Genomic DNA, 142,448 nt, shown 5'->3' with positions numbered 1-142,448 from the left:
ACCCTCACTAATGTAGATGGAAGTCCAAGGTTCCCACTCAAGCTGCAGCTATTCTTAGAAGTGCTCCCCTGTAGCATAACAGAATAGTAAAGCCTTTCTTTATTCTTCCCATCTGAATGGGTCACAACTCTATAGATGTTTTAATGACATCCCTGGGGCATCTGCATACCTCTGCTCACAACCCTGAAATCATGCTACTGACCCTGAGCATTTGACAAGGACCCTGCAGGACCCCAGGAGTCACTCTGGGGAGTTGAGAGCAGACTCGGGTGTGTACGCACCACATTCACCCAGGGTCAGGATATTCATAATTCAAACTACACATCAGGGGCAGAGATTCTTCCCAGGGAGAAGTAAGGGGTCCAGGGACACCTGTAGGGAATTCAGTAAGAACCATACTCAAGTCTCAAACTTTGTACTAGAGACCTTTGGCCAAAAGGAGCAGATGAGGGTGCCTAGAGATGCTGGGAGTGGGTTGAAGGGCCCTTGTGGGCCAGTTGTATAACCAGGAGCGTCAAGCTTTGGTTCACTGTCAGGCGGCTTGATTTGTGTGGAGGCAAATGCTCACCGTCCCACCTGTCTGGGCTTTGAGTGCCCCCTAGTGGGAGAAGAGGGATTCAGGTCCTCAGAGCATTTCACTGGCTCTCAGGACCTTAATAGTGGCTTCAAAGCACAAGTGTCAGGCATCTAACATCCCCCGCCCTCTAAGGCTTTTCTGTGTCTGCAGAACAGCCTGGATTTCAGGAGTCCCAGGGAAGTCCCCTTAGGGAGGATCACTGATATGGCCCGAGGGCTCAGTCCCAAGGATTCCTGTTTGTGGCTGTTGAGTTAAATCTTATTCTTTTCAGCTTAATATAACTCAAAAGAATGCTCTAAAGCATTATCTGCTCTTGAAAGTCCCTGTATTTTCTAGCTTATTTTAGCCCAGACTCTAGACCAGTGGTTCTTACTTAACCTTTTTGGGATCAAGGGGTTCCTTTGAGAATCTGATGAAATATGTTGACCTTCCTTTTTTTTTTAGAAAATGCTCATGCATACAATATTGCAAATAGCATTTCAGGGAGATTGTGGGCTTCTGGAGCACTCAGGAACCCCTAGGTTTTCTAAAAACTTCTACTCTAGATCCCTGCTCCTAGTAGCTACTCAGAGGCTTGACTCCCTCAAATAGATTTGCTGCCCTTCTGAGGAGGCTGACAATGTTCACTTACAAACAAGACTTCTGGAGAGGGAGGAAAGACATAGGGTAAAGTTTCTTCTCGTCAAAGAGGCAACATTTGCCTCAAAAATCTGCCGGGAGTTTCCTTGTGTGGAGAAAGAGATACTCCTTTCGTGAAAATATCTGAGAAAGACAAATGACAGAGATAGATGATTACATAATCTCAACACAAAGTCTCCAAACCACCAAATTGGAGGGATCCGAATGAAATGAATGACAAGCCGCTCTCAGAAAGGATTTCCTAAAACAAGTATCCTAAAACACTAATTTTAGTTGATCTGAAATGTCTCTTGAAAGATTTCTAAAAGGAAAGCAAACATTCCAAAAACTCATGCTGGCCTGCTTCTAGAAGAGAACTGAAACAATTTGATGTGTGTCTCTTTAAGACACCCCTTTAAGGTGTTTTCTTTTGGTTGGGTACTATTCATTTGCTCAATAAATATTTACTTAGTGCATATTGGAAAAGAGAATTTTAGAGCTGTCAGGAATTTCAGAGATCTTATTTTGACTCCTTTGTTCTCAGACCAGAGAGTTAAAATGTAATTCATGCATTCAACAAGTATTATTGATCACCTCCTACGTATCAGGATTTGGTCTTTGTGTGAGGAATAAAAGAGTAAAAAGCACTGAGAATAATCTAGTGGGGAAGAGAGATATGTAGGCAAACATCCAAAATTCAATAAAGATAATTGCTTTAATGGAGGCCATTCAAAAAGAAGAGGGAAACCAAATCAATACCATTCACAGTAGCCCCCAAGAAGATAAAATACTTAGGAATAAATCTTACCAAGGATGTAAAAGACCTATACAAAGAAAACTATAAAACTCTGCTACAAGAAATTCAAAAGGACATACTTAAGTGGAAAAACATACCCTGCTCATGGATAGGAAGACTTAACATAGTAACAATGTCTGTTCTACCAAAAGCCATTTATACATATAATGCACTTCCAATCCAAATACCAATGTCATACTTTAAGGGGATAGAGAAACAAATCACTAATTTCATATGGAAAGGAAAGAACCCCCGGATAAGCAAAACAATACTGAAAAAGAAGAAGAAAGTGGGAGGCCTCACCCTACCTGATTTCAGAACCTATTATATAGCTACAGTAGTCAAAACAGCCTGGTACTGGTACAACAACAGGCACATAGACCAATGGAACAGAATTGAGAATCCAGATATAAATCCATCCACGTATGAGCAGCTGATATTTGACAAAGGACCAGTGTCAGTCAATTGGGGAAATAATAGTCTTTTTAACAAATGGTGCTGGCATACCTGGATATCCATTTGTAAAAGAATGAAACAGGACCCATACCTCACACCATGCACAAAAACTAACTCCAAGTGGATCAAAGACCTAAACATAAAGACTAAAACGATAAAAATCATGGAAGAAAAAATAGGATCTACCCTAGGAGCCCTAATACAGGGCATAAACAGAATACAAAACATTACCAAAAATGATGAAGAGAAACCAGATAACTGGGAGCTCCTAAAAATCAAACACCTATGCTCATCTAAAGACTTCACCAAAAGAGTAAAAAGACCACCTACAGACTGGGAAAGAATTTTCAGCTATGACATCTCCGACCAGCGCCTGATCTCTAAAATCTACATGATTCTGTCAAAACTCAACCACAAAAAGACAAACAACCCAATCAAGAAGTGGGCAAAGGATATGAACACACATTTCACTAAGGAAGATATTCAGGCAGCCAACAGATACATGAGAAAATGCTCTCGATCATTAGCCATTAGAGAAATGCAAATTAAAACTACGATGAGATTCCATCTCACACCAACTAGACTGGCATTAATTCAAAAAACACAAAATAATAAATGTTGGAGAGGCTGCGGAGAGATTGGAACTCTCATACACTGCTGGTGGGATTGTAAAATGGTACAACCACTTTGGAAATCCATCTGGCGTTATCTTAAACAGTTAGAAATAGAACTACCATACAACCCAGAAATCCCACTCCTCGGAATATACCCTAAAGATACAAGAGCCTTCACACAAACAGATGTATGCACACCCATGTTTATTGCAGCTCTGTTTACAATAGCAAAAAGCTGGAAGCAACCAAGATGTCCATCAACGGACGAATGGGTAAATAAATTGTGGTATATTCACACAATGGAATACTACGCATCGATAAAGAACAGTGACGAATCTCTGAAACATTTCATAACATGGAGGAATCTGGAAGGCATTATGCTGAGCGAAATGAGTCAGTTGCAAAAGGACAAATATTGTATAAGACCACTGTTATAAGATCTTGAGAAATAGAAAAAACGGAGAAGAACACAGACTTATGTGGTTACAAAGTGGGGAGGGAGGGAGGGAGGGAGAGGGCTTTTTATTGATCAATCTGTAGATAAGAACTGCTTTGGGTGAAGGGAAAGACAACACTCAATATAAGGAAGGTCAGCCTAATTGGACTGGATTAAAAGTAAAGAGGTTTCCGGGATAAAATGAAAGCTTCAAAGGTCAGCGAAGCAGGGGCTGGGGTCTGGGGAATTGGTTTGAGGGGACTTCTAAGTCAATGGGCAAAACAATTCTATTATGAAAACACTCTGCATCCCACTTTGAATTGTGGCGCCTGGGGTCCTAAATGCCAACAAGCGGCCATCTAAAATACATTAATTGGTCTCAACCCACCTGGAGCAAAGGCAAAGGAAGAACACCAAGGTCACACGACAACTAAGAACCCAAGAGACAGAAAGGGCCACATGAACCAGAGACCTACATTATCCTGAGACCAGAAGAACTAGTTGGTGCCCGGCCACAATCGATGTCTGTCCTGTCAGGGAGCACAACAGACAACTCCTGAGGGAGCAGGAGACCAATGGGATACAGACCCCAAATTCTTATTAAAAGACCACACCTAATGGTATGATTGCGACTAGAGGAATCCCAGAGACAATGCTCCCCAGAACTTCTGATGGCACAGGACAGGAACCATCCCCGAAGACAACTCATCAGGCATGAAAAGGACTGGTCAGTGGGGGGGAGAGAGATGCTGATGAAGAGTGAGCTAATTAAATCAGGTGGACACGGGAGAATGTGTTGGCAACTCTTGACTGGAGGGGGGATGGAAAGATAGAGAGAGAGGGAAGATGGCAAAATTGGCACGAAACGAGAGACTGTAAGGGCTGACTCAATAGGGGGAGAGCAAGTGGGAGAAGGGAGTAAGATGTATGTAAACCTACATGTGACAGACTGATTGGAATGGTAAATGTTCACTTGAAGCTTAATAAAAATTAAAAAAAAAAAAAAAGGAGAGGGAGCTTAGCAGAAAAACCAGCTAAATCTGCAAGGGCATCTGAAGATGACTGCATAGAGGAGGTAGCATTTGAGCTGTGGCTTCACAGATAAGTAGAGGTTTGCTATGTTTGTTCTGGGCTGGAGAAATAGTATGCAGGTTGATCAAGGATATGGTGCCACGCTAAGGGGCGAGTGGGTCTGAAATACTTGCGGGATGCACAAAGGCACGGTATGGGCTACTAATCCTGAGATGTGGACAAAGGCATGGAAACATAAAAGAGCAAGGTGTCTTCTGAGAACTGTTAGTCCAGAATCGCTAGTGTAAAAGGCCAGAGTGAGAAGTGATGCATCTGGATAGGAAGAAGCGCCAGGTCATGGATGGCTTTTCCTATGACCATAATGCTGGTAGGTAATGTTGGGAATAGAACCTGGCTGCTTTCCTTCCAAACCATTACCCTGTTTGCTGCACCAAACTGCCTCTCATAGACACTGAGCTCTGTGCTGGGTGCTGGTGAGGATACCATGAGGAATATGCACAGGCCTTGCCCTCAGGGGGGCTTACATTTAGGTGGGAGTGTTAAGACCTGGACCTGTGTACAAAGAGTGGTAACAGAGGAGAATGTATTAAGTAGCCAAATGATGTTGTTGTTAGCTGCCATCAAGTGGGTCCCAACTCATGGTTACCCCATGCACAATTGAACAAAATACTTCTCAATCCTGTGTCATCCCCATGATTGGTTGTGAATTGGACTGTTGTGATCCATCGGGTATTTACTGAATGATTTTTGGAAGTAGATCATCAGTTCTTTCTTCATAGTCCATCTTAGTCTGGAAGCTGTGCTGAAACCTGTTCAGCATCATTGCAATACATAAGCCTCCACTGACAGATGGGTGGTGGCAGTACTTGTGGTGCATTAGCCTGGAATGAAACCCAGGCCTCCCACATGGGAGGCAAGAATTCTACCACTGAACCACCACTGCTCCCTATAGCCATCTCAGTGAGTGTGAAGTGGTATGTCATTGTCCTGATTTGTATGGTCCTAATGACTAGTGCTATTGAGCATCTTTTCATGTGCTTGTTGGCCATTTGCATACCTTTTTTGTTGAAACGTCTGTTCAGACATTTTACTCATATTTTAATTTGATTTACCACCACAGTTAGCCAAGTGAAGGTGTGTTACCATCTCTTAGAGCTGCACTGCCCAACATCATAGCCACTAGTTACATGTGGCTATTGAGCACTTCAGATGTGGCTGGTCCAAATTGAGATGTGCTGGATTTCAAAGACTTAGTAAAAAAAAAAAAAGTAAATTATCTTACCAGAATTATTTTATATTGATTTCATGTTGAAATGATAATATTCATTGAATTAAATAAAGTATATTATTAAAATTAATTTCACCTATTTCTTTTTCTAAAACGTGACTACTGGAAAATTTTAAATTACATATGTGATTCACATTATGTATCTATTATCACTGCCTTAGATGATGGATTCCCTTTGAAAGTCTTGTGATTAGTGTAGCCTCAAAGTATTTACCAATTTATCAAATAACTCTGAGATGAATGAATGGATATTTGTAAATGCTAATCCCAGGTTTTTTTCTTATAGGACCCCAAGATTGGAAAAAATATTTCTGTGTTATCTCTAAGGGACAACTTCTCAAATCAAAGAAGAAATCACCTGCTTCAACTACCACTGAGAATCTAAAGAAAATTGCATATTTATATATCTATATATAAGAAAAAATTCAAGTCTCAAATTGCAATATTGAAGGATTCCATGGGCAAAAAATTGAAGGATGCAGGAAGCATCAAAAGAAGATGGAAGGAATACACAGAGTAGCTGTACCAAAAAGAATTAGTCAATGTTCAACCATTTCAGGAGGTAGCATGTGAACAAGAACTGAAGGAAGAAGTCCAAGCTGCACTGAAGGCACTGGTGAAAAACAAGGCCCCAGGAATTGATGAAATACCAATTGAGATGTTTCAACAAATAGATGCAGCGCTGGAGGTACTTACTTTTCTATGTCAAAAAATTTGCAAGACCGCTACCTGTCCAACCAATTGGAAAAGATCCATATTTGTGCCCATTCCAAAGAAAGGTGATCCAACAGAATGTGGAAATTATCGAACAGTATCACTAATATCACACACAAGTAAAATTTTGCTGAAGATCATTCAAAAATGGTTGCAGCAGTGCATAGACAGGGAACTGCCAGAAATTCTACAGATTCCGAAGAGGACGTGGAACAAGGGATAGCATTGCTGATGTCAGATGGGTCTTGGTTGAAAGCAGAGAATACCAGAAAGATGTTTACCTGTGTTTTATTGACTATGCAAAGGCTTTCGACAGTGTGGATCATAACAAATTATAGATAACATTGTGAAGAATGGGAATTCCGGAACACTTAGTTGTGCTCATGAGGGACCTGTACATAGACCAAGAGGAGGTCATTCAGATAGAACAAGGGGATACTGTGTGGTTTAAAGTCAGGAAAGGTGTGCGTCAGGGCTGTATCCTTTGACCATACTTATTCAATCTGTATGCTGAGCAAATAATCCGAGAAGCTGGGCTATATGAAGAACGTAGCATCAAGATTAGTGGAAGACTCCTTAACAACCTGTGATACGAAGATGACAAAACCTTCCTTGCTGAAAATGAAGAGGACTTGAAGCACTTACTGGTGAAGATCAAAGACTATAGCCTTCAGTATGAATTGTACCTCAACATAAAACAAAAATCCTCACAAGTGTACCAATAAGCAACATCATAATAAATGGAGAAAAGATTGAAGTTGTCAAGGATGTCATTTTACTTGGATCCACAATCAATGCTCATGGAAGCAGTGGTCATGAAATCAAAAGACAGATTGCACTGGGCAAATCTGTTGCCAAAGACCTCTTTAAAGTGTTAAAAAGCAAAGATGTCACTTTGAGGACTAAGGTACACATGACCCAAGCCATGGTATTTTCAGTCACCTTGTCTGCATTAGAAAGCAGGACAGTGAATAAAGAATACCGAAGAAGAATTGATGCCTTTGAATTATGATGTTGGTGAAGAATATTGAATATACCACGGACAACCAGAAGAACAAAAAAACCTGTCCTGGAAGGAGTACAACCAGAATGCTCCTTAGAAGGAAGGGTGGTGAGGCCTCGTCTTACGTATTTTGGACCTGTTATCAGGAAGGACCAGTCCCTGGAGAAGAACATCATGCTTGGTAGAGGGTCACTGAAAAGGAGGAAGACCCTCAACGAGATGGATTGACCCAGTAGCAGCAACAATGGGCTCAAGTATAACAACGATTGTGAGTATGGCATAAGTCCAGGCAGTGTTCTGTTCTGTTGTACATGCATATGTAATATATATGTATATTACCATCCTAACATCCTAGGATCTTGAAATTTTTTGTGAGTTCCTTCAGAGCTCCAAGGACTGTATCCCCAGCACCTGTCATGGTGTTTGAGAAACAAAAAGTATTCAATAATATTCGTTAGTTTACTGTTGAATTGACTATGCTTATTCAGAGGAGACAATCTTGGACAATGTTGAAAGTGATAATTTCCCCTTAACCCTTCTTTTTGTTCACTGCTGTATCCCTAGACATCTGGTGGCAATATCCCTAGCACTTATAACAATACCTGGCATGTATTAGTCACTCAGTACTTACTGATTGAATGAATAAATCTTGAATCTTATTTTCCCTGAGCCTGTAGTCTAACTAATTGGAAAGTTGAGATAAATAGATTCAGTTGTGTGGAGGACTGTCTAGTACCCTTCCTTTTTAGGAAAAATACATCTCTTGTTTGGGGGACCTGCCTTTTTCTCCTCTAACCCCATGATATTGGCTGGAGGAAGTTGTTGATTATACCTTGCCCAGTTGTATTTGATTAGTCCGTGGGTGGGCACACCACCCTAACTGAACCAATTAGAATCCTTCCATACGGTTTTTCAAAGTGTATTAAGAGAAGAGGGGCCATCCCTCTTCCTGGTGAAGAGGGTGAAGATGCTCCCTACATCATATGGAAAGCCAGCGTTGAAAGATTAGTAGTCTTGGCATTGGAATTCCTTCTTCTAGTTGTCCTCAAGACCCATCCACACCCAAACCCTTTCTAAAGTTTTATGAAGTACCCAGTACCATTCCATGAACCCTCTTTTTGTCTACATTTGAAGACAAAGAATTCTTCCTGTCTGACACACAGTGAAGTAAGGCTATGTCTAATTCCTTAAACTAAGCATATCATTCCCATTACTTTGAGGGGAGTTTCTGCTTTAACTGTGGGCCAGTAGACAGTAGACTCATCCAGGAAAAAAAAAAAGGTCAATATACCACTTGGATTTGATAGAGGCTACTAGAAAGTCCAAGAGTCCTGGTGGCACAGTGGTTAAGCGCTCGGCAGCTGAGAGGTCGGTGGTTCGAACCCACCAGCTGTGTGGGAGAAAGATGTGCTTCTGTAAAGATTACAGCCTTGGAAACCCTATGGGGCAGTTCTACTCTGTACTATAGGGCCCCTGTGATTTGGAATGGACTCGATGGCAATGGGTCTTTTACTAGAAAGCCCAGAAAATTCATTAAGGGAAATCAGTTCATTCATTCAATAATTCATTCATCCTTCTAACACACCTCTTAGGCATCTGGCACTATGGTGGGGGAGGAATATCTGAGACATGATTCCTGCCTCCAAGAAGCTTACAGTTTAGCGAACAAACAAGCAAACAAACACTAGAATAGTATTTAACTGTTTATGAAGTACATGTTCTGTCTCATTTAACCTTCATCACAACTCTATTATTTCCCCTGTTTTACAGATGTGGAAAGCCTGACCACAACCCCCAGTTCTTGCTCAACCACTCCCGCTACGCCTGCTCTTCGCTTGGGACTGTAAGTCCACTGACTGTCTTACTTGATTTTCAGCCATCAGCTTCTTCCACTTTCACTTCCCTTTCTGTCCATCTTAGATCCTACAATCCACTGTATTTGTCACTCTCTTATTAACACTATAAACTCTTTTGCCACTCTGATCTTTAATCTCACCTTTGTGGCAACACTCCAACGCAGGATGAACTGAGCTATTTCTATTTCCTTCTCCATGCGTGCAACTAGGAGCCAGAGCACCACTGGGCAATCTCACATTCAGCATAGACGGTACCATTTCAAGTTCATGGTTACCCACTGGGCCTTTAACACTTTCTGGTGATCCTCCTACATCCTTCCAGTCAGCCTACTCTTACCCTTCGTGCAATGAGCATTCAAACCTCCTTTGCTTTACTCAGTCTTCCATGTCCTATCTCATCTCTCACTCTCAACAGATGTCTTGGCATACATCTTCACCAAAAAACTAAAAGCCAATAAATTTACAAATTACGCCTGCATTTATACCCTCCTTGCCCCTTTCCCTCGTTTACAGTGAACAGAGATCCCTTCTCCTGTCAAAGGCCAATTCCCCCACCTGTGCTTTGAACCCCATTCTTTATCTGCTCAGAAATCCTTTGCTGTTGATTATGCCCTCTCTCCTGAGTCTTCAGCCTTTTCTCTCAAAACTTCTATATATGCTCAAGTTTTTTTCCATCTTAGAGAAAACCCCTCAATTCCACACCCTTCTCCAGGTATTGTGTTATTTCTCTCCAAGCTTCTTGGAAGAGTTATCTAAGTAATACAGAAAATAATAACTTGCACTTACTGAATTCTTACTATGTGCTAGACATTGTGCCAAATACTTCATGTGGGTTGTTTAATTTACTCCTCATAACAGTTGTATTGCATTGGTGTTATTTTACAGATTTGGAGTTTGAGGCTAAAAAGTGACTTGGCCAAATTCACGTTGTTAATAAGTGGGGCAGCCAGTGTTTGAGGACAGGCAGTTGGGGCTGAGAGCTAGTGCTCTTAATTAATTTACTCAAGGGCACCATTTCCTCACCAGGCTTTCTGCATTGCACAGCTCTAGGGGGCACCATCATACTGTAGTCTATGCAATAATACCTCCTGGAGCACAATTTGAAAGGAGTCTCCTGGGGTTGTGCTGTTTGGTAGCCCTGCTTTACCTCCCACTCAGCCTTTATCACACTCCATCCCCATCTTTGCATCAGCACTTGGCTAAGGTCAATGGCTACTTTTAATTAAATCCAGTGGACACTTTTCAGGCCTCACCTTATTTGACCTCAGCATTATTGACGGAGTTGATCGCTCACTTCTTGAAACGTTCTCTCCTGACATCCTTTTTATTTTTCTTCCTATTTTGTTGCTATTACTTCTCAGTCTCCTTTGCCAGCTCTTCCTCCTTTCTTGTTGCTAGGTGCCTTTGAGTTTGTTGCGACTCGTAGAGACCCTGTGCACAACAGAATGAAACCCTGCCCAGTCCTGTGCCATCCTCACAATCGTTATTACCCTTGAGCCCATTTTTGCAGCCACTGTGTCAGTCCATCTCATTGAGGGTCCTCTCTTTTTTGCTGACCCACCACTTTGCCAGGCATGATGTCCTTCTCCAGGGACTAGTCCCTCCTGATGACAGATCCAAAGTATGTGAGACGTAGCTCTGCCATGCTTGCTTCTAAGGAGGATTCTGGCTGTACTTCTTCCAAAACAGATTTGTTCATTCTTTTGGCAGTCCATGGTATATTGAATATTCTTTGCCAACACGCCCAATGCAGTGTATCCTTTGATTTCCTAACTGCTGCTTCCATAGGCATTGATTTTGGATCCAAAGTAAAATGAAATCCTTGACAACTTCAGTCTTTGTTTATCATGATGTTATCATGATGAGGATTTTTGTTTTCTTTATGTTGAGGTGCAATCCATGATAAAGGCTGTGGTCTTTGATCTTCATCAGTAAGTGTTTCAAGTCCTGTTCACTTTTGGCAAGCAAGATTATGACATCTGCATATCATAGATTGTTAATGAGTCTTCCACCAGTCCTGATGCTGTGTTCTTCTTCATATAGTCCAGCTTCTTGGATTATTTGCTCAGCATACAGATTGAATAAGTATGGTCAAAAGATAGAGCCCTGATGCACACCTTTCCTGACTTTAAGCCATTCAGTATCCCCTTGTTCTGTTTGAACGACTGGCTCTTGGTCTAAGTACAGGTTCCTCATGAGCACAATGAAGTGTTCTGGAATCCCCATTCTTCACAATATTATCCATAGTTTGTTATGATCCACGTGTGCATCATATGCCTTTGCATTGTCAATAAAACATAGATAAACATCTTTCTGGTATTCTCTGCTTTCAGCCAGGATCCATCTGACATCAGCAATGCTATCCCTTGTTCCATGTCCTCTTCTGAATCTGGCTTGAATTTCTGGCACTTCTCTGTCAATATCCTGCCACAACCACTTTTGAACGATCTTCAGGAAAATTTTGCCTGTGTGTGATATTAATGATATTGTTTGATAATTTCCACATTCTATTGGATCACCTTTCTTTGAAATGGGCACAGATATGGATCTCTTCCAGTCAGTTGGCCAGGAGGCTGTCTTCCAAATTTCTTGGCATAGACGAGTGAGCACCTGCAGCGCTACATCTGTTTGTGGAAACATCTCGATTAGTACTCTGTCAATTCCTGGAGCCTTGTTCTTTGCCAGTGCCTTTGGTGCAGCTTGGACCTCTTCCTACAGTGCCATTGGTTCTTGATGATATGCTACCTCCCAAAATGGTTGAACGTTGACCAATTCTTTTTTGTCACCTACATGTCTGCATTCTCATTTAGATTTTGCCTGGGTAATTCCTTACTGTTTTGTCATCTCTTTGATGCCTTTCCATGATTTAAAAAAAATATCCATTATTTTTAGTTGCTTTTGGCAGGAGGTTTGGACTGAAAAACAAAGTCTGTTATTACTAGAAGCTGAGAATTCTCTACTTTTTAAAAATAATTTATATTCTTTATTTTTGTTGTTCAAAATATATACAGCAAAATATACACCAATTCAACAATTTCTGCATGTACGATTCAGTGACATTGATTATGTTCTTTGGCTTGTATAACCATTCTCACCCTCCTTTTCTGAGTTTTCCTCCACTGTTAACGTGAAGTCACTACCCCCTACTTAACTGTTTTCTTTTTTAAAGTATTTTTTAATGAAATATTCCTGTCATACAAAAAAGCATAGATAATAATATAACGAATCACATATGTAACTATGACTCACCTTAAAAAAATGAAACATTGTATATAACATTGATGCACTTTCTCCTCTTGTTTCTCTTTCCCCTCTTTTTCTGCCCAGAAGTAGCCAAATATCTTGAATTTGGTTTTATCATTTCCATGTATGCTTTGATACTTTTTCTATAAGTATCTCCATAATTTATATATTATATTTTGTCTATTTCTTAATTTCATATAAATTATATTAAATTGCATTATGTTTTTACCAACTTTTTTTTTTTTTTTGTACCTTAGATGAAGGTTTACAGAGCAAACTAGTTTCTCATCAAACAGTACACACATTGTTCTGTGACACTGGTTAACAATCCCCGGCATGTCAACACCCTCCCTTCTCAACCCTGGGTTCCCTATTACCAGCTTTCCTGTTCTCTCGTGCCTTTTAGTCACTGCCCCATGGCTGATGTGCCCCTTTAGTCTTGTTTTGTTCCTTGGGCCTGTTCAATCTTTGGCTGAAGGGTGAGCCTCAGGAGTGACCTCATTACTGAGCTGAAAGGGTGTCTGGGGGCCATACTCTCAGGGTTTCTCCCATCTCTGACAGGCTAGCAAGCCTGGTCTTTCTCTGAGTTAGAATTTTGTTCTACATCTTTATCCAGCTCTGTCCGGGAACCTCTATTGTGGTTTCTTTCAGAGCAGTCAGTCAGTGGTGGTTCACTAGATTCAGTCTGGTGGAGACCGTGGTTTTTTTTTTTTTTTTTTGCTGTGTTTTACTTATATATGTTGATACATGTAGCTTTGGTGTTGTTAGGTGCCACTGAGTTGATTTTGACTCATAGCCACCCCGTGTGACAGAGTAGAACTGCCACATAGCGTTTTCTAGGCTGTAATCTTTATGGGAGCAGATTGCTGGGTGGGTTTTGGTTAACAGCCAAGTGCTTAACTGTTGTGCAAGCAGGGCTCCTTACATGTAGCCTTAGTTCTTCATTTTTACTATTATATTTGTCTTACCTTGTATGAATATTCACACCTTGTATGAATATACCAAATGTACATACACATTCTTCTGTTGATAGATGTTTATGTGGTTTTCATGTTTTTGCTGTTACAAAACTATGCTCAAATGAACATTCTTGCGTTATGTTACTTTGTACAGATGAGCAAGAGTTTCTCTAGATTATGCTTATAGGAATAAAGTGTGCATCATAAGTATGAATGTGTATCTTCTGTTTTGCAAGATATTGTCAAATTGCTTCCAAAATTATTTTATTCTTTTATATTTCCCTTAGCAATGCATGAGAGTTCTGTTGCTCCAAATCCTTGCCAATTCTTAGTATCATCATATTTCTTAATTTTTGCTAAGTTTGGTATGTGTGAAATAACATCTTAAAAAATTTTTTTCATGTGGTAGATATATATGTAATAAAAACATTTGACATTTCAACTTTTTTTACATGTGCAATTCAGTGACATTATCACCACTATCCATTTCCGTATTTTTCAGTCACTCTTAACAGCAGCTCAGTGTCCCCTAATAGGCAATGAATCCTCCTTTCCTCCTTCCTCCCTCCTACCCCTGGTAACCACTAATAAACTTAGGTCTCTAGGCGCTTGCCTATTTCAGATATTTTATGTAAGTGGAGTCATACAGCACTGGTCCTTTTGTGACTGACTTATTTGACTTAGCGTGATGTTTTTAAGGTTCATCATGTTGTAGCATGTATCAAGACTTCATTTCTCTTTACATCTGAGTAAGATTATATTATGTGTATATAACACATTTTGTTTATCCGTTCATTTGTTGATGGACATTTAGGCTGTTTCCATGTATCTTGTTTTCATATGTATTTTCCTACTGCTGGTGAGGTTAAGTATGTTTCAAAAATATTTTTTTGGCAGTGGGTTTTTTCAGTACATTGCCTGTTCATATTCTTTGCCTGTTTTTCTGTTGGCTTGTTTGTCTTTTTCTTACTGATGTGTAGTGTTTTGGTTTTTTAATATTCTAGATAGTAAACCTTCGTCAGTTCTTTGAGTTGTAAATATGTTCTCTCACTAAGTGACTGGTCTTTCTTACTTTGTTTATGGCATCTTTCAATGGACAGAAGTTTTACATTTTAGTATAGTCAATTTCGTTTATCCTTCTAGCTCAGTAAATGAGATCACCACCCACTCAGTTGCTTAAGCAGAAATCTGGAAGTCATTCTTGTCTCCTCCCTCTCCCTCACTTCCCCCATCCAATCAGTTAGCAAGCTCTATTTATTCTATTTCCTAAATATCTCTGAGGAGCCCTGATGGTGCAGTGGTCAAGCACTCGGCTACTAACTGAAAGGTCAGCAGTTCGAACCCACCCTGTGGGTCCACTGGAGAAAAGACCTGGTGTTCTGCTCCTGAAAAGATTACAGCCTAGGAATCCCTATGGTGCAGCTCTACTCCATTATATAGGGTCACTATGAGTTGGAATTGACTCAATGGCACACAACAACAACAACAACAACAACAAACAGCTCTAGAATCTGTCTTCTTCTTTTTATGCCCACTGTCACCAACCATGTTCAGGCTACCATCATCTCCTTCATGAATGATTGCAGGGGCTCCTCCTAACAGATCTCCCCACCCTTCCCCTCTTGCTACCACCTAATCAGTTCTCTCCACCGCAGTTGGAGTAGCATTAAAGTCACACATCTGATCATTTCATTCCTTTGCTTAAAACCCATTATTGGACTTCTGGTTTTATATTTAGAGGTGTATAGAGCTTGAAAGAATGTTGCTTCCACTTGTAAAGCAAGAATATATTTTTAAAAAACTTCAAATTAATGATTTTTTCTGAATGCATCAGAGTATTGAGGTCACAGGGCAAACAATCTACCTGTAATCTAGAGAGAGACAGGCACTTGTGGCAAGAAACAGGATGTTTGCTTTCTTGAGTAAGAAGATTAAACTAAAAAAAATTTTTAAATTAATAAAGGCCTAGTGTGGACTATTGAGACAGTGTGACGTCTCTGGGGGCTTCAACCTATTTCATACTTTTCCTTCAGGAACCCCACCAGTCACCCACAGGAGGGCTGGATTACCCCATAAACAAGGTACGCATGGGTCCAGTTGTGCCTTCCCACCTATCTGCAGTGCACAATTTCACCTGTCTCCTACCACATCAAAGATGTGATGAAACCCATGTGAAATTGCTCGCCACAGATTAGCCAGTAAATACAATTAAGCCTGTGGGTAACCTTGCTCAAGGCAAGCCAATGCATACCTCGTTTACTGATTAATCTGCCCCTGCCCACAGGGGAGGTAAGGAGGATCCTGAGAAAACTCTTCCCCTCAGTGATTCTGGCTGGGGGTGAGGAACAGACAGCAGCCACTGCCAAAACTGTGCCTCAGGACAGGACTTAATCTGCAAGGGGAAGACCATCAAAACCTATAGTTGGAGAGCACTGGTGGAAACCCACTGAAATTGGAGAAATTAAGAGTTTCTTAAAAGTAAAACTATAAAATGTCTAGAAGAAAACACAGGAGAAAATTTGTGTGGCCTTGGGTTTGATGATGAGTTTTTAAATACAACCACAAAAGCACAATTCATAAAAGAAAAATCTGATGAATCTGATCTTATTAAAATTGAAAATTTCTGCTCAGAAAGATATAGTGAGAGAATAAACAGATACGCCAACTCTGGGAGAAAATATTGGCAAATCATATATCTGATAAAGGGCTCGTATTCGTATTAATTATATAAGGAATTCTTAAAGCTTAATAAGACAAAAAATGATTCAGTTAAAAACTGGGCAAAAGAACTAAACAACACTTCATCAAAAAGGATATCTGGTTGGCAAATAAGCATGTGAAAAGATCTTCAACGTAATTTGTCACTAAACCAGTGGCCGTCAAGTCAATTCCAACACAGCAACCTCATGTGTGTCAGAGAAGAACTGTGCTCCATAGGGTTTTCATGGCTGTGACCTTTTGGAAGCAGATCACTAGGCCTTTCTCCCAAGGTGCCTCTGGGTAGGTTTGAACCACCAACCTTTTGGTTAGTAGTATAGCACTTAACTGTTTATACCACCTAAGGACCCCTAATTTGTCACTGTTGTTGTTGTGTGCTGTTGAGTTGATTTCAATTCATAGTGATCTTATAGGACAGAGCAGAAGCACTTCTTGGGATTTCAGAGGCTGTAATATTTATGGGAGCAGATCACCAGGTCTTTTCTCCCTCGGAACCACTGGTGGGTTTGAACCACTGAACTTCTGGTTAGCAGCTGAATGCTTAACTACTGCACCACCAGAGCTCCTTGTCACTAGAGAAATGCAAATAAAAAATACAATGAAATACCACTGTTCACCTACTAGAATTGCTTAAAAAAAAAAAAAAGCCAACAACATAAATTTCTTTTAGGATGTGGAACAAGAGGAACTGTCAATCATTGCTGGTGGGAATGCAAAATGGTACAGTCATTTTGGAAGACAGTTTGGCAGTTTATAATCATGAGAAAACATCAGGCAAACCCAAATCAAGGGACATTCTATGAAATACCTGACCAGTACCCTTCAAAACTGCCAAAGATAGGAAAAATAAGGAAAGACTGAGAAAACTGTCACAGATCAGGGAAGACTAAAGGTCATGACGACTAAATGCAATGTGGTATCCTAGACTGGATCTTGGAACAGAAAAAGGACATTAGTGGAAAAACTGGTAAAATCTGATTAAAGTGGAATAACATTTAGTTCATTAGTATTGCAACAATGTTAATTTCTTAATTTTGACTAATGGATCATGGCTATGAAAGATGTTTAACATCAAGAGAGGCCGGGTGAAGGCTATGCAGAAATTCTTTGTACTTTTGTAACTTTGTACTTTGTAACGTTTCTGTTATTCTAAAATTATCCCAAGATAAAAAGCTTATTAAAAAGAAACCCCATAATGAGAAACACACCAGTTAGAGTAGCTAATATTAAAAAGGCTAACAATAACAAATTCTGGTGAAGATATGGGTAGAATTGTAAATCATTTCCATCACTTTGGAAAACTTTTTGACAGTATTTACTAAAACTACACATATGTCTGCCTTATGATTTAGTAGTTCCACTTCTAGACATATATTCAAGAGAACTGAGTGCAAATATCTATAAAAAGGCAAAAATGTACAATAATGTTTATAGTAGCCTTATTCATAATTGCCAAAAAAATTGAAATCACCCTCAAACTGAATCAGGAGAATGGATAGTGGAACACTACCTAGGAGAAACAAAACAAAAAGTCTCTATGTACTGGAGCAACAGAGAAAGAAGGAGAATCAGGAATAGGAGGGGAAAAAAAAAAAAAGGAACGTGTGGCTAATTGCCTCCATGAACAAGTGCCTCCAATGCCATAAGACCAGAATAACTGGCTGGTGCCTGGCTACCGAACATTTTGATGAAAGGTTCTATAGAAGAATCCTCCTCAAAAGGCAGAAACTGAAGAACGGAATTTCAAATTCTTATGGAATCCAGATTTTCTTGAGCCATGGAGGCTGGATGAACCCCTCCAACTATTACTGAGAGTCTTTAAACCTTAAAACAAAAATATTCCTGAAGTCTTCTTAAAACCAAATAACAAAGAATGTCTGCCTTATAGCAAAAAGAGGAAAACAACCTAATTTCCCATCAACAGATGAGTGGATAAACAAATTATGGTACATACACACAATGAAATACTATGTAACGATAAAGAACAATGATGAATCCACAAAACATCTCACAACATGGGTGAATCTGGAGGGCATTATGCTGAGTGAAATTAGTTGCAAAATAACAAATAATACCACTATTATAAGAACTCAAGAAAAGATTTAAACACAGAAGAAAACATTCTTTGATGGTCATGAAGGTGGGGAGAGAGGGAGAAGGGGAATTCACTAACTAGATAGTAGACAAGAATCATCTTAGGTGAAAGGAAGGACAACACACAGTACAGGGGAAGTCAGCACAACTGGACTAAATCAAAAGCTAAGCAGTTTCCTGAACATAAGCAAACACTCTGAGGGACAGAGTAGCTGGAGCTGGGATCTGGGGACCATGGTTTTGGGGGACATCCAGGTCAATTGGCATAACAAAGTTTATTAAGAAAATGCTCTGCATCCCACTTTGGAGAGTGGCATCTGGGGTCTTAAAAACTGGCGAGCAGCCATCTAAGATGCATGAATTTGTCCCAACCCACTTGGAGCAAAGGAGAATGAAGACCACCAAAGACACAAGGAAAACATTAGCCTAACAGACAAAAGAGCCACATAAACCAGAGACTCCATTAGCCTGAGACCAAAAGAACTAGATGGTGCCCAGCTACCACCAATGACTGCCCCTACAGGGAACACAACAGAGAGTCCCCGATGGATCAAGAGAAGAGTGTACAGCAGAACTCGAATTCACATAAAAAGACCAAACTTAATAGTCTGACAGAGACTGGAGGAACCCCCGAAGCCGTGGACCCCAGACGCTGTGTTAACCCGGAGCTAAAACCATTCCCGAAGCCCACTCTTCAGACAAAGGTTAGGCTGGACTATAAAACATAAAATAATACTCATGAAGAGAGTGCTTCTTAGTTCAAGCAGATACGTGAGACCAAAAAGGCAGCTTCTGTCTGGAGGCAGGATGAGAATGTAGGAAGGGAAAGGAGCTGGTTGGATAAAAGACATGGGAAACTCAGGGTGGAAAGGAAGAGTGTGCAGTCACATTATAGGAAATGCAACTAGTGTCACATAACAACGTGTATAATTTTTGTATGAGAAATTAACTTGAGCTGTAAATTTTTACCTAAAGCACAATAAAGAAAAAAAAAAAAGAATGTCCGTCTTGAGCATTTTGCTCTTTTAAGATCTATCTATATGGGATTAAACCGACAACAGCAACTCAAAAGATTAGATAGGAACCTTAGGGGGCACTGAGTTTATGTTAATACAGGAGGAACAATTCGGAAAAGGAAGGTGAGACTGACTGCACAATTTGAAGAATGTAATCAATGACACTGAATTGTACATATAGAAATTATTGAACTGATGTATGTTCTGCTGAGTATATTCTCAACAACAAAAGATAAAATGAATTATAAAAAAGAAAACAAAAAATACTGATACGCTAGCAACGAGAAGGATGGATCTCAAAAATATGACATTGATCAAAAGAAGCTAGACACAAAAGAGTTTATACTGTATGGTTCCATTTATATGTATTTCAAGTACAGGCAAAATTGATGGGGACAGAAGTAAAAACAGTGGTTAGTTCTGCAATAAGGATTACTGAGTGGAACAGGGCATAAAGCCATCTTCTAGGGTACTGAAATTTTCTGGGTTACACGGCTCTTTCTATCTCTCTCTCTATATACGTAACAATTCTTTAGGCTGTACACTTAAGATTAGTTTACATACTTTATGTTATGCCTTAATAAAATGTGAGATTAAAAAATAATGAAAACAAAACAAAAACAACTTTAGTGGTTTTCTATTGCTCTTAAAATCCAAAATCCTTGTTGTGGCTTATAAATCTGAATGATCTGGCTCCTGCCTACTTCTCTAGCTTCATCTCTCTGTTCCTCAGTTTCAGCCGCAGCATTCTTCCCATCACAGGGCCTTTGCACATGCTGTTCACTCTACTAGGCTAACTCTTCCCTCCACCCCGTCTTCGCTTAGCTAATCCTTAATTATTCTTCAGGTCTCATCTCCAATTTCCTCAGGGAGACATTCCCTGATCTCCAAGCCTAGATTAGGTACTTGATTATGTGTTTCTCCGTGGTAGCACTTATGTCATTGTAATTATTTTACATGTTCCAGAAGCTTAAGGATCAGATCTATCTTGTTTGGTGTTGTATCCCCAGATGCCTGGTACATAGTAAATATTGAGGTAATATTTACTGAAAAGTTAATTTTTAAAGTGAGGCTCAGATTAGTTTAATAAATCAGTAGTCCAACACTACAGATATGAACTGGGACCCAAGCCCATCAATAAATTGTGTTGACACCACTTCAAGGTATGTTTCAAAACCATTCACCTTTCTTCATCTCCTTATTGCAATAGCCTTCTAATTGGTTTCTCTGCTTCCACACTTCATTCACTAGCCGTTGGATTATTCTGGCTAATAGTACACCATTGTCTAGTCTCCATATTGCAGCCAGATGGATCTTCTGAACATGAAAAGAGATTATGCCTCTCCCTTGCTTAAAACCTCCTAATGGTCCCACTGCACATAGAATACAGCCAAGCTCCTTACCTTGGCCTATGATGCCCTATGTGATCTGGTTTCTGATTCTATTTAGAACTGCTATCCTCCTCAACCTACCTGATTCTAGCCTAGACTCAAAGCTTCCTAGTTCCTCTGATGTTCTAAGTTCTTTGGGTCTTTGCACTAACTCTTCCCTCTGTCTGGAACACTCTTCCTTCTGGTCTTCCTATGGCTGGTTTCTTCTGGTTATTCAGCTCGGATGTCACCTCCTCAAGAAAGCCTTCCATGACTACTCAATCTCAAGTAGCTATCTAGTTACTATCACTTTCCCTATTTCAGTTTTTAACATAGTGCTTATTGTTGCTTATTTATTTATTTTCATTACCTACCTCGTCTCATGAGAGTGAGAACTTTGTCTTTTTAGCTCCGTATCCCCAATTCCTAGAACTGTGCTTAGCACATAGTAGGAGCTCAGTAAATATTTGAGACTTAATGAATGAATAAATGAATACAACATCAAAGCCTGAGCTCTTTCTACCACCAGCAGCCACTGGCAGCCCAAAACCAACCAAACCCGTTGCCACTGAGTCCATTCTGACTCATAGTGACCGTATAAGACAGAGTAGAAATGCCCCATAGGGTTTCCAGGGAGCAGCTGGTGGATTCTAACTGCTGACCTTTTGGTTAAACAGCTGAGCTCTTAACCACTGCATCACGGGGCTCCCATTGGCAGCTACAGGATCATTTAATTGGGTTTCTCCATAAGCCACTTAGAACTGTGCTGCCTAGTACAGTAGCCACTAGCCACATGTAGTTTTTAAATATAAATTAAGAGTAAACTAAATTAAATTAAAAATTCAGTCAGTTGCACTAACCATATTTCAAGTGCTTAATAGTCAGCCACATGTGGCTGTGGTTACCGTATTGGACAGCACAGATATATAGAACTTTTCTACTACTACAGAAAGTTCTATTGGTAAGACTGATAAAGCCTTTACAAATAGGACTGATCCCAAAGGGAGGCATTAGGCTCAGCCCTCAAGTATGATAATAAGTGCCGTTAGGGTTCTTGTTGCTTTGAAATGGCTTCTGCACAAATAATCCTAGATGACCGAACAAGCCACTTTATCAAACAGATGTTTTGAGGGTCACTTCGTAATTTGAGGATCTCAGAGCTATACTACTTGGAATAAGCAACTCTTTCCACGATAATCACTTAAAAGTGAACAAATGCCTCCTCGAAGAAGATCTCTTAACATTGAACCATACAACTTTGTGCTGAGCAGAAGTGTGTGTGTAGGTGAACGTTGTTCACAATGAGATGAAGGAAAGTGAGAGGTTGGCAGCCCTGGATATTAAACTAAATGAACTATAAGGTATGATCCCTTTAGGATGGACTGTTATGTCAGAAACGCTTTCAGCTACACGGAACATAAAATAGACCAATATTATAGACCAAGCTCACTTATGAATATCAGTGCAAAAATATGAAATAAAATAGCAAACAGAATCCCAGAGGTAGATTAAAAGAAAACATAAGCCAAGATTGTCGTTGCTGTTGAGTTGATTCTGACTCAGAGCGCTCCAGGTGTGCAGAGTAGAACTGCTCCATAGGGTTTTCAAGGCTGTGACCTTTCAGACGCAGATCTCCAGGACTGTCTCCCAAGGAGCTGCTGCATGGGTTTGAACCGCCAACCCTTCCGCTAGCAGTCAAGTGCTTAACCACTTGTGCCACCCAGGGACTCCCAAACCAAGATTAAGTGGGGTTTATTCCTGGAAGGTAAGGATAGTTCAGTATTAGAAAACTGATTTATGCAATTCATCATATTGATAGATTTAAGGAGAAAAGTAGTATAATCATCTCTCTAGATGCTTAAAAGACATTTGTTTTTCTCTCATAAAAATGCAATACTCATTGTTGATTTTAAAACTCAATGAAATAGTAAGAGATGGATACTTCCTTAGCACAATAAAATAATTATATCTATTTCAACTCCTGTTTAATGAGGAAATACTAAATGCATTTCCATTAAAACCAGGATCAAGATAGAGATGTACATTAATGGCATTACTATTTAACACTGTTGTGGTGGTACTAGGCAATGCATTTAGACAAGACTGAAAAAATTAGAAGTATAAACAGACAACAGAGATAGATTTTACATTATTTATAGGTGACAACCTAAGAGAATCAATTGAAAAACTACTACAGATGAGAATTCAGTAGGTAGCTGAGTAAAAAATTATAAGATAGAAAAGATTCCATTTCTATAGCACGTAAAAAGAAAAAACACCCCAGGAATAAACTTAACAAGAAATGCTCAATGTCTATATGAAGAAAACATTAAAATGCTATTGAGGGACATAAAGTTGTTGTTAGTTACTATCGAATCAATTCTGACTCATGGCAACCCTATGTATTACAGAGTAGAACTGAGCTCCCTAGTGTTTTCTTGGTTGTAATCTTAATGGAAGCAGATCGCCAACCCTGTCTTCTGCCATGGAGGAACTCTGAGGGACACAGAAACAATAAACAAATTGGAGAGCGTACCATGTTCTTGAAGACAACATAAAATACCAATTCTCCCTAACTCAGCTATACATTTAATGCACTCTCAATACAAATGCCAGTAAGAGTTTGTTTTTTTGAGACTAGACAAGGTGATTCTAAAGTTCATGTGGAAAAAATTAGAAAATACAGCTAGGACAATTTGGAAAAAGAAGAGTAAAAGGAGTTGTTACTAGTCCTAGTAGATATTAAAATATAATGCAAAAACAATTAAGACTGTGATGCTGGCAAATTGAAAAGACAGACCAATGGAAAGGAATAGGAAGTCCAGGAACAAATCCAAATTCATATGCAAATTTCACTTATGATAATGGTACTGTTTAAAATTAGTGAAGAAAAAAATCGATAAATGACTTTGAGATAACAGGATTACATTTGGAAATTGATAGGAAAGTAGGAAGAGTTATGAAAAGACAAATGAATTACAAATGACTCATGAAAATTTGCTCAACTTCACTCACAATAAGAAATGCAAATAAAAATTACACAGAGATAACATTTTTAACCTTTCAGATGGGCAAAGTTCAAAATGTTTGGTAACATACCAATTTTGGTGTTTGTGTATGGAAATGGGCACTTAAAAAAACTGCTGATATTCAATCCTATGGAAGGCAATTGGCAATATTTATCAAAACATAAAATGTCTGTACTCTTTGACCCAGCAATTTTATTTCTAGCAAATCTTTCTATAGCCCTCTATACTCCTACATGTGCAAAATGATATAAGTTATTATTGAAGAATTGTTTGTAATAAAAAAACTAGAAATGAATTAAAAATCCTCAAAAGGGATCAAGTTAAATGGTACAGCCAAATAGTAGAATACTAGGCAGATATAAAAATTAATGAGAAAGGTTTTATTTAATTTTTTTATGATAGGAAATATGGCCAAGCTGTTTCGATAAATGAAAAAGGCAAGGGGAAGAATATAGAGTATGCTACCATTTGTGGAAAAAAGGAGGAAAAGAATACATTTGTGTATATTTGCTTGAATATGTGTAAATTACCTCTAGAAAAATTTCCAAAACAGTAACATTGGTTACTTCTAGGGAGGAGACTTAGTGACTGAGAGACAGGAGTAGAAGAGAGACAGGAGTGGAAGAGACATTTCACTGTTCACTTCTGATATTTTTAAAATTTTGAACCTTGTGAATAAACTATCCCAAAAGAGGAAACTTAAGATTAAAGCTAAAAAAGAAAAAGAAAACCTGACTTACTGTCACACAAATGCCAATTTGTTATTTTCTCATAAAAAGAATCCCACAAGCAAGTATATTCTTCCTCTTTTCCTAGGTCCTATATACTCAGAAACGCTGGTGGCATAGTGGTTAATAGCTATGGCTGCCAACCAAAAGGTCAGCAGTTTGAATCTACCAGGCTTTCCTTGCAAACCTTATGGGGGCAGTTCTACTCTGTATAGGGTCACTATGAGTCAGAATCAACTTTACAGCAACAGGTTTGGTTTGTTTGGTTTTTTTTTTTTTTTTCGCATATGCAGAGGATTGGCTTTTTATCCCCATGGCTGTTGCTTCATGATGGCAAAATAGCTGCCACAGCTTATGTATCATGCCCTCACACAAGCATCCCCCAAACAAGAAAGAAAGGCAAAAACTTTCTCTTAGTGATGCTCTTTTTTTATCCTGGGAAGGAATACTTCCCTGTACATTTCACTGGCAAGAAATGGATCCCATGGCCATCCTAAATCAATTCCTGGCAATGGGGGATGGGTTTAGTGGCCCCTGGCACTGGGGTGGGGCCTTCCCTCCTGATATCATGAAATCTATTCTCTAAATGGGCTTCTGTTCCTAGGAAAGATGAGGACTTCTATCAGGTAGTCAGCAGAAAGGGTCTGTCACAGCTGTCTGTGTGAACCGTTCCAGCTTTTGAAAGAGAACATTCTTAATTACTCCAGGAATACATTTTTTACATACCCCCCCCCCACACCTCCCATTGCCACCACCGTACACCCAGTCGTGGCCATCTCTTTCCTGGACTGCGCCTTAGCCTCCTTGCTACACTCCCCACATCCATGTTGACTTTGGTTGGACTCAGTGTTGGCTTTCCCCTTCATGAGGTACAACACTGGGGTTCGCAAACATAATATGGGGACTAGCTGGATTCAGACTTAATTACCCACTATCAACTACTATTGTATCCCCTTCATCTTTTGAAGATAACAATCAGGAGGCTGTTTGAGGTCTTCATTGACTTTCTATCTTCTCATTCTAGACAAGTGCTCCCCTCAATATAGAGGGGGCTCTGTTAACAGAGCTGTATTAACTCAGCCCTTGGAAAATAAGTACAGGCAGGTATAATCTGAAATTTAAATGGTGTCCCCTAGGGCTGTGCCTTAAGCACTGTCTTTAAAATTTTTTCCTCCTTTTATTTTATTGAAAGATATGTAAAATTTGCTTTTTTATCTGAGCACATTAAGACAATTATTAAGGATTTATTTGTCAGGCTCTAGCATGCTGCAGGGCGGGGGGATTTAACTTGCCCTAGAGATACAGCTCAGCATTATTTACTCTCAAAAGGATGCTGGATGGAATACTTTCATGGTCAACCTTAAGTAACCTATCCACTCAGTTGGATCAGACAACACCCAGGGTATGTGTTTTGTAGCCACACCATCTTGATGAGCCCCAGCAGCAGAGGTCTTAAAATCAGACCCACAACAGTGGCCTTTTATGGAAGGAGCAATCAGCAGGCCACAGCTCCTCTGACAATGTGTCGAGCGAAGATCGAAGATTGTCTCTACCGGGCTGCACGATAGATCAACTCTAAGGGGCTCAAACATTTACCAATGGGAGAGCCTGGAGAGATGTAAAGTTCTTTTTGAGGAAAAAACAAAAAGAGGAAAAATCATAAGAGTGCCTCCTGAGCTGAAGGAGGCTGGCCTAGATTTTAAACTTCGCCAATACAGTATCGAACTTTGGCCTCTCCCATTTTATGTCTAAAGTGCACGTCTTCTGCATTGTGGCTGGAGGTTTAAGAACTGACTGAGACCTAAAGCCTGTGGAACACGCAAGAGATCTGACTATTAGAGAAAGCCAGCCCATTCTACCTGTTCAAAGAAATTCTGTAAGGGCATGGCATATGAAGATTTTTATCCAAGAGTCCTCTGGAATCAGATCCCAGCTTTGCCATTTGCAGCTGAGTTGGGCAAGTTACTTACCCTCCTGTGCCTCAGTTTCCTCATCTACAAAATGGGAATAACAATACCATCTACCTCATGGGGTTGTTGTGAAGATTAAATAAATTAATATTGTAATGCATTTAAAACACTGCCTGGCACATTGCCAGTTATCAACAGCCAATATTATTACCTGAAGTACATGTACCAGTCCCTCATAGAAATGCCTTTGTTGGATTATATTTTAATGTCTTGAACTTTGCCTTTCACATTGCCCCAGTAGAATAGTGTTTCTACATAAATCTCAGGAAGATAAATTATCTGGGTCACAAGCTCCTCTTTATTTGCATGTAGTTACAATTTATAAATACACTCGCCATTTCCTCCCCCTACAAAACTCTCCTGGAGTAACCCTACCCCAACCCCCCAGTTTTTTTAATGATTCCCTTTCCTCTCCTCCAGGGGGCCAGCAGTGGTGGTCCTCCATATACCCGCCCCTCCATATCAGGGGTACCTCAGTCCACGCACAGTGTGGGCCATCGCGGGGCCTCTGAAGCTTGGGGATGAGCACCACAAATCCTTTAAAGGTCCTGGTGATGTCCTTGCAAGTGACCATGCTCTGGCCTCCGTGCTTAGGGTGTAGAGTGCCATGTGGCAGCAGTTGGCACATCTGCCCTGTCAGGGCCTGAAGCTGAGCTGGTGCAGCCCAGTGGGCAGGTGGGTCTGCAGTGAGGGCTCAGGTTTGCCAGGCGGTGGTGAGAGTCCCAGCCAGTGTCTGGCACCACTCTTGAGAGTGTCTGAGGCCTGGCCCTGCAGGACTCTGCCTCTCATGGGCCCTACGCAGGTTCCCTCTGAATCCTGTGTAGGGAGGCCAGCCTCAGAGGACAAGGTGCCCTTGCCTCCTTTCTTCTTCTTTTCCCAGACACCATCAAGCATGAGTGACAATTTGGCCCCTTAACCCTGTTAGAGGGCGTGGCACCCCAGTGTCTCCGTCTCAGCCAGGTGCCAAGCTTTACCATCTTCTTGGTGGGGGGTAGAGAGGCCAGGAGGGCCAGGGGGACCCTCTTCTGGAATGGGGTATGGAGGCTCTGGGGGAGCTGGGGGGTCTCCAGGGCCCCGTGCTCCCCCAAGTACCGGCCCATTGTAGATGTAGATGTTGCCAGTGACAGTCATAGACCCGCCGGTAACATGAATACCGTTGGTACCTGTGGGAAGGGAGGCAGAGTGAGAGGGGCTGAGGGGTCGCTAAGGAAGAAGCCCTGTGTGACCCCCAACATCAGGCCCCCAGTGTCCTGCATGCCCTTATTCTTCAGCCTTCTCCCCCTCCCTCCTTGTCCTCTCTGCCATTGCTGTTGGTTTCTTTAGGTCTGTATTTTTCTGTTTCTGGGTTTTTGGGTCTCTTCCCTTCTCTCTAGCTGTGTGACACTGGCTGGCGGTCAGGGTCTCTGTCTTGCCTGTTTTAGTCTTTTCCTTTCTGTCTGCCCCATACTCTCTCTCCCTGCCACCCATCCCTCCCTCCCCATCCTTCCGCACACCCCCTTCCCATTGCCAGCCTGCCCCAGGCTCACCGTGGGCCACCGGGCCCTGATCCCCGAGCTCAGCCTCGAGCTCCCTGGCCTGACCCGGAGGACTCCGCTGTTGTAGCACCTCCTCCTCCAACCCTGGGGTTGTTGGGTGCCCAGCGGAGGCTGGGGGCAAGTCTCCAGAGTTGGACAGAAGTGGCTCTACCAAGTCAGGGAAATGTGGGTTGGTTCTCTGAGGCTCCCAGCTTGCATCAGCACTGGGTTCCGCTCCCTGCAGGAGAGAGGCAGAGAACCAACCACTGACATGGGCCCCAGGTGCCATCTTTCTTTAATTCCCACACCCTACCCTATGCTTAGGTAGCTCATTGCCCTCCTCTGCCCCTCACTGTGCTCTCTGCCCCAGGGCCTTTGCACTTTACCCCCAGATATCCTCATGGCTGGCTCCCTCACTTCTTCAGGTCTCCGCTCAAATATCAGCTTATCAGAGAGGCCTTCCCTGTCCACTCTAAAATAACATATCCTATCGTCTGCCACTGTCACTCCCCATTTCCTACCTTGCTTTATTTAGCAATTATCACCACTATATGTGTATATATGTATATACATACACATATATATGTATTTGTTTAACTTTATTCTTGTTTCACTGGAATGTAAACTACAGGAAGGCAAGTAGTTTGTTTTGCTCCCTGCTGTATCCCCAGTGCCTAGAACAGTGCCTGGCACATGGTATGCTCAATAAATTATTAGTTGAATGAATGAATGTTGAACAGATGAAGTCTGCATTCTCCCTGCCTTCCTCTGCCTTCTTCCACCTTGCTCCCCCTGTCACCCTTTGCCCCTCCTTGCTGCCTTCTCAGCTGCCCCCATTACCTCTGGATGCCTCTTGAGCAGGGATCCTGCAATGGAAAATGAAATGAGTGTAGCACTTCCGGCAAGCCTTGGATCCCAGCCTTTCACTCTCCACACTCCACCCCTACCCTGGGGTCCCAGAAGGTCCCAGAATGAGGGGCTGGATGAAGATGATGATAATGTCTGTGTTGGGGGCAGGAACAGGGAGTCTTGAGGGTGTGGGAGGGGCAGAAGAGTTGGCACCAGGGAAGTTGACTATTCCCTCCTTCCTCCCAGGCCATCCATATGGGGACAGGGCCCAGCCTGCCCCTGCCTGCAACTGGCTACTTCCTACCCAGCTTTCTGCAGAGAGAGGGGTGGCTCTTCCAGGTGCAGGCGAGGATGGTGGTGAGGAGCAGGAGGGAGACGAGTGGCAGCAGGACGGCCAGCACCAACATAGTTCCTGCCGGGATGCAGACACAAGAGGGGATGATAACACCGAGAAAGGCAGGGGAGGAGTTAAGGAAGAGTTTTCCAGTTCTCTGGACAACCCAGACAGAGAAAGGGGGAGCAGTTTTTTTTTCTTCTAGCCCCACTGCAGTTCCTAGAGGCAGAATTAGAGAAACTTCCCTTAAATTATAGAGAAGGTGAACTAATCAGACTTGTGGAGACCATCTGACAGCCAGAAGAGACTCCATCCTGGAGATGTTGGGGGTGGCGCAGGCGCCCTCCTGCCTAGGGACCAGGGGCTGGGGCAGTCTTGTGGGTGAGGGACAGGAGCTTGTGCAGCTGGTTTTGAAGGCCTGGAAGTGGGGGCGGGAGACAGTACAGGAAGGGTGGAGCTCGGGGTTGTAAACAGACTCAGGCCACAGAGTAGAGCAACATGTCTATGGACTTGATATCTTCCAGAGGGGCCTCTGTGGAAGGATTTGGGGTTGTCCTTCTTTATTCGTGCGAGTGTTTCCAGGGGTGGGAACCTTGTTCCTGAACTCTGCCCATGGCTGCTGGGGAGAGTTGGGGTTGCAAGAGTTTTATCCCCTTGCTCAGGGCAGGCTCTAGGAGGACCCGAGATGGGGAGGCTGGGAGTTCAATTTCTCAGGCCCTGATTGTAGCAGTGGATAATTTCTGTCCTTCTGTGGGCGTCAGCACTGCCACCTATAGCATGGAGTCAATAATTCCCACCAACCACCCTGGAGAAAATTAGGAGGACTTGGACATTGGCATATTAGGAGTTTTACCCTTTCTGGTCCACCTAAATCCGTGGCCCAAAGGGGAACAAAATGGGAGGCACGGGAGGAAATTGGACTAGGAATCAGGACTCCTGGGTTCCTGCCCAGCTGTGTAACTTTTTAAGTCACTTTGCATCCCTAGGCATCAGGTTTTTCATATACAAAATGAGGGATTAGCTTACATATTCTCTAGAATTCCAGCTCTAAAATGTTAGTAGTTTTTGATGGGTAGTGAAAAACTATAAGAGGACACGAAAAATATTTATGATACACTGCTGAATGAAAAATCTGTTTATACAAAGCACTAAAATGATCCCACTTAAAAATGTGTTGACATGCATAGAATAATGTCTGGGAGGATATAGTACAGCAAAATTTTAAGAGTACATGTGCTAGGTGGTGGTACTGTGGTGATTTTTAATTTTGCTTATCTGAATTTTCTATAGTGAGCAAGCACTACAGTTTGGGCTTGGAGTAAGAAAGACCTGAGTACCGTCTTAGTAACACCAGTTACCACCTGGGTGATCCTGGACAAGTCACTTAACCTCTGAGTCTCAGTTTGCTCATCTGGTCAATGAGGATAATAATAGGTCCCACTTAAAAGGATTAGTAAGAGGAGTAACAGCGAATGTAAAGTATTTCACAGAGTACCTGACACAACAGTTCTCCATAAATGGAAGCTGCGATTATGAATATTTGGCAATTTAAAAAAGTTAATAAAGTAAACTCTGCCCAATTAATAATGATTACAGTCATTAGATTAGAAACATCCTGAAATCATCTACTTGGCTAGGAAACCAGTCAGTTTACAGAAATAACCAACACAGAGTCAAAGGTGAGATCTCTATAACAATGAAAGTACGCAGTTTAATAAAGAGGTATTGAATCCAGTGAATGGGTTATATATGATAGTGTGTCCCAAAATGATAATAATCAGTTATAATTACATCTCAGTGTGGGAGTGTCTTTTGGCATGATATTATATGTAGTTTATAAGTGATATATATGGAAACCCTGGTGGCATAGTGGTTAACGGCTACAGCTGCTAACCATAAGGTCGGCAGTTCGAACCCACCAGGCGCTCCTTGGAAACCATATGGGGCAGTTCTATAGGCAGTCCTATAGGGTTGCTATGAGTCAGAATTGACTTGACAGCAACGGGTTTATGTATTATACATAACTTTAGAAGTGTGTGTATGTGTGTACGTGTGTGCATGTGTGTGTGTTTATTTAAACTATCCTAGATATTCTCAACGATTTCTCTTTAAGGAACTTTTCTTCTTGCCCTCAATCTTGGGAAGGAAGGATTCATCTTTTCCTCATTTTTTTTTTAAATGAGGAGAGTTAAAGACTGAAAGAAGTAAAAGTATTTTTCCAAACTGGACTGCCCTTGTGCCCCTTAGCCCTGGCCCCTCACCTGGCCGTGGCTTTGATGGATTCCTGCAGCTAGTGTCATTCTCAGCAGTGCCTGGAGCTGCCTCCACCAGCCCCTGCTCCTCACACCTATGGAGGGAAAAGAAGCCCATGACCTCTTTATGCTCCTGTTTACCAGTGCCTCAACTCAAGTGGGCATAGGGGACTGGAAGTGACAAGGTAAGCCGAGGGGTCAAGTGTTGGGGGCAGGGGTGGGGAGAAGGTAAACAGGTGGGGCTTCTTGGGGGTCGGAGGAGGTAAGGGAGAAGGGGCAGGGGCATACTCAACCTCGTGTGGGGCTGGCAGCGGGCAATGGGGGAGGAGGTGTTCTGGAAGTGCCCCGCCTTGCAGGGAACACAGTTGTTATCAGTCTCCCTGTCTTCACCTGGCAAGAGAAAGGCAGGGCTGGCCAGGGTGAGTGGGCAGAAGGGAATCTCCCTTTATGCCCACTGGATGGGTTCCTCCTTACCCGTCCACCCTCTTCTGTAGCTCTCACCCACCCCGATCTTTGACCCATCCCCAAATGCCTACCATTTGCCCAAGCTTCCCCAGGGCTGACAGGAGCCCCTCCTGAGCACCTGCACCTATCCCAGTTCCATTTCTCTGCAAACTCTTCTGTGACCTTCTCCCATGAAGTGAGAAGAAGCATTTTATGCCAAAGAGAACTACCTGGGGCATCACCATGGGCACAGTACCATGCTCCCTGCTCCCACTCAAGATAGCTTCCTTCTTGCCCTCTGCCCTCAGTGACCTTCTGACCTTTAAGCTCAGCTTCAGTGCCAGGCGGGCAGTTAGAGAGTGGCTCACAGTGTGTACACTCGGAATCCCACTGGGCGCAGAACATTCCTGACTGACAGCGGCACTGGGTCTCCTGTATCCTAGTGCAAGGCTTGATCTCCTCGAAGCCCATCACTGGTGGGGAGACAAGAAAGCTCAGCAGAGGGCCTGTGCTCCCGGAGATCCCAGCCCTCCCCAGGCACCTCCTACTTACCCGGGTCACAGGGGCGGCACAGCTGGCATTTGATGAGGTAGTTCCAGTGCTCATTGTAGGTATTTTTGGCGCACGGGGAGCAAGCTGTGTCCTGGCTACGGCTACACTGAACTGTGACGTAAGTGCCTAGGGTGCAAGTGGGGCAGGAGTGTCAGGAGACCAGGATTCCACTCTCACCTCTACCACTTGCTGTGTGACCTCAGGGTTGTCCCTCAGCCTCTCTGGGCCTCCTCCTGGATAGTTTTCCAGCTACACTCAGTGAGATAAACACTTAGCGAGGGGCCGGGTGTAGATGGCAAATCTTGTTGCCTACCTATGAAGGATGGCCAGTGATTCTCACTGTCTCTGCCAGCTGATGTTCCTGGGAGACCAGCAGTGAGGGGGTTGGAGCCCCCTGTAACCCATCTCCCTGTTCCAGGCTTCCCCCAGCCATTGCATCTCACCTGGGGGACACCTGGAGCAGCAGACCTGATGACTGGGCTGGTAGAACTCCTTTTCCTGGTCCTGGCAGGTCTGGTTCTCCCAGTGGTATGGGGGCACCTTCACGAGGGGCAGTGGAGGTAGGGGGAGAAGAATTTAGAGGCCAGTTTGGGAGGACAGAGGAATTACAGAAAGGCTAGCGTAGCCCCCTATTCCCTACCCTCACCCACCCTGGCCCCATCCGAACGCCCCCTCACCAGTTGGGGCTGGGATGCTGCCAGGATCCCGCAGAGTCCCAGCACGAGTGGCCCCCAGGCCAGGCCGCGGGGGGAGGCGGCCCAAGGCAGGCGCATGGCGGCCAGTTGGCCGATCAGCCAGACGCGGAGGCCTGGGAGGAAGGTGAGGGGCCGGGAAGTCCTAGGCAGTGGTGGCGGCAGCTTCCCAAGCCCTGGGGCTGGGACGGGACTCAGGACTCTGGGGCCGACGTGCCCCCGGGGGCCGGGAGCGGCCGGGCCTGGGCTCCAGGGCTCCGCCGCTGGGCTCAGGAAGTGGGAGTGGAGTGAGCCGGCCGCGGGGCGGGGACAGGGAGCGCTGGGAGCTGAGTCCGGCCTGTCGCAATCGGGAAGAGGAACAGGCTTGGCTGCTCGACGCAGCCGGGAGGGGAGGCGGCCGGGAAAGCATGTGAGGGCAGCGTCGCCGGAACCGGGGCCGCCTCCCTTCTTCGGAAGCCTGACCCGAAGAGGAGGCTGCGGAGACAGGCCAGGTGCAGCTGGTGGGAAGGGGGCAGCAGAGCCAGGGGACAGCCCTTAGACAGGCCTCAGAGGGGGCCCCTGGGGCAGAGCTGACCAGGGAACAGATGGAGTTGGAAACAGAGCAGTGGACACCTGGGCGCAAAGGGCCAGATCTGACAAAGATGGGCCTGGGACTGAGAAACATGGAGAGTGCACCAAACGGACACCCACAGACCGACGTTCAGACACTGCATTTGGGAACAAGAAGTCCCAGTTGGCAGCCTGGGAGGCTGTCTTCCTCCCTTGAAGACAAGCACAGAGGGATAATAAGCCAGTCGGGCCAGACCTGTTTCCCAGCCCTCCCCCCTGCCTGAAACCAACTCAATCCACACATTAGTGGGCACTGGTCACTGTTCCCCTGCCCACAGGGGCCCTCCCTTCCAGTGAGAGAATGGGGAGGATGTGTAGACCCAGTTCCCCATGAGTAGGGGAGGTAGGTAGGCAGCTGAAATCCTCAGTCCCAGCTTCCTCACCAATGAGCCTTTGAATCCCTTTGAATTGGCAGGGACCTGAGACCCTACACAGTCTAGCCCCTCACCTTAAGAATGAAGACTGAGGCCCAGGGTGCCATGTAGAGGAGACCAGGATTCCAGAGTGGCTTAGTCAGGTGCCTGCCCTCTTTCTTCCTACCATTTTCCTTCAACCTGTTAACAGCCCTATGGAGCTCTTTGCAGTTGTTCTCCTTCTGCCTGTTTACCTGGCCTCTGAGGTTCTGCACTCCTGGGTCACTCCCACCTTTCCTGAGGATTCACTCATGCTCTGGGAAACATCCTCTCTCCTAGCCAGCACAGCCTTCAGGCAGACTGTTCTCTGTAACCTGCCGCTTACTGTCCACATCCCCACCAGGCTGGGAGCTCTGCAAAGCCTGGACTGAATCTTTACACCTGGGTTCCCAGTGCTTAGCGCAGAGGATGGTACATACCAGGCACTCAATACATATTTATGAAATAAATGGATAAATGAATGACATTTTGCCAGGTCTCATAGACATGGCAGAGCCAGCCTAGAGGCCAAGTCTCCTGATTTCTGGTTCCCAACTCATTCTAGCTGCCTCTCTATGACTCATGTGTCTCCCTTGGGATAAGGGGAAACATACCCTCAAGATAGGTCACCTGGGCACAAAATGCCCTCCTTGTAGGACTTTGTTCAGCATTCATCCTTATTTCCTGCATATCTCTTTTGCTTCCCTTAACCCCCCCTTCATTATTTTGAAGCATATTGCAGAAACGATATCATTTCGTTTGAAAATATTTCAGGATTTTTCTTTAAAAGACAGGGATTTTTTTTCCCTTAAACCTTGAATGATCAAAGTATAACATATATACAGTGAAACGCATAAGCACATTAATTTTATATGCACAGATCAATACATTTTCACTTTTGTGTATTTCCATGTGTCTTAGTTTCCGAGTGCTACTGTTACAGAAATACTACAAGTGGAAGGCTTTAATGGACAGAAATATTTTCTCACAGTTTAGGAGGCCAGAAGTCCAAATTCAGGGCACTGGCTCTAGTGGAAGTTTCGCTCTCTGTTCATTCTGGGGCAAAATCCTTCTCTCAGCTTCTCTAGCCCCAGCATTCCTTGGTTCCTTGGTGATCTCCACACTGCAGGTATCTTTCCCCCATTTGTGCTTGCTTCTCTTTGTGCCTAATCTACTCTTTCAATAGTTCAAAAGTGATTGGGTTTAAGACACACCCTACACTGATATGGCTTTGTTAACATAACAAAGAAAACCTTATTTCCAAATGGGATTACATCCATAGGTATAAAAACCCAAAACCAAACCCACTACTGTCAATTCTGACTCATAGGGACCATATAGGACAGGGTAGAAATGCCCCATAGGGTTTCCAAGTCTGTGGGTTTAATCTTTATGGAAGCAGACTGCCACATCTTTCTCCTGCAGAGCAGCTGGTGAGTTGTAACTGCTGATCTTTTGCTTAGCAGCCAATCGCTTAACCACTGTACCACCAGGGCTCCTTATCCATAGGTATTGTTGTTGGGCACTGTCAAGTCAGTTCCAACTCTTTGCAACCCTTTGTAGAACAGAAGGAAACACTGCCTGGTGCTGTTCTATCCTCACAGTTGTTGCTATGTTTGAGCCCATTGTTGCAGCCACTGTGTCAATCCATCTCGTTGAGGGTCTTCATCTTTTTTGCTGATCCTTTACGTTACCAAGCTGATGTCCTTCTCCAGGGGCTGGTCCCTTCTGATAACATGTCCAAAGTATCCTCACTTCTACAGAGAATTCTGACTATACTTCTTCCAAGACAGATTTGTTTGTTCTTCTGGCAGTGCATGGTATATTCAATATTCTTCACCAACACCATAATTCAAAGGCATTAATTCTTCTTTGGTCTTCCTTATTCATTGTCCAGCTTTTGAATGCATGTGAGGGGACTGAAAATATCATGGCTTAGGTCCTGCACACCTTAGTTCTCAAAATGACATCTTTGCTTTTGAATACTTTAAAGAGGTCTTTTGCAGCAGATTCGCCCAATTCAATACATTGTTTGATTTCTTGACTGCTGCTTCCATGGGTGTTGGTTGTGGATCCAAGTAAAATGAAATCCTTGACAACTTCAATCTTTTCTCCATTTACCATGATGTTGCTTATTGGTCCAGTTGTGAGGATTTTTATTTCCTTTATGTTGAGGTGTAATCCATACTGAAGGCTGTAGTCTTTGATCTTCATCAGTAAGTCCTCTTTGCTTTCAGGTTGTGTCATCTGCATATCACAGATTGTTAATGAATCTTCCTCCAGGCCTGATGCCCTGTTCTTCCTATAGTCTGGCCTCTAGGATTATTTGCTCAGCATACAAATTGAAGAAGTATGGTGAAAGGATACAATCCTGATACATACCTTTTCTGATTTTAAACCATACAGTATCGACTTGTTCTGTTCAAACAACTGCCTCTTGGTCTATGTACAGGTTCTTCATGAGCACAATTAAGTGTTCTGGAATTCTTTGCAATTTTAGCCATAATTTGTTATGATCCACACAATCAAATGCCTTTGCATAGTCAATAAAACGCAGGTAAATATCTTTCGGGTATTCTCTGCTTTCACCCAAGTTCCATCTGACATCAGCAATGATACCCCTCGTTCCATTTCCTCTTCTGAATCCAGCTTGAATAGGGTTAGGTTTTCAATACATATTTTTTGGTGACATGATTCAGTCCATAATACCATGTATCCCACTCAGAACATTTCCTGCACCCCCAAAAGTTCCCTTTATGCTCTTCCTAGTTACCTACTTCACAGGTAACAACCGCCTCAGATCCTTTTTAACCCCAGCTAGCTGAACTGTATTCTTCTTTCTGCTGCCAGTCCCATGCTGTTTCTTTAGCCCTCAGGGGCTCTCTAGGTCCTAAGGAAAGAAACCTAATATTTGGGTTTTAATCCTGGCCCCTTCACTCTTTTGTGCGGTCGACTGCTGGTTTGCTAGGAGATCTATTCTCTGCCCTTCCCCTGCTCTGCCCTGTATCACTGGAAACTACATTTCCCAGACTCCTTTTCCCTCTGGCTTCTGGGTAGTTTCAACTAATAGGAGGCACTGGTAGAAGATAGGCAGGTGAGAAGAGGAAGAGACCAGGCTATTTCTCCCCATCTCTATTTGCTACGGAGTCTCTGGGTCATGCAAATGTTAAGCTCTTAACTACTAGTCGAAGTGTTGGCAGTTCGAACCCATCCTGAGAAGATAGGCCTACTGAGCTGCTTCTGAAAGGTCACAGCTTTGAAAACACTATGGAGCAGTTCACATGGGGTCACTACGAGACTTGATGGCAGCTAACAGTAATAACTGTGCTTTCTCGTATCTCTTGCTGAGATTGTGTTTCCTCCTTTCGCCATAATTCTTCTATCAAGCAGTCCCCACGATTTAGTTAGTTTCTGTCAAATAGTCCTGGAGCCTTGTCTCTCCAGCCTTAGAGATGGTAACCTCACCCCCCCCCACCGCCCCGTTGGCCTCTCACCTCTTCCATCACTTATGTACCAGTTCCCTGTGTTAAATTTCTTTTGTTTGAATGACTTAGAGTGTTTCCTATTTCCTGGCTGGACCATGATTGATAAGTACTATCAGTAAATGATTGTTATAATGCCTACCCAATTTTCTCCAGGATGATGAAGGGAGGCTCACATGGATAAGATTCTTTGTGGGCAGGGCGTTGTCTTTGCTTCTTTCCTTCCATGTCCTTAAGTTTTATTGAGTTCCACTGGGCAACACCAGACCCAGACTGCTGCAGAGAATCCTAGAATGTGGGAGGGGGCTTCTCTCCCAGGTCTTCTTCATCAGAGGGGATTGCTGACAGATGCTTCTTCCCACAGGTGCATGAATAAGGGAGTGGTCAGCAGGAATGGATTCTTCTAAATACTCTTTCATTCTCTCCTCCAAACTGCTCTCAGCCAATTTGTACCCTTGGGAAGGGTCTGGTAAACACGAAGAAGTACGTGACTGATGAGGGTTGCCCTTTTTATGGGTGTTTGCATTTTCACTGGGGACAATGTCTCAACCCATTTGTTCTTAACTAGGGGTGATTTTGACCCCCAAATGACATTTGGCAGTGTCTGGAGACATTTTTCATTGACATGACCGGACAACTGACGGAGGAATGGTGCTAATGGCATCTAGTAGTTAGGGGCTAGGGATGCTGCTAAACATTCTACAATGCACAGGACGGTCTCCAACAACAAAAAATTATCTGGCCCAAAATGTTAATAGTGCCAAAGTTAAAAACCCTGTTTTAACCCAAAGGAGTAAGCTTTTAATAGTGAGCTTCTGAACATGCTGCCAGGTGACTGGACTAAGAGTGTCAGGGAAAGATTTTCTGGTATATCATATCAGGTTAAAGAGAAATTCATACTATATTAGTGCAGACAAGGGGACCACCATTTTCCACAATGAGAAGCCCAGATAGAGAGCCTTGCTAGCTTGAAGTAATGAGCATAAAGGACTGCATTTAACTGACTAACTCATTTTTATCCTAGAGGGGATAAAGGCTTAAAAGGAAAAAGTTTGAAGGACAGTTAGATAAACTAATGGATCACAAATTAATGGGTTATTAGATGGAATTAAAGGAGTCCTTGTGGCACAAATGGTTAAGGCTTGACTGTTAACCAAAGGGTTGACAATTTGAACCCATCCAATGTCTCCAGGTAGAAAGCCCCAGCAATAGGCTTTTGTAAAGGCGACAGCCAAGAAAACCCTATAGGCAGTTCTACTCTGTCACATGGGTTGCTATGAGTCGGAACCAATTTGATGGCACCTAACAAAAACAACAGAGGAAATTAGGACATTTGATGTTTGGGGGATGCTTTCTCAGCACATCTGCTGTCTTCTGTAGAACAGATCAACAAACAGTGAACACTAGACACTGGGGTCACCTGGATGAATAAGCCTGGTCCCTGCTCTCAGGGACTTCATATTGTGATCCACACATATATAAACACACCCCAGGATAAGTGCCTCAACAGAGTTACAAACGTGGGTCTCTCTATGGGAGCATGGAGGAGAAAGTGATGAAATCTATCATCTCCTGCTCCCAGGAGAGCAAGGGGCAGTAACTCATAGCACTCATTCAACAGCAGACCCTCTTGTTTCACTTCTCTTTCTGTAGCCCTTGTGCATTTCACAGTCACACCACAGGGCTTGAGGATGGCTAAAGTTGGGAGGGAGAAGGCAGCCCTGGGTTAGAAGGAAGGGCTGAGGCTCTAGGAGAGGCTGAGGGGAGCTCTGAGGGGAGAATATCTTTTTGAGGCAAGGTCTACAAGGCCCTGGCCCCCGCAGAACAAGACTGGCCTTCTCTGGAGGTCATAGAAGTGGGACTAAGCTTGGAAAGGGGAGGCTGAGTTCTCAGTCGGGCCCTGTCCTAACTCCTGGGTGACTCTTAAAGCTGGGAAGGCCCTTTGTGACCACATGGACTGTCCTACCCACCCTCTCCTACCCTTTCATTTTTTCTGTGAGAGGACTGAGGCACTTTGGTAAAGTGCCTTTTCCAAAGTCATATAGTTTAAAAGCAAAAATGGAAGTCAGAATAATACCTATACATGGTCCCACTTATAGGGGGAAAAACACTATATGTTTTGTTTTTAAAAAATACATATAATCTAAGATACAGTTATTGGTCTTTACTCGTCCAGAGCAGAAGAGAAAGAAGGAAACCAAAGACTCAAAAAGGAAACTAGTCTACAGGACAAATAGTCAACATGAACCATGGCCTCATCTACCCTGACACCAGAAGAGCTAGATGGTGCTTGGCTACCACTACCAACCGTTTTAATCAGAGCCATGATAGATGGACCCTGATAGAATGGGAGAAAAATGTGGAACAGAACGTCAAATTCTTTAAAAAAAAAAAAACAAAAACAAAAAGACCAGACTTACTGGACTGGTTAAGACTAGAGACTCCCTGAGACTGTTGCCCTGAGATGGCTACCACCACTGACTGCTCTGACAGGGATCACAATAGAGGGTCCTGGACAGAGCTGGAGAAAAATATAGAACAAAATTCTAACTCAAAAAGAAAGACCAGACTTTCCGGCCTGACAGAGACTGGAGAAACCCTGAGAGTATGGCCCCTGGACACTCTTTCAGCTCAGTAGTGAGGTCACTCCTGAAGTTCACCCTTCAGCCAAAGATTGAACAGGCCCAAGGAACAAAACAAGACTAAAGGGGCGCACCAACCCTGGGTCAGGGACTGGAAGGCAGGAGGGAACAGGAAAGCTAGTAATAGGGAACCCAGGGTTAAGAAGGGGGAGTTTTGACATGTGGTGGTGGTGTTAACCAATGTCATAGAACAGTGTGTGTACTGTTTGATTAGAAACTAGTTTGTTCTGTAAACCTTCATCTAAAGTACAATGAAAGAAAAAAATAAAATAAATGATAAATGATAAAAAAAAAATCATGTGTATAAGACCAAATGGTCAACAATTACTTTAAAACAAAGATGAGAATGTAAAGGGGCGGGGAAACTACATTAATGGAAATGGAACAACCAGAATGGAAATAATGAGAATGTTCACGTGTTATGAAGAATGTAACTAATGTCACTGAACAACTTGTGTAGAAATTGTTGAATGGAAACCTAAACTGCTGTGTAAACTTTCACTGAAAACATAATAAAATATTGTTTAAAAAAAATACATGTAAGTATATAAAGGCACACAAAAATAAATAGATGGGTACACAAGTCACAATGACCCCTGGGCAGAGAAGTGGGAATGGAATAGGACAAAGGGGACTTCTGTATTGTTGAAAAATTGTATTGCAACAGAAATGTATTTGGGCATTATTTCCATACTTTAAAAAATATTTAAAATGGACCTGTGACAAAAGTGTAGGTCTCTGACCCCTGTTTTTCTTTTGACAACCAGCTTGCTCAAGCCCATTCCAGATCTAGAATACTGTGGTGTCTAAGATTAAGCTGCCACTCTTGTCCCCCTAAAGGCAGTACCAGGTCTTCATGCATTCTCCAGCTGAGCCCACACCAGGCCTTATGATTCTTCTTGCAGAACCCTTGAGGTGAAAACTATTTGCCACGCAGCCGTAAGCCAGTGGTTGGATTTCAAGCACCAGCTAGCAAATAGAAAAGTCAGGGAGGTGCTTCTCAGAACCTTTGTGATTAAACAGTCAGGGAGCTACATACCCTTTCGGTAGGTAGGTGGGTTGGTCGTCCCTAGTTTAAGGGCCTGATTCAAGGGAGATGGGAGCTTCTAGAGTATCTGGGTCCCTTGGGGTAGGTGGGGGAAATGTAGAGAGCTTTTCATAGAACGAGGAAGATCATCAGGACCCAGAGAGCTGATAAATTCATGGACTCTGTGTGGGTGTGAGGGTGTGGACCTTTCCTGGCACTCAGAAGCAGGTCCCCTGATTCACTGTTTGTCTGGGAAGTAAATGGCAAAACCATGAAGTAGATCATCCCAGATGGAGAAGAGGAATTCTGAACTCTGTTTTTAACTCTGCTATTTCGTGACCTCAGTAAAACCAGCTTATCCTTGCTGAGGATCCTTTTCTTCCTCTGGAAAATGAAGAAAAAGCCAGCCTTTCCCTCCCCAGAGTCAGTATCATAAACAGGTGTCAAGGTAAGCACTGGACTAAGCTTAAACTCATGGTTGACATCAGCTTTCACTTTAAGAAGCCACAAGACTGGGTTGTATGTACCCTGAGCCCGGAATACCTTCTTCCCTCTTCTTGGCCTGGGAAACTCCTTATTCTTCAAGATCCAGCTGAGTTGTCAATTTCCCTGGGAAGTCTTCCTGAGTCTTCTCAGAGTGAGCCCTTCCTCCCCTCCCCCATGCTCCTATAGCACTTTGTTCTTATCTTTGCCACCAGGGTCCTTATCTTATTACAGTGCAGGTGTGCATTTACAGGCCTATCTCCTTCCACAAGTCTGTATCAGTGCTCAGCAGGCTTGTGTCTGCACGTCCGCGTAGGGACGCCCAGGCCTGCTGCTCCAGTGTGCGTCCACACGCATGGTGGACCCCTGCCATCACATGCAGGGCCTGGGCTGTGTGCACGACTCTCCTGTGTCTCCTTGGGCCCTCTTTTGGGGCCTGATTTTCTAACCCTTCCCCGTCTACTTGCTCACCCCTTTGGCACTTCACTTGGTATCCTCTTGCTGCATGAAGTTTGGGGGAGAGATTTTGGAGGAAAAACACAGCCCCTACCAATTAGCTTCTCCTTCCTTCCAGGGCTGGTGAAGACTTCAGCATGCCCACTGCCTCCCTCCTGCCACCCAGTGCTGACCACATCCCTGCCGGCTGTCAGTGTCTGCTGGCCCTGCCTCTCCCTGGGCTCTAGCCTGTGCCCACAGTGCCCTGACTGGCCCTGGAGCTCTTCTCTGTGCCCACATTCCTACAACCCCGTGACCACAACAGGGGACATTACGCATTCCTGACCTGGCAGCTAATTGTGTAAAAAAGAACAGAATGTCCCTGGGCCCCGCCCAGCCCCCAGCTTCACCTGGGCCCCTCCCTGGCTTGGACAAGGAGGCGGTGGTGTGAGGAGTCAGGAAGGAAGAGGGTGGACCGGGAGGAAGAGGCAGAGGGGTGCTCCCCCTGAGCCTGAGTGTCAGGTTGAGCCAGGACATGTTCCCACTCTCTTGAGCAGGGAGGAACCTGTGTAGAACCTTCTTCTTCCTCTCCCAGACCTGGAGGTGTGGCTAACCCATGGGTGCCCTTGGAGAGATTCCCATGAGGGCGGGATTCTGGAAGCCCACTAGGGCTCCCTCCCCTTGCTCTCCTTCCTGGCTCTCTCCTCTCACCCTCCTCTCTGTCTCTGTTTGTACCCCTCCACCATCCCTCTCCCTCAGTCCTCGCCCCGTCCACCTCCATCTACCTCCCCTTTTCTGCCTTCCCAGTTCTGGCTTCCTACCCTCCTCTCACTCTTCCTGGATCCTCCTTTCCCTTGTTTTGCCCTTCTGGCTTTGTGTTCAGTGTCCTTCTCCTTGTTCAAGATCTCTGACCCTCACCTGCCATTCTGTCTCCCAGTCTCCTTACTGTCAGCTCCCCATCAACCCCCCCAGTCCAGACTCTTTTTCAGAACCTCTCCCACCTGGCTAGTGCTCCCTGGCTTACCTGCCCTCAGGGCCCTTCTCCCTTTGGAGAACTGCCAGCTCAGACTCCTCCTTGGCCCCTCCCACTGCCCTCCTCATTTAATTGAGATGCTAATGAGGCTTCTGTCACTTCCATCCCTGGGCGGGCAAGCAGGGTGGGCGGGCTCCCAGGCCAGGCAACTGCACCTGTCAGGTGAGGGGGAGGAGAGGCTTAGCTGCCAGATTCAACTGGAAAGGAACCAGTCCCAGTCCAGCCACAACCTAGGATTGCAGAGCAGGAGACAGCCCAGAGCTCTTGGAGCTCTGCGTCCCTGGGTGGAGAGGGAGTCAGGACACAGCCCAGGGGACAGGGCTAGAGACAAGAGGACAGAGCCCAAACTGATAGCGGAAAGAAGAGGAGGAAGAGGGAGAGAGGCAGAATCAGAGAGCACACTGAAAGAAGAGACAAGCAAGAAGAGAGCTGAGAAAGACACCCAAAGAGAACCAGAAGGCAGAGAGAGAGAGGAGCTAAGTCCCAGAGACCCTGGAGGGAAGAAGACCAAAGAAAGTGACTAAGAAGAGCAGAGACTGACTATTGTGGAAACAGAGAGGGACGTGCTAGGACAGAAACCAAAACGGCGGCCTTATCAGGGAAGCAGAAGAGAGGCCACTTCAGGGAAGCCCAGCTCCAGCCCTTCTGGCCCAGACTCCAGCAGGTCACCTGGCTCCTAGGAATATGGAGGGAGGGAGGGGTGGGAGAAAGCAGGCTCAGAGTAGGAAATGGGCATGGCCAAGGGCAGCTTCACTTTGAGTTCAAGGCGGTGATGGGGGTGGGGACCCAGAGCCCAGGGCTTAGCCCTGATCCTTACCCTTGCCCTCCTTGTCCCTCCCAAGGGCTCATGAAGGGGAACGAACGTGAGGAGCAGGGGCTGGGCCCTGAACCTGCAGCCCCAGAGCAGCCCACGGAGGAGGAGGAGGCCCTGATTGAATTCCACCGCTCCTACCGAGAGCTCTTCCAGTTCTTCTGCAGCAACACCACCATCCATGGTGCCATCCGCCTGGTGTGCTCCCAGCACAACCGCATGAAGACGGCCTTCTGGGCTGTGCTCTGGCTCTGCACCTTCGGCATGATGTACTGGCAGTTTGGCCTGCTGTTCGGAGAGTACTTCAGCTACCCTGTCAGCCTCAACATCAACCTCAACTCAGACAAACTTGTCTTCCCAGCCGTTACTATCTGTACCATCAATCCCTACAGGTCAGTTGGCCCCTCTGCCACCTCCCTGGTGCCTTGAGGGGTGGCCTGGCTGCCCTGTCAGGGCACAGGGGTGCTCATTGAGTAGGCAAAGCCTTAAACCCTGGGTAGGAGCCAATGATCCTGTCCCCAGATAGACCTCCCTTTGGGAACCCCTGGCCTGATGGACTGGCGTCTCTGCCCAATGGAGCCATCCTAGTGCCGGGGGTTTCTCTAAAGTATGGCTGCTGGTCCAACAGTGCACCCCTCTTCCCTTCCCTTCTCCAGCAAGTGGGAGGGAGTACTGATGAGGTCAAGATGCTGATACCTTCCAAAAGGGCAGTGTAGAGATCAGCCCCATCTCTTCCCTGGAGCCAAATGAGAGCAAAGAACAAGACCTCCTCAACCGCAACAGAAGAATCTGATGCTGAGGTGAGGTGAGGTGAGGTGAGGTGAGGTGAGGTGAGGTGAGGTGAGGTGAGGTGAGGTGAGGTGAGGTGAATGGAAGTAAGGCCACGTCAGGTGCTGTGGTGGTGGATGGTGGAAGCAAGCAGGTCAGTCTTTGTTTAGAAGAGGAGTTTGTTTTGGAGAAAGCAAAGTGGGGTGGCAGTAGTTAGAGCTGCAAAGCAATCTAAGAGGCCTAAAGCTGGGGGAGCGGAGGGGAGGGGAGTTACAGACCTAGAAGGAGAAGGGGGCAGGATAGAAAGCAGTCTCCTGTCAAGCTGCTCCCCAACAACCCAGGGTAAAATGCTGTGGAGGTGATCCCTGCTGGGCTGCACTCTTCACCCGCCCAGGTGCCTAACGTTTAACTGCTTGGGTGTGTCCTGAAGTTTTGGGTTTCATCACTGTGCTTTGCCAATTTTTGGTTTGGAAGCTGAAGGGGGTGGTAACCATGGAGAAGAGAGGCAGGCAGGGCTGCGTGTTTGTATGTACCTTTTAGTTGTATTCACTCAGTCATGCCACACCTTGGGAACACTTGTATCAAACCAGACACAGTACTAGGCACCTGGCAAAATAGATTCATTAATAGTTCATACTATCTTTATTGAAAGGTCCCTTGGTGGCACAACTGCTTGTGCTTTGCTACCAACTGAAAGGTTGGTGGTTCAAGCTCACCCAGCAGCTCCTTGGAAGAGAAGGCCTGGTGGTCTGCTTCTGTAAAGATTATAGCCAAGAAAACCTGATGGAGCTCATTTCTACTCTGTAACACACGGAGTCGCCATGAGTCGGCCCTGACTCAAAGGCAGCTAACAACAACATCTTTATTGAAGGCTGGGTACTCTTCTAGACATTGGGGACAGAAAGATAAAATAAGACGAGATGGGCATAGCTGTACAATGCAGCACACCGTGATAAGTACAATAGAATTGGTGTGCGTTATAAAGCCTTTGCCTTCAAGGAGTGTGAGAACCTGTATGAGTGCTTGTGTATGTGAGTGGGTGAGTGTGTGTGTGAATGAGCGTTTATGTGTGCAAACACACATATTCAATATGTATATGATTATGGATGATTGAGATTGGTCAAATGTTGTGGGTGGAGACCCACATTTATATGTGTCCGAAGGTATGTCATGGACTAATAAGTGTTGGGTTGTCTTATCCTGGAGAGAAAAAACTGTTGGGTCATTTCATTGATTAGCTGCCATATAATGTCCAGGGAAGGGGCAATTTACTAAAAAACTGCTCTGTGCACCAGACACTGCTAAGTGTCTACAGGTATCTCATTTAATTCTTATGACAATCCTACGAGGCAGGTACTATTAGTCTTATTTTACAGCAAAGAGAGACAAGTCACAAGGTCACAGAGATAGTAAGTAACCTAGCTGTGACTCATTCGCTGTTTGCTTAATCCCCAAACACTGCCTGTTTTTAATACCAAGACATGGAACATGGAATAAATGAAATTTCCAATCAGATATTGGTTACATCTCATTTCAGGCTGTCTTTGCCTCCTCTCCTCAGCCTTATTTCTGTTCCCCGGATGCCCTCAGGCTTTGATCATCTTCTTTCTGGCCCTTTGTAGCCCACCTGCCCTAACCTTTTCACCTCCTCGTCCTGATCCCCTCAGGCCATGGTGGGCTACCAGGCTGGCCTGAGCCACCAGGAGCTGGGGCAGGATAGAGGAAGGGGCATCAGGGAGTGTAGCAGGCACTCGATAAATATTTGTGATTGAAGAGATGTCCGTGAGAGATGGAGAGGGACAGGGTGAAGCTGGCATGTTTTCTAAGGTTCTGCTGGGTGCAGGCCCCTGGATGGTCCAGGAAAGAGCCCCAGGGAGTGAATGGCTTAGCCTCTGCCTCCAGGGACTCGCAGGTTGGGGAGCCCCACACCCACATGGAAATAATCCTACCTATGCAAAGGCTGGAGTTCCTGGGTGGTACAGACGGCTGCTGCAGGAGTTAGGATGGGGTGAACACCCGGAACAGGGGTGATCAGGGAAGGCTCTCTAGCTCAGGGGAAGGAAATTTGAGCACCTACTATGTGCTGGACCCTGTGCTGGGTGCTATAGAAACCTTATCTCATTTAATCCTGGCAAGTCCATGCAGGCAGGTATTATTATTTCCATTTTGGAGATAAAGAAATTGAGGCTCAGCAAGGTGAAAGAATTTGATTAAAGACAGCTAATAATAATAACAACAATAATAGCTGACACTTATATAGTACTTAATATATGCCAGACACTTTTACAAATTAATATAAATGAAATTAGTAATAGCGATTAAATTATTTAGTCCTCACAACATTTTTTTGTGTGTGTACTTCAGGTGAAACTTTACAGAGCAAATTGTTTTCTCATTCAACAATTTATATACAAATTATTTTGTGACATTGGTTGCAATCCCCATGTTGTATCAACATTCTCCTCTTCCACACCCCAATTCCCCATTTCCATCATCCATTATTCCTGTCCCTTCCTGCATTCTCATCATTGCTTTCGGGCAGGTGTTGCCTTTTTGGCCTCATATACGTGATTGAAGTAAGAAGCATATTCCTCACTTGTGTTATTGTTTGTTTTATAGACCTGTCTCTTCTTCGGCTGAAGGGTGAACTTTGGGAGTGGCTTCACTTCTGAGTTAAAAGGGCGTCCAGGGCCATAGTCTCAGGGGTTCCTCCAGCCTCTGTCAGATCAGTAAGTCTGGTCTTTTTGTGTGTGTGTGTGCATGAATTTGAATTTTGTCCTATATTTTTCTTCTGCTCAGCCTGAGACTCTGTACTGTGATTCCTGTCAGAGCGGTTGGTAGTGGTAACTGGTCATCATCTAGTTGTGTTGGGCTGAGGCTGGTGGAGGCCGTGGTTCTTGTGATTCATTAGGCCTTTGGACTAATATTTCCCTTAAGTCTTTGGTTTTCGTCATTCTCCTTTGTTCCAAATGGATGGGACCAGTAGATGTATTATAGATTGTTGCTCACAAGCATTTAAGACCCCAGATGCTACTCACTGAAGTTGGATGTTAAGACGTTTTCTTTATGAACTTTGTTATGCCAATTGACCTAGATGACCCTCAAGACCATGGTACCTAACCCTCAGCCCCAGTAACTCAGTCCTCAGGGTGTTTGGGTGTGTCTATGAAGCTTCTATGACTTTGCCTTGGTCAAGTTGTGCTAACTTCTATATTGTGCACTGTCTTTCCCTTCACCAAAGTTAACACTTACCTAGTTAACGATTTCCCCTCCCCAACCCTTCCCTCCCTCATAACCATCAGATTGTTTCTTTGTTTCTTGAGTTTTTATAATAGTGATCTCATACAGCATCTGTCCTTTTGTGATTGACTTATTTCACTCATTTATCAGTGCATAGTCTTCCATCGTGTGTATGTACCATAGTTTGCATCTGCATTCATCTATTGATGGACACTTAGGTTGTTTCTATCTTTTTGCAGTTCTGAATAATGCTGCAGTGAACTTGGGTGTGCATATGTCTATTCATGTGACAGCTCTTACTTCCCTAGGATATATTCCTAGGAAGGAGATTTCTGGATTGTATGTATTTCTATTTCTAGCTTTTTAAGGAAGTGCCATATTGTTTTCTATAGTGGTTGGACCATTTTACATTCCCACCAGGAGTATATAAGAATTCCAATGTCCCTGCAACCCCTCCAGCACTAGTTATTTTCTCTTTTTTTTTGATTAGTGCCAGTAATGTTGGGGCGAGATGTTATCTCAATGCAGTTTTGGTTTGCATTTCTCTAATGGCTAATGATCTTGAGCATTTCCTCATGTGTTAGCCACCTGAATGTCTTCTTTGGTGAAGTGTCTCTTCATATCCTTTGCCCATTTTTTAAATTGGATTATTTCTTTTTGTTGTTGAGGTGTTGCAGTATCTTATAGATTTTAGAGGTTAGACCCTTGTTGCATAGGCCATAGCCAAAAATTTTCCCAGTCTGTAGGTTCTCTTTTTATTCTTTTTTAAATAATTTTTATTGTGCTTTAAGTGAAAGTTTATGAATCAAGTCAGTCTGTCACATATAAACTTATGTACACCTTGCTACATACTCCCATTTACTCTCCCCCTAATGAGTCAGCCCGCTCCCGCCTTCCAGTCTCTCCTTTCGTGACCGTTTTGCCAGTTTCTAACCCTCTCTACCCTCCCATCTCCCCTCCAGACAGGAGATGCCAACACAGTCTCAAGTGTCCACCTGATATAATTAGCTCACTCTTCATCAGCATCTCTCTCCAACCCATTGTCCAGTCCAATCCATGTCTGATGAGTTGTCTTCGGGAATGGTTCCTGTCCTGGGCCAACAGAAGGTTTGGGGACCATGACTGCCGGGAATTCTTCTAGTCTCAGTCAGACCATTAAGTTTGGTCTTTTTATGAGAATTTGGGGTCTGCATCCCACTGATCTCCTGCTCCCTCAGGGGTTCTCTGTTGTGCTCCCTGTCAGGGCAGTCATCGGTTGTGGCCGGGCACCACCTAGTTCTTCTGGTCTCAGGATGATGTGAGTCTCTAGTTCATGTGGCTCTTTGTGTTCTTTTTATTCTTTTGGTGAAGCCTTTTTTTTTTTTTTTTTAATCCATTCTGTCACTCTCTGTATCTTTATTGGTGCATTTAGTCCATTTACATTCTGCATAATTATCGATAGGTAAAAAAAATTAGTGCTGCCATTTTGATGTCTTTTTGTGTGTGTGTTGCTGACAGTTTCTTTTTTCCACTTAATTTTCTGTGCTGAGTAGTTTGTCTTTATATATTGTCTTTTCCTCTTTTTCATTGTTGTTGCTTTTGTATTTGCTGAGTCTTTATGTTTTTCTTGTTTTTTTATTTTGTTGTGTAGGATTGTTAGTTTCCTTTGTGGTTACTTTAATATTTACCCTTATTTTTCTAAGTTTAAACTAATCTTTTATTTTTTTATATCACCTTGACTTGTTCTCCATATGAAAGGTCTATGACTACATTTTTTAGTCCCTCATTTTTGTTTTAATGCTGTTATCTTTTAAGTAATGACATCTCTGTTTCCCTGTTTTGTTTAAGCTTTGACTTATTTTTGTGATTTCCCTATCTAGGTTGGTATCTGGTTGTTCTGTCCTGTGTGCTAGTCTTGGGTTGTTGTCTGATGTTACTGATTTCCTAGCCAGAGGACTACCTTTAGTATTTCTTGTAATTTTGGTTTGGTTTTTGCAAATTCCCTTAACTTCTGTTTATCTGAAGATGTCCTAATTTTGCCTTTATATTTGAGAGAAAGTTTTGCCGGATGTGTAATTCTTGATTGGCAATTTTTTTCCTTCAAGGCTTTATATATGTCATCCCATTGCCTTCTTGCCTTCATGGTTTCTGCTAAGTAGTCGGAGCTTAGTCTTATTGACTCTCCTTTGTAGGTGACTTTTCGTTTATCCCTAGCTGCTCTTAATATTCTCTTTATCTTTGGTTTTGGCAAGTTAGATTATAATATGTCTTGGTACCTTTCTCTTGGGATCTACCTTGTGTGGGTTTCAATGAGCATCTTGGATAGATATCCTCTCATCTTTCATGATATCAGGGAAGTTTTCTGCCAACAAATCTTGAACAATTCTCTCTGTATTTTCTGTTTTCCTGTTCCCCCCCCCCCCATTTCTGATATTCTAATCACTTGTAGGTTATTTCTCTTGAGAGAGTCCCACATAATTCTTAGGGTTTCTTCATTTTTTTTTTAATTATTTTATCTGATTTTTCCTCAAACATGTTTGTGTCAAGTGCTTTATCTTCAATCTCACTAATTTTGGCCTTTGTTTCCTCAATTCTGCTCCTATGACTTTCTATTGAGTTGTCTAATTCTCAAATTTTATTGTTAATCTTCTAAATTTCTGTTTGCTGTCTCTCTGTGGATTCTTGCAGCCTATTAAATTTGTCATTATGTCCTTCTCTAATCTTAAGTTCCTCTAATGCTACTTCTGTGGCTTCCTTGGCTTGTTCTGCACTTTACCTGATCTTCCTGATCTCTTAAAGAGTTCTGTATATTAATCTTTTGTATTCTACCTCTGGTAGTTCCGGGAAATTATCTTCATTGGCAAGATTTCTTGATTCTTTGTTTTGGGAGCTAGCTGAAGCCATCATGGTTCTCTTTATGTGATTTGATATTGACTGTTGTCTCTGAACCATCAATAAGTTATTGTATTTATTTTATGTTTGCTTACTGTGTCCTAGCTTCTTGTTTTGTTTTGTTTTGATATGGCCAAATAAGTTGCTGGAGTTTGATTATTGGTGCCTTTGAAGCTCTAACGCCCTGTCACCAGGTGGTTAGAGCTGTTAATAGGTATGTGGGTCCAGGAGTCCATTTACTTTTCTCGTATGGATTCAGCTCAGGTGTCCAGGTGGTCGATCACCAAGTGCGTGGTGCAGGCTCTCACCTACAGTCTTAGATGAGCAGGGATGATTGGTGTAGGCACAGGTATCTGGCTGCAGTAGGGGGTCACACACTGAGCAAAGCAGGGGACTGACAACTGCCCCTGAGTGTCTGTGAGGAAAGCGTGCCCCTGTTCCCTAGAGTGCCTAGGTGGGTGGGTTTTGCAGCTGGACTATGGGCACCCAATGCTGTTGGCTGTAAGGACTGGGAGGCACCACTTAACCTTGGACTCTTGTTGAGGGTGGGTAGATGGCGTAGGTGAAGCCACCAGTCCTCAGGCCCCTGATGTTGGTAGGTGAGGACCCTGTGTAATAGGCAGAGTGGTGTCAAACGTCACACACTTGCCTCTCCACCATATAGCTGAAACAGTTGAAGTTAGACTTAAGGTATACACCCTGTTGTACTGTGCTAATGAGGGCCTACGTTGTTGAAATGGGCCCACATAGGTCTATGCAGGGGTGAAAGGCATTCAAAATCCATGGACTGCTTATGTCTGTGCCTAGGCAAAGGAGCTGTTTCTGCCCTGAGTTCCCAGCTTAGGGGAGCCAGCAGATTATTTTTCCCCCTTGTTTATTAATTTGTTCCTTCTCCAAGGCTGGGAGGATGGCTCAGGGCACGTGACAGGTCCTACTTCCAGCCCAGGGAAAGTGGGTATCACTGAAGCTGGCTTGGGACCTGGTGCAGAGTGGGGAGGGGTCAGTTAAATGGGAGACAGTTTTTTCCAAAGCGGTGTTTTTTGGTCCGTGCAGTAGATTAGATGCAGGTACTTATGCTGAGAGCAGCATTTTTCGCTGATTCTGGAGGCATGAGTGAACTTTCTGGTGCTCAGTCTCCATCAATGTGGAAAACGCATCCTGAACACCACTGCTTGTCTTACTGCGCTTGCGCCAGTGGATCCAGCCTGCAGGGTTCTAGTTCTCACCGGATCAGGTCTGGCAACTCCTTGCTGCTTCTGAACCGTCTCTCCCTCCCCCTGCCATTCAGCCTGATTCCTCAACTTTGCCTTTGATGTTCAGGGCTCCTAGGTCATCATATATAATCAATTCACTTGTTTTTTTCAGGTCTTTGTTGTAAGAGGGACTGCCAGAAGCATCTGACTACTGCACCATCTTGGCCCTGCCTCCCTGGTGAAGTCTTTTGACGAACATGTGTTTAATTTTTAGGAGCTCCCAGTTATCTAGTTTATCTTCTGGTGCTTGTGCATGGTTAGTTATGGTTTATATCCTATTTATGCTGTATATTAGGGCCCCTAGTGTTGTCCCTATTTTTTCTTCCATGATCCTTATAGTTTTAGGTTTTATATTTAGGTCTTTGATCCATTTTGAGTTAGTTTTTGTGTATGGTATGAGGTATGGGTCCTGTTTCATTTTTTTTTTACAGATGGACATCCAAGTATACCAGTGCCATTTGTTAAAGAGACTGTCTTTTCCTATTTAATGGATTTGGGGCCTTTGTCAAAGATTAGCTGACAGTAGGTGAATGGATTTGCTCCTGGGTTCTCAATTCACAACACATCTCTTGAAGTAGGTATCACAATTTCTCTGAGTTTGTAGATGAGGAAACCGAGGCCCAGAGACGCTAAGTAACTTGCCCAAGTTTAGACAGGTAGCAAGTGGTGAAACTGAGATTCAAAAATCAAACCCCCGCACCTAGGAACCAGTGGTCTCAAGTTAGTAGCTGAGTCACAAACCAAGTGTGTTTGATTTCAAAGCTCTTTCTCCCATTGCAGCTTAAGGAAGAGCCAGGACAAAGGCAGCCTAGGGTTGGGGGCAATTGGTGGGAAACAGCAACAATAGGAGGGGTGGGTATTTGTCAGGAGTGCAGGAGGGAAGATCCACATGTTTTTGGTTCCTGTTCAAGGAGACAGGCAGGAGTGGGGTGGACAGGTTAATCCTGCCAGGTGATGACCTGAGTCTTAATCACAGCTAATGGTGGTGGGTGGGGGAGGCAGTGGCTGAGATGAGTGGTTCCCTTGAGAAGAAGCAGGGAGGAGGTAGAAATCAGTGGATGAGAGAGAGGGGCACATGAGCTAACTGGAGTGAGGCAAAGTCAGACCAGGGGTATACATTTGCTGGCACCTGAGCACAGACAGCAGAGGGCTGGAGCCAGCAGAGGGGGTGAAGAAGATGGAGGTGTGGGGCCTTATGCTGCTTTGTACCTTCCAGGAAACGGGAAAGGCCTGAAGACCTTTCTGACTCGGCAAGGAAGTGCTAAGCATCTAACCATAAGGGTCAGCCTTGGCATCCCTTTCTTTCTGGCTAACACAAGTTTTTTTCACCCAAGGCAGAGAGGCAGTCACAGCCATATCCTTTGAAAACAGAGCCCAAGAAAATAGTTTTTGTTCACTCCTGGGAGGGATTTAAGCTGGACTTACAGACAAACTTGGGCTTCTTGAACAACAAAAGAGGTCATGGAGTCTTCTTTTTGGAGATGGCGGAGTAGGGGACATGGCACCAGGGATGGGGAGGAGGGGCAATGCTTCAGAGATAGAAGCTGCAGGGAGGAGAGAGAGGGGTGAGGGAGAGATTCTGAACTGGGGAGTCTGTCCCTGACTATGGTGGGGAGAACCACACGCCTGCAAAATCTGGAAACCAGTCTCTGTGGGGCAGGGAAGGCCCAGAATCTTAGAGCCGACTCCCCTACCCTGACATAACGATTGAATCCTTCTCACATCAGGAACCTCATTACCTCTGTATCAGCTGTTAGAAAGTTCTTTCTTGGATAAAGCTACAGTTTACCTCACGATAACTTCCTTCCTCTGGTCTTGGTTTTGTCACTGAAGCAACCCTAAAGAGGTCTCCTCCTTCCTTACCTGACAGCTATCAGTTCCGATGCAGCTATGATAGTGGTAACTGTTCTGCAGTTTGCATAGTCCACTATCACACTTTGATCCTCAGAGCATGCTTGTTAGGGAAGGAGGGCAAGGATAATCCCCACTCCCTGTAGTCAGGTGAGAAAACAGACTCTGAGAACCTAAAAAAAAAACAAAAAACAAACAAACCCACTGCTGTGGAATCAATTCTGGCTCACAGCCACCCTATAGGATTGAGTAGAACTACCCCATCAGGTTTCCAAGGCTGTAAATCTTTACAGAAGCAGACTGTCACATCTTTCTCCCACGGAGTGGCTGGTAGGTTAGAACCTAAAGGCTTTGCAAAGGTCACCCAGCTGTTAGTGGAGGAGTCAGAATTAGAATTCAGGTCTTAGGCTCCACTTTTCTTAAGACCACGCAGTAGTTAAGTGGCAGGCAGTTCTCCTGTGACTCCTTAGCCTTTTCTTCTCCAAGCTGAACATACTGCTAATAGAAACTGTCTTAGTCATCTAACGCTGCTATAACAGAAATACACAAGTGGATGGCTGTAGTAAACAGAAATTTATTCTCTCATAGTCTAGTAGGCTAGAAGTCCAAATTCAGGGTGTCAGCTCCAGAAGGCTTTCTCTGTTGGCCCTGGAGGAAGGCCCTTGTCATCAATCTTCCCCTGGACTAGGAGTTTCAGCGCTGCTTTCTTGGTGGTATGAGGTCTCCATCTCTCTGATTGCTTCTCTCTTTTACATCTAAAAAGAGATTGGCTCAAGACAGAATCCAATCTTGCAGATTGAGTCTTGCCTCATTAACATAACTGCTGCCTATCCCACCTCGTTAACAGCATAGAGGGAGGATTTACAACACATAGGAAAATCGTATCAGATGACATAATGGTGGGCAATCACACAATACTGGGAATCATGGCCTAGCCAAATTGATACACATATTTTTTGGGGACACAATTCAATCCATGACAGTAATAATTACAGTAATGATAATAAAAACAACAGCAGCAGTTATACCATACTCAGCCTGCTAGAAGTCCCCGGGGGTGCTAACAGTTAATGCTCACAGCAGCTAACTGAAAGTTTCAAGTTTCCAGTCTACCCAGAAGTGCCTTGGAAAAAAGGCCTGGATATCTGCTTCTAAAAAATCAGTCGACTCGATGGCAACTGGCTTACTGGTATTCTGCCAGGTACTATTCTCAGTACTTTTTATATGTTAACTGATTTAATCCTCTTAACCACCCTATGAAGCAGGTACTATTATTAGTCCCTTTTTATAGATGATGAAACAGGCTCAGAGAAATTAAGTAACTTGTCCAGAGCTAACCATCTAAGAAGTGGCAAGGTTAGGCTGTGAGCTTGGGAAGCTGAGTAGAACTTAGTTCCTTCAACTTTTCCTTGCATGAAATGGTTTCTAGACTTCTTACCATCATTTCTGTCCATCCTCCTTTAGAACAATTATTGGCTGGTGAACATCTATTGTTCTTAAAATGTCAGGACTGAGCTCCACATGTGGCCTGAGAGCTCAGAATCTGCCTGTGAACACGTTGTAGTATAGGCTGAGTTCACATGGGCCGTGTGTGGAGGGACTCCATCAGGGTCGTGTGTTCACAGCCCCCTGCGAGTGACCATGACCTGGGTAGAAGGGCTGGACTATCTGCTGAAGCCCCTTCTAGGTATTCTTTATCCCCTCTCCCGTACCTGGTATCTTCTTGCCAGGATCCTTCTGCTTGTAGGACAAGATCTGATGTCATTAGTATTGCAAGGTGTGAAATCACCTTGCAGAAAGCAATTTAGCCTTTGTTTTTGATGCATGAGAGCCAGTCCACACCTGAGGTTAATGAGATCAAGAGAGACCACCTGGGGGTCCGATGCGGGCTAATCCTAAAGAGGAAGATATAATCTATGAAGGCTATGTGGAAAGACCAATAAGAGCTCTGAACCCGAGGCTCAGATGAGCTTCCTGCTTGGTGACTATGCATAGCAGAAGGTAGCTCGTCTCTCTTTGGGACATAGAAGCTTCATGCGAGAACTCCTCCCAGGCCTTACCCTATGTGTCTCTTCATTTGTACCCTTTTTGGTTATAATAAATCTAAGGAGCCTGGGTGACATAAGCAATTTGTGATCAGCTGCTAACTGAAACGTTGGCGATTTGAATACACCGGGGGCTCCATGGAAGAAAAAGCTTGGTGATCTGCTTCTGTAAAGATTACAGCCAAGTAAACCCTATGGGGCAGTTCTACTCTGTAACACATGGGGTTGCCATGAATCCTAACAACAAGTATGGTATAAACCAAACCAAACCAAACCTAGTGCCGTCAAGTCGATTCCGACTCATGGTGACCTTATAGGACAGAGTAGAACTGCCCCGTAGAGTTTCCAAGGAGCACCTGGTGGATTTAAACTGCTGACCCTTGGGTTAGCAGCTGTAGCACTTAACCACTACGCCACCAGCGTTTCTAAAGGGTATACTCTCCATGAATTCTGTGAGTCATTCCAGTGAATTAATCAACTCACAGGGGCAGTGAGAGCCAAGAAGGGCTGGTGTCCACCTATTTGGCAGTCTGAAGGAAGGTGTCCTAAATTGTGAGCTTTGATCTAGCTCCTGGTGGCTTGTATCACAGACAGAGTGTGGCCGCTTAGGTGGCTGTCGATGAGGATGGAGGAGTGGGAAGGTGAGGACTGGACCCATTTCCACACTTGGGGAATTGGATTCATGCTGATCCTTACCATGAAGTTAGTGACGAAGATGGGATTTGATGAAGCGGTTAAGCACTCAGCTGCTAATTGAAAGGTTGGTGGTTCAAACCCACCTGGCAGCTTTGCAGGAGAAAGACCTGGTGATCTGCTTGGGTAAAGAGTACAGCCTAGAAGACCCTATGGGGCAGTTCTACTTTGTCACATGGGGTCACTATGAGTTGAAAAAAAAAAAAAAAAAAAAAACCAAACCTGTTGCCACCGAGTCAATTCTGACTCGTAGCGATCCTGTACTACAGAGTAGAGCTGCACCATAGGGTTTCCAAAGAGCGGCTGGTGGACTCAAATTGCTGACCTTTTGGTTAGCAGCCGAGCTCTTAACCACTTCGCCACCAGGGCTCCTACAACAACAACAACCCCTTGCTTAGAGCAGGTGTGTTTTACCAGAATTCAATTTTCTTAGCTCTAGGTGTAAACTGAAAGGCTCTGCTTCTGATTATAGGAATTTCATGTATCAGGGAGTTGGTGAAAGGTGTATTTCTTTTTTGAGGGGTGATATGTGAATACTCCTTCCTGCGCTAAGCTAGTAGAAAGCAGAGATATAGACTTTGGAGAATGAAGAGGTTCTGTGTGGAGCCTGACCTCTCCTCTTCTAGAGGCCTTGTCACAGGTGTGTGTTTTGGGGGTGGAGGAAGTTAGGAAAATCAAAGGCTGGAAGAGCAGGTTGTGGGGGTGGGTCATCAGAGGTCTCTCCGGAAGAAACAGGAAGAGCTGTATATGATGAGGGGCATGGCAAAAGGGCAGCATGGGGCTCAGTGGGGAGTTATGATGTGACCAGAGAGGGGATAGACAGCTTGGAATTGGTGTGGAGTGTAAGGGAGATGTAGGAGGCAGAAGAGATGCACAGAGAAATGAGGGACCTCTGTGTGAGGGACGTGAGCAAACTGGGGAGCAGGGTGGGAAGGGAGGCCCAGCCAGGGATGTGGTAGAAATAACTCCAGCTAAATTGGGGGATGTGGATTCTTCCTATATGATCTTGAGAAAGAAAATTTTACTTTCTTTCCTGGGCTTCAGGATCAGTGTCTTTCTGATATTCTATGGCCTCTTCACTTTTAACGTTTTCTCATTTAACCTTTCAAGAGCTTCATGTGGTAGGTGGATCTGGTGTTATGCACATTTTACTGATGAAGAAGCCAGGGTTGAGAGTCAGAAAGGTTGGGTTATTTATGCAATATTACACAGCTAGAAAGTAGTGTGCTGGAACACCAGTACCCATATCTGGCCAGCTCTGGCTCTGGTGCTCTTTTTGAGCACCATGCCCAAACCAAAACCAAACCCAAACCCATCGCCGTTGAGTTGTTTCTGACTCACGGCAACATTATAGGACAGAGTAGAACTGCCCCCATAGGGTTTCCAAGGCTGTAAATCTTTACGGAAGCAGGCTGCCACATCTTCCTCCAGTGGAGCGGCTGATGGCCTTGAACCACCAACCTTCCGGTTAGCAGCCAAGTGCTTAACCACTGCGCCACCGGGGCTCTTTGGGTACCATGCAGCCCTTCTAAGATAGCTGGAAGTAGCAAGGTCAGAATCAGGGACTGTGTGATTGATAGTTAGAGTGCTTCCTGACACATTTCCTTGCCATGTGACCATGCCTCAGGTTTTTTACCCATAGGAGGGAATGACAATAGTAGCTAATGAAGGCTAATAGTTACCTAACAGAGTTACATTGAGGATTTAGTTAAGTAATGGACATTCTAATACCTAAGTGCTTGGCTCATAGTAAGTGCCTAACCCTTTCAAGACCCAATTATTTTCTGCTTTGAATTTTTTGTTGATACCATGTATTTTCATTCATGGAAACATGCTGAATCATTGAGTGTTGTTGAATTTTTGGTGGGTAGTATGGATTTTTTTGTCTCGTCCCCTCCCACAAGCCTACTGTTAGAGTCCAGAGGAATATAATGTCCCATTAATTTTACCCCCAGGATCTCTCTGACCCTTTTCAAAATTTCTATTTTTCTCACCAAAAATGCACACACCTAACACAACACCCAGTAGAAACAGTAATTTGCGATACATGCCCATTTTATTCAATTTCAAACAATCGTAAAGGCTCCTCCTGCCTTTTGGCAGCATGCACTGTCAATGGGAAAGCAGCTTCCCAATGAGTCTGAGAGGCAGAAGATATTGGTGGGCAACTGTGTATCCCACTGGTCATGAAAAGGCTAATACATGTTCTTGTGTGTCATCTAGTCAATTTTGACTCCTAGTGATCCTATAAGACAGAGTAGAACTGCCCCATAGGGTTTCCTCGGCTTTAATTTTTATGAGAGCAGATCACTAGGTCTTTTCTCTCACAGAACCCGTGGCGGGTTCGAACCACTAACCTTTTAGTTAGCAGCTGAGCGCTTAACCATTGCACAGCCAGGGCTCTTTGCTTAATACATAACAGTCATTACTGCCATTCTTTTAATTACAAATAACAAGCGGGTCTCTCAGAATACCAAGTACACACCTTAGAACTTTTTCCTTGCACGTTTAAAAAACGGTTTGCTTTTTTTCTTGTTGATTTCTAAGAGTTCTTTATATTTTAGGATGAGTCCTTTGTTAAATATTTTTTCTTATTCTGTGGCTTACCTAATCATTTTCTAAATGCTGTGTTGATGAGCAAAAATCTTTAATTTTTATGAAGTTTAGTTTACCATTTTTTTCTTTTTAGTGCATTTTCTTTGGTGCTTTTAGTGTTTTGTCCAAGAAATTTTTGCCTACTCTATTGTCACTGGGTTTTTTTCCATTGTCATGGAGATATTTTTATGTTTTTTTTTTAGAATCTGTATGATTCTGAGTTTTATTTTAGGTCTATGATCCATCTTTAATTAATTTTTGCGTGAGTGTATGTGTTAAGGTAGAAAGGAGCCCTGGTGGTATAGTGGTTAAGCGCTTGGCTGCTAACCTAGAGGTGGGCAGTTTGAATCCACCAGCCGCTCCATGGGAGAGAGATGTGACAGTCTGCTTCCGTAAGGATTGCAGCCTTTGAAAGTCTATGGGACAGCTCTACCCTCTCCTATAGCATTGCTATCTATGAGTTGGAATTGACTCAAAGGCAATGGGTTTAGTAAAGTAGACCAAATTAAAAAAAAAAAAAATCCATTGCTGTCTAGTTGATTCAGACTAATAGCTACCCTATAGAACAGAGCAGAACTGCCCCACTGGATTTCCAATGGGTGGCTGATGGATTCAAACTGCCGACCTTGTGGTTAAGAACTCTTAACCACCGCACCACCAGGGCTCCTAGTAAGGTAGAGGTCTAGGTTTATTTTTTTCACCCATACAATATCCAGTTGTTTCAACACCATCTGTTAAATTTTTTTTTATTTTCCCCATTGAATTCAATTGGTGCTTTGGTCAAAAATGAGTCGACCATATATGTGTGAGTTTATTTCTGGACTCTATTTTGTTGATCTATTGTCTGTCCTTATGCACCATACTGTTTTGATTACTTTAAGACATTATGCAAAAAACCACCAAACCTGTTGCTGTTGAGTCGATTCTGACTCATAGTGACCCTACAGGACAGAGTAGAACTGCCCCATACAGTTTCCAAAGAGTGGCTGGTGGATTAGAACTGCCAACCTTTTGGTTGGCAGCTGTAGCACTTAACCGCTACGCCACCAGGATAAGACCCTACGGTAAGTCTTAAAGTCAGGTAGAGTAAGTCCTCCAGCTTTGCTCTTCTTTTCCAAAATTATTTTGGCCATTCCAGAGCCTTTGCATTTCCATTTAAATCTTAGAGTCAAGCCTGTCAATTTGCTCAAAATTGTCTGCTGAAATTTTGATAGGCATTGTGTTGAAGTTAAAGATCCATTTGGGGAGACAACAATAATGAGTGTTTTGATCCATGACCATGAGTATCTATTTATTTTGGTCTTTCTTTTGGCAGGGTTTTGTAGTTTGCAGTGTGGCGGTCTTGCACATCTTTTATTAGGTTTGTTCCTAGGTATTTGATGTTGTTTATGCTATTTTCCAATGGTATTGGTTTTGCGATGTCATTTTCCAACTTTTTGTTGCTAGTATATAGAAGGTTCTGAATCCTGAGATGCTGCTTACTTCACCTCTTAGTTCTAGGTGTTTGTTTTGTTTTTGGTAGATTCTATCCCTAAGGCCTTGCCATTCTGAACTTTCAGGTGGAGAAGGTAATAGGGTGTATAGTGAGAAGAAGGAACGTGAAGATTTGTACTAGAGTGTTTAACGTTTGATGTTTGAGCCCTACCTGACACTCATTAAACTGAATCACTGGGGGTGGAGTGGTTGAGTGTTGTATCCCGTAATTTTAAAAGTTCCTCAGGAGATCTTAAACGTGCAGTTGAGAAGCCCTGATTTGGGAGGTGCCTGGGGGCAGGCAGACACAGGCGCAAAGGCAAGGGCCAGACGGGTGAAAAGGCAGGATGACCATCACACCTTGGGTCCGAGGGAGAGACTGGGCCCAGGGTAAGACCCACCCCTCTCCTGCCTTGGGAAAGGGCAGACAAGCTCCGGGTTTCTTTTTCCAGGTCCAGGCGAGTGGGAGAAGAGCGCCCCACCTGCAGGCGCCTCCTGCCTCTCCCTTTCAATAAACAGGCGACAATAAATGCTGTCCCCGCCGGGGCTCGCTGTCGCCTCCACCTCCCCCCTCACCCTGCAATGACAGCCCTGGAAACACCTGAGCGCGCGCCGGTAGGCTTCAGCGCTCTCACCCGCTCTCCGGGATGAACTGACCTCACCGGTTACAGAGGAGGAAGGCCCAGAGGGGCCAGGGATTCGCGCGAGGCCGCCCCCTAGTCCGACCCTTTTCTTGTCACCCCCTCCAGGTATACCGAAATTAAAGGGAAGCTGGAGGAGCTGGACCGCATCACAGAGGGGACGCTTTTCGACCTGTTTAAATACAACTACTCTAACACCCTCGGGGCCCATCCCCGCAGCCGCCGCGACCTCCGGGGGACCCTGCCGCACCCCCTGCAGCGCCTGCAGGTGCCGTCCCCGCCCCACAAGGCCCGCAAGGCCCGCAGTGCGGACTCCAGCGTGCAGGACAACAACCCCCAGGTGAACAGGAAAGACTGGACAGTCGGCTTCCAACTGGTAAGGCCCCGCCCCCAGGCAACCACGCCCACCGACCGGGGAGAAGCCCCACCCGCTCGCCCCTGCCCTTTCTCGCTCCGCCCACTCCCTGGCCTCCGCGTACCTTCCTGCCCCTGCCTCGGTTGCCCAGGGAAATGAGGCGGGCCCGAATAGGCTTGCTGGCAATGAATGAATTAATGAATAAATTATCACATCTCTCTGCCCCGCGGCTTCCGGGGTCTCTTGGCTGAGGGACTACGTGGAGCGTTTACGAAGCCGGGAGTCAAATCTGCTGTGGAAAGTGCACCTTTCAGAATTCCAGGAGTGTCCCCACCTCATCTCCCCCCCCTCGCCCCCCATCCCTCGCTCACCTTTGGACCCGCCAGTATGATGGGAAACCGAGGCTCTGAAGGCCTAAGAGGAGTATAAGGAGACAGCAAAGAAGAATTAAAGAAAAAAAAAAAAGGTTTTAAAATTAAAAATACAGCAGAGAATAAGAGGAAATGGGAAAGGAGGAGAGAGAATGAGAGAGGGAGGCTCCCTGTAGTGAGAGTGTGCCATTCTACCAGGAAACGTGACTTCTAGTCCCAGTTCCTGCTGCTGGGACAAACCTCTTGATCCCTCAGTCTTCCCATCAGTGAAATGGGAGAAGATCCCTTGCCCCATCCACTTTTGGAGGCTGTATCTCAAAACCAAACTAGTTACCGTTGAGTCAATTTTGACTCACGGCGACCCCCTATGTTTTAGAGTAAAACTGGGATCCATAGTTGTCAAGGATGGGACCTTTTGGAAGTCGATCACCAAGCCTTTCTTTCAAGGTGCCTCTGGGTGGGTTCAAACCGTAATTTGTTTTTTCCTGTTCAATTGTTCTTCTTTTCTGTTTTTTGAAGATGATATTTTTATTTGCCTTACAAGTGGTGTGACTATAATGTAAGTGGTTTCATGAATGAGAAGGTTCCTGCTCATCTGCAAGCCAAACCATTCACCCTTCTGAAGCACAGAGAGCCTCCCAAACTGGTTGGGTTCTGTTGGAGTTAGTTGTACTCATCTTTCCTTTTCTAATTATAATTTTATTGTGCTTCAGGTGTAAGTTTACAGAGCAAGTTAGTTTCTCATTAAAAAATTTATACACAAATTGTTGTGATATCAATTGCAGTCCCCGCAATGTGACAACACTCTTGTCCTCTCCACCCTGGGTTCCCTGTGTCTATTCGTCCTGTTTTTTCCTGTCTCTTCCTGCTTTCTCATCTTTGCTTTTGGGCAGGTGTTGGCCATTTGGTCTCATATACTTGATTGAACTAAGAAGCATGTTCCTCATGTGTGTTGTTATTTATTTTTTTATAGGCCCGTCTAATCTTTGGCTGAAAGGTAGACTTTAGGAATGGCTTCACTTCTGAGTTAGCAGGGTGTCCAGGGGCCATAGTCTCAGGGGTTCCTCCAAACTCTGTCAGACCAGTACATCTGGTGTTTTTTGTGAATTTGAATTTCGTTCTGTATTTTTCTCCCACTCTGACTGGGTCTCTCTATTGCAATCCCTGTTGGTGGTAGTAGCTGGGCACCACCTAGTTATTCTGGGCTCAGGCTGATGGAGGCTGTGGTTCATGTGGTCCGTTAGTCCTTTGGACTAATATTTTCCTTGTGTCTTTGATTTTCTTCATTCTCCTTTGCTGCAAACAAGATGGGACCAATAGATGTATCTTAGGTGGCTGCTTGCAAGCTTTTAAGACCCCAAACAGAACATTTTCTTTATGACCTATGTTATGCCAGTTGACCTAGATGTCCCCTGAGACCGTGGTCCCCAGCACTCAGCCCTAGTAATTCAGTCCCTCAAAGTGTTTGGATGTGTCTGGGAAGCTTCTATGACTGCCTTGGCCAAGTTGTGCTGACTTCACTCACATTGTGTGTTGTCTTTCTCTTCACCAAAGTTAACACTTACCTACTATCTAGTTAGTGATTTCCCCTCCCCATCCCTTCCTTCTCTTGTAACCATCAGAGGTTGTTTTTTGCTGTGTGTAAACCTTTTCTTGGGTTTTTATAATAGTGGTCTCATACAGTACTTGTCCTTTTCTGATTGACTTATTTCATTTAGCATAATGCTCTCCAGATTGATCCATGTTGTGAGATGTTTCACGGATTCATCATTGTACTGTATCGTTGTATAGTACGAACCACCAATTTTTAGTAGTTGAATGTTTACTGTAACCATTTGCGCCACCCAGGTACTTCTTCCTTTTGCCCATCACTCCGTTAATCCCATGCTCTCCTGGTCCATTCTCTCCCTCTGGATTTCTGCTTCTCTCCACCTGTTTCCTCTTTCTGCCTTACCCCTGGCTCTCCACTCCTTTCTAGCAGTCTTCAGGACCCTAAACCTTTCATTCCTTGACTGTGACCCTGCTGAGCTACCTGTCTCCTGTTGCAAGTCCTCTGACCCTCTGGTCTCTTTGTTCAGTGCAACAAGAACAGATCGGACTGTTTCTACCAGACTTACTCGTCGGGGGTGGATGCAGTGAGGGAGTGGTACCGCTTCCACTACATCAACATTCTGTCGCGCCTGACAGACGGCTCGCCATCCCTGAAGGAGGACGCGCTGGGCAACTTCATCTTCACCTGCCGCTTCAACCAGGACTCCTGCAGTCAGGCGTGAGTCCTTCCTGCCTGGGCCTGTGCTCCTGATAGAGCACCCTTCCCTGGGCCAGCCTAAGGCCCAGCCTGGGCAGGACTCAGGAAATGCTTGTTGATTAAATAAGTGCCTGCTGGCTGGGAAGGGGGTAGCCTTAATCTCAGGTGCACACCTCTGCCCCATTGGATCACGCTGCAGACTTACCTCTTCCTGCTGTGCTGGGGCAGCCCCATATGGATGCCCTGGGAAACTTGGGCCTTGAGTTCTGGCTTTGAGAAACCAAGGGCTGGAAGCCTGGTTGTTTCTGAGGCCTTTTTCTCACTAGCATCAAAGCTCAAAAGGGCCTGGGAGGTCATCTGTCCCATACTTCCCTTTCTCAGATGAGGTGGGCAGTAGTGGTGTGATAAAATAGCCTTGGATTGAGGGTCCACACCTAAATTCCAGCTCTGGCTCTGTTACTTCCTGGCTAGGTGACTTTGGGCATTTCACATCACTCCTCAGGGCCTCAGTTTCTTTGTTTATAAAATGGGGGGCGGGGAGGAGGAGATTCATTCCGTATTCATTCAACAAATATTTTTGAATGTCAGGGTTATATGACAGTCATTGTTCTTGGCATTTGGGGTACTTCAAAGAAAAAAAATGTAATCCTAGCGCTCTTCGCACTTCGACTCAAGTGATGAAGATGATAATAACCCACCTGGAGAGTTACACCAACTGCATAGGTAACAAATATGAGGGCTCTTTGCAAGCCACAAGATGTTTTGGGAAAGTGGAGTCTCATTACTTTTGTACTCAAAGAGGTGAAGTGACTTGTCCAAGGTCACAGGCAGCCCTAGCTAAGGATTCTTCCCACTCTGTTGTAATGCCTGCCAGGTTTCTTTCTGTTACTACCCTTCGTCATAATACCCTCGCAGAGAGGTCGTGGTGTGCCAGCTCTCGAAGCCTGGGAGAGGCTAGGTCCCCTTCTGTAGCCTCTGGCCCATTTCTACTCCTACCTTCCCCTCCTACTTCTGTTCCTCACTTCACATGGGCCATCTCTCTGCCTCTGTCTGCCTGAGGAAGGGCCCTAACGCAGCACTCCACAGGGAACCCTCCCCTCCTGTGTCACTGGAGAATGGCAACAGGGCCAGGTGTCACCTGCTTCTGCCCCCGCACTTCACATACTCAGTCTGTCCAGCACACAGTTTTGTTCCTGTCTCTAGTCTTTGTGTTTGAGGACAGAAGCTGCCAGCTGGGAAATGTGGCAGTAGCAGCACCTGCCCACACCTGCCACTTGAGTTGCTCTGTCACTTTCTTGCCTTCCCACCTGTAGTTTTCATCCTGGGCCTCTGACTCTGCCTTCCTATGCTCCCATCCTCCTCATTAACGGAAAGTCTATAGTACATCTTTGTCTTGGCACTTAGGTCACCTTTGCTCAGAGCCTCACCATTTCTCACCTAGATTGTTGTAATCACCTCCTAATTTGCCTTCCTTTCTCTAAACCCTTCCTTCACTCTGCAACCACAGGAGTTTTTATACTTCAGTATTCTGATTCATGGCTGTCAGAATCAAGCTGAAGCTCTTTAGAACGGTTTTCTCATTCTACCTTCCTGTCCTACACCCCCCCATAATCTTATATATATATATATAACTTATTTCATTTTGTTAATGTTGGGAAAATACACAGCAAAAACCAAACCAAAACAAAACAAAACCCATTGCCGTCGAGTCGATTCCGACTCATAGTGACCCTGTAGGATAGAGAGTTTCCAAGGAGCTCCTAGTGGATATGAACGCCGACCCTTTGGTTAGCAGCCGTAGCACTTAACCACTACACTGCCAGGGTTTCCAATACACAGCAAAACATACACCAATTCAATGATTTCTAATGTAAAATTCAGTGACATTGATTACATTCTTCAAGTTGTGCAACCATTCTCATCTTCCTTTTCCAAATCGTTTGTTTCTCCCCCGCTAACATAAACTCACTGCCCCTAAGGTTCCTGTCTAATTTTTTGAGTTGCCGTTGTTGGTTTGATCCCATATAAATAGACCTTAAAAGAGCACAATGCTCAAGGCAGACATTATTTACTAGTTAAGCTATTGTTTGGTTTAAAGAGGACGTCAGAGGATATTTTTGGTTTAAGTATAATCTTTTTGTAATAGTTGCTTTATGGAGATATAATTCGCATATCATAAAATTCACCCTCTTAACATGTACAATTCAGTGGTTTTTACTATATTCAGAGAGTTTTGTAACCATCACCACCATCTAATTTTAGAACACTTTTGTCACCCCGGAAAGAAATCTATACCCATCAGCAGCCACTCCTCATCACCCTTCTCCCAGCAACGGCAACCGCTAATATACTTTCTGGATCTCTATGGATTTGCCTTTTCTGGACATTTCATATAAATGGAATCATACAATATGTGGCCTTTTGTGGCTGACTTCTTTCACTTAGCATAATGTTTTCAAGATTCATTTATGTCATAGCACTCATCATAAGTTCATTCCGTTTTATGGTCAGATAACATTGTGTTGTAAGAATATACTATGTTTCGTTTACCTATTCGTGAGTTTGATAAGACATTTAGGTTGTTTCCATTCTTTGGCTAATATGAATAAGGCTGCTATGAACATTCATGTACAAGTTTTTCTGTGAACATATGTTTAAATTCTCTTGAATATATAACTATAAGTGGAGTTGCTGGTGGTGCAGCAGTTAAGCACTCGGCTGCTAACAGAAAGCTTGGCAGTTTAAACCCACCTAATGGCTCTTGCTCTGGAGAAAGACCTGGTGATCTGCTCCTGTAAAGATTACAACTTAGAAAACCCTATGGGGCAGTTCTACTCTGTCACATGGTGTCTCTGTGAATTGAAATCAACTCTGTAGCCCCTAACAACAACAACAACACGGTAACCCTTTGTTTAACCATTCCAGGAACTGCCAAGCTGTTTTCCAAAATGGTGGCACTATTTTATGATCCCAACAGCAATGTATGAGTGTTCCAGTTTCTCTACGTCCTCCCCAACATTTGTTATTGTCTGTCTTTTTCATTTTATCTACTCCGTTTCCCTAAATCTTAATTGCAAACTTACATAGCTCTTACTATTTACTAGGCACCATTCTAATTTAAATCTCACAACATCCCTGTGAAGTAGGTACTTTTATTATCCCCATTTTACGGATGAGGAAACTGAGGTACTGAGAGATTAAGTAATTTGTTTGGTCCCACAGCTAATACTTGTTAAAGCTGGGATTCAAATAGTAAGTAGTCTAGTTCCAGAGTCTGTGCTCTTAACCATCATATTACACTGCCTCTCATAGACAACAATGTTAATATGCTTAATATGTATCTCTTTGTATGTGTTTTGTAAAATATGTATTTAATTTACACAAATAGTATTGTGCTACATAGCTCATTTCCTCTTACTTTTTCCACTAGACCCTGTTTTTAAGATCCATCCATATTACTCCATCTAATCTGTTGCTTCCAGCTGTCAGATACTGACCATGGTGGGCACTCACCACGTTGTATCTGTCTATTCTCCCAGGGAGCTGGGCTTCAGGCCTTCAGGTCTGGCCTCTGCTCACTCTGTAGTGTCTTCTTCCATCACTCCCAGAAACCAGCCTGTGCTCTGGAAGTGCTGACCTCCTAACACTTCCTAGAAGATGCTACAGTGTTTCAGCTAATAACAACAACTAACAATTATCCTGTGCCTTCAAGGCCAATGGAATATTCCAGATCATCTAGTTCCAATCTTGCTTTACAGATGAAGTGAATGAGCTTAGAAAAAATGACTTGCCCAAGTTTATACTAGGACTCAGCCTCCTCACTCCTTATCTCCGTCAGCCTTCTCCTCCCTCCTTTTCCCTCTTCATTCCTCCCCTGCCTCTCACAGACCAAACCCCACCTCCCTCTCCCCTGCTCCCATTCCAGCTCTAAAATGTCAGCATAGTTGGAACGCAGATCTCTTCTGCCCCCTTGCAGGCTCTTGCTGCAACCTGGCACAGCCTCCCTATTTTGGAACCTGTGATTTGCTGTCAAATCCTATTCCTCTTGCAGCAACGTTGCTGCTGTGACTCCTTTCCCTTTCTTTGCAAACTTGTTATAGCCCAGCTTTGGCTCTACAATGCAAGACATGCTGATGCAAGAGGCCTCAGGAAAACACTTGGTCTCATTCTTACCCTGGGAGCTGATCTTCCTCCCCTCAGCCCATGCTCTCCACTGGTCTCATTTTTTCCTCTAACCCTGTTCCCTTCTGTCTCTCCATTTCATTCATTCACCTAACAAACATTTATTAGCTCTCTCTTAAATAAGAGCCTTCACACAAACAGATATATGCACACCCATGTTTATTGCAGCTCTGTTTACAATAGCAAAAAGCTGGAAGCAACCAAGGTGTCCATCAACGGATGAATGGTTAAATAAATTGTGGTATATTCACACAACGGAATACTACGCATCAATAAAGAACAGTGACGAATCTGTGAAACATTTCATAACATGGAGTAACCTGGAAGGCATTATGCTGAGCGAAATGAGTCAGAGCAAAAGGAAAAATATTGTATAAGACCACTATTATAAGATCTTGAGAAATAGTATAAACTGAGAAGAACACATACTTTTGTGGTTATGAGGGGGGGAGGGAGGGAGGGTGGAAGAGGGTTATTTACTGATTAGTTAGTAGATAAGAACTACTTTAGGTGAAGGGAAGGACAATACTCAGTACACCGAAGGTCAGCTCAACTCGACTGGACCAAAAGCAAAAAAGTTCCCGGGATAAACTGAATGCTTTGAAGGTCAGCGGAGCAACGGCAGGGGTTTGGGGACTATGGCTTAAGGGGACTTCTAAGTCAATTGGCAAAATAATTCTATTATGAAAACATTCTGCGTCCCACTTTGAAATGTGGCGTCTGGGGTCTTAAATGCTAACAAGCGGCCATCTAAGATGCATCAATTGGTCTCAACCCACCTGGATCAAAGGAGAATGAAGAACACCAAGGTCACATGATAACTATGAGCCCAAGAGACAGAAAGGGCCACATGAACCGGGGACTTACATCATCCTGAGACCAGAAGAACTAGGTGGTGCCCGGCCACAACCGATGACTGCCCTGACAGGGAGCACAACAGAGAACCCCTGAGGGAGCAGATCAGTGGGATGCAGACCCCAAATTCTCATAAAAAGACCAGACTTAATGGTCTGGCTGAGACTAGAGGAATCCCTGCGGTCATGGTCCCCAAACCTTCTGTTGGCCCAGGACAGGAACCATTCCCGAAGACAACTCATCAGACATGGAAGGGACGGGACAATGGGTAGGAGAGAGATGCTGATGAAGAGTGAGCTACTTGTATCAGGTGGATACTTGAGACTGTTTTGACATCTCCCCTCCAGATAGGAGATAGGAGGGTAGAGAGGGTTAGAAACTGGCAAAATTGTCACGAAAGGAGAGACTGGAAGGGCTGACTCATTAGGGGGAGAGCAAGTGGGAGTACGGAGTAAGGTGTTTATAAACTTATATGTGACAGTTTGACTTGATTTGTAAACGTTCACTTAAAGCTCAATAAAAGTTATTTTTAAAAAATTTATTAGCTCTCTCTTATGTGACAAGAGGAGCCCTGGTGGCGTAGTGGCTCAGAGCTCGATTGCTAACCAAAAAAGGTCAGCAGTTTGAATCCACCAGCCGCTCCGTAGAAACCCTGTGGGGCAGTTCTGCTCTGTCCTATAATGTTGCTATGAGTTGGAATTGACTCAATGGCAATGAGTTTGGTTTGGTTTTATGTGGCAAGAACTGTGCAATTAGCTGAGAGGGTATTAAGAGGATATAGAGATGAGCGAGCTATGGCTCCTGTCCTCAAGGGGCTTACAATCCAACTGGGCAGCCAAGATTTAGACATGTGAGAACTTACTGCAAGGATTTTCATAATGCAACACAGCAACACAAGAGAGGTCACAAGGCAGCACATAAGCCAAGGCTAGTGAGGCTGGATTGCCTGGTAGGGACAGCACTGGGCTAGAAGGTAGACGACCTGGGTTTGAGTCCCAGGTTCATCATCACTGATTGTGTGTCCTTGGGCCGGTTACTTGACCTCTCGGAGCCTTAGCTTCCACTTCTGTGATGCAGGGATGATACCTTCACAGGCTATTGGGAGTAATGACTGAGGGAGCTTGTATAAAGCTCCCAGCGTTGTATGGCACATAGTAGGTGATCAGGAAACAGATGGCTCTGAAAGGCATATATGCAGCAGGAGTTTGAGGGAGAGGAGATTTTCCTCTGCCTCAGCTCCCTGCTGCCTCTGATCCCCTACACTTTCCCCTCTGACTCTATTCCCTCTCTCCTGATAAGGAATTATACTCGCTTCCACCATCCCATGTATGGGAGCTGCTACACCTTCAATAATCACAAGAACAGCTCCAACCTTTGGATGTCTTCCCTGCCAGGGATCAACAATGGTGAGCACCTCCCCCTTCCCTCAATTCCAGACCTTGACCTCAGCCCTTCCCACCACCTGGCCCACATTTACTGGCCTTGAGCTCACATCCCTGTAAGTAGAGATGCTGTGTACCGTCTGGGCCTACATGCCCGCCTCTATCCTGGTAGGAGTCATCTCTGTTCCTTCTCCCTTGTGGGCACCATGTGGTCCATTCCAGGCGTGATAGGAATCCTGGCCCAGGCTTTCCTGCCTGCCCCCAGACTCCAGCTCTGTTATTGTTATTTTGTGCCTTTAAGTGGATTCTAACTCAAGGGACCCTATAGGACAGAGTAGAAGTGCTCCACAGGGTTTCCTAGGCTGTAATTTTTACAGAAGCAGATTCCCAGGTCTTTGCTCCAGCAGAGTGGCTGGTGGATTCAAACTGCTGACCTTTCGATTAGCAGCCAAGCGCTTTAACCATTGCACCACCAGCGCTCCTTTAATTCTAGCTCAGGGGTTGCCAAATCCATTTGTAGGTCTTCCTGGCCTTCATCTCCTCAGAGTATTAGAGACTAGGTGGGATGGACGGGTGGGTTTCCATCCCCTAACTCTTCTCCACAATTCTTTTTCTCTCCCTCCTCCTGCTCCCACCCCCATGCTCCCAGGCCTGTCCCTGGTGCTGCGCACAGAGCAGAATGACTTCATCCCGCTGCTGTCCACCGTGACAGGGGCCAGGGTTATGGTGCATGGGCAGGATGAGCCTGCCTTCATGGATGATGGCGGCTTTAACTTGCGGCCTGGCGTGGAGACCTCCATCAGCATGAAGAAGGCAAGGATGCTGGCTGGGAGATCTGGGAGGAGAGCCCCCGATTGGAGAGGCTCTGGGAGGTGAACTTGGCATCCAGAAGACCGTGGAGGAAAATCATGTAGGGTGGGCATTGAGCTTGTGGAGGTCTTCAGGAGCAGAAATGAGGGGCTGGGGGCTGGCAGAAAGGGCGTTCAGAAGGAGGACCCTGGGGAGTGGGCTTTGGGCGGGAAGGTGCTGAGAAAGGGGTCAAGGGATGCTTGGGAATGGCTCTCTGGGCTCGGTGTCCTTGGAAGTAGCACTGGGATGGGCATTGGGGGCTGCTGGGGACACATGTTTTGAGATGGTGAGCTGATAGAAGAAGCAGATAGGGTGCGAGACCCTGGGACTGAGGGAAGACAGAATCCAGGCAGTGGCCTGGGCTACTTGTTCTGATTTCTGACATTGGTGTGGGGTTCATAGGAAGGCCTGGACAGACTTGGGGGCAACTATGGTGACTGCACCGAGAATGGCAGCGAAGTCCTTGTCAAGAACCTCTACGGGTCCAAGTACACTCAGCAGGTGAGGTCCCACCTATTGGTCAGCCAAGGTTGTAGAGTGTTTTGTGGGAGAGGAAGGCCGAAGGTGGGGCATGGTGAGGAAGCTTGTGGAAAGGGGGCTGGAGGTGCTGTGCGGAGAATTTTTGTCCTTCCCTGCACTACCCCATCTGGGCTGTGTGAGGGGAGGGGGAAGGCAGTCTGTCAGGTCTGAACCCCTTTTCCTCTTCATTCTCCTCTCTTCCAGGTGTGTATTCACTCCTGCTTCCAGGAGAGCATGATCAAGGAGTGTGGCTGTGCCTACATCTTCTACCCAAAGCCCAAGGAAGTGGAATACTGTGACTACCTGAAGCATACTTCCTGGGGTGAGACTCCAGGGAGCCCCCACCCCTCCCCACCTTCCCCCAGGACTTTCCCATGAGCTCTCATGGGGATGGCCTCCGGCTCCCACCAGCCCTGATGAATTCTCCCTCTCATGCTTGTTTTTCAGCCCTTAGCTGTTTTCCTCTCACTCTTTCTGTCTCTCCTCTCTCTGTTCCTTCTTGACAGTTTCTCTTTCTTTGTTTTGGGTTCTGTGTGTTTGTCAAGGAATTGCCCCATTTAAAAATAACCTGCAGCATAAGGAAGGAAGAGCACATGAGGGCGAGGAAAATCTGGAGCAGGAAGGGGCCAGTCATTCCAGTGGTTCCGTGCTCTGTGCACTGAGATTTCAGCCAACATTCTGCCCACTGCTCCCCCAGCTCAGCCCTTGGGCTGCTTACCAGGGATGGCTATTGCCAACACCTTACCCAGCCTCTAGGGTGCTGGTCTCCAAAATGGAGTGCTGGAGAGCACGATACAACTCACTGGAGTGCAGGAAGAAAATATTAGAAGTTACATGTATTGATCTCATTCCTTAACATTTTCCATTTTATGTATGTTTTATAATGTACATTTTAAATGTATGCAGTGGTTAGTGGGTATAACGTACAGGTATGTAATTTATAAATCATACACATGTATTGGAGGTGCTCGTGTAAAGTTTTTTTACCCATGGGAGGGCACAATCAAAGGCAAGCACTGAAATCTCCTTATCCTGGTCTAGGGGAGACAAATCCCTTTTTCTTTCCACTTCAGCTGAGTTATTCAGCAAAGAAGCTGTATACTAGGAAGCTGAGAGAAAAAGCAAATCCCAAACCAGAAAATATGGAACTTCAGGAGTTTGCATTCCTGGTGAACATATTCTCATCTAGCCAGAGATAGCCTTGGCTGGCACAGCTGACCAGGCCTCTCGAGGCCCCTCCTTCTCCTCCTCCCACAGGGTGGTGAGGGAGTGGGTGGGCCACCCATGCTGGGGGAGGGGGAGCCTTCAGGCTCCTCAGGAAACATGACCATGGACACTGCAGACATGGAGGTATTTCCTTTCCCTTCCTCCTGAAGGATTGTTTCACCCCAGAGTTTAGTGAACTTCCCCATCTTGGTTCTGTCTGTTTATCTTTCTTTCTGCCTCATTTCTTCTCTGGGTCTGTTCAGGCCCCTGTTAGCTCCCCTGTCTGTACTTCCTGTCTCCCGCTACCTCCCACTTCCTGTCTCTCTGAACTTTGAGGATCACAGAACCACAGAACTGGAGGGAAATTCAGAGGCCATCTAGCCTCACCTTCTCCTTTCGCAGACGAGCAAACTGAGGCCGAGAAGGGGGACGTGACACATCCCAGGACATGCACAGCTGGGACTCCTAGCCCACTAACCCCTACCCACCAAAAAAAATGACTTCTAAGTTGTGAGTTTGAAGAAGACCTGTGAGAGAAAAATAACAGTATTAATTCCTGGGAAGTTGTGAGGACTAGGATGAGGAACTAAGGCTAAAGACAAGGTCTGAGTCTGTTGAGTTTCCTAAGGACTGCTTACTCCCCAGAGAAAAAGACCCAGCTGCTTCTCATTCTTCCTAATTTTAGATTTCCCGGCACTGGTAGATGTAGGGTTTTGGGTCAGTAAATCGGTCCCCCAGACTAGGGGAGATGTAAGAGGGAGGTCTGAGTGACTACAAGTAGCAAGAATGATGAAATAATCTTACTTAGAACTTGGGAAATAGGGCATCCATAATCCCATTATTATTATTACTTTTTAATGTTTATGTTTCTGTTTGTTTTGGTAAATACCTTGTAGAGGAATAGTTGAGTTGAAGGGTAGAGTGTATGTTTGACTTCATGGGAAACTGCCACATCTTTTCCAAAGAGATTGTACCATTTTACAATCCCACCAGCAGTATATGAGTTCCATATCAAAATTCCCATCAAAATTGGTATTGTCAGTGTTTTTGTTTATGCCATTCTAGTAGGTGTACAGTGATAGCTCATTGAGATTTTTAAAAATTGTGATGGAATATATATAATAAAACATTTGCCATTTTAACCATTTTTACATGTATGATTCAAAGACATTAATTATGTTCACCATCACCACTGTCCATTTCCAAATTTTTTCATCACCCTTAACAGAAACTCAGTGCCTCTTAAGCAATATATTCTTTTTTTTGGTAAAAGTTTTATTGAAGTATAATTCATGTTCCATACAATTAACCCCTTTAAGTGTATAATTCAATGGTTTTTCAGAATACTCGGAGAGTTGTGCAACCATCGCCACAATCAATTTTAGCACATTTTCATCATCCTGAAAAGAAATGCCGTACCCATTAGTCTCTCCACAATCCCTCTACCCTACCCCACTCTACCCCCAGACTCTGGGAAGCACTAATCTACTTTCTGTCTCTATGAATTTGCCTATTCTGGACATTTCATATAAATGGTCCTTTGTGACTGGCTTCTTTCACTTAGCACAGCATTTTCAAGGTTCATCCATGTTGTAGTATGTGTCAGTACTTCATTCCTTTTTATGGCTGCATAGTATTTTATTTATCCATTGATGGATATTTGGATTGTTTCCACTTCTTGGCTATTATAAATAATGCTGCTATAAAAGTTTGTACAAGTTTCTGTGTGGGCATATATTTTCAATCCTTATATACTTAGGAGTGGAATTTCTGGGTCATGGTAACTCTATGTTTAACCTTTTTGGGAACTGCCAGACTGTTGTCCAAATTAACTGCACCCTTTTATATTCCTAGCAGCATACGAGGGCTCCAATTTCTCTACATTTTTACCAGCAAGTGTCAGTATCTGTCTTTTTGATAATACCCATCCTGGTGGGTGTGAAGTGGTATCTCATTGTGGTTTAGTCGCATAATTCTTACACAACAATTTTTCCTACTTTTCTTTTTGACTTTCTAATTTTTGTGCCTATCCCACACATCTTTAAATAGGCATCTCCTGTTTTTGTTTTTCTTTCTTAGCTTAATTTCTTACATGTTTTTTGATGCTGCATGAATACTCAAAAGGATCACTATAATGCTATATATAAAACCATATATATATATATATATACACATATAATATATGATGTTCTTGTGAAGTGGATGCCTAGGGATCTTTAAGATAAGAGGAAACCGCTTGGGTGTGGGGTGGAGAAGGTTGTGGTGCCCTAGGGAAACAGGTACCTCTCTGCACCCACAGGCTATTGCTACTATAAGCTCCAGTTTGCCTTTTCCTCGGACAGTCTAGGCTGTTTCACCAAATGCCGGAAGCCATGCAGGTGAGTGTCCCTTCCCTAGGTCATAGGCTGGGCACCTGGCTGCTTGCCTGGGTAGAATACTGGGAACCTAGCTAAGCGTTTGAGTGGGAGAGGCCGACCCAGCACCACTGAGCACCTTTCCCCATCTCCAGTGTGACCAGCTACCAGCTCTCTGCAGGTTACTCACGGTGGCCCTCAGTGACATCCCAGGTAAAGGCGAAAGGGGGGGGGATATGAGAATGTGTGTGAGTCTGTGTGTGTAATGCTGTGGTCCTCCCTGGGCATATGTGTGTAAGGTATGTTTGACCCCACTCCCCAACCCCATAAGTATAAAGAGAATAGGGGTGACCCCACTGATGTCCCCATTCTTCCCCAGGACTGGGTCTTCCAGATGTTATCCCGACAGAACAATTACACCATAAACAACAAAAGGTCAGTCCTAGCCTGGTCCCAGCCTTGGAAAGCAATCCTTGGGAGGGAGCAGATCAAGGAAGAGGAATTAATACACTTGATTGGAGGAAGGTGCTTGTGAGGGTCTGAGAAGTTAATCCCCTGTCATTTTTTCCCACCCTCTCCTCCATTCCAAAGAAATGGAGTTGCCAAACTCAACATCTTCTTTAAGGAGCTGAACTATAAAACCAATTCTGAGTCTCCTTCGGTCACGGTATGTCCTGCCTGAATAGAGCCTGTGATTCTCTTGGGGGTCTGAGCAGGGCGGCTGTCAGAGAAAACAAGGGTTGCCTCTGGGGCGGGCCAGAAGGGTTTGATCCTCTAAAGTAGGTTACCAAGGACAAGGGGCAAGGGATCAAGGGTGAGGTTGAGAGGGTTAGAAGGAGGGGAGCTCAGGCTGGGTGGGGAGGGTGAGGTTTCTGGGGTGGTGGGAGAGATGGGGATGCCAGATGATGGGGAGAAGGCCCTTGAGACATGTCTCAGTTTCAGTTGTCCTAGACTGTGACCCCAACTGGACTGATGGCCACCAACCAGAAGCTGTATGCTCCCAAGGGACAGAAGCAGAAGCAACGGGCCCAGGGGGCCACTGAGAGACCGAGTGGGGTGGGCTGAGTCCTAGGAATAAAGGACGATGTCTTGGCTGGGGGCAGGGGGCTGTGGGGTTGGAGTGTAGTCCCTCTGCCCCAGTGGTCAGTGTGCCTCTACCTCCTCACAGATGGTCACCCTCTTGTCCAACTTGGGCAGCCAGTGGAGCCTATGGTTTGGCTCTTCAGTGCTGTCAGTGGTGGAGATGGCTGAGCTCATCTTTGACCTCCTGGTCATCACATTCCTCATGCTGCTGCGGAGGTTCCGAAGCCGATACTGGTCTCCAGGCCGAGGAAGCAGGGGTGCCCAGGAGGTGGCATCCACTCCAGCTTCCTCCCTCCCCTCCCGTTTCTGCCCCCACCCCACGTCTCCCTCCCCGTCTCAGCCTGGCCCTGCTGCCTCCCCAGCCTTGTCAGCCCCTCCACCTGCCTATGCTACCCTAGGCCCCCGCCCATCTCCATTAGGGTCAGCAGAGCCCAGCTCCTCTGCTTGTACTATGGGGGAGCCCTGAGGGAGCAGGAAAGTGTTCCCCCACCCAGGCAGGTGCTTCCCTTGGCGGGAGGGGGCCACCCTTGTCAGGATGAAAGGATGTTTTGGGCTTCCTCTCAGAGCTGCCCAATTGCCTTTGGCGTCGGGGAGGGAAACAGGATAGGTAAGGGGCTTAAGAAGTTGCTCTAGAGAACAGGGTTCAGTGAAGTGGCCCAGAATTGCCCCAGCTCCTGCCCTGTTACCCCTGCCCCTGTCTCTAGAGCACTTTGATTTCCCCTCCCAAGTGCAGACAAGTTTCCTTTTCCCTTGGATCAGCCAAGTCAAACTTGGAGCTTTGGCAAGGAACTTTCCTAGGCAACGACTGATAGCCAGAACAAAACACAAACAAGGGCATACAAAGGCGTGCACAGGTTTTCTACCCAAAGACTACTGAAGCCAGCCCTGGACTGGCCTGGCCACACTGCTTTCCTGTGACACAGACAGCTGCTTCTCTTCTTGAACTTGGGTGGGGAACCCCACCTGAAAGCCCCCTTTATTTGTTCTTTGGCAATTCCCCTTCCCTGATTCCCCAGGGCAGGGGCTGGAGCTGACCAATGGAGTGATGGCTTGGCCATTCCCAGTCAGCCCTAGGACTTGTCCATCTTCATCTACCCCATGTCGCCATGGAGCTGCAGCCCTGTGCCTCTGCCCTGTGTCCTTCACACCTCAGCATATTTGCTCAAGCTGTTTCCTCAGCCTGGAAGTTTCCCCCACCTTCTGATGGTTAACTCCTACGCACCACTTAGTACCCTGCTCAGATGCCAGCACTTCTGTGAAAACTTCTGCTTCATCTTGTCTTCCCTAGAATTTATCACTCCCCTCTCCCCTGGGCTCCCATAGCACACTGTACCATATGTTGGAGTGCTGATGCTGTATTATACTTTCTTGTATACCAGATTGGGAGGGAGCTCCCTGTGGTCGGGAACTTAGTCTTGCTCATTTATGTATGCTCAGGGCCTAGCCCAATGTCTGTTTGGAGCAGGTAGGTAGATGCTCAATAAATGCTTGTTGCATAAAGAAATGGCTATAGAGTCTGACTGAGACTAGAATGACCCCGGAGGTCATGGTCCCCAGACCTACTGTTAGCCCAAGACAGGAACCATTCCTAAAGCTAACTCTTCAGACAGGGATTGGACTGGACTATGGGATAGACAATGATAATTGTGAAGAATGAGCTTCTTGGATCAAGTAGACACATGAGACTATGTTGGCATCTCCTGTCTGAAGGGGAGACGAGAGGGTAGAGAGGGTCAGAAGCTGGCTGAAGGGACACAAAAAGAGAGAGTGGAGGGAAAGAGTGTGCTGTCTCATTAGGGGGAGAGCAATTAGGAGTATATAGCAAGGTGTTTATAAATTTTTGTATGAGAGTCTGACTTGATTTGTAAACTTTCACTTAAAGCACAATAAAAATTAAAAAAAAAAAACTAAGTTTATTAAATACAAAAAAAAAAAAAAATGGCTATAGAGTTGGATAAGGGCACCACGAAGGCAGGAGGGGGTGGATGTAAGTCCCTGGGAGCCTGTACTCCTGGGAGGTCCTAGAGGGGGAGGGGACAGGCTTCCATGCCCCTTGCCTTCACCATGGACATAACCATTCTTCTTGGGCCTTGAGAGTTGGGCTGTCCTGCTGGTTCTGGAAAACCCTTCCTCTATGGGCGTTGTGGACCATCTGCTCTGTGTTCATCACCATGTTCGAGTGGAAGTGGAAAGGCAGAGCGCCTCCCTTTGGGGACCTACCACGCAGTCATTGGGAAGACTCTCCCACATCTAACATCTGAACCTCCTTTCTTTCCCTACCTTTGTTGCCATCATCATTAATCCTCTGAGTCCCCTTTGGTGAGTCCCATCCACCACCCAGCAGCAATTTCACATCCTCACCTGCTCACTTCTCTATCTCCCCATCAATTTCCAGGTACTGGTGGAGGAGGGTGAGACTTAGCCCAATTTCTTCTGGAACCTCAAAACCTGTATATATTCTTGTTCTCATGTCATTACAGAGGGAGGAGCAGAGGGAATCCTCCCAGCTTTATTAACAGGAGAAATTGAGGTTCAGGGAGAGGCTAAGAGATGTCTGTATGGGAACTCTGGTTTTCTGACCCCCAATTCCCCACCCCGACACCAGCATTAGTCCTGGGACCCAGAAGTCACCATTCCTTATTATCTTTGGGGACACCTCCCCTGCTGTCTTGATCATATTCCCCTTAATTACAGTTTCTCTGCCCTGAGGAGCCAAAGGAGAGAGTGCATCTTTGGGGAGGGGAGAAGGGAGTAGGGAGGTAGACAGGGTCATGACCAGGAACTGATGTGACAACTTCTGACTTCCCTTTCCCAGATTCAAGCTGATGAGGGGAGATATGGTAGCGTCACAACAGTCTCTTCTGCTAGAGCCCTCAGGGTCAGCCTGCCTTCCACTGCTGTCTGCCACAGCCTTTCAGCCTTGCCCCACCCCTACCCCCGCCCTCTTCCCAGCTCCCCATCCTTTGCTGGGATGGACAGAACCTGCTGGATAATGCTGGATCTCTTATGGCCTGCAAACAGCTACCATTTCTCCTCCCCTGATGCTTGCGTTTCTCCTTACCTACCTTCATTTCCACCCTGAGATGTTCTCTTATCTCCGTCCCTCATCTACGGGCTACCCTTGGACCCTAGGGTTAAGAGTTAGAATCCCAGCATTAGACAAGAAAGGGTTTAAGTTGGCCCAGTTCAACTGCCTCATTTTCCATCTGGGGCTTAATAGGTGAAGTAACTCACCAAAGTTTTTATAGATGATTCTTACAAAGCCTGGAAACCAGGTCTCCTCCTATGACCCATCCTGCATTCCTGTCATAGAATCGGAATGGCAAGGTTGAGGCTAGAACCCACATGACCTGGACTTGGAAATGCCCTTTTGATCACTAGGTGTTGCTGTGAGTGAAGTGTGTATGTGTGTGATATGGGGAAGATGAGGTGGGGGAGGTTCTCTGCTATCTGAAGTTTTCTCTTCATCCCTTTGTTGTTGTTATTGTTGTGTGCCATAATTACCCCTCCACAAACCTTAACAGTCAATTCTGTCATCCTCTGTTCCTTTCCTATTTCTCTCTCTCTCCTTCACCATTATTTCTTCTTCCCTAGAGGAAGTAGGGTCTTTCATTTTTACCTCCTCCATGAAACCAGTTAGGTTTTCATATTCCTAGTTCCACCCACCTCTCACCATCTTTTTTTTTTTTAAAACAGAAGTGCAATAACATTTCTCCTAAACAATGAAAGAAATTCTCTATTTGTGCCAGGCTATGTGTAATGGCCTTGCCAGTTTGCACAATTAAAAATCCTTTGTGATATTAAAAAAGGACACTGATGTTATTAATTATTATTACAAAGTATTAATATTGTTATCATTTATCGAATGCTTACTACATGGCCAACACTGCTAAACACTTTATATTCATTTAATCATGAAACCAGCTCTGCAAGGGGTACTGGCATGATTCTCATTTTTTAGATGAGGATCCTGAGGCTCTCCTCTCTTCTTCACATTGGAAACTGGGCAATCTGACTCTAGCACTTTATTCTAATGACCCTGTTTCTTCAAGAGCTCTGCTTCCGGTCCACTCAAACTGTACTGTGGTCCTCCCTGTGTGTTGGTGGAAAGGTGAGCTCTTTCCCCTGTGAGTCCAGCTTCAACCCTCAAGTCTTCAAAAGCAGGAGGGTGGGGTGAAGTGAAGATGGCTCCCCCCAGTGGTAGGGAGCACCCAAGCTCCATTGTCAAGTAGATCCCTGGGATCACAGAGGGGAGGAAAGGGAGAGCCAGGGAAAGCGGACGCGGGTAGGTGGTCAGCTGGTAGATCAAAGGGTGAAGAGGCTAGGAGCTCTGATTCCAAGTCACAAAGCCCTAGGACCTCAGTCCTCTCTGGTCTCCCTTCATGTCTGGCAGCTTCAACAGCTGGAGAACCTTTGGCCTGGGCTGGGCATTGTTTGATGGCAGTGGGTTTGGTTTGGTTGGTTTGGGCATTGTTGTTGTTATTGTGTGCCGTTGAGTCAATTCTGACTCATAGCGACCTATATGACAGAGTAGAATTGCCCTATAGGGTTTCCTAGGCTGTAATCTTTATGGAAGTAGACTGCCTCATCTTTTTCCAGAAGATCGATGACCGGCTGGTGGGTTTGAAAAACTGACCTTTCGATTACCAGCCCAGCGCTTAACCATTGCACCACCAAGACTTGCTTAACCATTGCATCACCAGGGGCACACCAGCCCAGGGACAAGGACTAGAAGGCAGGAGGGGACAGGAAAGTTGGTAATAGGGAACCCAAGGTCAAGAGGGAGAGTGTTGACATGTCATGAGGTTGGTAACCAATGTCACAAAACGATATGTGTACTAACGTTTAATGAGAAGCTAGTTTTTTCTGTAAACATTCATGTAAAGTACAATAAAAAAAAAAAAAAAGAATCTAATGCCCTTTTGGTCTTTGAACCCTGTGAGGTAGATACGATTAGCTCCCTTTTAGAGAATTAAGTAGCTAGCCCAAAGTCATATAGCTAACAAATACTGGAATTAGTATTGGAAATGAGTTATCTGATTCAAGAGTCCTTTTTAAAGTAATACTACAAAACTTAATTTCAGAGTAACTTAAAAGGTTGTCATGGATTGAATTGTGTCCCCCAAAAATATATGTATCAATTTAGCTAGGTCATGATTCCCAGTAGTGTATGATTGTCCACCATTTTGTCATCTGATGTGATTTTCCTGTGTGTTGTAAATCCTCTCTCTATGATGTTAACGAGAAGGGATTAATGGCAGTTATGTTAATAAGGCAGGACTGAGTCTACAAAGTTAGACTGTGTCTTAAGCCAATCTCTTTGGAGATGTAAAAGAGAGAAGCAGGCAGAGTTACAGGGGGACCTCATTCCACCAAGAAGCAAGAGCCAGGAGAATAGTGTGTCTTTTGGACCCGGGGTCCCTGTGGTGAGAAGCTCCTTGACCCGGGAAGATTGATAACAAGGACCTTCCTCCAAAGCCGACAGAAAAGAAAACCTTCCCCTGGAGCTGATCCCCTGAATTTGGACTTCTAGCCTACTGGGCTGGGAGAGAATGAACTTCTGTTCATTGAAGCCAAAAAAACAAAACCCGAATCTGTTGCCATCAAGTCAATTTTGACTCATAGTGACACCATGTGACAGAGTAAAACTGCCCCATAGGCTTTTCTTGGCTGTAATCTTTACAGGAGCAGATCACCAGGCCTTTCTTCTGCAGCACCACTGGGTAGGTTCAAATTGCCAACCTTTAGATTAGCAGATGAGTGCAAACTGTTTGTGCTACCCAAGGACCTTATAAAGATATCTGTAATTTCCAAAGCTTTTTCTTGGATGTGGTCTTGTTACTGGAATAAGATTCTTGCCTCTCACTGGTCAAGAATGAGCAGGTAAGGCACGTAAAGTTTTCCACAGGAGCAAAGCTTTATTAAAGAGGCTTGCAAGCGGAGATGAGGAGGGCCTAGAGCAACACTTACGCCTGCCTGTCTCACAGAACAAAAGACTGGCCTGGGTTTTTAAAAATTCTTGGGGTGCGGGAGATTCATGTTTATTCATAGGCACAGGCGGGGATATGTTAACTATGCAAGCAACAGCTTTCTAAGGTGTCTAAGATGGCTCCTGTCCCAAAGGCCTCTGGGATTCATAGCAGGACTTACTATGGGGTGTTGCGGGATTCGTAGCAGGACTTACTATGGGGTGTCCCGGGATTCGTACCACGACTTACTATGGGGTGTCGCGCTGCACCTGTGCAGTCTCTCGCTCCCTGGGTTCGATTCCTAAGCTGCTGCTGCAGCCCTCACTGCTCTTGGTGGAAGGTCACACAGCAGTCACAGGTGGATGTTCTGCGCATGTCACATGTCGTTGGGGCTGGTTTTCTCCAGCTGCTTCTGAAAAATAGCTTTAAAGAAGTTTACAGGCTATTTTCTGATACCCTGCCCCATTTTTCTGGGGAATGGCTTTGTTTCAGTGCCCTAGCCCATTTTCCGTTACTCTGTTTGCAGTTTTAGTCTCATTAATCCTCAGATAGGCCAGCCATTGTTACCCCATTTAATAAATGAGGAGGAGATGAGGCTCAGTGGAGGTCCTGCCTGAGGTCACACTTTTGGCTGGTGGCAGAGCCAGGACCAGCAGTTGGGGACCTGGCCAGAATGGGGGCGTCAGGGCCCCAGGCAGACCATAAACCTAGAGGTAGGACTTACTCTGAGGTTTGTGTTGGAGGGGTTAATTCCTGAGCAAGTGGGAAGGTGTCAGGGGGAATTCTGGGTAAAAGGGGAGGGTTCCTAAGGAACTCTGAGCACTTACCAAGTGTCAGGTACTTTTTTTGTCCTTTCTTAATAAATCCTTACAGCGACCCTATGAGAGAGGTTATCTCCATTTTACTAGTTGGGAAACAGGCTCAGAGAGGTTAGGTTATGTTCCAAGACCACAGAGCTAAAAAGTGACCAATCTGGAAGAATATAAACAATATCACTGAGTTGTACATGTAAAAATTGTTGAAATAGTGTATCTTTGGCTTTGTATACTTTCACCAAAATAAAAATATTAAAAAAAAAAAAGTTTAAACTATAGTTATGTAGCTATGGGGGCGGGGGGAAGTGGAGAATTCTGTACTGGAACCCATTGAATTTGACTCCAAAGCCCGGGTCTTTCCGTTGCTGTTCCATTTAGGGAAGGCCAGCTGGGGGTGGGGAGGGAGGGAGCTTACTGCACCTTGGTGACCAGCTGGGAGTGTAAAACTGGCGGGCTGGGGGCACAAGGCGACTGGATCTGGAACTCCAAGCTCTCTGACTGGACTACAAACGGTTAAGAACCTTTAACCCCCCCCTCCCCCGCCTCCTCCCTTGGCTCTTCCTGTCCCGCGGATGTTGCAACACAGCCACACTCCCGTCCCCTCCCACCTCTTCTCTCCTTTCTAGTTTTCTCGGAGCTCTTCCGACTCAGGCCTTCGGAGTCCGAGGTCCCTGGACGAGGACGGGATCTCTACTCGCGCCTCAACTTTCGAAGTCCCGCGCCCCAAGGCCTAGGCTCCACCAGGGAACTCGGGACCCCGCGGACCCCAGGAGACCGCCGCCACTGCCCTGAGCCCTGATGGGGGAGTGAGAGGCCACCCTGGCCGGACATGGGCCTCCCCACCGTCCCTGGCCTGCTGCCGCCATTGGTGAGACCAGGGATCCAGAATGGAGTGGGCTGGGGCGGGGCAGAAGGGGGCGAGATCCCGGCTGGCCCCAGCCTCGGGCCTGCTCAACCCAAACACGGTTCACGTTTCCCCATTCTTATGCCAGTGCAGAGAGGGAGCCGACAAGGCCGATTATTTGAGGGAAATGGAGAAGTTTGAAAGGGAAAGAGTAAAAGGGAGCCCTGGCCCCTGATAGCCAAGGAAGTTTGGTGGGGCCAGGGGGCGTCCGGGAATGTGCGGCAGGTGATAGGCCAAGGATGCAGTAGATTTGGCGGGGGAAGGACAGAGTGGGAGAAGGAAGACCCGTCCTCTCAGTCCAGAAGATTCAGGATTCTGTCCCTCTGGTCAGTTGGCAAGGAGCCCTGGTGTCGCAGTGGTTAAAGCGCTCGACTGCGAACCGAAAGGTTGGCGGTTTGAATACAACAGCCTCTTAGCGGGAGGGCAGTCAGCTTCCTAAAGATTTACAGCCTTGGAAACCCTGTGGGGCAGTTCTACTCTATCTTACAGGGTCGCTGTTAGTAGAAATCCACCGGAACGCAATGGGTTAGGTTTTTGGTTTGGTTAGCTGGCTAGCCGGGCCTGTGTTAGGCTATGGCGAGGGAGGCTGCCTATGGAACCTGGTTGAGCAAACCCTGTTAGAGGGCTGGAGTTGGATGGCTAGTGAAGCCGGGAAGCTGAGTCCAGGAGAGGGTGAATTGTGGGGTAGGTTTGGGAGGCTACATAGTGGGGGAGTCTTTGGGAGTCGAGTGGGAAACTGTAAGGGGGAAGGACATCTAAGTAGAGAGCGCCCCAGTGCCCTCCCAGGCCTCCCACTTGGGGCATTTGTGGCCCTTCTGCCTGTGGCTCAGCTCCCAGGCAGGGTAGCCTCTGTTGGAATAACACCTCCACCTCCCCACAAGTAACTAGTACCACCTCCACCCAGTATCCCTGCCCCTGTCCTCCCAGCCCCCTCCCTGTAGAACTAAACAACAATCCTTTGGTTTCTCCTTTTTCAGCTCAGTTTGCGGAAGTTGGTAGAAAGTTGTTTTCGTCACTGGTCACTGGAAAATGTCCCTTTCTCTTCCCTCCACCTTGTTTCAGTGTATCCTTGATCTTCGCTCCTTGTCCTTGACTCATCTTTTCCAAATGCCCTGAGCCCCCAGATTCCCCATCTAGTTGGATAGATTATCCCTGCCTGTGCTGACCAGGTCTTCTCTTTCTCCTGGGCCCCTGCCCTTCCCTGGCCCACCTCTTGCTCCCACCATCTCCCCTGTCGTTGGCATCTTATACTCTCTCTCCCAATCATTCCTCCCTTTTCTATCACTCTCCCCTTCTCAGAGTCTCCTTTTTGAGACCTTTTTTTCTCTTATTCTTTCTTGCTGCCCCACTTCTCTGCTCTAGTGCCATGTTTCTAGACCCTGGGTACCCCAAGCACCTCTCTCTATCATGGTCTCACTGTTCTTCTCATTCGCTCACCTCCTGTCTCCCTACTCCCATCTTCTCTTCCTTTCTTTCATGGGTGTCCTGCCTCCATGATCTTCCCCCAGTTTACAGCCCTGACATCTTCTGTTCTCTCTTTGGGGTGGATCACCTGGGTTTGAATCCTGGCTGTACCATGTAATAGCTGAGCAAGTTACTTAACCTCTTAGTTTGTTTGTCTGTAAAATGGACATAATAGTCATTACCTCACAACGTTGTTTTCAAGATTAAATGGAATAATGTATGTTAAGTACTCATTGATTTATTAAGTGCCTGGGTGGTACAAGCGCTTAATGTGCTGGGCTGCCAACTGGAGGTTTGAGTTCACCCAGAGGCACTTCAGAAGGAAGGCCTGGTGATTTACTTCTGAAAAACCAGCCATTGAAAACCTTATGAAGGACAGTTCTACTCCGATACATGTGGGGCTTCCATGAGTTGGAATTGACAACTGGTTGTTGTCAGTCTTCATTAGGCACTGTTTTAGGCGCTGGGGTTACAGCAGTGAACAGAATTTCTGCCCTCATGGAGTTTAGTAGAGGACTGTTGTTTTTGTAGCTGCCATCTAGTTGATTGCTGTGAGTTGGGGTGCTGGCTGCAGATGAGGTACATTGGCTGGAAATCAAACCCAGGTCTTCCACATGGAAGGTGAGAATTCTACCGCTGGACCACCAAAGTCCACTAAACCAGAAAACCAAACCCATTACCACTGAGTCAATTCTGACTCATAGTGACCCCACAGGACAGAGTAATCTGCCCCACAGGATTTCCAAGGCTGCCACATCTTTCTCCCGTAGAGTAGCTGGTAGGTTTTAACCGGTCACCTTTTGGTTAGCAGCCGAGCTCTTTAACCACTGTCACCAGGGCTTCCAGCGCCCACTAAGACCAAATGAAACCTGTTGCTGTCGAGTTGATTCCAACTCATATCGACCCTAATGCCCACTAAAAAAAAAAATGCCCACTAGGGTGTAGAAAATAGAAAGCACTCAATAAACTTTAGCTCTTCTTTTTTTTTTAACGTTAGCTTTTATATTATTAGTATTATTGGTAATTACTCAGTGAACATCTGTGTCTGGAAAACAGAGGGTAAAGTTAGACTGAACAGATAAAGGAAAGTGCCTGGGGGCTGAGGCTGATCCAGCCCAGGCCAGGGTAGGACTGTTACTGGAAAGGAGCCCAGCTTGGAGCTGGAAGGGGTGGGGAACGAAGGGAGGTATGTAAGGCCGCTTTAGGCTGGCTATGAGCTTTGCAATGTCTCATTCAGTGGCCACATAGCACCCAGTGTCTGCTTGTGTGCGTTTGTGCACATGTGCATAAATGAGAGGGCCTGGCCAGTGCATGCACCTGCAGGTAGGGGTGGGAGAGGATAAGGGGAGAGTGTGACAAAGCAAACAGGAGACTGATCCCTGTTCTCACAGAGCTTGCAGTCTAGGAGCCAAGACCGCTTAAAGCAAAAAATGATTTCAGAACAATCCAGAGGAAAATATCCACAAAAGCATTGTGACAGATGTCGATGTCCCTGGGCATTGAGAGAGGCAGAACTGGGACGGAGATGAACCTCAGTGTAAGCTGCCTTTGAATTTTTAGGAGATCGCAGCTTTAGTGCTCCACTCCAGGAAACCCGTGACCTTACCCAGGCTGATTCAAGTGCCCTTCATCATCCTCCTACATAGATCAGGGGTCTACAATCCACTTGTCCCTGACCCAGCTGAGAGCTCTTGAGCATGTGAGCTGTGTATTATCCATCTCTGCCTCCCTGGGACCCAGCATAGGGCCAGGGTGCAGGCACACAGTTGTTGTCTTTCTTAGGTGCCATCAAGTCAACCCCACGTGACAGAGAACTGCCCCATAGGATTTTCTAGGCTGTGATCTTTACAGGATTACAACTGTGAGGATGCCGCAGGACAGGACAGTGTTTCGTTCTATTGTATTTAGGGTCACTATGAGTTGGAACTGATTTGATGGCACCTAACAACAGGAACAATCTTTGTGGGAACAGATTGCCAGTTTTTTCTCCTGCAGAGCCACCAAGCGGGTTTGAACTGGCAACTTTTGGGTTAGCAGCCAAGCACTTAACTGTTGCTCCACCAGAGCACATTCCTCCCCCCTCCCCGACCCCGTTGAATCGATTCTAACCCATAGCAACCCTATAGGACAAAGTAGAACTGCCCCATAGGGTTTCCAAGGCCATACATCTTTAAGTCACATCTTTCCTGTGGAACGGCTGGTGGGTTCGAACTGCCGACCTTTTGGTTAGGAAGCCAAATGCTTTAGCCACTGCGCCACCAGAGCTCCTTCCAGGGCACATCAAACCAAACCAGTTGCCGTTGAACAGATTCTGGCTTATAGCGACCCTATAGGACAGAGTAGAACTGCCTCATAGGGTTTCTAAGGAGAAGCTGGTGGATTCGCACTGCCAGCCTTTTGGATAGCAGCCAAATGCTTAGCCACCCTGTCACCAGTGCCCTCCCAGGGCACACAGTGCCCCTTAAATATTTGTTAAATGAATTAAGGAACAGGGACAAGGGATGGAATGAGGGAGGGAAAGCCTCAAAGAAAAATGAATTTGGAGCTGACATTTTAAGTCTCTGACTGGCAGGGTGGCTAGAAAGGAGGGAGGCAGAGGAGTAAGGAGACTGTGTGAGGGAGAATGGAGGAATGGAGAGATGGGATTTTGTGTTGGGGGTGGTGGTGGCAGGTAGCTGAATACCTTGTCTAGAGTGGAAGGACCATGTGGAGAAGAATGGCAACATTGGAGGAAAGGGTGAGGGAATAAAAAAAGAGTCTTGAATATGATCTCAGGTGCAGGAATTCATTCATTTGCTCATTGATTCACTCATTCAGAATATATTCTTTGAGGGCCAACTGCCTGGGACTGCTCAGAATAAAAGTGAAGTATGACAATAAGAACTTAAGCAAGGGGGGAGTGACCCAATGGAAATGATGTTTCAGATCAGGCCCTGGAGAGGAAGATTCACACACAGGTGGGGATGAGTTGAAGCCTGAGAGCAGATAAGAAAGCATGTGGGATGGATTGGAGCAGGGAAGAGGCTGGTGGCTGAGCAGTCCCTGGAAGACAGTTGCATAATCTAGGTGGTAGGCAGACTGTGGATGTGGAGAGGACTGAGAGACAGAAGATTAGGGACTGATGAGGTGACCTGACATACTGAATGGCAGCAGGGGAAGGAAGGAGGCCTGGACGGAGGCGTAACAAAGTTCTTGGCATTGGCGCCGTATATCAAGAAGTTGGTAAAATGACATTTGTCTACGGGAGGAGATTGATGACTTCAGCTTAGGGCATGTTAAAGGTCAGGGGAATAGCCAAGGGGAAGTGTGTACCTGACAGGCTAGAGTAGAAGTTCTGAAACTTTTTTCTACCTTCATAGCACTCATATAGGGGCCCTGGTGGTGCAATGGTTAAGCGCTCAGCTGCTAACCAAAGGTTGGTGGTGCAGTGGTTAAGCGCTTGGCTGCTAACCAAAGGTTGGTGGTTTGAGCCCACCCAGCGGCTCTGAGGCAGAAAAGACCTGTCAATCTGCTCCCGTAAAAATTACAGCCTAGGAAACCCTATGGGGCAGTTCTGTACTGTCAGATGGGTCGCTCTGAGTCCAAAATTGACTCCATGGCACCTGACAACAACAAACACTCCTATGTGCTGCTTATACTCCTCAGTGGTTCTCAGAAGGTGCATGGGCAGAATCTCCAGTAAGGGGGTGGGTGTGCGTGTGTGCAAAACTCTCCCCCCGGTAAGGGTGTGTTGTGTGTGTGCGTTTGGAAAACTCCCTAGAGATAAATATATTCCAACAGGGGTGGGAAACACTGGTTAACTGGATTTAGAGACAGATCGTTATTAGATCAATCAGTTATATTTATTTTGCCCCGCCAGGTTTCAAGGCCTGGTTCTGGGTGCTGAGAGGAAACCGAGGAGGATAAGACTCTCACTCTGACCAGAACTCTCTCTGATCTCTCATCTCACGGGGTTATGGTCTGTTTGGGGAGATCATATCTACTCACCCAAGATAATCATATTATGATAAGAACCAAAAAGCAGATATAGTTAATTCATTTGATTAAGGTTCACAGGGGCTGAGCTAAGGAGCTTGGATGGGGAAGTTTCACTGATGGAGGGCTTCATGGGAGGGAGATGGGACCTCAACTGGGACCTTGGTGGAGGTGCTGTCATGAGCTGCCAAACATACCGGCATTAAATGAACAGATTTTAATTTAATGAGCAGATTAACTTAGGGAGGGGGATAACTAAGCGGGTCCACATGAGGTGGCTGGGTCAGGGTTAGACCACAGGATCGATCTTAGTTTCCCAGCCCCACTGTGCAACCACAGCACAGGAAGTCACATTTTAAAGCCTCCCCCAGCGGAAGTTGTGGGGGAGTTGGAGGGGTGCTGGGGCCACCTCCTCAACTGTTTCTCCACCAGCCCCCGCCTGCATCCTGCCCTTCCCCTGCGCACTGCGCCAGGCTGGAGTCTGGTTGCTCAGAGCTCACCTCCTGTTTCTGGTGTTTTGCTTCAAGACGGGGCCTCCTCAACAACTACTAAGAATTGGGCTCACTGGAGCCAGCTGGTGCCAACAAATGATGCCTTTGTGGGGAGCCTCAGGGCCCTGGCTTCTAGGGGTCAGAGTGGGCTGGCCCGGGGACAGCTGCAGGTCCACCCTGAGAAACCTGGGCAACAGTGTTGGTTTTGCATTATATCCCTTCTTGCTTGCTCATCCCTAGAAGTGGATGTTCAGGGTGCTGGAGTTTTTCTTGTGTGGCCAGTGGAGCTGGGGGAGGGGCTGTGGAGACTCAGAACTGGACTTATTTCCTCAGGATTGTCTGGGGACTCCAGGGAGGCCCCCAAACCCAACACAACTGACCAGAGCCAGCCAGGCTGTGGGAATGCGGTGAACCCAGGATGAGAGGGCAGCCTTAGTTTGCTTCTTGCTTGAACTGGGGAGTGTCAGGGGGCTGGTGCAAGAGCCCAGGGAACGGGTTTATCAGAAAGAGACCTGGAGGAGGAACGGGGTGGGCGGGGCCAAGTCTAAAGGAAGGATGCCGAGGGGCAGCTGCGGGAGGGGTGGCTAGTGATCTGATGAGAGGAAGCCAGGGGTCGGAGGGAGACTTCCCTTTGGGATGGAATGGGTAGGGAGAGCCATTTCCTGAAAATGGGGGCCAAGTGGCACAGGGGTCCATTGCTTGGCTCTTTTGGGGGGAGGAGGAGAAAGGGGGCTCTGAATGGCGCTGAGAGGGAAAGACTGGCCCACAGGAGGAAGGGATCAGATGGGGTCCCGATTTCTGGCTAGTCCCTTCTGTCTTTCTGCTGACTCATGACCCTTGAGGAGCTGGGGAAGCAGTTAGTTCCCTCTCCCTCCTTCTACCCCCTCCCTCCTTCTGGCTTGAGTCACTGGGGTGGGGCTGCTGGGAAAAGATTTCCCTTTCCCGGATCTGACTTAACCCTCCAAGTGCTGGAGAGGGAGGGGAACAGGAGGCCTGAGAAAGCCAGGCTCTCTACCTCCCCCTCGTGGAGACCCATTCCCCACAGGCCAGAGACCCCTGAAAAGCTCCTCTAAAGGCTGTGTGGGGGCTGAAGCCTCCCAGCTCTTCTTCCTGACTCTGTCTGCTGCTTGGCTTTGCTTCAAGCCCCCTGATGGGATTCAAAGGGCCAGTGACCTCAGGTGCTCGGAACTGTTTTGTCTTCTGGGAAAGGAACCACAACTTTCAGGACTTTCAGGATTGGGAAGTTCTTCCCTTAACCACCCCAAACTTTTCCTGTTGCCCTGGCAGCTCCAGTCCTGTTCTCTGGAGAGATGGCACAGCGTGGGGGCTGACCAGCAAAAGCTGCTGCCCTCTGAGTGGGGGAGGAAGCCCCTGCTGAGGCTTCTGAGCGTGGCTTCCCCAGTTTGTGGCTGAGGCTCTGGCTTCCGGGGGTGCAGCGTCTGGCTGCAGCATCTCCCAGTGGGTGACTCGGGGTGTGACCTGCTCCAAAATGGGAGGCCACTCAGGCTGCAGGGCTGTTGCTGGGCTGCCAGGCCTTCCTTTCGCAGGCTGGGATTTCTGTGATCTGAATAGTTTGTTGCTCCCCAATGTTTAACATACTTAAAGAACATCCTCTTAACTTTACATAAGGTGACTCTTATAACCCAGGAGGAGAAAAAAAAAATCAAGGTCGGGGAAAGCCAGAAGCTAGTCAGAGATCAAAGAGCAAAGTCTGAGTTGGAGCTGAACACTGACTCCTGGCTTTGCTTTCCCGGTATTGAAGCCAGCAGAACAGGCAAGTGATTCAGCTGCCATGTGGTCGGCTGGCCTGAGGTTGTAAAACTTGCCTTCTAGAATGCCCTGGCGTGCAAAAGGCTACAGGCCTTCCTGGCGCACCCTCAATGCTAGCTGCATATGACTTAACATCCCTTTGCCCATTCCTGGAAACCCTGGTGGCATAGTTGTTAAGAGCCACGGCTGCTAAACAAAAGGTCAGCAGTTTGAATCCACCGGGCGCTCCTTGGAAACCCTATGGGGCAGTTGTACTCTGTCCTATGGGGAATCGACTTGATGGCAACAGGCTTGGTCCCCACCTAAGCTTTGTGATACACTCTCTTAGTTACCTAGTGCTGTTCTAACAGAATACCATTAAGTGGGTGGCTTTGAAGAACAGAAATTTCTTTTCTTACAATTCAGGAGACTATTGGTGGTGGCGGTTGTTAGTTGCCATCGAGTTTGCTCTGACTCATGGCCACCTTATATATAACAGAATAAAACATTGCCCGGTCCTACACCATCTTTATAATTGTTGGTATATTTGAGCCCATTGTTGCAGTTATTGCGTCAGTCCATCTCATGAAGGGTTTCCCTCATTTTCACTGACTCTGTACCAAGCATGATGCCCTTTTCCAGGGATTGGTCTTTCCTGATAACATGTCCAAAGTAAGCAAGATGAAGTCTTGCTATTCTTACTTCGAACGAGTATCCTGGCTGTACATCCTCCAAGACTGACTTGTTCATTTTTCTGGCAGTCCATGGAGTGCCAGAAGTCCAAATTTAGGGTGTGACTCTAGAGGGATGTCCTTCTTTGTCTACTTCAGCTTCTAGTACCTGGCAATTCTTAGAGTTCCTGGGCTTGTAGATTCATCTGCTGCCTTCAAAGTCAGACAGCATCTGCCTTTCCCCTGTTCACAGGTATAGGGATTAGGATTCTAACACATATTTTGAGGGGACTCAATCAGTCCATAACATCCACCTATTCCATCCTTGACCCCTGAACTTCCATCCTTGACCCCTGAACTTCCCTTTTACTCCCTTCCCCATATGTCTTTGCCAACCTGGGCTGGGGTGTTTGTGTAAATTTAGTGGTGGAAGGGGATGGAAAATGGAGTGTGAGGACAGGATCCTGAGTAAAGTTTTGATACAAATTTATAAAGAAACTCTCCTTTTGTCTCTACCCACTCACCAGGAATGGTTCCCACCAGAACATCACTCGCTTCTACCCTCATCTGACTTTTTTTTTTTTTTAACTGGTATCACACAATACAGGCAGGTACACAGATCCTCAGTGAATCTTCACCATGTGAACACACTGTGAACCCAGCACACAGGTGGAAAAGCATGTCCCCAGCCTTTGGGGCTGCTTGTTGGAAGTGCCAGTTTCTAATTAAAAAAAAAATTTTTTTTTTTTCTTGAGCATCTGCTCTGTGTCAGCTCTGTTAACTGCGGTGGGGGAACTCAGAATACGGGTCCATAGAGTCCAGGTCTGAAGCCTACTAGCCTTGAGTTGGAGGAACAAAATTAGCATCCAGAAAACAATTGGTCTGTATTCACCTGCAACAACAGAGGAAGGAGAGCCAGGAATAGGAGGAAGAAATGGAATGTGTGGCTAACTGCTTCCATGAACATCTGCCGCCTTTGCCATGAGACCAGAAAAACTGGATGGTGCCTGGCTATCATTGCTGAACATTTTAACGAGAGATTTTTCCTAATCAAAAGGGGGAAAACGGAGAATTTCAAATTCTCATGGAATCCAGTTTTTCTGGAGCCATGGAAAAGCTGGCTGAACCCCTGAAACTATTGCCCTGAGATCATTTTTAAATCTGAAACCAAAAGTAACCCCTGAAGTCTTGTTAAAACCACACAGTAGTTTAGCCTAACTAGTAAAGAATGTCTGCCTTGAGCATTGTGCCCTTATAAGATCTTCCTGTATGGGATCAAACTGACAACAACAACCAGAAAGCTTAGATAGGAAACTTAGGGGGCAGTAAGTTTCTGTTAATGGGGTGGGAGCAACTCAGAAAAGGATGAGAATGGTTGCACCACTCGAAGAAGGTAATCAGTGTCACTGAATTGTTCGTGTAGAAACTATTGAATTGGTATATGTTCTGCTGTGTATATTCTCAACAACAACAAAAAATACGTTATAAAAAAAATTAGCACCCAGGACAATAGAGAACAGTTATGCACTAGATTGTACGGTGTGCCAGCTCTCTAGGTTTAGAGGAAGAACACCGTTTGTGAGCAGGATGGCCTGGGGGGAATGTTCCACTGACCAGGGAAGCTGTGGGCTGGGGAGGGTTTCGACTTGTGACCTCTGAGATTCCTAACCCCTGACTCCCCTGATGGGTGATCTGATCCTTCCCTAGGTACTCCTCTCTGTCTTGGTGGAAATATATCCCTCAGGGGTTGTTGGACTGGTCCCCCACCTTGGGGAACGAGAGAAGAGAGATAATCTGTGTCCCAAGGGGAAATACAACCACCCTAAAAATAGTTCCATCTGCTGTACCAAGTGCCACAAAGGTAGGAGAAAGTGTTAACCATGAATCCCCCTCAGTTATGGGGGTCTGCTTCTTCCTTTGCTTTTCCCAGATATTTCTAAACCTGGGGTCCCTCCCTGCAAGTCCCCTAACTTTGCTCCATTTCCTGGGCTGGGATTTTCTTCCTCCTTTCTTCTCCTAGAGACTTGAGGGAAGTGGCCCTGGCCATGTTTCCTGGTGTAGGGCTCCTCCCTTGAACACTCAGCTGCAGCCTGACCCTACTGCCCAATCACAGGCACCTACCGGCACAGCGACTGCCCTGGCCCAGGGCTGGACACGGACTGCAGGGAGTGTGAAATTGGTACCTTCACTGCCTTGGAGAACCACGTAGCACAATGCTTCAGCTGCTCCACGTGCCGAAAAGGTGTGTCTTAGGAGAGGGCAAGGGCTCTAAAAGGAGCGTGGGTGTCTGGAGAGTCAGGTGGGTATTAACAGTGTATGGTGCATGTCTGTGAGGGGGTGCAAACGTGCTGGTGGGTGTGGGAGGGAATGTATGTGCATATGTGAGTGTGCATGGGTGTCAGCATCTGTTAGAGTGACACTGTAGGGCCAAGAAAGGGTGCAGGAAAAGGACAAGTGGAGTTAATATGGACATGGGGACACAGGACTCATGCGGTCTCTTCCCCTCCCTAGAAATGGACCAGGTGGAGCTCTCTCCTTGCACAGTGTCCGAGGACACCGTGTGCGGCTGTAGAGAGAACCAGTATCGGCGTTATCAGAGTCTCTCCCTTTTTCAGTGCCTTAACTGCAGCCTTTGCCCCAATGGCACTGTGCGTATTCCCTGTGAGTATTGCTGTCCTGTTCCCAAGCCCCCTCCTAAGCCCAGGGTTGGCCTAGTCCTTGCACCAGGGGGGAAGGTCTCCAACTTTCCGTATCATCTCCCCCATGAGGAAGCAGTTCCTGTCCTTTCTCCCACAATTCCTAAGTCTGAGCACCACTCTTCCACTTTGGCTGTCCATCCCCTGCCCCTCCTCACTCCTCCTCCTGCCCTCAGGGTGCAGGGCTGTCCTCCTTTAGCTGTGCTGTACTTCTGCCCACAGGCAAGGAAAAACAAGACACCGTGTGCACCTGCCATGCAGGGTTCTTTCTAAATGGAAATGAGTGTATCGCCTGTAGCAAGTGAGTATCCCTGCCGGCTGCTGGGCACGAGGTGAGGAGCATGGGGTGGGGTGGGACGGCTGTGGGGGAGAGCCACTAGCAGGGCAAGGGAGATACCCCAGGGTGCTCTGGCTCCTACTGGCTGTCTGAAGGGGAGACACGTTGTGTCAAGACACCAGACAGTCCCCCCTGCCCAACTTGTCCCTCAAATCTTAAGAAGTCTTTGGTGATTGAAGTTCATATCTCTGAAATTGGGATGCATCTCTCAGTTGATGACGTATCGTGGTTTAATTGGCAGATTTATGTTATGCATGTGGTGCATAAGTAGTGGTGCCTCTTACTACTTACTGATGGCACCTTAGGTTCGATGCAATACCATCTCTTTGGCTGGATCGTCTCATTTCCTCCTCTGGCCCCACAGAGGCTGCCCCTGCACACTCACTGGGCCCAGGTGCCCAGGGTGTGCTTGGGGATCTTCACACCATAAGGACAGAATGATGAACCTTAGCACACCTGTCCGTGACCCCACTTAGACCTATAACCAACACCTCGTTGTTGTTGGGTGCTGTCCAGCCAATTTATGACTCATAGCAACCATAGAACTGCCTCATAGGGTTTTCTAGGCTGTAATCTTTACGGAAGCAGATTGTGAGGTCTTTCTCCCACGGAGACACTAGGTGGGCTCGAACTACCAGCCTTTCAGTTAACAGCTGAGTGATTAACTGTCGCGTCACCAGGGCTCACTAACCAAGATCTAGCGCTCAGTGATTCTCTACAAATGCACAGGCCTTTACAGTTTACAACATGCTTTTACACACATTCTCATATCTGATCCTCTCAACAAACCTGTAACAGACAGAGGTACCAAAAACAACAACAAAAAAAACAAACCTGTTGCCATCTAGTCGAATTCTGACTCATAGAGACCCTGTAGGACAGAGTAGAACTGCCCCTTAGGGTTTCCCTAGGAGTGGCTGGTGGATTTGAACTGCCAACATTTTGGTTAGCAGCCATAGCTCTTAGCCACTGTGCCACCAAGGCTCCAGACAGAGGTAAGGCAGGTCTTAATTCCAGCTTTATTTAACACATGCAGAAACTGAGTCTAGGAGAGGTTAGGTAACAAGATCAAGATCTCTCAGGAAGATCCTGGACCTATACCCAGGTCTTTTCACTCACTCTAAATCCAGTGCTACTCCAGTAAAGGATGCTGTCCCCTTGGGTGGCCACCTGAGCTGCTTTTTACAGAAATGACTTTGGCTTCTCCCAGCTCCCTTAGTCCTCACTGTCAGCAACTTCCTATTTAAAGCAGCACTGTGTGTGATACACACCTAGGATAAATACTGCCTAACCATTTGCAAGTTACACAGAAACACAGCAAAAGCTAATTTATTCCCTTCCACTTTTTCCCTTTACATGGACTACCCCACAAGTCCCATTTATAAGGATGCTGCTACTTGTAAGGGTGGTGTATTTAGAGCACCTCTGGCGGCTGTTTAAAAAAGCCCTTCCCAAGAGGTGCTCCTGTGTGTGCCTACCTTGTGTGTATGTAAATGACCTCCCCACTTCCCCTGCCCTCTGCCCTATTACTTGCGCCTTTTGGAAGGACCTCCTATTGTGGGGCAAAGAAGAAACTCTGAGGCCTCGAGTTAAATGGCTTGGGTTCAAACCCCAGCTTAGCCACTTAATCGCTCTGTGACCTTGAGTAAGTTACTTAATGTCCAAGCCTTAGTTTCCTTACCTTTAAAGTAAGGATAATGACACCTACTTTGCGAAGCTGTGAGAACCACAAAAAATAGCTATAAAGTGCTGACACAAAATTATTTATTTTCCAGTTTTTCCCACCAAGCTTTGTCCCTTCTTGAAAAAGCTTTTGTACCCATTCTCTGTGGTTCTTAGCATGATGGTGTGAGGTGGGCACGAAATGCTTCTTTCTGCTTTCAGACTTCTGTGGGGGACTCACCCTCTAAAGGTCCTTCCAGGCCTGCCTTGCCACGGATCACCCCCTGCTGCCCAGTAATAGCTCCCCACATGCGAGAAGATGTGCTTGCTTGCTCTAGGGTGCTCTCTGGCTGCCATCTGCCATATGGATTTAAAAAATTTTTCACGTGTACATTTGACCCCTCTTCCAGTCAGGTATTATATTTAAGTAGCGTCATCTTGAGAAAAAGCCCTTTAACCTCTCTCTGTCACAGGAGTCTCATGATATAAAACAATGATAAAATAACAATACAATAACTGTTACCATTTATGGGGCACTTACTCTATTATCGCTGAGTAGGAATCGACTTGGCCATGATTTTTTTTGTTTTCTATGTCAGAGTCCCTGGATGGCGTAATGGTTAATGTGCTCAGCTGCTAACTGAAAGGTTGGAGGTTTGAGTCCTCCCAGAGGCGCCTCAGAAAAAAGACCTGGCAGTCTACTTCTGAAAAATCAGCCATTGAAAACCCTATGGAACACAGTTCTACTCTGACACACATGGGGTTGCCATGAGTTGGAATTTTTTTTAATTGAACTGTAGATGAAGGTTTACAGAACAAACTAGTTTCTCATCAAACAGTTAGTATACACATTGTTGTATGACATTGGTTAACAACCCCACAACACCTCAGCACTCTCCCTTCTCAACCCTGGGTTCCCTATTACCAGCAACTTCTGGTTATTCTATGATGGGCATACTTACCTCATTTACTCTTCAATCCTGAGAAGTGGGTATGATCCCTCTTTTATTGATGAGGAAACAGGCTTAGATGTTAAATGACTCGTCTCGAGTCATGCTGCTAGTCAGTGAATGAGCTGGAATTGTATCTGAACTAACTGCTTTTAACTGTTTTTCTACACAGTCTTTTCAAGGTGCCTTCCGGTTCTAAAATTAAATGATTCTGTGATTAACTATGTTTCATTCCTCTGCAGTGATTCTCAGTGATATAATTAAATTTCATTATAGCAAGAGACAGCTAAAATATTTGTAAAGCAGAGAATTCCCAACAATCTGTGGCTATTTCCCCATGTTCCTCCTGTGGTAGGACCCTACTCACTAGTGTCATCTGCTTTTTTAGCTGTAGAAATGACCAAGATTGCGCAAAGCTGTGCCTGCCCCCAAGTGAAACTGTTAAGGGCTATCAGGACACAGGTGAGGAGAAATAGCCCATGCTCACCTGCCCTCTCCCTAATCCTTGACCCTCCACCTGTCCACCCGTCCTTGCTGTCTTCTGTGCCCTGTCTGACCACAGTCTACTTTGCTTCCAGGCACCGCAGTGCTGTTGCCCTTGGTGATCCTCTTTGGTCTTGGCCTTTTATCCCTCTTCATCTGTATAATGTGCCACTACCAACGGTGGAAGCCCAAGCTCTACTCCATTGGTGAGTGGGGCCTTTGGGAGGGGAAAGGGTGCTGGTGGGATGTGGGAGGGGCTTTGGTGGCTAGATGGACTAGCACGGAAGGAGATGAGAGATTTCCTGCCAAGGACTCCCGGCAGGAGGTGGTGGCCCTGGATGGCTGGTGAAAGGTCATGCTGCATCAGTAGTTCTTTCGTCCCTAGGGCCACACAGGCCCTGAAGCATGTCACCACAAGTCTCCATAGCCATCCCCAGTAGAGATTATGAGAAGGGGGAGGGGGGTTGGCAATGAGATGTGAAGAGAAGTTTGTGACGTTTTATTTATTTTTTTTCTCAGTTTGTGGGGAACCGACACCTGTAGAAGAGGTGAGGTGAAATCAGGGACCTACCTGAAATAGCCAAACCACCTGGTATCAACAACAACAACAAAAAAATCAACAAAGGGCTCCCCTAATTCCCTCGAGCCCCACTGAGCATCCAAAGAGGGTGGGGTTGTGCTTCCTCCTCCCCGCTAATGCTGTGCTTTCTGTCTTTCAGGGGGAGTTTGAAGGAGTTATTACAAAGCCCCTAGACCCAGGGTACAGCTCCTCTTCAAGCTTCAGTCCCACTCCGGCGTTCAGTTCCACCCCGGCCTTCAGTCCCACCCCGGCCTTCAGTCCCACCCCAGGCTTCACTCCCACCCCGGCCTTCAGTCCCACCCCGGGCTCCAACTTCTCCCCCCTGGGCTGGTCCAACTTAAGGAATGCATCACCTCCCAGAGATGTGGCCCCACCCTTCCAGAAGGCTGGCCCCATTCTCACCGCGGCCCCTGCCTCCACCCTTACACCCACCCCTCCTCAAAGCCCAGATGGTAAGTTCCTAGTGGGATCCCAGCGCGGGGCTCAGGTGGAGCTCCTAAGCGGCGCATGCGCCGGGAGCGCCTGGCTGGAGGCTCAGGGTTCTGCTTAACCCCGCAGCCGACCCAGCGATGCTGTATGCTGTGGTGGACCATGTGCCCCCGACACGCTGGAAGGAGTTCATACGGCGACTAGGGCTGAGGGAGCACGAGATCGAGCGCCTGGAGCTTCAGAACGGACGCTGCCTGCGCGAAGCGCAGTACAGCATGCTGGCAGCCTGGCGACAGCGGATGCCACGACGCGAGGCCACGCTGGAGCTGCTGGGCAGCGTGCTTTGTGACATGGACTTGCGCGGCTGCCTAGAGGACATTGAGGAGGCACTGCGCGGCCCCGCCCCCCTCGCCCCAGTGCCCTTCCTCCCCCGATGAGGCCACGCCTACTGTCTCCTGGGCGGGGCTTGCCCTTGTGACAGTTGCTTCCTGCCCAGGGGCGGCCTAGAATGATCCTGCAGGAAGGACAATCCTACAAGCCCTCTTGACTCCTCTTTTTCCTGGAGAGGAAGGGCATGGAGGAGCAGCCATGGGCTTGCAGCCACTTACTTGGTGCTACCCACTCCGTGTATATAGTTTTTCTCAGCGGTGTGTGTGCGAGAGGTTTGGTGCATGTGTGATCGTGAGGGTGAGAGTGTGCTGTGAACCCACGTGGGTGGTTGCAAGGATAAAGGGCGCCATACCTCATACCCAGGTTGGGTGTGAAGGACCCAGCATGGCTGCGTTAGGGACCCCTGAGCCTTTTCACAGTAGATAAGCAATTTTGTATCAATCATGTTACTCTAATAGAAACTTGGCACACCTTGCCCCCTGCCTGGACAAGCACAGAGTAAGCTGAATTGTCTCAAGGCAGGACAAGCACAGAAAAATGTGCTGGAGCTGCGTATGGATTTTTGTAAATACACTAAAACTGAGTTAAAACTGCTCCTGGAGGGAGTGGTCTGTTTCTGGGGTTGGTGTGGGAGGCCTGGACAGAGACCTGGATCCCGGTGGTTGGGATGGGAAAAGCCCTGAGCTAGGGCTAGAGAAAGGACTCCTAGTGGCGCAGTGCTTAAGCCGTTGGCTGCTAATGGAAAGGTGGTGGTTCCAACCCATCAGTGGCTCTGCGTAAAGATTACCGTCTAGGGAAACCCTAGGAGCAGGTCTGCTCTGTCCTATGGGGTTGCTATGAGTCCGAATTGGCTTGACGGCTCACAACAGCAAGGCCAGAGACCCCGCCACCTTTCACACCCACTGTCAGAGAAACAGACGGCCGTCACTCTGACACCCCTCCCTCCCAGGTTCTTCCCATTTAGCACTAGGTAGCCATTTTTATGCACAACTGTATGTGAGAATCAGGTGTGTCTATGATACATAAATTTACAGTTGTTGATCCCAAAGCCCATAGAGGAGGGAGGGCAGGATGCCTGGGCCAGGCTTCTCGGCAGGAGGTATGGTCCTTGAGGTAGAGTCCAGGGGTAACGTGCGCTCTTGGGGTGAGGTTTTCTCTGGGAGAAATGCCATAGGTCCTCGGTGTCCCTCACACCTCTCTGAAAAAGAAAGGAGGTAGCTGTTAGGTAAAAGCGACAGTGAGAGCATGAGGGTCAGACGTGGGTCAAGAGGGGCTGAGGACCCGTCCCTGCTGAGGCCCCTGCTCTGGCCCCCCACCTGCCCCCTCCGTGCCAGCTCCCCTTCCGCACTTACGATGTGGACAGGGGCGTGTCCAGCTGTATGATGTGGGGCCCTCGCATCCTCTGCAGCTGCAGCCGTGTCAGCTTCCGAGGCCTGGCGCTGGGCGGCTCTGGGGCGTCTTCGACCCTCTGGCGGGCCAGCTCCTCCCGGATCTCCCTGAGCATGTCCTCAGCCTGGAGGGGGCGTGGCGAGGGCACGTGGCTGGGCTCCAGGAAGAGGGACTCCTCGTCTTCATCCCCTGAAGAGTCCCAGGGGCTTTCCCCAGCAGAGTCGACGTGGATTGGGGAGGGGGAGAGCTGCCCCCGAAGTCTGGCCCTGTGCAGGGTTCCCACGCCCGCATTCCCGCCCCCTGAGGTCCCGTCTTCTTCCTCAGACCAGGTGGGAGGGTCTCCCTTGGGAAGACTGCTTCCTCTTTGGATGCCTTCCTCTGGCAGGTCAGGGGCGCTTCGGCGCTGGGGCGCTTGGGAGTTAGGGGGTTGGGGGCGCAAAGGAACATTTCGGAGGTCCAGGGTGGAGAAGGTGAGTCGAGGGTCCCGCCGAAGGGCTCGCTGGCGTTGACGGCTCAGCGGGGAGCGGGGCCCCTTGGGGGAGCCTGGGATCAAAGTGCTGTAGCCAGAGTCTGAGGTATCATCTGGTGCTGAGGGAGCATCTTCATCTGTGTCTTCAGTTACCACCAGGTGGGGGATGATGGTTGAGAACTCAGGAGCCCTACAATTAATAGTGAATGGTCAGAAGCAGCGGCCAGAGGCCTAGGGGTCAAATTCAAGTCTAGGAAGTGTCCCTTGACCACTCCTTCCAGAAATGACCCCTCTGGACCTATTTCAGTATCACCTTTACACAGCACTGTGTGATTATTATCCTCAATCCCTGGCTAGACCTGAGCTTTGAACCCATGCTGACAACTTGCACTTCTAACAGGTCCCCAGGCAACGCTAATGCTGCTGGTTAGGGACCAATTCTGAGAACCACAGTAGTGGTTCTTAAAATTTATCACACATAAGAATCACCTGGGGATCTTGTTAAAAAGTACATTGTGATTCAGTACATCTGGGTTGGAAATGCTTTGAACTGGTTTGAAGCCCTGGGCTAGATTGTAAGCTTAAAGGTGTGGACTGCCTCTGAGCTATTTTAGCCACAGGACCTGGACTAGGACCTTGCATCAAGTAGGTGCTCAGAGCTCACCTGAGATTACCGCCCCCCCCCCAGCTATGGATTCCTTTCTGTCCATATCAACCATGCTGCTAAGCAGCTATGTAATCCTGGGTCACTGAGTGCCCCCTTACCCTCGCTGGACCTCAAGGGATTTGGACTAGCTGCATCCCTGCAGCTCCAATATTCTGCAAGTCCATACTCCTCTTCACTCTCCGCCCTGGCTTGCAAGTCTGCTTCTCTCACGGACTTTGTGTCTTGTATGTTTCCTTCACCCTGTGCCAACCCTAGCCTGGCTAGTCCCATAGGCTGCCTCACACGACCCTTTACATGGCTGGTGCCAACCTACTTGGCCCCAACCTGTAGCCTGGGCTCCCCGATCCAGTTCCAATCTCTTCAAGAGCTGGAATACCATTTCTTGGCCTTGTGGGTTCCTTCTCTCTCCCTCCCTAACCTGCAGCCTCCCTCCCTACTTACCTCCCCTCTGCACTGCCCTGAGAGCCCTCTGGGGAAGGAGTGGAGGGTCTGGTGCCCGGGGACTCCTGGTCCCGGTCCCGGTCCCGATAGAGGGCCAGGAGGTCCCTCTTCTGCTGAACATACTCTTCTATCTTCAGCTTCTGCAGAGTGGCCTGGGGCAGAGATGCTTTCATTATTAAGGGCTATCAAGAATTGAGTGCTTGCTATATGCCAAGCATTGTGCTGTTTTATCATTTATACATTATCTTATTAATCTTTACAACAACCTTATGAAGCAGATATTTTTTTACCCCTACTTTACTACCAAGAAATAGAGGCTCAAGGGTGAAATAACTTGCCCAAGATCACACAGTTAGAAAGTGGATGGAGCCAGGATTTGAGCTCCAGATGGCCATGGAACGGTTCAGCTGACGCTGGAGTAGGGTGGGGTGAACAGAATGCCCCTTTCCTACTTGCACGGTTCTTCCTGTTTCTCATGTTCTCTTGCAAGCCCACTATCAGGTCTGCCACCTCCCTTGGGAAGCCCACCCTGATTGGTGGGGATGATGGTATAAATGCTCTGAATTGTGCTGGGCCCTCAGGTCGCTCCTTCAAGAGCATCTCTCTGCCCCCGCCTGGGCCTCTGCCCTGAAGCTGGAGGAGTAGGAGGGCAGAGGGTGGGCAGGGGCAGGCTTTGCCCTAGGCTAAGGGCTCCACTGTCCTTCAGAGGGATGAAAGCAGGCTGTTCCTAGAGTCATGAGGAGAGGGCACATTATATTTTCTGTTTTCCTCCATCAACATTTTCCTCCAGGTACCATCAGAATAAAATAGTGGCATATAAGAAGCAGATTACAAAGCACCTTCGTGTGCCTGCGGTCATCCGGAGCACACCATCACCCTGCAAGGGTTTCCATCCTGCATGGATATTAGCTTCTTTTACAGATGAAAACTAGACATAGAGAAATGGAGTGACTTGGTCAAGGTCACACAGCTGGGGAGAAGCTGCCTGCTGTCCCTCCTCCTCCCCAAAGGAATACTGCCCTTTAGTAGCCCTTTGCCCTTTAAGGCTGCAACTTGAAAAGCAGTGCGGTTACTAAAGGAGCAGAGGCAGGACCACCTGGGGGCCACCAGCACACCTGAGCCAGGGCCAGTGCCTACTTGCCTCCCCCAGGCCTCATCCCCCACCTCAGCGTGGAGTGTGGGGAGGAACAGCCACAAAGGCGGGCCCATCTGGGAGTGTGGAAAGGGCTGTATGTGGGGCCAGCACTGAGGCAGGAGCAGTCTGCTTGTCCTGCTGGGGAGCCATGCCCTTTTGTCCAAATTCAGTTTTGTGTCTAGGAAGTCCAGAACAGGGATGGTGTGTGGAAGAAAAGAACTGGGAGGAAGGGGTATTTGTGAGGAACATTCAATGACAGCATTTCTACTCTTCCCTATTTCCCTAAATTTGCCCCTTGTCCTACCCTGAGAAGAAGCAGGAGGTGGGGAGGTGGGCTGAGGGGAAAGGGGCTGTCTGAAGTGCCTCTCCAGCAACTCTGTGAGGATTTTCTTGGCCATTCCTGCAGCTTCGGTAAGAGGAGACATGAAGGGTAGGGTTGAAAAGGAAGAGGAAATTGGTACCTGAGCAAGAATGTGACACCCCACAAAGCTGGGAAAAGGAAGGGAGGGCTGCCCGAGAGCATGACTCTTCTTCCTTTTGTCCTCCTTGGGATCTGAACCTTGAGAGGAAACGCCTCCTCTCCCTGGGTCCTCTGGAGCGACTCCCAGATTCACCTACTTCGCGCCCCAAGTTCCCCAGCACTGGACTAGAACTGACTTCCTGACAATCCTCACTGACTCCCTGAGCGACAGATACCGAGACATGTCTCCACTCAGCATCTGGGCCTGTCCAGGCAACACTGACTACCTCTTTCTTCTAATGATGACAATAACCACCAGTTGCCATTGAATAGGTTCCAGCTCATGGTGACTCCGTATGCGTCAGAATAGGACTGTGCTCCACAGGGTTTGCAGTGGATAATTTTTCAGAAGTAGATCACAAGGCCTTTCTCTGCACCACTCAGGGACTCTAATGGCGACAATAACTAACACATATTGAGAGCCTGTTAATTGCTGGGCCTTGTGCCAAGCAGCTTACATACATATTTCTCCCATTTTCCCTGCATGGTGCTTACCATTTTTACTGTAATTTCCCAGATGTGGGACCAAGCTTACAGAAGTGAAGTAACTCACTCAAGAACACAGATAAATAAGAGAGCTGGGTTTGGGCTCTCCTTCAGACCACGGATCTCACCCTTAACTGCCTTTTTCAGTTAATTTCTTGGCCTCTGTCTCTGACAGCTCTCTCTCTGTTCCGCTCACTGGTTTCTTTTCCTCTTCCCACCCGCTAAATGTGGGGAGCCAAGATTCATCTTTTTCCTCCTAGAGAAACTCATTTTCTCTAAAGGCTTAAGCCACCACTACTAAGCTTGCTGTGAATAAATCTACATCCACATTTCTATAAGGGGGAGAACAAATAGTCTGATCCTTGGGGATTGCCCTATCAAGGGAGATGATAGATAATCAGCTGCCCTCTTCAGTTTATAAAGACTGAGAGTAATAGAAGGAAGGATTACCTAAGAACTTGTGTGAGACAGGGAAAGAAAACTCACTTCAAAGTTTCAGGGTTCTTTGCGGAGGCCCAGAAGCTTCAGTGGACTGCTGGGTTTGGTATAAAAATGACCTCCCTTCCCCCACTAGCCTGGAATGGAGAGGTGAGACTCCTGGGGGCTAAATTAATTTGCATAAAACCAGTAATTTTTAGTGGCCCCCTGGGTGGTGCAAACTATTAAAGGGACTACTAATTGAAAGGTTGGCTGTTCATACCCACACACAGGCACCTCAGAAGAAAGGCCTGGCAACCTGCTTCCAAAATGTCACAGCCTTGGAAACTTGCGGAGTATAGTTTTACTCTGACACACATGGGGTTGCCATGAGTTAGAACTGACTCAACAGCAATGCATTTTGTTTTGGGGGGGGGTTCTAAAGGGAGAAGATGAGGGATGGTGTTGTCATGGTACTAGGAACCGAGGCAAGAGGAGAAAGTTCTGCGCGTGGTGATGGTAAAAAAAAAGGGGCTGCCTGCCAGTAATGGCCACTCCCATTTTCTGTCCTGGGAAGACGGGGGTTCTAGGAACACTGATGCTAGTTTGCGGTTGTGTTCTCTAGCTCCCCTCTACCTCCACCCTTTAGTAACACCTGATTAGCCACTAGAATGGTGTCAGTTGCCAGTCAGTTCAGCCTCATTTCCACAAGGGAGAGCTGTGTTTAGGCTCAGGGAGAAGTAGTGTGGAGGAAGGCAGCTGACAAGCAAAGAGAAAGGAGTATGAGCTGAGCCTGGAGCAGGGGTTAGGTCAGATGGGAGACCACCTTTGCCACATAAACTGCATACCTTCTCCACTCTGGTCCCTTGCCTTTGTCCCAGAAGATCTCAGAAACATCAGGCTGGGCCAGCCTGGGCTTCTTGGGGACTGCCGCCATCTTATTTAGATATCCAAGGAAGTGGCAGCCTCACAGGACTAGAGGACACACTCTTGAGGTTCCATCTTTCATCCTTGTTTCTCACCTGAACTCCAGGCCCATGTTTCCACATTTCCAAAAGCCCTTAAGATAGCTTGACTTGGCTATCTCCTACTACCGTAATTTCAAAGTGCTTAAGGACCCCTGGTGGCACAGTGGTTAAAGCGCTTGGCTGCTAACTGAAAGGCTGGCATTTCGGACCCACCAGCCACTCCATGGAAGAAAGATGTGGCACTGGCTTCCGTAAAGATTTACAGCCTCGAAAACCCTATGGGGCAGTTCTACTCTGTCCTATAGGGTTGCTATGAGTTGCAATCAACTCGGCGGCAATGGGTTTGGTATTTTTTGGTTTTCTGTTTAAAACTAAATATTACAACCTAGGCTCACCCTTCCCAGGAAACACCACCTAAACAAGTAGGTTTCCCTTTCTAATTATTTCATTTCTCTCCAGGGTACCGTTGCCAATCCAGTCTTACAAGCAGAAACCTCAGGAGGGAATCAGTCTCTCTGTTCTTGAGTAATTTGAGTTAATTGAGGATTTACGAGTGCTGGCACCATGCAGCTTGCTTAAGCTGAATGATTTCTTTGAATCTTCCTCAGGAGACAAGTACTGTTTTTATTTATCTCCATTTTGCCCTGAAGAAATGGAAGCTAAAGGAGACCATATAACTTATCCAAGGTCACACAGCTTGTAAGTGGTAGAACTGGTGTTTGAACTTGGATTTTTCTGAGTTCAGTCTATGGTCTCCCTAAGGTTCACCTATCTCTTCTTTAGCTTTTTTTGGCTATGTCTCCCTAAAGCCAGGGCACTAACTTTCAATGGTTTACACCCAACTAGTACAATAAATCTGCCACCAGTGTCTCCTTCCTCCAGCCCATCTAGCCACACTGCTTCCTTGATTTAAAAAAAAAAAAAAACCCAAACAAAGCACATTGATTTCACCACGTCATTCCCTTGCTCAAGAATCGATGGTGGTCTTCTCTTGTCGATCCAGCTCAATCCACTCTTGCCCAGCCCACACTCTTCTACAGCTCGCAGGGCCTGGAGAACCTGGCCTCTCAGCCCTCTCTCACACAAACCCTTTGTTCCAGACTCCAGACAGACCAACCTGTCCTCAGAAATAATCCAGCCCGATGGCTCCCCCAATTCTTCTGCTCACAGTCTCCTTCATCCTTAAATGTCCAACTCAAATCTTCTCCCTTCTCTGGCCATCTTGCCCAATTTGAATCTCTCTTCTTCTGAACTCCTTTTGCTTTTATCACATAAACCTGGTCATGTCACTCCCCTGCTTAACACTTTTACTGGCTCTGTGTCATCTCTAGGACAAAGTCCAAGTTCCTTAGCATGGCATCCAGGGATGGGCAGGACCTGGATGTGCTTATCTCCCCAGCCTCTCTCCTGCTGCGCCTGCCTTTATATGCTAGCAGTACGGAACTACTGGGTCAGTGGTTCCTCAACACACACACACAACCGCTTCACAGTTCAGGGCTTTTTACATTCTACTTTGTTGTTTTGAACACCCTTCCTCCCTACCCTCCTCCCCCTGACATATTCCTAGACATCCCTCCGCGTGGCCTTCAGACATCAGACTTATCTCTCCCTGCACTGTCCCCCCAGGCCAAATGCATTACTTCCTTCTTTGGGCTAGTTCCGTTCTTAGTACATGTTTCTATGAACTTGTATACTGATATGTCTAGCTAGACAGCAGCACATATTCCTTGAGGGCAGGGGTGCTTTTTTATTTCTTTCTAATTCCATAGCACCCAAAGCAGTGCCTGTATACAGCAAGTACCCATAGATATCTGTTGAATGGAAGATGAAGTTTAGGAGGCCAATGTTTCAAGGTGGAGGAACTGTTAGGGGATGTTTGATATGTCTTGGGGTTCTTCCAGCAACTAGCACAGTAGCTGGCCAAAGGCTCTCTTCCATTTTCTTACAGACATCCAAGGTTGTGTCTCCCTTGAGGGAATACCTGAGGGGCTGACAGCCAGTTGGACTCTGCATCTACCAGAGCCTCTCCCTCCTCCTCCTACCCACTTGTGCTCCATCTCTGAGCACGGAGGCCCCTGCACACTCCTCCCCACACCCCGTGCTCACATACCTGGGCCTTCTGGGTCTTTTCCAGCCACTGGGCACGGTCTGTGGAACTGGGACAGTACACAATGAGGGCGCTAGAGACACACTGGAATTCAGTGAGGTTGATCACCAGGAAGCTGCCTGGGTAGAGGAGAGGGGTCTGCTTCAAGGCCTGGGCCTTATTGGAACCCTGTCCCGTCCCCTCCTTCCTCCCTTGCTGAGAAGAAGGGAGAAGGAGAAGGCACCTAGGAAAGCCCCCCAATGGGAAGACATACTGGGGTCTCGGAGTGGTCGGAACACAAGCTTCTCCAGCATGAGTGGGGGGCGGATGACCTTGGCTTTGTCTGCCTTGCGTTGGGGCTTGGTCACCAGGAGCACATCAGTGAAGAGGAACAGGTACACGTCCAGCTGAGGGGGGGAGCATAGAGACAGGGATCAGCTGGAGCAGGGGGAGGGGTCAGCTAAGGATGGGGCTTATATGTGGGAGTGTGTGTATGGGTGCACACACACACACCAGGCAAGTGATGAACCATGGGATGCTAGAGCTTGACCTAACCTCTTGCTTCGTGGGCTAGGAAAAGGGCTGGCTCAGGGTCATGTAAATAACCAGAGCTTAGCCGGAGCAGGTCCTCCTCTCAACACACACATACATATACCCCTGTTCCATTTCCAGCTTTTCTGCCTCCTGGGTCCCATCATCCCTCCCTCCTTCCTCTTCATTTCAGCTCCTCCCCACATCTCCCTCACCTTGGCTTCTCGTCCCTCCTTCACTCGCACAGCGCCCTCCAGCAGCAGCTGCCTGGTGTGCTCAGGGGAAACCCCTAACATGGGGGATGTCAGGTCCAGGGTGGAGAAGGGACGCAGATTCTGAGGGACCCAGAGGGGAGAGGATCAGGGGATGGGCAGGGCTTGTCCCCAAGTCCCAGCCAAGGGTGGCCTCTGTTCCACCACTAGCACCTTCTCTCTCCACTCTTCCCCCACTTGAAGGAAGAGCGAGTGTTCAACCTCCTTCTCACTCTTTTGAACTCTGCCCCTTGGACCCTCACAACCCAGAGGAAAGTGGGCATACACCCTCTGTGGCATCCAAGTACACCCTTTACCTCCAGGCCTCTACTCCATCCACTTTCCTGGGCCTCACTTTTTCTAAGCCCTTTGGCCTCTCTCACCTTCTCTACCTCCTCACTGGATGGCTCTAGCACCTCGTAGGGCCCAATACGTTGGGCCACAGCCACCAAGCTCTCCTGCTCCTCACCCTGGCGGACCTGCCGGTTGATGTATCGCAGGAATGACTCCACAGATGCAATCTAGGAGGTGAGGGAGGACGCAGGAGGAGGTATAGCTCAGCTCTGCACCCTGTACACCCCACCCAACCACCCCAGACCACAGCACCTTAAACAGGCTGAGCCCATCAGGGCCCACTGCTACACACAGATGAGAAGACACTACCCTCATGAGATCCCGATCAGTCCCACCCACCAGCACCCAACTCTCAAGGGTCCTGGCCCAGCCAGGGCACCTACCATGGTGTTCAGGGCCTCTTGGGCTCGGGCCTCAGGGCTCCTCTTGAGCACAGCCTGGAGCAGCAGTGGGTACTTGGTGATGCGCTGGTGGGGCTTAATGAGCAAGTCACCCAGCATCTGCCTCCCCGAGCGCTTGTGCTTCTCACACCACTGCCAGGGGAAGCAGCCAGGGGTCAGGAGGCCACACGCTCCCTCCTGCCCCAACTAGTGATGAACTCAGCCTTGGACCCAGGTGCAGACTGGGATGACCTGACCGTCTGGGATCCACCCCACTACCCTTCCCTGGGCACTGCCTCTCCCACCTGCACGAAGATCTGGAAGAGAGGGTTGTTTTCTTGCTGTTCCCGGGCGTAAGCCATGGTCTGTTTCACTCGCAGGCAGTACTGGACGTAGGGCTGGAACCGCTGGCCAAACTGGAGAGACAGATACGGGGGGTGGGGGACAGGCAGGAGGGAGAAGGTCATGAAATAGAGGCTCTGACTTCAGATCATGGGAGCATGGTGGGGAGATGGGTTCACACAGACCCTCTGTCCAGCTCTTGCCAATCCTTACCTCCCACAATCGTGTTCAGAGCCAGTCCCCTGTCTCTGGATTCCAAGGAGGTCCCAAGAGGTAGACCCACTGCTGCTTTTTGAGCTCCTTCCATCCATAGCCCTGGTCATGCCCTGCTGCTCTGGCCTTACTGCCCACTCTCCCACCATCAATAATTCAGCCGGAATGTTTTCAGGCCACTGCAGATCCTATATCACCCCTGGGTGGGGATGGGGGTGGGGGTGGGTGGCAACCTGAAGGTTGTCCAGAAGCCCTGCTCCTATAGAAGGGAGTGCCTAAGGCTTCCAGGAGACTGTTCCCTCACCTCTCCACCCCATCCCAACTCAGCAGGGCCCATAGTTTCCTCACTTGGTAAACTTATGGAGGAAAGTTTGATCCTAGGCCCTCTTATTTCTCTTATCACTCTCCTCCATGCTCCTGGTGCCTCTGCCCCCAGTCATCCTAAGGAGCACTTTGACTGGGCCCCATTCTTGCTCCCAGCTGTCTGTCAGTGAGTCTCTGTACATGACTAATATTTTGTAGTTGATAAGAGCTTAAGTGTAACCCCGCCCTGAAGCAGCTGCATTTTCATTTCATAATGGTCTCCAGAAGACCAAAGAATGTTTAAGACAGAGGTCATGCTGGCATAACAAAGGGGAGGGGGTAAGGTGATATTTTAGGATGGGGGTTGTGCCCTGTGGCACCCTCAAATCATGGAGGAATTTGAGTCACATAGGCAAGCCCTAGCGGCAGGATTCCTCTGGGGTCTCCTGGTCCTGCCCCATCCAGATATAGCCCCTCACATGCCTCACCGTCAGGAAGCCATTTTGCAGGCTGACAGGGTCCAGAGGCTGGCCTGAGGCTCGAGTCTCCTCCAGGGTGGGTCCCAGCACCTCCTCCCAAAAGCCCCGGTGGGCTCGAATCAGGCTGGGGACGTTTCCAAACAGGGTCTCAACAGATACCTGGAGGAGGGAGCAGAGCTTAGCGATATGCCTTCAGCAGACTCATCATCAGGCAGCACTGGCTGTGGACACAGGGGACCCCTAAGCTGGGATCTGGATGGGAGAGGGGGAGGTTGAAGGTGTGGGGAGGAGGCATGAGCCTGAGAGTGGGCCTGAAGAATCTAAGGGCTCCAGCTTTCTCTTCCACCTCGGTGACTTCAATGGGCTGAGTACTGGGGGACCTGGAGCCCGCTTGGGGTCTAGCGCAAGAAGAGATGTAGATTAGGCAGCGGTTGTCCCAGAAAATGGAGAGTGGGAATTCAGACTGGGCAGCCTGGAGGGCTCCTGTGAACCCATCCCTCACTCCCTGGGTTCAGAGCTCAGGGTGGGCAGGCTCCTCCTCTTTGGCTCCCACTCACTTCAGTCAGCAGTCCCACTCGCTGCAGGTTCAGCAATCCAGCAGCTAGGAGCTAGACACAAGGAGAGAAGCAAGGGTTTTAGGGTGACTTCACTCCTCTCGGGCCCCCAGCCTGGCGACTTCAATGTCCCCCAACCCCAAATTCAGTACTTCCAACCTCTCTCCCCACACCCCAGGCAGGTTTGAAATCAGGAGCCTGCCCCTCCCTTCTGGCCTGGGAGAATGGGAGATAATGCAAGACAGACGGGTAAATGGCTGAAGATGGGGCCAGGACCGGGCTTGAGGGAGGCTCACATCAGTCATGATCTTGAGCTTTGTCACGTAGATCACCTCTGTGGTCAGTAGCTCCCACAGCGCTTCCTGTTGGTGGCAAAGCTCCCGGCTCATCTCCTGGGGTGGGGATAGTAATGGTACAGTTGGAATGATGACAAAAACAACAGCTCAAAATAAATAAATAAATAAATAACCCTTGCCATCCAGTTGATTCTGACTTATAGTGACCCCTATAGGACAGCGTAGAACTGCCTCACAGGGTTCCCAAGGAGCAGCTGATAGATTTGAACTGCTGACTTTTTGGTTAGCAGCCAAACTCTTAACCACTGTGCCACCAGGGCTCCAAAACAACAGCTTGTTGTTGTTAGGTGCCATCGAGTCGGTTCCGACTCATAGCGACCCTGTGCACAATAGAACGAAACACTGCCCGGTCCTGTGGCATCCTTACAATTGTTGTTATACTTGAGCTCATTGTTGCCTAGATTCATACTTCATGCATTCCAGGTTCTGATTATTGATGGATGTTTGCAGCTGTTTCTTCTCATTTTAAGTTGTGCCACATCAGCAAATGAAGGTCCCGAAAGCTTTACTCCATCCACGTCTCTAAGGTCGACTCTACTTTGAGGAGGCAGCTCTTCCCCCCTCATCTTTTGAGTGCCTTCCAACCTGGGGGGCTCATCTTCCAGCACTATATCAATGTTCTGCTGCTGTTCATAAGGTTTTCACTGGCTAATGCTTTTCAGAGGTAGACTGCCAGGTCCTTCTTCCTAGTCTGTCTTAGCCTGGAAGCTCAGCTGAAACCTGTCCTCCATGGGTGACCCTGCTGGTATCTGAATACTGGTGGCATAGCTTCCAGCATCACAGCAACACGAAAGCCCCCACAGTATAACAAACTGACAGACACGTGGGGGAAAACAATAGCAGCTACCTTTTATTAAGTGCTACTGTAACCTACTTAATACTTCTGGGTACCATAGCTGTTGTTAGTGCTGTAGAGTCGATTCCAACTCGTGGCAAACCCATGTGTGTCAGTAGAACTGCTCAATAGAGTTTTTTTTAAATTTTTTAAAATTTTTATTGTGCTTTAAGTGAAAGTTTACAAATCGAGTCAATCTCTCATACAAAAATTTATATACATCTTGCTATATACTCCTAGTTGCTCTCGCCCTAATGAGACAGCACACTCCTTCTCTCCACCCTATATTTCCATGTTCCCCCTGGCTTCTGTCCTCCTTCCTCCTCTGCCTTCCCATCTCCCCTCCAGACAGGAGCTGCCCACATAGTCTCACGTGTCTGCTTGAGCCAAGAAGCTCAGTCTTCACCAGTATCATTTTCTATCTTATAATCCAGTCCAATCCCTGTCTGAAGAGTTGGCTTTGGGAATGGTTCCGTCTTGGGCTAACAGAAGTTCTGTGGACCATGACCTCTGGGGTCCTTCTAGTCTCAGTCAGACCATTAAGTTTGGTCTTTTTATGAGAATTTGGGATCTGCATACCACAGCTCTCCTGCTCCTTCAGGGATTCTCTGTTGTGTTCCCTGTCAGGACAGTCATTGGTCGTAGCCAGGCACCACCTAGTTCTGGTCTCAGGCCGATGTAGTCTCTGGTTTATGTGGCCCTTTCTGTCTCTTGGGCTCATAATTACCTTGTGTCTTTGGTGTTCTTCATTCTCCTTTGCTCCAGGTGGGTTGAGACCAAGTGATGCGTCTTATATGGCCTCTTGCTAGCGTTTAAGACCTCCATAGGGTTTTTTGGGTTATAATCGTAATGGAAGCAGATCACTCAGCCTCTTCTTCCATGGTACCACTGGGTGCGTTCGAACCACCATCCTTTAGGTTAGCAATTGAACACAAACTCTTCGGGCCACCTAGGGACTTTCACGCACTCTGGTAGACATTTTTTTTTTTTCTGGTAGACATTTTAAATACTGTATATGATCTTTTAGTCTTCAAACCAAGCCTCCAGTGTATAAGCAGTATTATTCCCATTTTATAGAGGAGGTGACTGAGGCTCTGAAAGGTTCACTGGCTTAACCAACGTCTCACTAGTAAGAGGTAGAGCCAGGATTTGAACCTTGATATGGGTGTCTCCACATGCTTTTTCACATGGCCCCACTTCCTGAGGCCTTTCCCTCCTCCCAGGGCACAGATGAGATGTGTGTCTATAGTGAGGTGGGGACAGACACTGTGTTATAGGCCCACCTTGTGCCCAGGCACCAGCTCCCTCCAGGTCTTTTCGATGGCCAGGCCACTGTCACTGCTCTCCCCTATCTCCCAGTGCCGACGATCCTCAGGGGGCAGGCGGGGCATCCCAAACATGCTGAACGTGTGCAGCCGCACCTTCAGCTCATGGGCCTTGGTGACCTCCTAGGGGAGTCAAGAAAGGGATTAGTCTTGACCACAGCCCTGGTGCCCAGCCTAGCTGGCTTGGGGAGAGCTTTGTGTATGCATATGTGCGTGTATGTGTGTGCGCGTGCGTGCGTGCGTGCATATGTGTGTGTGTGTGTGTATCTGGGAAACAATGGGGAATGGCAAGCAGCACTGAGTATGAGCAGGGGCAAGGAGGCCTTGAGGACAGGGATCAATTCCAGCTGGGATGACAGGGGAAATGGCACTGCTGGAACATGGACAGAGAGATACCTTGGCCTGCAGAAAGAAGGCCCTTCTGCAGGGGCCTGACTTGGGCTCTCTGGCCGGAAACATTCCTTCCAGGAGTTTCCTGAGATGGAACCTTGGGACGGGGGTGCAGAATCAGACCCTTTAGAGGGACCTTCTGGTGGAAACCACAGTAGGACTTAGGGAACCAGTGATCTCAGCCAACATTTTTATATGGGCATTTTTTTTGAGGCAACATGGCTTAAATTTTACAAACATCTTTTTTTTTTTTTTGGTACCAAGTAATATGTACAAAAATATTCCTGACCTTCACACCATCCTCAATTTGGCTAGGGAGGAGAAGTGGGAGGCTCACAGTTGGGGTGAAGGATGAAGCGAGGCTTGGGGTAGAGTAAGTATATCTGGTTCTCACAATATTTGCTAATTTTAAGAAGCTGGAAGTTTAATATTAACAGTTTATCCTTTAAACTATGTCAAAATGTCCTCAGTCCAAGCCACTGGGTCCAATGGCATGGACCAAGTAGGGTAGAGACAGATCCCTGAGGGGGTCTCTAGGCAGAGCCATATCTGATTTCTTGGAGGGGCTCCAGGCAGAGACAGCCTCCTCGCCCTGTGCCCTCAGCCCTTGGGGTTCGCTAGGCCTGATCTGGGTGAGCATGGGGGTAAGAGAAGCAGGACCCCTTACCTTGAGTTTGGGGGAGTGGGGTGTGCCAGCCCCCAAATGGCCACCATGCCGCTTCTCAGGCTCTGGTTCTCGCAGCCATATGGGAGCCAGGCCCCGGGTCTGGCCAGAGCTCTTGACGAAAGGGACATAGTTCTGGAGGAGGCGGCGACTGGGATCCTGGAGGAGGAGCAGGGCAAGTGATGAGGGGTCCCTCCCTTCCCCTGGAAGTCCCAGGCAAATAGTGGGAGGCCAGGCTTGGCTCTAGACATGGCTTTCTCCTGAAGTTGGGTTGGCTCATCTCTCCCCTTAAACCAGTTTGGTGTGGCTGCTCCTGCCCTGAGTCATGGCCACTGCTGCCAGCGAGACCAAGCTGAGCTGGGCAGAGACATGTCGACCTGGCTTCCCAAGTGGGCCTGGAGGCAGAGTCCTCGGCCTTCCCCAGAGCCGGAGCACACACAAGCACATGCCACCTGTGCTCGCCCTGCACACGTGTGCTCTCTGCACCATGGGTGTGCACGGACAGCACAGGGGGCACGCTGCATCTGGTCCCGCTACTTTCCGTTGGTGGCCAGCCTCCCTCACACGTGGGGCATGAGGACACACACATGTGTGGCCTCTACCCCTGGGGCATCAGTTGGCCTCTTATCCAGTTGGGAGCAGCTGCTCTTCTGTGTAAGAGGCGAGGCCATGGCTAAGTCCCCTCCTGGGCAGGCCTGGTCACATTCCACCATCTGACTGTGGCCTGAATTACCCCACATACTTCCTAGTCTCTCTTCCTGCCCTCAGCCTGGGTAGTCACCCTGGCTGTCCTCTTCTCTGAGGGCCAAGTCTCCCTGCAGTGAGGCAGGGGATACCCCAGCAGGAAGAATTGTTCTCAAGGTGGAGGGGAAGCCTGGAGGCTGAGGGAAAGACCGGAGCTTCCGCCTTCACACCTTTTTCCTTGGTCGGATTGGAGGTGGGCCAGGGGTAGACCCAGGGCAGGCCCCTTCCTATAAAGCAGGGACACCCTGAACCTTTGCTCTTCCTCCAGCTCTGACTCAGAGCAGGCAGGTCTAGGGAGTCCACAGGCTTCTTCCAAGTAGAGGCGGGAGCCGGGGTGGTGCCAGTCCTGGGGTTTGGTGACCTTACCCCTCAGCTCTGTGCCTCAGACCTGTCTAACAGCACCTTCTCTGTGGGCCTGGCTTCTTCTGGCTCTCTGCCTCACCTATCCAGGCTGTCTGGGACTGGAGTTCTCAGTCCTGGGAACCTGGTCCAGGCACTGCCCTTTCCTCCCATGCAACCCAGAAAAGAAGAGTGGGGGTAAGGAATAGGAATAGAGAAGCCCATGAACTTGTAAGGGGACAGAGACCTGAAAGCCTGGGTGTCCTCCCTCCTGCCCCACCCAGGTCACCTTTGGGGCACAGTGTAGGGAGCAGCCTGGACTTACCGGCACAGCACCTCCTCGGGGATAGAGACTGCCAGCAGTGCTCTGGGTGGAGGCCCGATGCCGGCCCCCATAAGTCTCTATGAGGGAGGCCACAAGGCCTTGGAGGGGGCCCTCATCTGGAGGACCAAAGGTCTGCATCCTTTCTCTCATGGGTCACTTCCAAACGGCCATAGCGCCAATGTCCAGGAGAAGGGGGACCCCTGAGGCTGAAAGAGAGAAAAGGAAAGAAGGGAAGGGTTAGGTCAGTGGGTGACACTAAGCCTAGATCAGTGGGTAGCACCAGCCTGGAGACTAAGGGCTGGGAGGACGGAGGTGGAATGGGAAGGAGAAGGCCAAGGGCTTGGTCACTGTGTGTGGGACGGAGCATGGCTGTCTCATCTGTGAGGGTGGGGGATGCCCAGGCACATGTTGGGTAGAAAGCCCCTTGGAGATATATCTCCTCCCACACATGTGCACAAATTCGGGGTCCAAGCTACTACACTGGCCTCAAAGGATGCTGTAGTCCTGAGAGTAGCCGGGAGCAAGGGTCACAGATAGGTTCCTGGCTTTTTGGATGCTCCCAGGTGCGAGGACTCCCCTTGTACCCACCCCTCATAGGCAGCCTGGAGAAAAGTGGGGGGTGGGGGTAAGCAGGAGGGCTGGTGACTGACTGCCCAACCCACTGTCTGTTTTTGTACAGCCCGCAAGCTAAGAATGGTTTTTACATTTTTAAATAGCTGAAAAAAAAAAGAAGAAGAATATTTCATGACATGTGAAAATTATACGAAATTCAAATTTCAGTGTCCATAAATAAGGTTTAATTGGAACACAGCCACACTTCCTCATTTACATATTGTTCAGGGCTGTTTCTGAGCTAGTTGTGACAGAGATCATGTAAAGTCTAAAATATTTACTATCTGGTTCTATGCAGAAACATTTGCCCATTCCTTACCTGGACCCTCCTGGCCTCAGACAGGACGGTGAGGCTGGGACAACTATCAGGCCCCTAGCCTTAGAGATCAGCCAGGAGGGAGCAGGGTTTCTGGTCACGGGCTACCATGGTTTTCCACAACCTTGGAGAACTCTTCCATGGAGCTGGGAGACAGGTATGGGGCTCCGTTCCTTTCCCCTAAACCTGGATAGAGGACCTCTCCTCCAAGTGGGCAGGGCCTGGAGACCAGAGGTCGCCTAAAGGGGGATGGGGTCGGTGACGCTCTGTTGGTGCTGGTGCCCCAACCAGGAGCGCCCGAGAACTCTCCTTTACTTCTTTGATTCTGCCTTTCTTATGAGCAGGAGAAAAAATCGTGCATAATCTCTCCGCTCCGCTCCCGATGGATAATCTTCCGTGAAGGGCTCTGTCTTCCTCTCACTCCTCGCTACCCATGGTCCTTTTACAGCTTGGCCCCATTTCTCTTCCCCTCTCCCTCGGGAGGCCAGACCTTTGCCCTGCGCCCGCGGCTCCCAGGGTCCGGGCCACTGCCCGCTCCGCCCCCCGCGCGCCCAGCGCTCAAGTCGCTCACCTGTGCCTGCAGGTGTCCTAGCACCCGCTCCCCGCTTCCCGCTCTGCCGGCCCCCGCCCGCGGGGCTCCCGGTCGCCGACGGCTCCCGCTGAGATGCCGGCCCAGCTGCCCCTCTGACGGGCTTGGAACTGGGACCGAGCGGCCGGCGGGACCCGGGCGGCACAGAGCCGGGTTGGGAGTGGAAGGTGCCGGGAGAGGGGCGGGGACGCGGATTGGTACCGCCCCGTCACCGCGGACACTGCCCGACCAAGCAGTGCGGGCGCAAGTAGGGCCCCAGGCGCAGAGGGGCCCCGGCGGACCGCGACGCAGCCACCACTCTTCCCTCGGCAAGGAGCGCTCACTTCACATTGCCCTCTTCCCCTTTTTCCTTCTCACAGGAACTTACCACCCACCTGGTCCTGGCGGAAGGGCTCGAACCGCGCGCGACTCTTTCCCCCTCGCCTCCTGGTCAGGCCCCCGGGAGGCGCTGGAGTAATGAGGGTAAATGCGAGGCAGGGCTCCACCGGAGGAGGCCGCGAGGGCGAGGGTAGCGACCGGGTGATTTGTGGCAGGTGCCCGACCTTGCTGGATGCAGTGGGTGGCCGGCTATCCCCCTCTTCTTCCTGCCTCATCTTCCTCCATTAACCTGGCATGGGAACCCCGCAGTCAGCGAGAGGGGTACAGGGCCTGGGTACCCTGGCCGCACTCACGCTGCTCTCTGACTGTACAGTCCAAAGTGTGTCTCTTATCTCTCAGTAGGCCCCGCTTCCCGGCCCTGACGATCCGATGGCCCCGATGATCGGATGGAAGGCTTCTTCTGGACTTTGCCTTTGCTCCAGGGTTGGGGCCACATGCTAGGCTGAAGCCTGGCCCATTACTTTTCCCATTATCTAGACTGGGGTGGAGAGGAAGACTATGAGAAGGGGGACCCTCATACTTCGCTGTCAAATGAGTCTACTCCAGGCTTCACAAGGGCCACTTCTCCCCCTGACCCCCAGCACCCCTGCATCTATCCCAAGGCCTGTCCAGTTGATAGGACTCATAGCCACCCTGTAGGACAGAGTAGAACTGCCCCACAGGGTTTCCAAGGCTGTAATCTTCATGGCAGCGGATAGCCAGATCTTTTCTCCTGCAGAACAGCTGGTGGGTTCTAAAGGATGACCTTTCAGTTAGCAGCTGGGGCTCCTTTTAAAAACCAAAAAACAAACTTTTTGCCTGCGGCCTAGATTTTCACTCATAGGGACCCCATGTGACAGAGTAGAACTGCCCCATAGGGTTTCCTAGGCTTTAATCTCTATAGCAGCAGATCGCCAAGCCTTTCTCCCTGAGAGCAGCTGGTTGGTTCCAACCTCGGACCTTTTGGTTGGCAGCCGATTGCTTTAACCACTGTGCCACCAGGCTCCTTAAGCATCTGTAGTGTCTGCTAAAATTAACATTTTTCAAGGAAAGGTGCCTAGCTGAGAATTACACGAAAGGACCACATTTTCATGTCCCCAATTCGTGACACGTTGTCTGACACCCATCTGACAAAAGTGCAGGATATTTGAAATCACAAGTGTCTCATGAAGGGGAGTCATTGCTTAGGGGCACCGAGCTTCTGTAATGGTGACGGGGAAAGTTGGAAATGGATGGTGCCCATGGTTGCACAACATGATCAAAGTATTTAATGTCACTAAAGTGTGCTGAAATGCTGAAATGGCAAATGTTTTGTTGCATATATATCTCCATCCCACGGATGTGTGGTCATTATAATCTTATAATCTTATAATCGTGAAGCCAGAGACCCTGTAGTGGGGCTGAGGGGCAGGTCCACCTCCTGGAATGGGCTGTGAAGAGATTGATACAACTTCGTACTTTTGTGGAGAATTCTACAGCTTGTGAAACACTTTCAAAAGCATCATGTCATTTGGATACTAGAAGGGTCCCTGTTCTCCTCACCTGTCTAGCATAAGTACATAAATGATCTGAAGGGCTTTAGTCTTCACTCTGCATCTGATGCCTCTATTTTGTCCAGGAGAGGAGTTTCTTTTTTTTTTTTTTAATAATCATTTGATGGTTTCTAATTTTGCCTTTGCTGTCCCCATCCTCATATTTGCCTTGCAATATTCTCTTTTTCTGGCCTGTTATGTGATTGCTCTGGTGGTTCAGATGAGTCCCCTGTACCTCTACTCTGCATCCTGCCTCCTGCTTCCTAGTTGAACAAGGGGATCAGTTTTAGCGAGAGAGGTGGGGTAGGGCAGAAACTGTAGGGGTGAGAAAACTATGTTTGTGTCTTTCCTAGCCCATTCTCTTCCCATTGTGTGTGTGTGTGTGAGAGAGAGAGAGAGAGACAGAGAGAGAGAGAAAGGTAGAGAGAGAGAGGGAACTAAGTTAGAGACTAAGAGAGAGAGAGACAGACAGACATACCTGGGGCATGCCAAGAGTAGCCACAAGGGAAATCACCACTGGGGAGGTAGTAATTACTGACAGTATTAAATGACACCCCAGAGAGAGCCGGTGCCAAGGGCCCTTAGTGCTTCTCCCCGTGTCTCCCAGAAGGAAGTGGAAAGAGGAAAAAAAAAAAAGGTCTCCCAGAAGGAAGTGGAAAGAGGAGTAGGAGGGAAATTTGAATTGAGAGATCACCAGAGACAAGCCTGGACTCATAGCCCCCTGGGGTGAAGTGGCTGGACTGGCCCAATGGACACACACACACACACACACACACACACACACACACACACACACACACACGAGTTAACCCTTTCACTTCCCTCAAGGCTGAGGTCCAATCTCCACCTACCACTGCTCCAGGGCCTGTCTTCAGCCTCTCTGGGAGGTTCCCAGGGAAAGTTGGAGTCAAGAAACAGGAGGTGTGGTGGCTCAGCACCAGCTGTGGGCTGGGAGGTGGGGCTCCCGTGTTCTGTTAACTCTGTTCTGGGCTTGTTGTCGGATTGACTTTCTTACAATCTCAGTTTTCCCTAGGCCCCCTTGTGCTGTGGAGAGAAGATGCCTCCAATGGGCTGAGAAGGAACACAGCTCAGGGAGCTGAATGAAGTCTAAGGAGTTGGGCGCTCAGGAGCACCAGGCTTTGGACCAGAGTGGAACACCTGGAAATTTATCTTTCTTCCTGGCTGTGCCCCAGACTTTCTCACATAGCTGGCTTGAGTCATAGCCATCCTCCATGTCTCAGTTTCTCCGGTAGTGCAGGAACTTTTGTCAGTCCCCCAGCTCAGCCCCACAGCTGATGAGAGGATGTCTGTCTGTCCAGGACTGACGCTCTGAGGATCAAAAGCTTTTTGTCCAATGGCAGCATGAGGGTGACTTTCTGGGGGCTGACATGGGGGCTCTAGGCCCCTTCTCTCCATCCTCACCAGGAAGGGCAGGGAGACTCATTTGGGTATTTGGAACCACTGAGCCTTGAGTTCTGTCCAGCCCATACCTCTCAGGGCAGCGGTGGGGACCATCTGGGTTAATGATGTGCTAGCAGTCACCAGCAGTAGGAGACAGCTAATGGGACCTTGTGTCCTCCTTGCCAGAGTTGGGGAGAGGATGGGAAACTGAAGACTTGAGCTGGGAGGTGCCAGAACATGCAAGGCAGGAAAATACCACTGAGTACAGTTGCCAGGTCCGAAGACCAGAAGTTTCCTTCTTCCCTCCTTTCCTTCCATATCCACTGGCAGTGTGCACCTGTGCAAGGTGCAGGAACATATAGATGAAAGAGACAGTCCCTGACCTCAGGGAGCTTACAGACTAATGGAGAGGCAGACTGGTGAACAGGACATTGACGTATATTAAAGAGAACGAACCAAGATCTGTGGGAGCACTTTGGGGAACTAGTAACTGCTCAGGTGAACCAAGGAAGGTTTCATAGAGGAGGTGAACTTTGTGCTGGTACTTTAAGGGTGAGTAGGAGTCTGCTGGGCAGAGAAAGGAGAAGGATATTTCTGGAAGAGGGAACAGCATGAGCTAAGATACAGAGAGATGGAAGAGCATGTTTGAAAAAGAAAGCAGGAAAGGACAGGCTTCCCCAAAGGACACCATCATCTGACCTGATGGTGCCCTGGGGGCATCTCATTCTCCAAGCAGTAGTCCCCGGGTGGTGGCTTAGAAGGACAAACTCTCTTCCTGGAATTCAAAGATCTCCACAATATGACCTGAATTATACTTCCCACCTTTCACCTGTTACTCTTCTACTCCATCCCTGGATGTGTCCCTGTTTCGTGAATCTGCACCCACTGTCCTCGTTTCATGCTGTAGCTCAAGTCGTTCCCTCAGCTGGCATAGCGTTTAGGGGCCCTTGTCCTCCCATCTCCTCTTATACCTCCTTCAACTTCTTTCCCAAGGGCTGCCTCCCTCAGGAAGCTTTTCCTCACAATCCCCCAACCAGGATGATCACTTTCCTCCCTGCTTTCAACGGCCCTAGCCACTGTGTTTCTTCAAAAGGCACTACCCTTATTCTGCCTTCTACTGTTGCTATTTGCATATATGCCTGTGTCTCTCACTAGACAATGGAATCCCCGAGGGCAAGGACCAGCTCCTAGCATAGGACCTGGCATAGGACTGGCAGCTAACGTTTGTGGGGTGGAAGTGAATTGACTTGCTAGAGGAACCAGACAATAGGTAAACAGATACTGTCCAGCCGACTCTGACTCATGGCAAGGCAACCTTACCTACAACAGAACAAAATGTTGCTGGGTCCTGTGTCATCCTTACAATCACCAGCATGTTTGAGTCCATTGTTGTGGCTATTGTGCCAACCCATCTCACCAAGAGTCTCCCTTACCCTCGATGGTCCACTATTTCACCAAACACGATGTCCTCCTCTAGCAATTGATCCCTCCTGATGACATATCCAACGCAAGTCCGACAATGTTCTGTTGAGATTCATAAGGTTTTCACTGGCTAATTTTCAGAAGTAGGTCACCAGGCCTTTCTTCCTAGTCTGTCTTAGTCTGGAACCTCCACTGAAATTTGTCCACCATGGGTGACACTCCTGGTACTTAAAATACCAGTAGCATAGCTTCCAGCATCACAGCAGCAGGCATGCCACCACAGTATGGCAAACTGACACACAGAACAGACTTATAGGTAGACTTACCTGCACTGTCTTTTCTCTTCCCTTTCCCAAAGGAACCACCTTTGTTTTTTAAGTACCTGGAATTTTTTCATAACCTCAGTTTGGCATTCTATGTTCATTACTCTAGTTTTATCATTTCCTCTGTGCTCTTTCTAAAATCCCTGACCCCATCAGGACAAACATGTCACATTACTTTGCAGGCCAGTTATTATAGATTGGTAGTGGCTTCCTAGAATATTAGGTGAAGAAGAGGATTCTGGGATGGTGTGGGCCCAGCTGAAAGTGTGCTGTGCTGTGTGCTAAAATGGCTCAGCAATGTGTGCCTTGAGGGTAGGAGCCCTGACTCCCAGCCTCGGTTAGTTTACCACACACTTTTCTTGCATTGAGCCAACACTGGGACACTGTAGGAGCGTGGGGCCTTTGTCTCTGGTGGAAGCTGACAGGGTGGTGGGGAGAAAGGGGCAGTTTGCAGAAGGGGAGCTGGGGGCTTTTCCTGGGGCAGACCTTGAAGTCAGGTATCTGAATGTTCAGCTCTGTGCTCTGACCACACCCCCTTCTGCTCTTGGCATCATCAGCCCCACAGGGCCTTAACCAGACCAGTAGGGTCTTCTTGGCTCAGGATTCCCAGCAGGGTGGGGTCATGAGGTTAAGGGAAAGACGCCAGGTTCCCCACTTGCAGGAATGTTCCTCACTCCTCTCTCCTCCCAGGCAGCTCAGGCCTTCAAGAATAGTAACGTGTGTCCAAAGTAAATGGTTTCTAGAAGTTTTTTATTTCATGGCTTTCTACCTTTGTCTCTTTGCTCCTGGGAGCCATGGTCTCCCCTAGAGGCATTTCCTGAAAATATGGTTAGATTTGACTTGGTCTTTGGGACCAGGAGGGTGTCCCTGGTAAACTGTTAACGCACTTGGCTGCTAAAAAAGGTTGGAGATTCGAGGCCACTGAGAGGTGCCTCGGAAGAAAGTCCTGATGATCTACTTCTGAAAACTCAGCCACTGAACACCTTTTGGAGCAGTTTACTCTGACGCACACGGGGTCACCACACGGGGTCACTACACGGGGTCACCACACGGGGTCACCATGAGTTGGAGTCTCCTGATGGCAACTGTTTTTTTTTTTTTTTTTTTGTGGGGGCAGAAGTAGACAGGCTCCCAAACCCTGGCCTCTCTGAGTTGAATGGGGTGCATGAGGTCTTCTAGTCCAACATTCCTCCCCATGTGGGCATGCTGGCCTAATGTTCTTGGCAGACAATCCCTGGCCTCTGACCAAAAAACCTCCAGCGATGATTCTCCCAGTGTCTGTGCCTTTGTTCAAATGGTTCAAATCAGTGAAAATGTGGTCACTTTCTTCCAAACCCCTTCTCCAAGCAGTCATTTGATTTCCTTCCTCAGGTTTATACTGACACTGAGTTCCACCTCTTCAGCTTGAGGGTGACTCAAAAGTGTATGCAACTAGGTGGTTTAAAGCTCTGGGTCAGTCCTTGCAAATGCTTTTAAAGCTAGAACAATTCCTGGCTCTCTGGCCCTTGTCACTTATTCCAGGGCCATACCCAGCCCTCACTCGTGGTACGTGGATTTTGAGGCTCATTTGCCCAGTGTACTTGACTGTCTTGGCCCATCTCATTATGACACACCTTGCCCAGCCCAGGAAGATGGGCATATGTTTTTTTCTTAGAATAGACCTTAGCACAACAGCCTTAAATCATTATTTCTAATTTAATTTGACAATCTTGACTTTCAGGAAGTTCTCGCTCATCTTTGGCCCAAATACCTCCAGCTCAAGCTTAATGTTAATTTCCTCATGCTCTGGAGAATATCCTTCTCTGCAACATGAACCCCCCCCCTTTGCATAACTGAATCATGATTGAGGTCATTTGAGCAGATTCAGAAACCCTGGATCCTTTCACCTCCCTTCAGAAACCCAAGTTCTCAGCTGGCTTCATACGGGCTGGCAATTAGGCCCTAGGGACCCTCCTATGTGTGAGCACTTTGTTGGACATTCAGCAGTGACTATTCAATTTTCTCCCTACAGCAACAAAATGGGCAAGGTACTACTGATATTAGCCCATTTCAGAGATGACAAGATTGAGTCTCAGAGGTAGAATAACTTGACTAAGCTCACAAAGCCAGTATGTGGAAAAGCTGGGGTCTAATCCGTAAGTCTAGAAAGGCTTTACAGCATGCATTTCATCCAAATACCAGACTCCAAACTGGAGACCACTGAGAACATTGGGACAGATGGCTTCCTCTGACCTTGCTCCCATTTTATGCTGCTGTCCACCCTAATTGTACATTAATCCCTTCTGCCTGCCTAAATGACCTTCAGTTACAGTCACATGCATCTCTCACTGCTCATGCATACCTGGTGTGATGATTAAGGTTGTGTGTCAACTTGGCTGGGCCATGATTCTTAGTGGTTTGGCAGTCATATGATGTTGTGATCATGACTGTGATGAGATTTGATGTAATGTGATCACCTCCATGATGGGATCTGCAGTGAGTAGCCAATCAGTTGAAAGGAGCTTACTTTGGTGTGTGGCCTGCATTGAATATAACTGGACGTTCTGGCAAAGCTCATGGGCTTTTGCTCGCTCTGGCTCCTGTTCATCTGACCTCTGGTTCTTGGGACTTGAGCTAGCAGATTAGCTGCAGTCTTGGCTGCCAATCTTGGGATTCTTCCATCTTTGCAGCCTGTGAGCAAGAGCCCTGCTCTCTGACCTGCCAATGCGGTTCAGCAGCCACTGTGGCTATGTGAATCAGGAGAAGCCTCTGTTCTGACTCACGGACTTGGAACGTTCTAGCCTCTACAACTGCATGAGCCATTTCTTTGATAAGAATCTTTCTCTCTATATATTTATATGCTTTACCAGTTTTGCTTCTCTAGAGAACCCAGCCTAAGACACCTGGGTTCATTGTTTTTAGATTACAAATGAGCTGTGCGGCCCTCACAGGGACAGCCTTCAGAGGCCAGAGCCATCTCTCTGTTCCTGAATATGTCTTTGCTCACAGGGAAGCCCTCACATAGGCTTTTGAGGTAGGTGGCTTTGGGTTCCTGCCCCAGCCCCAGTAGTTAATAGCTGTAGGTTCTTGGACAATACTGGACTTCTCTAAGTCTCCATTTCCTCATATGTAAAATGAGGATAATAACTCCAGTTTAGGATTGTTACAAGAATAGCAGCTAATTAAAAAAAAAAAAAATTATATATGAAGAACTTGGCATCAGGATTGGAAGAAGACTCATTAACAACTTGTGTTATGAAGATGACACAACCTTGCTTGCTGAAAGTGAAGAGGACTTGAAGCACTTACGGATGACTATCAAAGACCACAGCCTTCGGTATGGATTACACTTCAACATAAAGAAAACAAAAATCCTCACTACTGGACCAATCAGCAACATCATGATAAACGGAGAAAAGATTGAAGTTGTCAAGGATTTCATTCTACTTGGCTTCACAGTCAACACCCATAGAAGCAGCAGTCAAGAAATCAAAAGACACATTGTATTGGACTAATCTGCTGCAAAAGACCTCTTTAAAGTGTTAAAAAGCAAAGATGTCACCTTGAAGACTCTAAGATGCTCCTGACCCAAGCCATGGTGTTTTCAATCGCCTCATTTGTGTGTGAAAGCTGGACAAGGAATAAGGAAGATTGAAGAAGAATTGACACCATTGAATTACGGTGTTGGCTAAGAATGTTGACTATACTATGGACTGTTAAAAGAACGAACAAATCTGTCTGGGAAGAAGTACAACCAGGATGCTCCTTAGAAGCAAGTATGGCGAGACTACATCTCACATACTTCGGACATGTTATCCGGTGGGACCAGTCCCTAGAGAAGGACATTATGCTTGGTAAAGTAGAGGTGAGCGAAAAAGAGGACGACTCCGAAGGAGATGGACTGACGCAGTGGCTGCAACAGTAGGCTCGAGCATAGCAACAATTGTGAGGATGGTGCAGGACCGGGCAGTGTTTCATTCTGTTGTACACAGGGTCACTATGAGTTGGAACTGCCTCAATGGCACCTAACAACAACAAGCATAATTAAGCATTTTGCATGGCTTATCTCTTTTACTTCTCACAAAAACACCATGAGATAGATATTATCATCCTCCTACAACAGATGAGAAAACAGGCTCAGAGAGATTACTCAATATGTTCAAGATTACAAAGTTGGTAAGAAGAAAAGCCAGGATTTGAACTCATATTTCTGACTCCAAAACTTGCACCTCTAACTACTATTCTATAGTAAATTAGTGGGTTGCTCTGTGTAAGCCTTGCTATAGGGAAAGGAACTACTTTGTCACCCCAGCTTTCAAAGAAACAGGCATGTCACTCCCAATGCCTTGAGGCATAATTTTTTTTTTTTTTTTAATGTGGTGAAAATATACACAACAAAACATTGGTCAGTTCAACTCTTTCAACATGCGTAATTCAGTGTTGATGGTTTTTGATAAAGGCTGTTGACCCCGAGCACAGGGTCCTGGCACTTACCACACGGCAACCTTTCCTTAAAAGTGATTTCACACATATTTCTCTCCCCAAAATGTCATACCTCATAGCATCTATTCAAATCTCTCTCCCTCTCTCTTCTCTGTCTCCTTGCAAGCCTCTTACCAAACTTTCCTCTCCTGTAGCTCCATTCCTTTTCCTCTAAGAGCCATCCACCCTTGCACCCTTGTCTTCCCTTTGGCAGACTTGTCCTTCCTTATGCTCAGTAAGACCAAAGATTTTTCTGGGAACCCTCCATCCTCATAAAGGGGGATAGTAAACGAATATAACAACGACATGCTATTGTCCCTGGCATGGCGGGAACTCAAAGCATGTCTGAGGCAGATAAAAGGAAACCCTAAGGGGCTGGATGACAGACGGGATTTAGAAAATCACTTTCCTTATGAGTCTCACATGTCCTCTCTCTTTTTCTTCCCCCTCCACCAGTCCCTGGGGGAGGCAGGAAAATGTGGGGTTATCTAGAGTCGATGGCACTAGTTTTTTTTTTTTTTTACTCACCATCTGACTCAATTCTGTGCATTCTTCAAGACCCAGATCAGTCCCTGCCCAGACTCTCCCAGGCCACTCCAGTCCACTGTAGCCTCCCTTACTGAGGATTCCTGTTGCTTTTGCCACCTGTATCATTTGTCTGGAAACCCTGGTGGCATAGTGGTTAAGTACTGCAGCTGCTAACCAAAAGGTTGGCAGTTCAAATCCACCAGGCACTCCTTGGAAACTCTATGGGGCAGTTCTACTCTGTCCTATAGGGTCGCTATGAGTCCGAATCAACTTGATGGCAATGGGTTTGGTTTTTTGTTTATCGTTTGTCTTGCCTTTATTGTTATCTATAGTGGGTGTCTCGCCTTCCTAACTAGACTGTAAGGTCTTTACAAGTAGGACCTTGTCCCTTCCTGGTGCCCATTGAGGTGCCAGGTAAATGAACTGATGGAACTTTGAATAGCTGCTAATAAAAGATTTGATAGAGAGATGGCTGTGGAATAATGGCTAAGAGCGAGGTCTCTGAAGCTTGCATTCTGGCTCCATCACTGTGGAAGAAGCCCAGAATAGCCTTTTGGAGGATGAGGAAGAGAGCTGAGTCATTCTACCGGAGGCCATCCTAGACCAGCTAGAGTATGGCTGACCCACGACTGCGAATGCTTGAGTGAATCCCCGTGAAATCAGCCTATTGTTAATTGCTGTGGAATCTATGGGGCAGTTGTACTCTGTCTTGTAGGGTCGCTGAGTCGGAATCAACTCGACGGCACTGGGTTTTCGTTTCAGCTCAGACTCATGACAACTCCACGTGTGCAGGGTCTTCCGAGGTGCCTTTGGGTGGATTCAAACCACCAATCTTTTGGCTAGTAGTCAACTGCTTAACTGTTTGTGCCACCAGGGACTCCAAAATCAGCCTAGTTTGTCTCAAATCAGAAGAATCACCTAGCCACCCTATATAGGCTCATGAACAAAAAGTAAATGTTCATTGTTACTAGCCACTGAGATTTTGTGGATATTTCTTATGCAGCATTAATGTGCCAAAAGATTACTGACACAATAGTTTACCAGCTCTGTGGCCTTAGGCAAGTTATTTAACCTCTATGTACCTCAGCTTCCTTGTCTGTAAAATGGGGATATAGCAGACGTTGTTGATGCCTTGCAGCTGAGTCTCCCCTCCCAGTGATTGCTTCCACTGGGAGGTTCTGCCTCTTCCCTAGTGCAGCGGGCATCCAATGACTGGCTGATGTGGAAGAATAAGCGTCTGGCCCCTTGTTCCAATCTGGAAAACTCTGCAGGGCCATCCTAACCCCAGAGCTGCCTGTGGGATCAGTTAAGACCTTTGTTGTGACCGCTTCATAGTCTGTCTTCTCCTTCTGTCTAGTTCTGCTTCATTTTCTCCTCCATAGGAGTTGAATCCAAGAGTCTATCCCAATTAACTTCTTAAATTCAAATCTCCATCTTAGAGTCTGATTTCCTGGAACTAACCTGTGAGAGGGGATACAGGTGATCGTGTGGCAAGTTCTGGCCAATGGAATGAAAGCAAAAGCTTCACAAGACAGTTGGTTTCCTGGAATGTTTGTACTTGTTACAATACCAAATAAATTTGGGGAAACTATACAGATTTTTTTCTTTTTCTTTATTGAGGTAGAATATATACAACAAAACATTTGCCATTTCAACCATTTTTTATATGTACAATTCAGTGACAAATGTTGCATCCTTGTACATTTTTGAGATCTAGAATTTTTCTTTGAGCACATTATCAACATTAACATAAAATAAAAGAAGGCACTTTAATTTTAACTTAAAAAAATTCAGATTTACAAAAAAGTTGCAAGAATAGTATATCCACCACCACCGCCACCACCGCTCATTGCTGTGAAGTGGATTCTGACTCATAGTGACCCTATAGGACAGAGTAGAACTGCTCCATAGGATTTCCAAGGCTGTAACCTTTATGGAATAAGACTGCCACAATCTTTCTCCTGCAGAGTGGCTGGTGGGTTCGAACACCAGCCTTTCGGTTAGCAGCTGAGCACTTAACCACGGTGCCACCAGGGCTCCTGAGAGTAATATAAGGGCCTTGTCTTAGTCATGTAGTGCTGCTATAACAGAAATACCACAAGTGGATGGCTTTAAAAAAGAGAAATTTATGCTTTCACAGTCTAGGAGGCTAGAAGTCCAAATTTAGGGTGCCAGCTCCAGGGGAAGGCTTTCTCTCTCTGTTGACTCTGGGCGAAGGTCCTTGTTATCAAACTTCCCTTGGTCTAGGAGCTTCTCAGTGCTGGCACCCCAGTTCCAAAGGATGGGTGTCATGGATTGAATTATGGTCCGGCCATGTGTGGTTGTCCTCCATTTTGTAATTTCCCTGTGTTATAAATCTTTGCCTGTGGTTAAAAAGATTAGGGTGGGATTGTAACACCACCCTTACCCAGGTCACCTCCCTGATCCAAGGTAAAGGGACTTTCCCTGGGGTGTGGCCTGCACCACCTTTTATCTCTCAAGAGATAAAAGGAAAGGGAAGCAAGCAGCAAGTTGGGGACCTCATAGCACCAAGAAAGCAGCACCAGGAGAAGAGTGTGTCCTTTGGACCCAGGGTTCCTGTGCCTAAGAAGCTCCTCGACCAGGGGAAGATTGAGGACAAGGACCTTCTTCCAGAGCCGGCAGAGAGAGAAAGCCTTCCCCTGGAGCTGATGCCCTTAGTTTGGACTTGTAACCTACTAGACTGTGAGAAAATAAATTTCTCTTTGTTAAAGCCATCCACTTGTGGTATTTCTGTTATGGCAGCACTAGATGACTAAAACAACGGGCTCTTCTCATGGCTCTTGTTTCTTGGTAGTATGAAGTTCCTATGTCTCTCTGCTTACATCTGTCTTTTATATCTCAAAAGAGATTGATTTAGGACACAACCTAACTTGTAGATTGAGTCCTGTAACTGCCCCTAATTCCACCTCATTAACATCACAGAAATAGGATTTATAAAACATAGACAAATCACATCAGATAACAAAATGGTAGACAATCACACAATACTGGGAATCATGGACTAGCCAAGATGACACACATTGTTTGGGGGACACGATTCAATTCATAATAGACCTCCTATATATCCTTCACCTAGACTCAATAACATTTTGCCCCATTTGTTCTCTCTTTCTCTCTTCATATCATCATAGTTATTATTAGTGGATAACTGATCAGAACAACAGAAATATATTTCAAGTACATATTAAACCTAAAAGGAAAAACTTTATTGGAATTGTACTTCCCAATGAGATAGATAGAACTTCCTGTCCATGTCCATTTTTTTTTTTTTTTACAGAGAGGCAGCATAGCACACCAGTTGAGGTCATATATGGAGCTGGGCAGTCTTGATTTGAATCCTAGGAGGCACAAATGATTTTCATTCAACTACTGACCTAAAGGTTGGCAGTTTGAATCCACCCAGTGGCACGGTAGAAGAAAGACCTGGTGATCTGCTTCTATAAGATTATAACCAAGAAAATCCTATAGAGCAGTTCTATCTACCTGACCTATTGCAAACACAATTTGCATCTATGATAAAAATAAAATACATCAATGGATGAAAATTATTGCTAGAATAAGTTAGGGTTCAGAACAATCACTAGTAAGTTTGAAGATTGTGAAAGATGTATCAATGATTGTTGTTAAATGTATTATTTACTCTTCAGGTAAATCACCATCTTATTAAGTTAATCTAATATGAACATGGAGAGAATAAATAAGGAATCCTCAGGTGGCTCAAACAGTTAACTCATTAGGCTGCGAACCGAAAGGCTGGAGGTTCGAGTCCACCCAGAGGTGCCTCAGGAGAAAGGTCTGATGATCTGCTTCCAAAAAATCAGTACTTGAAAACCCTGTGGGACACAGTTCTACTCTGACAGAAGTTGAAGCTGAGTTGACAGCAACTGGTTTTAAGAATAAATAAATGCTTAAAGAAGTGATTGATAGGTGCCAGCAAATAGGAACCATGCCTCCAAATTAAAAAAAAAAAATGTGGCTTACAATTATCCAATGATTTGGGGGCAAAGTTAATGAAACTGTTCCTTCTACAAGTCTAAATACATATTTATGAAGCCTCTTATATGTGTTCTTTTTATTTGAAGATATAATGTTAATCTGTGGGAGGAAGATGTAGCAGTCTGCTCCCGTAAACATTTACAGCCTTGGAAACCCTATGGGGTTTGGTTTTGAAATGTTAATCTGTTGAAAGTAAATGTGAAACTATTTGCTTCCTCCTCCTTGAAATCATGCAAAACATGCAAAGGAGAACAGACCCAGACAGGATGGCCGTGTGTGCTTGCGAAGCTTTTTTTTACTCCAAGAACAGTGTGAGGGCAGGGAGTGCATGGCAAAGCAAACTGGCACTGCCCAGTGCTTTTGAAGAATCATGAGGATTCTGTTTTTAAGATAGTGTGTTAGTTTCCTATTGTGACTTATCATGGATTGAATTATATCCCCCCCCCGCCCCGCCCCATGTGTGTATTAATTTGGCTGGGCCATGATGATTCTCCTGTGTGTTGTAAATCCTGCCTCTATGATGTTAATGAGGGAGGATGCGTGACAGTTGGATTAGTGAGGCATGACTCAGTCTACAAGATTGGATTGTCTTGAGGCAATCCCTTGAGATATAAAAGAAAGAAGTGAGCAGAGAGACAGGGAGACCTCAAACCACCAAGAAAGCAGTGCCGGGAGCAGAGCGAGTGTCCTTTGGACCCAGGTCCCCAGGGTCCTTTGGACCCGGGTTCCTGCACAGAGAAACTCCTAGTCCAAGGGAAGATTGATGAGAAGGCCGACAGAGAAAGAAAGCCTTTCCCTGGAGCTGACATCCTGAATTTGGACTTTTAGCCTACTTTACTGCGAGAAAATGATCTCTTTGTTGAAGCCATCTGCTTGTGGTATTTCTGTTACAGCAGCACTGGAAAACTAAGATACCACTACAACACAAATACCACAAGCACATGGCTGTAAATTAATTTTCTTATAGTTCTGAAGGCTAAAAGTCCAAATCAGGGGCTCAGCCATGTTGATCCTTTCCTTGTAGGTAGTCTTGGGTGTTCCTTGGTTTCTTGGCTTATAGATGATCTTCACATGGTGTCTGTCTTCCCCAGCATATTGGTGCCTCAGTGTCTAATCTGTTTTTTTTTTTTTTTTTTTTACAACTCAGAAGAGATTAGATTTAGAACTCACCCTATGCCCTTTATCTCCACTCTTACTCAACACTGTGCTGGAAGTCCTAGCTAGAGCAATAAGGCAAGATAAAGAAATAAAGACCACCCAAATTAGCAAGGAAGAAGTAAAACTACCCTTAATCGCAGATGATATGATCCTATATATAGAAAACCCCAAAGATTGCACAAGGAAGCTATTGGAATTAATAGAAGAATTCAGCAAAGCTGCAGGATACAACATCAACATACAAAAATCAGTCGAATTTCTCTATACTGACAAAGAGGACTTCAAAAAGGAAATCAGCAAAACAATGCCATTTACAGTAGCCCCCCAAAAGATAAAATTCTTAGGAGTAAATCTAACCAGGTACAAAAAAGACTTATACAAAGAAAACTACAAAACACTACTGCAAAAAACCAAAAGAGACTTTCATAAATGGAAAAACATACCAGGCTCATGGATAGGAAGACCCAACATTGTGAAAATGTCGCTACCCAAAGCAATCCACAGATATAATGCAGTCCTGATTCTAATTTCAACAGCATTCTTTAACAAGATAGAAAAACTAATCATCAACTTTATGTGGAAAGAAAAGAGGCCCTGGATAAGCAAAGCATTATTGAACAAGAACAAAGTAGGAGGCCTCACACTACTTAATCTCAGAACCTGCTATATAGCCATGGGAGTCAAAACAGCCTGGTACTGATACAACGACAGACACAGACCAATGGAACAGAATTGAGAACCCAGCTGTAAATCTATCCACCTACTATAAAGAAACAAGAAAAGGTTTTCACACAGAAAAAAAAAAATCTCTGATAGTTACCAGGGATGGGATGGGGAAGGAGGGAAAATTACCAAATAGATAGAAGACATGCATTAATATTGGTGAAGGGAAAGGGAACACACAATATGGGGGAAGTCAGCAAAATATGACCAAGGCATGGGAGAACAGTGAGATCAATGAAAGAACAAAGGGCAGCAACGGTCATTACTATAGCATAGACAATTCTTCAACAATAGTATTAACAAACACAAGTTTAAGAATGGACACATAGGTAGATAAGTATACCAAGAGGTGTGGGAAGATGTAACAGAACACACCCACTTGCAGATATTGGTTTGGTGGTGGATATTTCTACATACATAATTCTGGTGCTTCTTATATATTAATATAGACAATACAGCACACAAAGGCCATAGTCAGGGCAACTTCTCAGACATAACCAAACATCTCAAGGGACTAAGTTCCTAGGCTTGAAGGTGAAGGACTATAAATTCAGGGGTCATCTACGTCGATTGGCACAACATAGTTCATAAAGACAAAGTTCTGCATCCTACTTTGGTGACTATCGTCTGGGGTCTTAAAAGCTTTCCAGCGGCCATCTAACACACATCTCTTCCTGTCTGGAGCAAAGGAGAGTGAAGAAAACCAAAGGCTCAAAGGAGCAATTAGCCCAAAGGACTAATGGACCATATGAACCACAGTCTACATGACCCAGAGACCGGAAGAACTAGATGGTGCCTGGCTACCAATAGTGATGGATCTGACTGGGATCATAACAGAGGGTCCTGGACAGACTGGGAGAAAAATTGTAGAACAAAAAATCAAATTGACAAAAAAGACCAGACTTCTGGTCTGACAGAGACTGGAGGAACCCTCAAGACTATGACCCTAAGACATCCTTCTGGCCTGGAACTGAAGCCATTCCCAGAAAACACCTTTCTGCCAAACCACAGACAGGCCCATGAAATAATAACATCTGAGAGGAATGTGTTCCTCAGAAGAATCAATTATACGAGATCAAAAGGGCAACATTTGCACAAAAGCAAAGAGGAGAAGGCAGGAGGGATAGAAAATCAGGATGAAAGGAAATGGGGAACCTAGGATAGAAATGGGGAGAGTGCTGACATGTTGAGGGGACTGAAATCAATGTCATGGAATACTTTATGTACAAACTATCAAATGGGAAACTATTTTGCTCTGTAAACTTTCACCTAATGCAAAATAAAAAACTAAAAAAAGAACTAATCTACTCAGGTGTGTCTAATTAACACAATAAAGAAAACCTTATTTCCAGATGGGATTACATCCACAGATATACCAGTTACGTCTGAGGCAATCCTGACTCGTGGCAACCCCACGTGTGCAGAGTAATACCGCTCCGCCGGGCTTTCAAGGGTATCAGCTTTCAAAAGCAGATTGTTAGGCCTTTCTTTCAGGTTCATCTGGGTTTGAACTGCTAATCTTTAGGTTACTAGTCAAGTGATTAACCATTCGCACCACCCAGGAACTCCTTGGAGTCCTGGTGGCACAGTGGTTAAAAGCTCAGGCTGCTAATCAAGAAGTCGGCAGTTCGAATCCTCCAACCACTCCTTGGAAACCCTATAAGGCAGTTCTACTCTGTCCTGTAGGGTCTCTATGAAATGGAATTGACTTGACGGCAGCGGCTTATTATTATTATTAAAATAGGGACTCCTTATTCACAGGAAACCCTGGTGGCCTAGTGGTTAAGTGCTACTGCTGCTAATGAAATGGTCCGCAGTTAGAATCCACCAGGCGCTCCTTGGGAACTTTATGGGGCAGTTCTACTCTGTCCTATAGGGTCGCTATGAGTCAGAATCCACTCGACTGCAGTGGGTTTGGTTTTTTTTGGTTCCTTAGAATTCCAACGCATAATTTTGGGGGACACAACTTAATCCATAACAGATAATTAAGGCATGTTGCTCTGCCTTGAGTTTGTCACCTGGATGATACAAGGCACCGTTACCTTCACTATTTCCTACCATCACTCTCTTTGTTTTGTGCTCAAGGGACTTTCTTGGAGTCAGGTATTCTTGGACAATTTTGGCACATGGAAATGAATGTCATCACTCCTGCTGCCCACTTTATGACATATCTGAATCCAAAACGTCTCAACATTTTGTTGCTAATTCCACATTTTGCCCTTAACAAAATATACATATGACAGAAGACTTGAAGACCTACCACAGATTTGTGGAGACTTGATTAAAAGAGGCTTCATCAAAACTGATATTTTTAAGTATCTTTTTGTTTGGGATCTTGGAGCTTTCACACTTGAAGCACTATATCTTAATAAAATTTAGAAGGAGTGAGAGGTTGGGGTGTACCTAAAGTATCTGACACTTGGCGTGGATTATTTTTAACACCTCCCTCCTCTGTGAGACAAAGTTATTTTCAGTAGTAATTATGAAATGATCATATCTCATGCATCAGCTAAAGTTTGCCCTCCCCAAATAAAAATATTACAACTTGCAATTTGTATTCTATTTCAGTCTTTTATATATTTTTTATTATTGTTGAAAGTATTCACAGCAAAACATAGACCAATTCAACAATTTCTACACGTATGATTCAGTGATGTCGATTACAACCTTCAAATTGTGCAGCCATTTCTCACCCTCTGTCTTAGTCATCTAGTGCTGCTATAACAGAAATGCCACAAGTGGGTGGTTTTAACAAATTTATTTGCTCACAGTTCAGGTGGCTAGAAGTCTGAATTTCAGGGTGCTGGCTCTGAGGGAAGGCTTTCCGTCTCTGTCAGCCCTGGAAGAAGATCTTTGTGTCTCTTTAGCTTCTTTTCCTCGGCGATCTTCATGTGGCTTGGCATTTATCTTCTCCTATCTTTGCCTGCTTACTTGGTTGCTTGTTCAGCTGGCTGTTTTTATATCTCAATAAGTCAATCACAGAAGGACAAATATGGCATGAGACCACTATTTTAAACACTCCAAAAAAAGTTTTACACACAGAAAGAAACAATCTTTGGTGGTTATGAGGGAAGGAAGGGGGGAAAATCACTAATTAGATAGTAGACAAGTGTTAAGTTTGGTGAAGGGAAAGACAATACACAATATAGAGGAAGTCAGTACAACTTGACCAAGGCAAAGGAAGACACTTAGAGGAACACAAGGAAAAAAAAAAAAAAAAGAGGCAACCACCGTAAATACCACAGTGTATACAACCCTACAACAACAGCAAAGCAAATAATAACTTACAAGCAGATATGTAGGCAGATACACGTATGCTGAATAGGGGAAGGAGAGCGTATAGGAGTAAATCTACGTACACGTATAGGTTAGGCTGTGGATATTTGTATGTACAGCATGTATATGCACATAAGGGGGCACATAGAAGCTTCCTAGACACATCCAAACACCTTGAGAGACCGAGTTCCTGGGGCTGAGTGCTGGGAACCATGGCCTCAGGGGATGTCTAGGTCAATTGGCATAACATAGTTCATAAAGAAAATGTTCTACATCCTATTTTGGTGAGTAGCATCTGGGGTCTTAAAAGCTTGTGAGTGGCCATCTTAGATACACCTATTGGCCCATCCTGTCCAGAGCAAAGGAGAATGAAGAAAACCATAAAACACAAGGAAAATATTAGTCCAAAAGACTAATGGATCACATGAACCACAGCCTCAACTGGTCTGAGCCCAGAAGAACTAGATGGGGCATGGGTACCACCACTGACTGTTTTGACAGGGATCACAATAGCGGGTCTCGGACAGAGCAGAAAAAATTGTAGAACAATTCTCAAATTCACAAAAAAAGACAGACTTACCGGTCTGACAGGGACTGGAGGAACCTCTGAGTCTATGGCCCCCAGACATTCTTCTAATTCAGAACCGAAACCACTCCCAAAGTTCACCTTTCAGCCAAAGATTAGACAGGCCTGTAAAACAAACAATAACACATGTGAGGAATGTGCTTCTTAGGTCAGTCAAGTACATAAGACCAAATGGGCAACACCTGTTCCAAAGCAAAGGTGAGCAGGTAGGAAGGGACAGGAAAACTGGGCGAATGGAAACCGGGAAACTGGAGTGGAAAGGAGGAGTGTGCTGACACATTGCCGGGATTGTAACAAATATCATAAAACGATTCCTGTATAAATTTTGGAATGAGAAACTAATTTGCTCTGTAAACTTTCACCTAAAGCACAAACAAACAATAGCTTAGCTTAACTAGTAAAAAAAGTCTGCCTTGAGCATGATGCTTTTTAAAGAACTATCTATACGAGACCAAATTGACAATAGCAATTCAAAATATTCGATAGGAAGTTTAGGCGGCAGTGAGTTTATGATAATGGAGGAGAAACAACTCAGGAGGGTGAGAATGGTTGCTCGACTCGAAGAATGTAACCAGTGTCACTGAATTGTACGTGTAGAAATGGTCGAGCTGGTGTATGTTTTGCTGCGTATATTCTCAACAACAGCAAAATAAATAAAAGTTTTTAAAGAAGAAAAAAAAGTTGATTTAAGACACGTGCACTAATATGGCCTTCAGTAAAATGACAAAGAAAACCCATTCCCAAATGGGATTATAACCACAGGTATGGGGGTTAGGATTTTGAACGCACATTTTTGGAGGACACAATTCAATCCATAACACCCTTCTTTTCCGATTTGTTCCTCCCCTATTGACATAAACTCACTTCCCCCTTAGGTTCCTATCTAACCTTTCAAGTTGCTGTTATCATTTTGATCCCACGGAGACAGCTCTTTAAAAGAGCACAATGTTCACGGCAGTCACTATTTTAAATTTAAACCCATATAAAAAGTCCAAGTAGGCAGATGTGAAATAACTCAAGTTATTTCTTCATCTCTACAAAATCACTGTGCTATCTATCATTATTTCTTTTGAATCTACTGTTTAGATGCAGAGATACGTAACTCCACAGAGACGGAGGTGCGGACCAACCTGAGGGGAGCTGGGATGATTCGGAAGGAACCATTATAAACTTACTCAGGACAAGAGTGATGCTGCTGAGCCTGGGCCGGTGTCAGGGGGCCCATCGTATAACCAGCGTGACCCAAATTGCTATGTAGAATACAATGTTAACTGTGCTAATTTCAAGTTTACATATGTTATTAAAACTCAATAGTAACTATAAACAAAAAACAAACCCGCTGCCATCGAGTTGATTCCGACTCATAGTGACCCTATAGCAATCGTTTAAATTTAGAATTTAGACCAATGAAATATTTTTTCAGGGAGGAATATTTTATCACTGACATTTTTGGAATTACTGGCTAAGGGGGTAATACAAAGCAGCAGGCTTTTGGTTGATTTATTACTGTTTTAAGATTCTCTAAGACAATGCAGAGTCCATGGGTGGTGCAAATGGTTAACATGCTTGGCCATTAACTGATAGGATGGAGGTTTGAGTTTCCCCAGAGGCACCTTGGAAGAAAGACCTGGTGATCTACTTCTGAAAAATCAGCCACTGAAAACCCTAGGGAGCACAGTTCTACACTGACATATACGGGGTCACTGTGAGATAAGGCTGACTTGATGGTAACTGGTTTGGTTTTATGCGGCAGCCAGCAGAAGCCCCTCGGCCCCTCTTCTGCTTTGGTCCTTTCTCCATCCTGCCATCTGGAATGCAGATGCTGCCCTCATGGACCATGAGGCTGAGGGAATCACCAAAAAGATGGCAGAACAAGAAGGAGCCTGGGACCCTGGAGACTCCACGGGGAGGGCTCCTTATCTCCAGACTTAGTGTGCAAGAGAAATAAGATTCCATCTTTTACTAGATTCCTGGCATTTCTAGGGGTCAGGGAAGGTCCTGACATTTAAGCTGAGTTTTAAAGGATGAATAGGTGTAATCTGAGTAAAAAGAAGGGGGAGAGAATTTCAGTGAGTGGGAACCTCAGGTAGGAAAGTCAGGAGGCCAGGGACAGTATGGTGGGTTTGAGGAACGGAGAGAAGCTCAGGCTGGGGGACTCAGAGCTCGCGGGGAGTTGGGGGAGTGTTGAGAAGACACCCCAGGAAAACGGCAAACGATTTATCTGTGCCCACTGACATTGCCTAATATCATGGTTAGAGAACTCTGGTGTCCTGGAGGTTCTCAGAGACTGAACCAATTAATCCAGGGCCCAGCCCTCCCAGGGTTGCCCCAGGCAACTTCTGTTAGTAAATAACCCTGTTTATGACCATCTGACTCATAGTCACCTGCGGTTTCTATGGTTCCCACCAACGATGAAACATAAATCCATTCCTAGAGGGTGGAGTCTGCAGGGTGGGGCTGTCCCTCTCCCTTTTCTGGCTCAGAATCCAGCAGAGCTTCCCAGCTTAGAGTAGGGGTGACTGAGTCTTTGTCTATGAGAATATTGGCCTGGGTTTCCGTGGGAGGGGATGGGAGAGAGGCTGGGCAAGGAGATGGGTGGGGTTAAGGGACAGACGTCTTTGGTCAGGGCTGGGAGGTGTGCAGTGTGTGAGAGAGCTGCACCTCTCCAAGCTGCTCAGGAGCCCCACTCCTTCCAGATGATTATGGGAGGAATCCCAGGATATGGAAAGAGACAGAGCAGCTTAGGGAACTGAAGGGTTAGAACAAGATTTCAGGAGAAAGGTCCCTGAGTGGCACAAATAGTTTGCACTTGACCGATAACCAAAAGGTTGGCGGTTCGAACACACCTAGTGGCTCCACAGAAGAAAGGCCTGGTGATCTGTTTCTGTAAAGATTACCACCAAGAAAACCCTATGGAACAGTTCTACTCTGTAACATGTGGGGTCTCCTAAGTCACAGATCAACAACAAAAACAAAATGAACAACAAAATGTTTCAGGAGACCTGGCCACTTTCTTCCTCAGGGACAGGTGTAAGAGTAAATACAAATAGAAAAAAAAAAAATTTTTTTTTCCCTTGTACAAAAAGGGAGACACCTCTCCCTTAGAGCATTGACTTTAGAAAATTTGCTACTGCAACTTCTTTCTCTGCCTCTTTGAGGTGTATGTAAATCTTTTTTAAAATTAAAGTAAGCCTGTTACCAGATTTATAGCTGAGGACAACCTCAAGGACCTGGCAGCCATCTCTCTGAAATGTAAACAATTGAAGAAGATAGCACCCCTAGCTCCCAGTTGCCTGGGAGGATGAGAACTTCAGCTGGCACCTGGTTCCAAGTTGCAAACCCACCTCTGGTCATAAAGATAGGAGAAATGTGTTTTTCCATTGGATAAAGGCAATTAGCAAACACAGGTGGCTACTCCAATTATCAGGTGAACTTAGGATGGTGCAAATGGTAACTGAAAGGGTGGAGGCTCGAGTCCACCCAGAGGCACCTCAGAAGAAAGGCTTGGTAGTCTACTTCTGAAAAATCAGCCATTGAAAACCCTCTGGAGCACAGTTCTACTCTGATGCATGTGAGGTTGCCAGGAGTCAAAATCGTCTCCATGGTAACTGGTACAACTCATACCGGTACATGTAACACCTACGTGGGGTCACCATGAGTCAGAATTAACTCGAGGGCAACTGGTTTTGGTTTTGTATGTGACAAGGAGTCCCTAGG

At 46.4% G+C, this 142,448-nt stretch overlaps 4 protein-coding genes across 6 annotated transcripts; 2 read left to right on the top strand and 2 right to left on the bottom strand.

Annotated features, from left to right (window-relative positions):
* Positions 1-26,792: 26,792 nt before the first annotated feature.
* Positions 26,793-33,498, bottom strand: LTBR (lymphotoxin beta receptor). The gene is given in 11 exon segments (XM_049882263.1): positions 26,793-27,461; positions 27,463-27,680; positions 28,044-28,269; positions 28,872-28,897; positions 29,185-29,292; positions 31,476-31,561; positions 31,760-31,856; positions 32,231-32,383; positions 32,463-32,588; positions 32,906-33,002; positions 33,140-33,498. Coding segments are annotated over 11 exon segments (1,383 nt in total). The 5' UTR covers positions 33,236-33,498; the 3' UTR covers positions 26,793-27,311.
* Positions 33,499-41,305: 7,807 nt separating this feature from the next.
* Positions 41,306-78,811, top strand: SCNN1A (sodium channel epithelial 1 subunit alpha). Of its 3 annotated transcripts, XM_049882260.1 has the most exons (14): positions 41,306-41,754; positions 42,364-43,921; positions 44,100-44,460; positions 61,607-61,874; positions 64,303-64,493; positions 70,809-70,915; positions 71,541-71,704; positions 72,143-72,241; positions 72,464-72,581; positions 75,765-75,843; positions 75,975-76,032; positions 76,199-76,254; positions 76,411-76,486; positions 76,988-78,810. In XM_049882260.1, the coding sequence occupies exons 3-14, from the start codon at positions 44,105-44,107 to the stop codon at positions 77,366-77,368; spliced, it is 1,953 nt and encodes a 650-aa protein (XP_049738217.1). In that variant the 5' UTR covers positions 41,306-41,754; positions 42,364-43,921; positions 44,100-44,104; the 3' UTR covers positions 77,369-78,810. The 3 variants fall into 3 exon arrangements, with proteins under 3 accessions (XP_049738217.1, XP_049738219.1, XP_049738218.1); XM_049882262.1 differs by lacking the exon at positions 42,364-43,921 and having other exon boundaries at positions 76,988-78,811; XM_049882261.1 differs by lacking the exon at positions 41,306-41,754 and having other exon boundaries at positions 42,136-43,921.
* A 5,458-nt stretch (positions 78,812-84,269) lies between these two features.
* Positions 84,270-101,061, top strand: TNFRSF1A (TNF receptor superfamily member 1A). Its single transcript, XM_049882259.1, has 10 exons — positions 84,270-84,554; positions 94,648-94,801; positions 95,054-95,182; positions 95,452-95,601; positions 95,859-95,937; positions 98,974-99,047; positions 99,164-99,274; positions 99,588-99,616; positions 99,788-100,100; positions 100,207-101,061. Exons 1-10 carry the CDS (start codon positions 84,516-84,518, stop codon positions 100,512-100,514), a joined length of 1,386 nt encoding a protein of 461 aa, XP_049738216.1. The 5' UTR covers positions 84,270-84,515; the 3' UTR covers positions 100,515-101,061.
* A 754-nt stretch (positions 101,062-101,815) lies between these two features.
* On the bottom strand, positions 101,816-118,967 carry PLEKHG6 (pleckstrin homology and RhoGEF domain containing G6). The gene is made up of 15 exons (XM_049884810.1): positions 118,930-118,967; positions 117,431-117,636; positions 116,026-116,181; positions 114,927-115,091; positions 112,749-112,844; positions 112,456-112,506; positions 111,908-112,057; positions 110,867-110,977; positions 110,565-110,714; positions 110,211-110,348; positions 109,792-109,911; positions 109,320-109,452; positions 109,070-109,185; positions 103,434-103,585; positions 101,816-102,515 (listed from the first exon to the last, which is right to left on the bottom strand). The coding sequence occupies exons 2-15, from the start codon at positions 117,578-117,580 to the stop codon at positions 101,816-101,818; spliced, it is 2,388 nt and encodes a 795-aa protein (XP_049740767.1). The 5' UTR covers positions 117,581-117,636; positions 118,930-118,967.
* Between the last annotated feature and the right edge of the window lie 23,481 nt (positions 118,968-142,448).

The sequence above is a fragment of the Elephas maximus genome, chromosome 4 (genome assembly GCF_024166365.1).
Source record: "Elephas maximus indicus isolate mEleMax1 chromosome 4, mEleMax1 primary haplotype, whole genome shotgun sequence".
In the NCBI taxonomy this organism is placed as follows: Eukaryota; Metazoa; Chordata; class Mammalia; order Proboscidea; family Elephantidae; genus Elephas; species Elephas maximus.
Note: the sequence above shows the minus strand (reverse complement) of the source record. Positions and strands in the feature narration are given on the sequence as shown.

Coding starts and splice junctions, on each gene's coding strand:
- SCNN1A (XM_049882262.1), top strand. CDS start 44,105: ATGAAGGGGAACGAACGTGAGGAGCAGGGGCTGGGCCCTGAACCTGCA. Junction 61,875..64,302: donor GGACAGTCGGCTTCCAACTG/GTAAGGCCCCGC, acceptor CTCTTTGTTCAG/TGCAACAAGAACAGATCGGA. Junction 76,487..76,987: donor CTGAGTCTCCTTCGGTCACG/GTATGTCCTGCC, acceptor ACCTCCTCACAG/ATGGTCACCCTCTTGTCCAA.
- TNFRSF1A (XM_049882259.1), top strand. CDS start 84,516: ATGGGCCTCCCCACCGTCCCTGGCCTGCTGCCGCCATTG. Junction 95,183..95,451: donor CTGCTCCACGTGCCGAAAAG/GTGTGTCTTAGG, acceptor TCCCCTCCCTAG/AAATGGACCAGGTGGAGCTC. Junction 95,602..95,858: donor TGGCACTGTGCGTATTCCCT/GTGAGTATTGCT, acceptor TTCTGCCCACAG/GCAAGGAAAAACAAGACACC.
- PLEKHG6 (XM_049884810.1), bottom strand. CDS start 117,580: ATGAGAGAAAGGATGCAGACCTTTGGTCCTCCAGATGAGGGCCCCCTC. Junction 110,349..110,564: donor AAGAGGCCCTGAACACCATG/GTAGGTGCCCTG, acceptor CTCACCTCCTAG/ATTGCATCTGTGGAGTCATT. Junction 109,186..109,319: donor CCGACCACTCCGAGACCCCA/GTATGTCTTCCC, acceptor TCCTCTACCCAG/GCAGCTTCCTGGTGATCAAC.